This window comes from Salmo trutta, chromosome 35, assembly GCF_901001165.1.
Source record: "Salmo trutta chromosome 35, fSalTru1.1, whole genome shotgun sequence".
Classification (NCBI taxonomy): Eukaryota; Metazoa; Chordata; class Actinopteri; order Salmoniformes; family Salmonidae; genus Salmo; species Salmo trutta.
The window spans coordinates 30002474-30110655 of NC_042991.1; the positions used below are offsets into that span (position 1 = coordinate 30002474).

The window sequence follows — 108182 nt, forward strand, 5'->3', positions numbered from 1 at the left end:
ACAAATACTCAGAACTGTCCCCTGTGGCTCAGGGGTTGAGGGTGATGATGGGGAGGGAATACAACACCATCATCAGTTTCCATTCTCTCACATCAGTTTTCCATCACTAAAATACGATATGCTCTCCTAAAAAGAAAACAAACTGCTCTTTGTTATTCAGAACATTTTATTGTTCTACCCTTACACACTAAACATCTCTCACCTCTGCTTTTTGGGGATTAAACAAGTCACAATATTCAGAGAATCTATAAACATGAATAGAATCCATAACTAAAGTGGATGCATAGTTGCATACAGTATTCAGGTCAATGAGAGGGTATTTTGGTGTGTTTGGCTATTGTTGCTATTGTTTTTGTTTCCATTTACCCCAGTTAATGCTGCAATGATGGATAAATGGTAAAACAACAATGAACGACAGTGCCTTCAAAAATAATTCAAACGCCTTTCCACATTTTGTTATGTTACAGCCTGAATTTTAAATTGATTAAAATTAGATTTTCTATTACTGGCCTACACACAATACCCCATATTGTCAAAGTGGAGTGATGTTTTTAGAAATGTTTACAAATTAATGTAAAATGAAAAGCTGAAATGTCTTATGTCAAAATATTCAACTCCTTTGTCATGGCAAGCCTAAATAAGTTCAAGAGTACAAATGTGCTTAACATGTCACATAATAGGTTGCATTTAATGACTACCTCATCTCTGTACCCCACACATACAATTATTTCTAAGGTCCCTCAGTCGAGCAGTGAATTTCAAACATATTGAAACACAAAGACCTGGTAGATTTTCCAATGCCTCGCAAAGAAGGGCACCTATTGGTAGATAGGTAAACATTTAAAAAGCAGACTTTGAATATTCCTTTGAGCATGGTGAAGTTATTAATTACACTTTGGATGGTGTATCAATACACCCAGTCACTACAAAGATACAGGCGTCCTTCCTAACTCAGTTGCCAGAGAGAAAGAAAACCACTCAAAGATTTCACTATGGGGCCAAGGGTGATGTTAAAACCATTACAGAGGTTAATGGCTGTGATAGGAGAAAACTGAGGATGGATTAACAACATTGTAGTAACTCTACAATACTAACCTAATTGACAGAGTGAAAAGAAGGAAGCCTGTATAGAATAAACATATTCCAAAACATGCATCCTGTTTGCAACAAGGAACTAAAGCAGTACTGCAAAAAATGTGGCAAAGCAATCAAGTTTTTGTCCTGAATACAACGTGCTATGTTTTAGGCAAATCCAATACAACACATTACTGAGGACCACTCTCCATATTTTCAAGCGTAGTGGTGGCTGCATCATGTTATGGGTATGCTTGTAATCATTAAGGACTGGGGAGTTTTTCAGGATTAAAAATAAATGTAATGGAGCTAAGCACAGGCAAAGTCCTAGAGGAAAACCTGGTTCAGTCTGCTTTCCACCAGACACTGGGAGATGAATTCACCTTACAGCTAGACAATAACCTGTAAAAAGGCCAACTATACACTGGTATTGCTTACCAAGACATTGAATGTTCCTGAGTGGCCTTGTTACAGTTTTGACTTAAATTGTCTTGAAAACCTATGGCAAGACTTGAAAATGGCTGTCTAGCAATGATCAACAGTCAACTTGACAGAGCTTGAAGAATTTTAGACTCACAGCTGTAATCGCTGCCAAATGTAATTCTAATAAGTATTGACTCAGGGGTGTGAATACTTATGTAAATTAGATATCTTTATTTCATTTTCAATACATTTGCAAACATTTCTAAAAAAAAATGTTTTCATTTTGTCATAATGAATTATTGTGTGTAGATGGGTGTAATAAGTCAAGGGGTATGAATACTTTCTGAAGGCACAAAGTATGTAGCACAAAGACCATGTATGCCAGGCTAAGGCTATTACATGTGACAAATTCAACTGAGATCCAGTCAGATTATTCCTACTTTGAGCCCTAGATGGCAGGAGAGCAATAGTGAGACCAAGGTTTTCAAGACAAACTCTGAAGTCAGAGGCAGCAATGTGTTATCAGGGCAATTTGTTCAGTGGTGAAAAGTAATTAAGTAAAAATACTTTTAAGTATTTCTTAAGTATTTTTGGGTAGTATGTGTACTTTACTTTACTATTTATATTTTTGACAACTTTTACTTCACTACATTCCTAAAGTAAATAATGTACTTTTTACTCCATACATTTTTCCTGACATCTAAAGGTACTAGTTACATTTTTTATGTTTAGCTGGACAGGAAAATGGTCAAATTCACACACTTATCAAGAAAACATCCATTCCTTTGATCTGGCAGACTCACTAAACACAAATGCTTAATTTGTAAATTATTTGCAAGTTTTGGAGTGTGCCCCTGGCTATCCATAAATTAAATTTAAAAAAGACAATTATGCTGTTTGGTTTGCTTAATATAAGGAATTTGAAATTATTCATACTTTTACTTTTGATACTTAATTATATTTTTGCAATTACATTTACTTTAAATATTTTTTTACTTTTACTCAAGTAATATTTTACTGAGTGACTTTCACTTTTACTTGAGTCATTTTCTATTAAGGTATCTTTACTTTTAATCAAGTATTAAATACTTTTTCCATCACTGCATAGGCTGAATACTAATTTAGCAGACACTTGTATGCATTAAGATATAAGCAGAACAACAGTTATGGTTCACATAACAATATTCCACTCACATGGACCTATAAATATACATTTAAAAATGTCTACAGTTTCTCTATGAACATGTGAAAATATCTTAGAAATGTGTTTTTGCATGGTAAAATATAGAATCTGGTTCAGAAATGTAGTAAAATAGTTCTTTATGACCTCGGTGAGTCAGAGAGATAGATGGTTATTATATGGCTTTGCTTTGTGATAAGGTGCTTCTCACTGTTGCAACACAAGGAGTGTATTGTGTTAGGGAGGTCAATTTCCGCTCCTATTTAAGCAATAAGGGATGAGACATAGGACATACAACTACAAGGTACACTTTAGTCTCAAGGCCACACTATATTAATTATATTCAACACAGTTGTATGTAAAGTGTCCATTACATCAAGGTGTATAATATCCACACAGTGCACACATGTTACAGATCATAACATAATACAAATGTGGAACAGTAATACAAAATGTACTTTGATTTTAAGTTAAACCTGTTTCTTACTCTAAAATAAACCTTGTAATTACATATACACGTGTAGGATCTTAATGTGACCAGTTTCTCACAGCAGGAAAATAAGCATTAAGCAAAAGGAAATGTGAATTATTGTGTGGATTATAATTAAGAAATATTTGTTGAGGTTGATACATTTTTAGTAATGGTAAATAAATATTAAAATTGGAATTAAATCTTTAGAAGCCTTTTTGGTAACACTTTACTTGACACCCAGCGTCATAACATGTTATGACATGGTCATAACCATGTCATAAAATGTTATAATAGCTGACATAACTTGTCATAACCTGTCATAATATGGTCATAACACTGTCAGGACTCATATATTTACACCTGTTGTGACATACACTGAATAAAAACAAAAGCAACATGCAACAATTTCAAAGATTTTACTGAGTTACAGTTCATACAAGGAAATCAGTCAATTGAAATAAATTCATTAAGGTCTAATCTATGGATTTCACATGACTGGGAATGCAGATATGCATCTGTTGGTCACCGATACCTTAAAAAAAGGTAGGGGCATGGTCAGAAAACCAGTCAGTATCTGGTGTACAGTGTAACACATCTCTTTTGCATAGAGTTGATCAGGCTATTGATTGTGGCCTGTGGAATGTTGTCCCACTCCTCTTTAATGGCTATGTGAAGTTGCTGGGTATTGGCGGGAACTGGAACACGCTGTTGTACACGTCGATCCAGAGCATCCCAAACATGCTCAATGGGTGACATGTCTGGTGAGTATGCAGGGAAATGTTCAGCTTTCCGGAATTGTGTACAGATCCTTGCGACATGGGGCCGTGCATTATCATGCCGAAATATGAGGTGATTTGATGGTAGCGGATGAATGGCATGACAATGGACCTCAGGATCTCATCACGGTATCTCTGTGCATTCAAATTGCCAACGACAAAATCCAATTCTGTTTGTTACCACTGGCACCATGGGACACTCTGTTTAAAACATTGACATCAGCATACCGCTCGCCCACACGACGCCATACACGTGGTCTGCGGTTGTGAGACCATTTAGACGTACTGCAAAAATTCTCTAAAACGACATTGTAGGCGGTTTATGGTGAAGAAATTAACATAAAATTATCTGGCAACAGCTCTGGTGGACATTCCTGCAGTCAACATGACAACTGCACTCTCCCTCAAAACTTGAGACATTTGTGGCATTGTGTTGTGTGACAAAACCGCACATTTTAGTGGCATTTTGTCCCCAACACAAGGTGCACCTGTGTAATAGTCATGCTGTTTAATCAGCTTCTTGATATGCCACACCTGTCAAGTGAATGGATTATCTTGGCAAATGACAAATGCTCACTAACAGGGATGTTAACAAATTTGTGCACAAGCTTTGCGAGAATTAAGCTTTTTGTGCGTATGGAACATTTCTGGGATCTTTTATTTTAGCTCATGAAACATGGGACCAACACTTGACATGTTGCGTTTATATTTTTGTTCAGTATATTTTGTTATTTTATGGCTGGTTATGACACCTACATAAGAGTGGCAAAATCCACATTTATTGAAATGTTTTTTTTCCCTGCAAAGAAATGTCCTTTCTTTTGAAAATGTGTTTCTTAAGTCCTTTGTTGTTGTTGTAATGAATTTTGTTTACAGTCATGTTTTTTAAATCATATTTTAAATAACTTGCAGAAAATACACTTTATGACACTGTCAAGAAGCATTATGACCCTCCTGTGTCACTTTACCTGGACTATGAAAATACACCTTATGACACTGTCAAGAAGCATTATGACCCTCCTGTGTCACTTTACCTGGACTATGAAAATACACCTTATGACACTGTCAAGAAGCATTATGACCCTCCTGTGTCACTTTACCTGGACTATGAAAATACACCTTATGACACTGTCAAGAAGCATTATGACCATTATAATCATATAAGCCAAAAATAAAATAAATACAAATAAGCCAGATAGGCCTACCACATACATGCCCTTATATCAGTCATCAGTCACAAAGAGGGTGTCTTGTCCTGCTCCTGAAATATGCTCCTGCATTCATCCCAGTCATCAGCAATAGAGCATTGGAGTGTGGCATGTCTGACATCAATTTGTGAGCAATTACAATGATAATTTAATATGGTCAATTTCAGAAAATGTTATATAACATAAACATACTGTCAATATGCTCAGCCCACCGCACCTCTCTGATTCAGAGGGGTTGGGTTAAATGCGGAAGACATATTTTAGTTGAATACATTCTATTGGACAACTGAGTAGGTATCCCCCCTTTCCCTTTATAAGTAGGCTATGGTGTATGTTTTGCCTTCTGTGGTAGGTTTTGTGTGTTTTGACACTCTTATGTAGGTGTCATAACCAGCCATAAAATAACTATCGTGGTAGGTTTTGTGGGTTTTGACACTCTTATCTGGGTGTCATAACCAGCCATAAAATAATTCAATATATGTCACAACAGGTTTAAATATAAACTCAGCAAAAAAATAAACTTCCCTTTTTCAGGACCCTGTCTTTCAAGGATAATTCGTAAAAATCCAAATAACTTCACAGATCTTCATTGTAAAGGGTTTAAACACTGTTTCCAATGCTTGTTCAATGAACCATAAACAATTAATGAACATGCACCTGTGGTACGGTCATTAAGACACTAACAGCTTACAGACAGTGGGCAATTAAGGTCACAGTTATGAAAACTTAGGACACTAAAGAGGCCTTTCTACTGACTCTGAAAAACACCAAAAGAAAGATGCTCAGGGTCCCTGCTCATCTGTGTGAACGTGCCTTAGGCATGCTGCAAGGAGGCATGAGGACTGCAGATGTGGCCAGGGCAACAAATTGCAATGTCCGTACTGTGAGACACCTAAGACAGCGCTACAGGAAGGACAGCTGATCGTCCTCGCAGTGGCAGACCACGTGGAACAACACCTGCACCGGATCGGTACATCCAAACATCACACCTGCAGGACAGGTACAGGATGGCAACAACAACTGCCCGAGTTACACCAGGAACACACAATCCCTCCATCAGTGCTCAGACGGTTCGTAATAAGCTGAGAGAGGCTGGACTGAGGGCTTGTAGGCCTGTTGTAAGGCAGGTCCTCACCAGACATCACCGGCAACTACGTCGCCTATGAGCACAAACCCACCGTCGGTGGACCAGACAGGACTGGCAAAATGTGCTCTTCACTGACGAGTCCCGATTTTGTCTCATCAGGGGTGGTGGTCAGATTCTCGTTCATCTTTAAAAAAATGAGCGTTACACCGAGGCCTGTACTCTGGAGCGGGATCGATTTGGAGGTGGAGGGTTCGTCATGGTCTGGGGCAGTGTGTCACAGCATCATCGGACTGAGCTTGTTGTAATTGCAGGCAATCTCAACGCTGTGCGTTACAGGGAAGACATCCTCCTCCCTCATATGGTACCCTTCCTGCAGGCTCATCCTGACATGACCCACCAGCATGACATTGCCACCAGCCATACTGCTTGTTCTGTGCGTGATTTCCTGCAAGACAGGAATGTCAGTGTTCTGCCATGGCCAGCAAAGAGCCCGGATCTCAATCCCATTGAGCATGTCTGGGACATGTTGGATCAGAGGGTGAGGGCTAGGGCCATTCCCCCCAAAAATGTCTGGGAACTTGCAGGTACCTTGGTGGAAGAGGGGGGTAACATCTCACAGCAAGAACTGGCAAATCTGGTGCAGTTCATGAGGAGGAGATGCACTGCAGTACTTAATGCAGCTGGTGGCCACACCAGATACTGACTTTTATTTTGACTCCCCCCCCCCCCCTTTGTTCAGGGACACATTATTCCATTTCTGTTAGTCACATGTCTGTGGAACCTGTTCACTTTGACTCAGTTGTTGAATCTTATGTTCATACAAATATTTACACATGTTAAGTTTGCTGGAAATAAACACAGTTGATAGTGAGAGGACATTTCTTTTTTTGCTGTTTATGTGTCATGACAGTGTTATGACCATATGACAAGTTATGTCAGCTGTTATGACATATGACATGGTTATGACCATGTTATGTGTTATGATGCTGGGTGTCAAGTAAAGTGTTACCGTCTTTTTAAACCTCGAATACACCACAAATTTGCATTTTCTGCTGTGAATTTTCTCATGGCGCAAACCCAACCAACTTCTTACTCTCAAAAATGAGACAATATTTTGTCTTTAAGGGGAAGTTACGCAATAAACTCCTCCTTGGTCTTCGGTTTCTGATATCCTCCTTTTGATGTGTTTTTCTGGTTGACAGTGTAGCCCCCCTCATCTTTCTTCTTCATGTTATAGACCATGAGTGTTAACAGGGAGGCAGCCAAGGCCAGTCCCACCACCCCTCCTGCAATAATAGCTGCAAAGAGGAAGAATAAGAAGGTTGGGCTACAATTACCTCAGCGCATCTGTCAGTAAATATGGAGGAAATAATATACCAAATAATATACTCAATAAATTGGACTTTACCTGCAAGAGCTTCTTTGTTTGCTAGAAGACCACCACTCTTTGCCACATTGCCAAAGGCTGATCCGTTGTTGTCATCTAGCTTAGGCCTTTTGTCAAAGGTCAAGTCTGAGTCCTAAAGACACAAAAAAGAGGGGATACTCACACGTTGCAATTTTTTCACCTCTACCAAGAGAGAACATATTTTGCTCATTGTGAATTCTTAAAAGACTAATCAATTCTTAAAAAACTAAAATTACCTACTGATATTTTATTTCTGGTGTTGTCTGTCATTATAATTGGGACGGTTTTATCCTCTTCATCAATGGCATTGAACATTAAGTCATCTTCACTCATTGTCATAGTAAATGTTGAGATTGTGGTAAACCTCACTGAGCCTTTGGACACTGAAGAAAGTGGAAGCAGAAATGTTTACTAAGAAATGTGAAACCCACAGACACAGACAGACAGACAGAGACACACCCTGACACACACAATGAACAGGATTACCTTCTGCCCATTCCCCTGAACCTGAGCCAGAACTTTCCAGATCATGTCCCGATCCATCCAGGTCTTCTGGAGGAATAGAATACTGAGTACAAGGAAAAACAACACACGTACAACTTCAGTGTAGCAATGACCCCAGAAGTCCAACATAAGGCCAGTGTCCATAGAAGCCAATAACTGTGTACCTCTATACCAGTGTTGGGGAGTAATAAACTATATGTAGTTCAACTAGTCATTTAATTACATTTTACAGTAGCTTGGTGGTAGTTGAACTAAATTCAAATCTAGGTTGTGTTTTCATTAGTTATTTACTTTTTTGCTATGTAAGTGTACAGTGCATACAGAAAGTATTCAGACCCCTTGACTTTTTCCACATTTTGTTACGTTACGGCCTTAATCTAAAATGGATTAAATTGTTATTTTCCCTCATCAATCTACACACAATACCCCGTAATGACAAAGCAAAAACAGATTTCAGAAATGTCTGCATATTTATAAACAGAAAAACTGAAACATACACTACCGTTCAAAAGTTTGGGGTCACATAGAAATGTCCTTGTTTTTTAAAGAAAAGCACATTTTTTGTCCATTAAAATAACATCAAATTGATCAGAAATACAGTGTAGACATTGTTAATGTTGTAAATGACTATTGTAGCTGGAAACGGCTGATTTTTTATGGAATATCTACATAGGCGTACAGAGGCCCATTATCAGCAACCATCACTCCTGTGTTCCAATGGCACGTTGTGTTAGCTAATCCAAGTTAATAAGCCAGTTTGCTCTGTTCTGTGAAGGGAGTAGTACACAGCGTTGTACGAGATCTTCAGTTTCTTGGCAATTTCTCGCATGGAATAGCCTTGATTTCTCAGAATAAGAATAGACTGACGAGTTTCAGAAGAAAGGTCTTTGTTTCTGGCCATTTTGAGCCTGAAATCGAACCCACAAATGCTGATGTTCCAGATACTCAGCTAGTCCAAATAAGGTCTGTTTTTTAAAATAAATTTGCAAAAAAATCCCGAAACCTGATTTCATTTTGTCATTATGGGGTATTGTGTGTAGATTGATGAAGAAAAACATCAATGTAATATATTTTAGATAAAGCTGTAACATAAAACATTTTGTAAAAAATGAAGAGGTCTGAATACTTTCCGAATGCACTTTATCTAACTACTAGAACTATGCATACTTTTTTTTGCAAAAACAAAATATGGGTGAAGTAGGCAAGAATTTCCTTTATTTGTTGGTCAGATTTGCCTAATTCTCACTTGAAACATAATTGTGTTTAATAGGCTAAATTCCACATTACGTTAATATATAACCCCAAAGTAATCTGTTCTTGTGATTTGTAGTCTGACATTTCAGATTTACATATACTTTTTCAGAAAGTAGTGAACTACTTTTTCATAGTAACTTTAGTGAAGTAAACTATGTTTCTTTAGGATAGCTTTCATGTAGCTTAACTTCTTCCAGTGCGAAGTAATTGGTAGTTTGTTAAACTATACTTTCAGAGTAGACTCCCCATCACTGCTCTATATCATTACCTCTCTCTCACTGGCGAGGAGGATTGTCACAGAAACAGAAAACAAGGAGTATTTATCACATTGTCATGGTAATTTTAATGATTTGCTGGCTGAATAGTATTTACAGGGTTAACTTTCATGCAACCCTTTGAAACCATGTCATACTAGATTAAGGACTGCAAGAGGAAAGGCTAAAACAATATTGTCTCAATAACACAGAGCTGTGAGTCAGCCAGTGAATCATGAGGTCTGAAGTCCAGTGCTACGCCAACAACTCGTCGCCCCTCCAGCCACACAACATGGCCGATACGTAATAACTCAGGATGAGGCACTGCCAGCAAGCTGCCACTGTCCTATAAAAACGCCCCGAGGGGACAATACATAGACTGTAGGGACAACAGCAGTGGCTGGATTTTTACAATGTAAATGAGTGTCAACACACTACAGATTAACCCAGTAAGATAACAAACAGAACATTGGATCTTTTGTATGCCAGGAAATGGATGGTAGAAGAGTGGTTCACAACAGAAACACTCATGAAGTGTCAGACAGAATCGACTGAGTGGCTAGAGCCTAGAACTAATAGGGGCATCAATTTGGAAAATAAAATGTTTAATTTGATGTTTCTAATGGCATTGTTTTACTAATTGAAAGATATAGAATTAGGCCAGGATTGTGTCAGTATCATGGTGACATCACCAATTTCACTCCTGCAGCCCTGTGAAATGAATCTCTTCACAATAACGCTGAGTGATGTACACTCAGTTTTGTCCATGACAGTATCATCACACATGAACAAACATACTTTTAAAATGCAACAGTAATCCTTCATATTGAGAAGAAAAATGACACTGATGTACTTTTCAGGTCGGAATCTTACACATTTTAGGTGAAAAATTGTATGTGATTGAGTGGAGTCCATACTTTGTTAGGAGGCTTGGTCAAAGGTACACAAGTTGTATTGAAACTCCATCCCTTGAAAGCCTGTCCGAGAGCTGATCCCCTATCCCATCATAAAATCTTAATGAAGTTCAACTGCCTGATATCTTATCATTCATTATCAAGTAATGCATAATTGGTGTTAGGTCTAATGATACAATTCCAATGGCATACATACTGTAAATACTTACTTTTTAACTTTGCATTGATGGGAATGGGATCGTAAGTACGCATTTCAAGGTAAAGTCTGCACCTGTTATATTCGGCATATGTGACCAATAAAATTTGATTTGAGTCACAAGCAATCGATCACAAGGTATTCATATTTCAAGCTGCATATATATCCCAAAGCCTATGTTTATTCACTGCAGTCATAGCAAAGGCAACCAAGAAAAGTACACTGCACAAATCGACATTCATGACAAGTAAATGACATTGACATGAGAAGTATACCAGGCTACTCACCGATGTGGTTATTGCAGGTAAACATGCGCCCATAGCAAACAGTAAAGTGGAAATCAGTAAAGTCCTCATTGTATCTTGTCGTCTGCAGTGATTTTATTACTACTCGTGTAGGTCTTAAAATGTATTTTCCGTCTCATAGTAGTACAGGTGTACATGTACAGGTGTACGTTAAACCTACCTGTGGCAGGATTCAAGGCCCCGCCCTCTGTTTACAGAAGCAGATAGTGAGAATGTCAGAGTCAGACAAATCTTGACTCCAATTAAATCTGATCTGCAGAATGTAGACAGACATTCAGCAACCTGTTCAGCAACTACTTTAAAACAATTGATATTGAAAATTAGTCTTGAGTTTAAACTGGAGACTGGCAAGAAGCACCATCTACTGCTCAAAACAGGTCAGTTAAATCCAACTTCATGTTCCAAATTCAAGTACTGTAGTTTGCACAACACCAACTTCCTAAAAGAAGATATTGAAATACACAACAAAAAAAAGGCACAGAAATAAATTATCAAATGTTAGAACGGTTTAATCATAGTCACAATTCTGCTTCCAAAAAATGAGTCTTTTTTTTCTTCATCTAAACGTCTGGAAATGTACATAAGGCCACCTGAAAATGTACAAGACTTTGACAGTGTGACAAAACTCATATGTTCATATTTATATAATTGACAATATCTTACATTTCTTTTGCTTACAAGGTAGTAGCTGTTCCAAAATACAGCACTCTTCTGTACAAAAATAATTCTGTCATATCCTGTGAAGTTTCCATGGCAGCAGAGGGGACCAGAAGCAGCCTCATTTTAAGTACAGAGCATTGGTATTCCTTTAAAACTGTCACACGTCAGAAAGACAATATAAACAGGAGACGTTATAAAGCTCCGCATACAAAACGAGGCCGACCTTTCTCATAACAGATTTAAAAACAAAAACCATGTCAGATCGAGAAGCCATAAAAAGATTGTTTTAAAACAAATGCTTGATCAAATAAAACTGTATACATTATATTTGAGGGGAAAGGAGTGATGAATATACACACACATACATCAAAATGCACATTTAGGCTATTTTTTTCCCGAAAGTGTAAAAGACATCCATTTACAGCATCAACGTTTACAAATGTACAACTGTACAGACGAAATAAAAAAGCATCACTACCAATTTATCAAGGCCTGTCAAACACCACAACTAGACTTTTGTCAATTAAACTTACACACTGATCAACTGCACATATACTACAATTATTCCTATGAAGCAAAAGCCATTACTACTAGCGTCACAGAGGAGTTGTATAGCTTTTTAGATGGCCCCACTACTCTCCCCACCTAATTCACTTGAATATTCAGACCAGAAAAAAATTAAAATGAGGAATAACTAAATTAAAACAACCTCATGACGGTCCGTCTCGCATAAAACCCTCCTGTTATTTTAACTCATTTCATTCCCAATTCTACCCTCCGCTTTACATACTTGGGATGAGCCACTTCAAAAAAAATATTAAATAAAAACTCTTACCCCAAGCCCCTTAGCCAAAAAAGCAACCATTTAATATTTACTCATACACAAAGATGCTATACATTTTTGCTAAACTATTTCTACGCAAGAGATGAATATTCAGTACATAAAGATATCACTTCTAGGGCAGTGTTCATCTCAAAACTACAAGACAGATAGATGTTCCACAAAACATGATAAAGAAATCAGTCAAGTTATTAAAAACCTGTTACAGCATGCCTATGCTTACCACCCCCCCCACCACACACACACACAAGCCCCGCTACGGTCATTTAATGTAAAGATTACAACCAAGTTAAACTTCCACTATACAACCCAACCTTGTGCTCTGCTTCTGAAAGAGAATAAACGTCCACGCTACCCGTGTCTGCCGTAAGCCCCCAAGCAGCCATTGAGTGATCTGCGAGGGGGACAAATAAAGAGTAAGACCGTATAGGAGGGATTTAGTGGAATCACTGCTTACAGATGCAACAGCATATGTGCACTGTTGAATACCCATGTCGCCCGGAGCCGACTAGTCAAATCAAGAAAACAGTGTGACAGAGCGAGAGTAGGCCAGTCTGTTGAAAAACAGACGCAAAAAAAATAATTATATATTGAGGCGATCACAAGCCGGCAAGTGGATGACACTCCACTAAAAATGAAGCGCAAAGCATTGTAGGTGTTCAAGTAAAGACCAGTGGATGACTAACTCATTGGCACCAGAGACATAGTAATCGTCAGTGGGACAGATGGGTTTCATAACCTATCCATACTATGCAGCGCAAGAAGTAGAAATGGATCCATCAGCTGCTTTGGGATCATTTTGTGGTAGTAGAAAGATATATATCTATCTATTTAAACTCCTGGCTTTTAATTACAACAGCTGATTGTAGTAGTAAGTCTGGGTACAAAAACAAATGGAAAATTGTTTAAAAGGATCACTCAAGTTCGGCCTTATAAAGTCACTTGCTGGTGTAATTGTAAGAATTGTACATTATCAGCAAATGCGGTTCTTTTTTTTTTCTACAGAGAATTTACAAGGTAAAAAAAACTAAATGTACAGGATTATATAAGAAAAACCAGTCAGTTACATCATAAACAAATTGTGTGGGGGGGGGGGGCTGTGCTTTACCCAAGAGATTGCCTGCTAAACTGTCTGCTACCCTCCATGGTGGCTACGAAGGGGACAAGCGCTGAGGGTAGCATTAGAATGGCAGGGTCAGATGTCACAGCATTTCACAGGTGACGTTTAAATCTTTTTGGTAATTCATCAGAGGGTGTCAAAGGTCAGCCCTGATGGCTCAGGAGCACCTCTTTACATAACTAGAAATAAGTTGAGGGGGGCAGCTCCTACTCTGGTCTTTAGTCAGTGGACACAGAAGGCAGGACAGGCCTACATGAGGCCGTTGGTGGGCCCTCCGATGGGCCCCAGGTCAGAGCTACTCTTCATGTAGTATTTCTCTAGTTTGGCCAGGATGTGCTTGCCGTAGGTGTACTTGCGCAGGGTGGCGATGTGGGGCCGGATCTGGGGGAGCAGAGAGCAAAGATTAATTATACCATTTATGGTGGGACTGGACCAATGAGGTTTAAAAGTTGTTCTCGTTTTAATTTAAAAAACAATGCAGTCTATCTTCCACTTAAAAAGTCTGCCCTTGAAGTATACTAAAACATTAAAAATGATGGGACAGCAGTCTGGTCAACATTCCACATAATACAGGACTTCACACAGCACGTGATTAGGAGAGACTCCTACGGCTAACAATTAGAACAACTTCAGAGTACCCTAACCATGCTGTACCCCAAAAACACCAACCTTTGGTTGTATGACAATAAATTAACCTGGCTTAAATTATTCTGATTTAAATGAACAGGCAATAGGAGACGTGGGATGTGCTCACTAGGAACCAAAGGCAAGAAAACAGGCCAAAACGGGAAAGGGACTAACCTGAACTTCTCCAATGAGAAACTCGTTTTCGTAGCAAAATGTTTCCCGTTGTGAAACGTATTGCACTAATGAATTCACCTCAGAGACGATGGTATATGCCAACCCACCTTGTGCATGATGATTTTGCGCTGGGCGGGCTCGGCCATGTCAATCATCCGCTGCACCACGTAGTTGGCATACTGGTCCTTCATCATGGTGTACAGGGCGCTGTGGGGGCCGTCCTTCTGGCAGCACACCTCGTCAATCAGCAGGGCCCGCTCGGCACGGGATGAGTGGATCACGCACTTCTCCACCACGTTACTGAAGGAGAGACGAGAGGCTAAATGGGCCGGTGTCCTGGACACAGTCAACCTAGTCCTGAACTAAAAACCAACTCACTGGAGAATCTACATTGAAAACCGCCTCTAGAAGTCTCAGAATGTGATTCGTCTCACTCAGTGGAGGCTAGTGTCACTTTAAAAATGGCCTCATTGTAATGGCTGGAATGAAATAAAGGGAAAGCAAGTCTCCATGTATCTCCCTCCCACCAGCTATGAAACGGTATAGAAAATGAAGACAGCCCTATGATTAGTAATGGGAGAACGAAAGGGTTTTGCCTTACCTTGCAAATTTGTGCTGGCTCAGGAGGAGCACTTTTCCGCGGACCTCTGCCACAATCTTGCTCTTATCTTCGGGTCTGCCGTGCTCCAGGACGTGCTGGATGACGTAGTTGCCGTACTGATCCTGCAGAGGGCGATGGAAACAGAAGACAGTGAGCATGTGTGGTATCACGTTTTCCATTCCCCACAAAGGAAAACAATCAATTACATAATCTTGTAACGGCATTTAGTTCACCCCCACTATGGATTCAATCATTTACAGACAGTTGAGACAGATTTTCTTTTGAAAGAAATCTACCATGACACCCCCGCAGAAAAATATCAATAGCGCCACATCATTACCGCAGATTAAGGTTAAAAGACCAGAGAGAGGCTAGTGATTCGTATGGGACACAGGCCGATACAGGTCCACGAGCAAACAGCAGTATCTTTGTCCCTTCAGGGATGGCTGATAAGAGTGTTATGGTTGTGAGGGAAAACAACCCATTACACCTAAAACTGTGCAGGAAGACAGACACTGAAACTCACCTGACCAGATAATAACATCAATAGTGCCAACATTTGACCATCTTAAATGAAGGCAATTCCTCATGAAAACAGTTAAAGGCCAAAATGTTACAACTTCAATTTATTATTTCTCAATAATGCTTTAAGATACAAATGTCAAATATAAAGTTAACATATTTTAAGGTGCATGTTTTGTCCTGGTTTCTTGGGGAATCACCCATGAGTATCATGCCCCCCCCCTATTTGATTTACAAACCTCCCCCATCATTTGGCGTAATTGCTCTACATGGTCTGATGGACTTTACCCCTAAGTTCCAAGAACCCACAGTTGAGTTCAAAGCCTATCGGACAATCCATGGCAATGTTGGAGGGAGGGTCCAAATTGTGGCAAAACAAATGCTCTCGACTTAGGGAGTCTTTCTACCAAGCAGTGAGGATTAAACATCAGAGAAGGAAGAGAAGAGAGCAGGAGGGAGGGGGAAAGAGGAAGAATCAGGAGGCGCCCGTGACCTAAGAGAGGGATTATCTAAACAGAAAGAGACGAGAAGTGGGGTGCTGTGTATCCTCTACGTGACAGAACAGATTGTTTAGAAGCAAAGGAAGGAGAAAAGGGAGGCGAGGGAGGAAGAGGCGTGCTCTGTGAGTTTAGAGGAGGAAAGAGGCCTGCAAAAGAGGGATAGAGTTTAGTGACGGTAAAAAGGCCTTTACTGTGTTAAAGTACACTGGTTGTTGAGAGAGAAAGAGAAAGAGAGAGGGGAGGGAGGTGACACGAGGACAACGTCCGCGTGGGAGGGAGGCGAATTGCTCTGACCTTAAACAGTGCGTCGCTGGACACTGTATAATATGTTTTGGGTGTCATCTCCAATGAAACGCCTTGATATTTCTAGATGGAATAAGTGGGGGGGGGGGTTAAATTAACATAGGTCAGAGGTAGAAATTGACAGCATTCATACACTTATCCTTATCTATCATTAACGTTAACTGACAGGGCTCACAGTCGTGTTCGTTAGGCACCAAAGGGAAGAAAACCTACTGAAACAGGGAGGGACTACCGGGACTTGTCCAAAGAGAAAGCAGACATTTTTGTTTTCTGTCAACCTTTCGTGCCCTAATGAACACAACCCAGGCTACACAGCAACACTAACAATGAAAACATCACAAGAACTACAACACACACACAGCTCATCACATTAACAACCACAAAGCATTACATTGTCTGTATTTGGGCGACTAGGGCCTAGTTATGAGGAGACCAGGGGCTTAACTGGCTGCACTTACCTGGCCGAGCTGCTCAGAGTGCTGGTGCAGCTCCTCCAGGATGGGCAGGGTCTGCTCCTGGGTGCAGTGCTCCAGGATCCTCTGAATCACCCTGCAGCCGTAAGGGTGGGTGGACAGCACAAACACCTGCAGGGAAGAGACAGACAGCACACCTCAACAAAATGGGTGGCAGGATCTCTCGGATCTAGATAAGTGGAAAATAAAGTAACGCTTCAGATAAATGGAATTAAGCAGAACATTGATTAAAGCGTAGAGTATGTTGTCATTAACTGGCACTCGATGTCGATATGTGAAAATTGGTTAAATTAAAAAAATAATAATAACACTTGAAAAGGGCCAAATGGGCCAGACCATACATTGAATCCTAAGGAGAAAACATTTCTACTGTGTGTCTGGGTCATTTTCAATGGATTTAGATTTTTCTGAAACGGGCAGGTACTGCTATTGGAGCTGATCCAAAAATAACTGATTTTAGTTTCCAGTTGTAAAAAGTGTTGCTGCGGAGTGCCCTGCTGAACACGAGCCTAGCTACACCCATAACTAGGGGTGCGTTTGTAAATTCATTCTGGCTATGTACTCCAATTTCAGAGCACTCTCGTCTGAGTGTGCCAGCGCACAGAATTACTAATGAACTTACAAACGCACAACACCCATTGAATATGGCCGTGTCAGTAAACAAAACATAATTCAATTGTTGCCAACAGAATCTCTAATTTTCTGTTACAAACCGTTTTTTCCCCCATTGCGTGCCCTATTGAATGGGCTCTCACCTGGCCCTGGAAGGCGTCGATGATAAACTGCAGGGCCTGGGGCTGGACACACTCGATACACTTCTGCACCACATGGTTCCCGTTCTGATCCTTCACACACTTCAGCACGTGGCCGTCCAGTTCTCGTACAATGTCACTCTGAGGAAGGGGATAGAGGGAGAGGAGTAATCTATCCATTCCTCTCTCACATCCATCTATCCATTTTCAACCCGTCTAGATCATTCCCATAGAAATTGAGTCATTCTATCATTCTGCTTCTACGGTACATAGAGCCATTCTCTTCCTTCTAATGGCTCATTGATAACAATCTAATTTCTACTGTAGTCCTTAATGTCAAGGGCAATTTCAAAGACGCTTAAGGTTTTTCCAAAGTGGACCGAAAAGGTCACAGGATCATAATATACAGGTTTCTATCCATCCACCATGCTTACCGGAGAGTCAACTTATCAGAAGACAGCAACTGATAACCCTAGGGCTACGTCATGGTCAAAAGTAGTGCACTAGAAAAGGGAATAGGATGCCATTTGGGATGCATCCTAGAAGCAATAAAATAAATCTAATGAGAAGTGAAGATCCCACTTACAATTACCTGCTGGTCAGAGGAGATAGACTCCAGGGCCTTCTGGATGACCCGGCAGCCGTACATCTGCAGGGCCAGGGGCAGCACGTGGCCGCGGATACGTGTGGCCAGAGCCAGCTTCTGATCCGCACTGCCAAACTGCAGAGACAAACAATACTTCAATTACGACGCAAAATGACAGCGACTTGAAAGTTTGTTCATTTTGATTGTTTGCATTATATAATGTCCAGTCATTTAAAACAAATGCTCTTTTCCAGATAACCGTACAATAAGTGTATACAAGTAAAGTAGTTAAGATAATACACGATTAATATTGAACCTTAAAATAAGACACAATCTGCAATATCGGCGCTAGTAAAAATCGAATTATCAGACACATACTGGTTGAAAGCACACTAACAGTTGGTATGTTATGATCCAATGATATCACAAGTATCCAGAGTGGCATTGAATCTAACCCGACAACTTTGACCACAGTTCCCACCTCAAAGAACTTCTGGATGACGTAGTTGCCAAACACATCAGTCATCAGCTGGTAGGCTGCTTGCAGGATCTCCCCAAACACCATCTGTCTCTCTGCTGGGGTGGCCCTCTCCAGCTTCTGCTGGATGAACCTGGACACAGAGGGGGGCGGGGGGGTTAAGAGCAACCCGAGCATTATAGTGATAAGTGTTGTTTTTCAACAGCATGATTGGAGGGCATAATATGCAGCAGAGGATATGTGAATGTCTGTGTACCACTGTGTGTGCGTGCGGCGTGAGAAAATACATGTTCATTTTATGTGAGTGAGCTTGTGAACGTGAGAGAGACTTTGTGTGTGTGTGGTGTGAGAAAACTAGTTTATAGTATGTGAGAGAAACTGTGCTTCTATTCGTCACCCACCTGGAGCCGTGCTGGTCCTGGGAGAACTCCACCATGTGGCCGGGCAGGTCACGCAGCTGCAGGTTGGGGAAGCGGTTGTTGCGGAAGTCCTCCAGCAGGCGGCTGCGCCCGCTGGGCATGACGTCTGAGCGGCTGTAGCGGGGACGAGACGGCGGGAACAGCTGGCTGCTGGAGCTGAACAGGCTGGAGGTGCCCCCTGCACTGCGGTACTTGGCCTCCGCGCCGGGCGCCGCCGAGATATAGCGCCCGCTACCGTTCGTCAGGCCGCCTGGAGGTTGGGAATACCAGGAGGGAACAAAGGATGAGGTGGTGTTGCCATAGAAATATAATTTCGACCCTCTTGAATGGGAATTCCCCCTCTGGTCACTATTTCTATGCGTGTCTAGCCATCCACTTAGAGTGGTGTTGAGTAAAGAGAAGTAGACAGACTATATGTGAGAGACAGATTACATGTGGGAGAGAGACATATCTCCATATGGTGCAAAACCATTTCATCTTTTGAAGAGTGACTGAATTACAATGGCAAGGTGGCGACAAAACTTAATTGTGTATCGCTGCATGAAGTTTTCTATCTCTCTGCCCATCTTATGTTCATGTCTATGCTCTCCAACGTATCTTTATTACACCTGGTCTTACCCAGGTGAAGGCTGGAGGAGGAGCCGTGAGAGGAGGGCAGAGAGGGTGGGGGTGTGAGGGGGGAGTGGCCCGGTGTTAGGCCAATGGGACTGGGCGAGGAGTAGCCCAGGCTGTTGTAGAAGGGCTGGCCAATGGGGGTGAGGCTGCTACCACCTCCACGCTTGTACAGGTCAGAGTTGGCCAGCAGGGAGTCCCGGCGAGAGACACTGCTGCTGGTGGAACTCGACACTATGGGAGAGAGAGATGAAGAAATAAGGAGACAGGAGAGAAAAGAGGACAGCAGGGCATCCAAAGAGCGGGGTACAGAATCTTTGGAAAACACAATTAATTGTCAAGAGTGCATGACATCACATCTTATGTATGCTTTTTGCCATATGTACAATGAACCTGAAGGTTCCTTCTCCACTAACCTGAGGAGCCGAAGCCTCCGAGCGCCGAGCCCAGGCCCACGCCCAGCGAGCCGCCGGCACCGCTGAACCCTAGAGACGAGGTGGGTGGTGGAGCCTGGGAGGTGTGGGAGAACAGGGAGCTGCTCTGGGAGCTAGCCGGCACCGACCCGGAGCCGTAGAAGGAGCTGGAGGGTAGGCCCTGGTTCTGCTGCTGCTGGGGCTGCTGCTGGGGTTGGGACATGGAGCGGTACAGGCCGTTGGGCTGGGGGCCTGACATGTTGTTGCCCGAGCCGGACGCTGATGCCGCAGCCGCTATATAGAGAGAGGGGAGAAAGAGGGATGGAAAGGAAAAACCAGGTCAACACGGTTCAGTGTGGTGCCTATTTGGAGAGGACATGGGGTGGGGTGAGCACTATTAAAACTGCTGGATAGCCCTGTCGGTATGAGCAAGTAATTCACGTCATTGTAAGATTGAGATTCGATTATAAAGCCTTGCTCAATTTTCACAAGCAAAGTACAGTAATATACTGTTCACACTATCAACGTGGCACTCATTCCACTAGCTGCTAAGCCGCCTCCAAAAACACAATTTCCCACAAACATTAGGAGAACACTGGGCCAGACAACCAGTGGTACTCACCAGCCTGCGCTGCGGCCTGTGGGTTGATGAGGAGCGGGGTTTGGACCAGGCGGACGGGCCCTCCCAGACCACCGCGGGCCCCAGGGGCCATCACCAGGGTTCCGTTCTGGTCGTAGTAAGCGGCGGGGGCCAGCATCTGGTAACCTGGGTGGGCAGGAGACAGACAAACTGAGGGGAAACACTGTGAAAACCAGCCTGGCGAGTGTGTGTGTGTGTTTAGTCTATGAAGTTGCGTGTTGTCTACGAAAGGGCTGAAGACGTGGTATCTTACTGCACCAGAATCAGAAGGAAAGGCAGTTTGAAAGAGTATGTACACAAACGTAATCCAGAGGGAATACGAGACAAGCTTTCATATCAAATTACCCCCCCACTAAAACACTACACAGACCTGTTAAGCCTATTAGAAGGGGCTAAAGGGAAACCTCAACATGCCTTGGAAGGCTTCAAGAGTGGCATAGATGCACGTAATGCTGAGAGCCAGTATAATATATTCAAATGCTACTCTTCACCTCTCACCCCTTGGGTAAACTCCAGACCTGTACGCGACTGGCTGTGTAATACTTTTCACACTACCGCGCCGACCCAAACCAAAACGCTGCCTTCTCAGATATTCTCTTTTGACATTGTCCTTTGTTCCTGCAATTATGTGGCTGCTTAACCAGGCCTGCTCAGTACAGCTTGGTTTGGCTCAGTAGTGTTCAAATCAAATTTTATTTGCGCCCGAATACACATACGCCGAATACAACCTTACAGTGAAATGTTTACTTTCAAGCCCTTAACCAACAATGCAATAAAGAAAAATAACAAATAAATAAAGAGCAGCAGTAAAATAACAATAGCGAGGCTTTATACCAGGGGGTACCGGTACAAAGTCAATGTCGAAGTCATTTGTACATGTAGGTAAAAACCCTTGTGTGCTCAACTAACACTACTCCGTCACTGACCTGGCATACCAGCGTAGGCGAGGGCAGGGTTGGCGGCAGCAGCTGCTGCCAGGGACTCCTGCTGGCTCTGCTGGCCCTGACCAGGGGTGAGAGGGCGCTGGTTGTTCCCGGGTCGCATCACCTGGAGAGAGAGAAGATCAAGGGGTTACACCACAACTGCACTTAGAATGACTTGAGTCATCTGAGAGAGGGAAAATGTACAAGATAAATCATGGTCACTTCCAATACACCTTCGGCTATAACGCTTAACTCTTAACAGCAGCTAACTAGAGAATGAATTTAATTAGCGAAATGCCTACCTGTTGCTGTCCTGGCCCCGGTCCCTGATTGGATCCCTGCTGGTTAGCATTGTGACTGGCAGCCTGTTGCTGGAAGAGGTTGGCAGGGTACACGCCCCAAGGAACACCATAGTACTGGGGAGGAACCACTGTAGGCCCTAAGGGAAGGGAGTCCTCAGTTACTACTACCAAACCTGTGGTATGAACTGGAAATTCAATTTTATACAGAAGATGATACACTCATGTAGCAATAAAGCGGCTTTTGATGACAGTACCCACTCAGAGTGAAAGAGGTGCTATGTATGAATACAGTTTGTGTGTGTGTGTGCTAACCGGAAAGTGTAGCTGCTGCGGCCAGTCCTGCAGCGGTGTAGGGGTCGGTTCCGGGGGGTCCAGTGTTGATGATGTATGGGTTTGGCACGAACGTGGGAGCAAGGCCGGCTGAAAAAAAACTCCAGTTAGCAGTGTGTCCATATCAAATAACACATCATCCGATATCAAATTGCCGTCAAAAACAAATAAAAATATTTATATATATTTTAAAGAGTACGGCATTCGGTACATTTTTACGTACAAAACATTCAGACGTAATACTACACCAAGTAGATTAATGAATAAATCCACAGTACATTACTGTATATAGTAATCAAAACTACAATCATAATTTAGGGGGTTCTTGTATTGTTGCTGGGCAGCAGCCAGGGTAGAACCTAGAACTTACCAAGATGTTGTTGCTGGGCAGCAGCCAGGGCATACTGTTGCTGCTGGGCCGCAGTGAGCTGCTGGACAGTCAGATGGTTGGACCTCTGGAACAACTGGACAACAAACGGAACAAGTTAGACACATTAATACCCAAGCTTCCACTACTCTCAGGAACAGGGATGCAAACTGGTAAGGACCCAAAAAGGTGACAAACTACTTGCACAGAAACATGCAAAAGTTTGATCAATTCTCTGAATATAGGCAATCTCAATATTCCTAATAAACAAAAAATATTGTCCTGGGGTGGGGGGGGTTGGACTCTTTGGTCTGGGTTTAAAGTTAGAGTGTGTAACTTTTTGGGCGAGTCGACACATAGAAAAGTGAGTTATAGATCTGCCATTCTCATTAAAAGCAAGTCCAAGAAGCACTAGATATGTTCCATGTGCGCCATTTCTATTCTTCCCGTTCTTAAGTTTGAGTCTTTTACTTTGTTATGTACACCAGCTTCAAACATCTGAAAATACAACATTTTTGGTTATTGGAAACATATTTCACAGAGGTTTATATGGTACAATGATTCTCTACACTATACATTTATTGTTTTGTAACAAATTGAAATTGGGCAAATTATAATTTAAGCAACCAGGAGAGATTAAGATATTGCCAAATTCCGTTTGGTTTCCAGGTTTTGGATTTCCCTTGTTTTTTTCACGTTCTCCTTTAATTCACCATAGCAGCACCCACCTGTAGCACACGCTCCAGCAGGTATATTTCACTATGGCCTATTTATTGCCTACCTCCCTTATCTTACCTCATTTGCACACACTGCCTTTTCTCTATTGTGTTATCGACTGTGTTTGTTTATTCCATGTGTAACTCTGTGTTGTTGTGTCGCACTGGTTTGCTTCATCTTGGCCAGGCCGCAGTTTTAAATGAGAACTTGTTCTCAACTAGCCTACCTGGTTATATAAAATAAATAAAAATTGCACACCAGGAAGAGAGCTGTGTTTGGCTAGCAGTGTTTCTGCAGCGGTTCTTGTAGCGGTGTTTGCAAATCGATTGACACAAATCCTTATGATATCATTCTGTAAGGTAGACCTACTTTGCAGTCAACATTTAATTGGAAAGTTTTTTTGGGAAAGCCACTAGATTATGCAGACATTAAAGTCATGCTAACTGACTACACAACAGAGAGGTGCACAGAAACAGGCAGTACTTCTTCAGAAAGTTGCAGGAAATAAGAATCACTGATGCATTGTTTGTCGGGTTCACCTAGGGGTCATGAAAAGGGTTGCACCAAAATGTTTGATGTATTAGAATAATTTATTATGCTTTATTAATAGAAGGGGAGGGGTTATAAGACCCCTCCCTCTTTACATTTATAGGGTCCTTGACTACAGATTAACAATATATAGTTTTAGAATTGTTCCACAGTTGTTTGCTGAGACAGAACTCTGCAGGGGAGATAAGAGACTACTCAGACATTCCACAATAAATCAACTTTGGGGAGGGGACATTTATTGCCTAGCTTTTAGATAAACACTGAAACTCTATGTTTGTATAGCTATGGATGCAGGGTTTTGGTCTCAGGAGTAAAAAAGGTAATGACATAGTGACATCCCTAAGGCGGGACTTCAGTTTAATAAAACAACTTGAGACCTTTTGTTTGATGCAGAACTTACTCAGAAACATATGTGCTATGTTCCTGTTTGTCAACTTCTGTCAGCAATTGCATTAATAAAGGTTTTTTAATGATTTAATTAACTTCTCTAGGGTAGGGGACAGTATTTTGACATCCGGATGAAAGGCGTGCCCGTAGTAAACTGCCTGCTACTCAGGCTCAGAAGGTAGGATATGCATATTATTAGTAGATTTAGATAGAAAACACTCTGAAGTTTCTAAAACTGTTTGAATGATGTCTGTGAGTATAACAGAACTCATATGGCAGGCAAAAACCTGAGAAAAATCCAACCAGGAAGTGTGGAAATCTGAGGTTTGTAGTTTCAAGTGATTGCCTATACAGTATACTGTGACTTAGGGTTCATTTTGCACTTCCTAATGCTTCCACTAGATGTCAACAGTCTTTAGAATGTTGTGTCATGCTTCTACTGTGAATAGGGAGAGAATAAGAGCTCCTGGAGTAGGATAACAGAATGACATGAGCTCAGTGGCGCGCACTCACGTGAGAGTTAGCTGTGTTCCTTTTCTTTTTTGAAGACAAAGGAATCGTCCGGTTGGAATATTATGGAAGTTATGATAAAAAAATCCTAAAGATTGATTCTATACATCGTTTGACATGTTTCTACGAACTGTAATACAACTTTGACTATTCGTCTGAACTAACTGCGCGAGCACAGTGGATTTGGATAACTCGACTGAACACGCGAACAAAAAGGAGGTATTTGGACATAAAGGATGGACTTTATCGAAACAAATGAACATTTATTGTGGAACTGAGATACCTGGGAGTGCATTCCGATGATCATCAAAGGTAAGTGAATATTTATAATGTAATTTCTGAGTTTTGTTGACTCCACAAAATGGCGGGTTTGGTTTTGTGACCGAGTGCCGTACTCAGATTATTTCAAAGTGTGCTTTCGCTGTAAAGCTTTTATTTATTTTTATTTTATTTTTATTTTAAATCTGACAGCGGTTGCATTAAGGAGAAGTGTATCTATAATTCTTTGAATAAGAGTTGAATATTTTATCAACGTTTATGATGAGTATTTCTGTAAATTGATCTGCTCATTCACCGGATGTTTTGGGAGGCAAAACATTTCTGAAGATTACACGCCAATGTAAAATGGGGTTTTTGGATATAAATATGAACTTTATCAAAACATACATGTATTGTGTAACATGAAGTCCTATGAGTGCCTTCTGATGAAGATCATCAAAGGTTAGTGATTAATTTTAGCTGTATTTCTGGTTTTTGTGATGCCTCTCCTTGCTTGGAAAATGGCTGTGTGGTTTTTCTTGTCTCGGCGCTGTCCTAACATAATCTAATGTTATGCTTTCGCCGTAAAGCCTTTTTGAAATTGGACAACGTGGTTGGATTAACGAGAAGTGTATCTTTAAAATGGGATATAATAGTTGTATGTTTGAGAAATTTGAATTATGAGATTGTTGTTGTTTTGAATTTGGCGCCCTGCTATTTCACTGGCTGTTGAATAGCGTGTCCCACGGGTGGCTAGCGTCCCACATACCCCAGAGAGGTTAAAGATATTGTCATAATGCTAATTTCACCAATGAACCAATGATTGACAACGACGAAGAAACGAACCCCAACATGTTCATGAATTGTGAGAAACTACTGCAACATAACTTCTTTCCTAATAAGTTCAACACTTAACTTTGTGCTCAGTCAATGACTGATAGGACACAGACCCAAAAAACATTGTTCCTTCAGATCTCCAGGTCTATTGGAGATCAAAACGGCTCATATCACCAAAAAGTGACAGGTTTACATCAATCTACGCACCAGAGAGAAATGTAGTCCCTTGTTACTACTTCCTGGTTCAACCCACCTGCTGCTGGGAGTTGTAGTCAAACAGGCCGACGGGGGTGCCGGAGGAGTCTACCTGGATCTGGTTGCCGGCGTATTCGAACTGGAGTGACTCCACACCCTGCTGCTGCTCCATGTTGCCCATGTTCTGGGCCTCCTGGCTCTGGAAGTCCTCCTGCTGCTGGGGCTTGCTCTGGGGCTGCATGGTCTGGTGCTGGAGGTGGTGTTGGTGCTGCTGATGCTGGTGCTGGACCATCATCTCCAGCCCGGCCTGGCTGGGGCCCATCCTCTCCACCGCCTCAGTGGGGGAGGCCTGGCGACTTCCTGGGTTGGTGCTGGGGCGACAGGAGAAGTACATGTGACGATATGGTCTTTTAGGCTTTGTTCACAACTATCTCCCTGCAAAGTCTCAGACAGACTACCATAAAAATCGGTTGCTCTTTGAAGCAAAAGGATTAAAATGTCTTATCTGCATAATTCAAATAATTAAATTCCATTGGTAAATAAAATTATATATATATATGTCAATGATTATTTCATGGCCCCCATTCATCCCCGAATAACCACAAAAAATGGCCCATACTTGAAGTCTTTGCAGTCTCTGTCCATGCCATTGAGCAGGCCTCTCCCATTGGCCTTGGCCGCGTCACTCTCCTCTCCCACTTTCATTTCTGGGCTCTTGTCCTCTTCAAACGGGGACGTCTGGTCTTGCGCGTTACCTTTCTCCCTCCCGTCCGGGTCAGCGTCCCCACCGCCCTACAAAAGCAAAAATAAATCAAACATTCAGAAGGCTTGTTCCTCCAAACAAACGCAACGCTCCATCGGAGAACAAGAGGCTAGACCCTAAGCAATAAGACAATTTGATGTTGCATTTCTGGAATAACTCTAGACCTGACAATTTTTGTATCACTACTGAAGCCGTTGTAGATCTGTTGGTTGTGAGTGGATTGGCGTAAAGGGCAGAGAGCGAAAGAGACTTTGGCAGAAAGACTTACGTAGCCACCGTTCCTGTAGCGGCCATCCATCTTGTCCCCGGGAGAGGAACTCAGGACGTACTCCACCATGCTCACGCCCAGGCCTCCGCCCTCGGAGCGAGGGGACAGCACGGAGTTGGCGTCGCCGTTCCCATGGAAACCCTGTCCGGGTCGTCGCTGCACCATGATTGGTTGGGACACCGAGTGATCTGCTCATCAGAGGAAAAGAATAGACAGCCAGGAAGGTGAGACATGGAGATTGTGCTGGGTCAATGCAGAGACAACCTTTTTCAAAGGAGAAGAGGAGTTTCAGCAGATTTTTTAAAAAGCTATTTGCATGGTCTTCATGGTACCAGTTCAACTATGTATTAACTGCAGTATTTTAACTCCACACACTAAAATGTTACGCTATGTATTTATGCATAGAAGGAAACTTTGATTTTGGGTTGAATTGGCCATTTTGTTAAAAGCAACATTAATTCTGTGCAAATATAATTTTATAAAATAAGTATTTTAAGCGTAACTAAACGTAATCCCCAAAAGTAATTCATCATGAGAGGGCCATAAACAATAACTAAACTCAGCAACAAAAAAAAGAAACGTGCCTTTTCAGGACCCTGTCTTTCAAAGATAATTCATAAAAATCCAAATAACTTCACAGATCATTGTAAAGGGTTTAAACACTGTTTCCATGTTTGTTCAATGAACCATAAACAATTATTGAACATGCACCTTTGGAACGGTCATTAAGACACTAACAGCTTACAGACGGTAGGCAATCAAGGTCACAGTTATGAAAACTTAGGAAACTAAAGAGGCCTTTCTACTGACTCTGAAAAACACCAAAAGAAAGACGCCCAGGGTCCCTGCTCATCTGCGTGAACGTGCCTTAGGCATGCTGCAAGGAGGTATGAGGACTGCAGATGTGGCCAGGGCAATAAATTGCAAAGTCCATACTGTGAGACGCCTAAGACAGCGCAACAGGGAGACAGGATGGACAGCCGATTGTCCTCGCAGTGGCAGACCACGTGTAACACCTGCACAGGATCGGTACAGCCGAACATCACACCTGCGGGACAGGTACAGGATGGCAACAACAACTGCCTGAGTTACCCCAGGAATGTACAATCCCTCCATCAGTGCTCAGACTGTCCGCAATAGGCTGACAGAGGCTGGACTGAGGGCTCGTAGGGCAGGTCCTCACCAGACATCACTGGCAACAACGTCGCCTATGGGCACAAAGCCACCGTCGCTGGACCAGACAGGCAAAAAGTGCTCTTCGCTGGCCATGGCAGAACACTGCCATTCCTGTCTTGCAGGAAATCACGCACAGAACGAGCAGTATGGCTGGTGGCATTGTCATGCTGGAGGGTAATGTCAGGATGAGCCTGCAGGAAGGGAACCACATGAGGGAGGAGGATGTCTTCCCTGTAACGCACAGCGTTGTCATTGCAGGCAATCTAAACAAGCGCAGTCCGATGATGCTGTGACACACTGCCCCAGACCATGACGGACCCTCCACCTCCAAATCGATCCCGCTCCAGAATACAGGCCTCGGTGTAACGCTCATTCCTTCGACGATAAACGCAAATCCAACAATCACCCCTGGTGAGACAAAGCCACAACTTGTCAAAGAGCACTTTTTGCCAGTCCTGTCTGGTCCAGCGACGGTGGGTTTGTGCGCATAGGCGACGTTGTTGCCGGATCTCATCACGTCTTGTACCTGTTTGGTTGGAGGGTGAGGGCTTGGGTCATTCCCCCCAGAAAGGTCCGGGAACTTGCAGGTGCCTTGGTGGAAGAGTGGGGTAACATCTCACAGCAAGAACTGGCAAATCTGGTGCAGTTCATGAGGAGGAGATGCACTGCAGTACTTAATGCAGCTGGTGGCCTCACCAGATACTGACCTGTTACTTTTGACCCCCCCCCCCCTTTGTTCAGGGACACATTATTCCATTTCTGTTAGTCACGTCTGTGGAACTTGTTCAGTTTATATCTCAGTTGTTGAATCTTATGTTCATACAAATATTTACACATGTTAAGTTTGCTGAAAATAAACGCAGTTGACAGTGAGAGGACATTTCTTTTTTTGCTGAGTTTAGTAATGCTGCATACTTAAAGAAAAGAAAAAGGTTAAAATCTCACCTTTCTGGTAAAAATAGTTAGACATTGCTGAGGTGTAGTCACTTTTGAGGACACAAGCTCAAGTACACAGTAAAAATATGAAATATTTTATAATATGCATTTCCTATCCATAACTATGAATAAAGTTTGAAATGACTAGTATTCTTTTTAAATATAAAATGCAACATGTGAACAGTTGGTCCCGAGTTTCATGACAAAACGCTTATTCTCTCAAATTTTGTGCACATATTTGCTTATGTCCCTGTTAGTGAGCATTTCTCCTTTGCCAAGACAATCCATCCACCCACCTGACAGGTGTGGCATATCAACATATCAAGCTGATTAAACAGCATGATCATTACACAGGTGCACCATGTGCTGTGGAAAATGAAAGGCCACTCTAAAATGTGAAGTTGTCACACAACACAATGCCACAGTCTCTAGCTTTGAGGGAGCGTGCAATTGGCATGCTGATTACAGGAATGTCCACCAGAGCCATTGCCAGATAATGTAATGTTAATTTCTCTACCATAAGCCGTTTTAGAGAATTTGGCAGTACGTCCAACCGGCCTCTCAACCGCAGACCACGTATGACCACGCCAGCCCAGGACCTCCACATCCGGTTTATTCACCTGCAGGATCGTCTGAGACCAGTCCCCCGGACAGCTGATGAAACTATGGGTTTGCACAACTGAAGAATATTAGGGAAGCTCATCTGCATGCTTGTCGTCCTCACCATCTTGCTCACCTTTGATTGCCACAATGGGGAAGTGTGCTCTTCCAGGATGAAACCCGATTTCAACTATACCGGGCAGATGCTTCCTACAGGAATGTCTACCAGAGCTGTTGCCAGAGAATTGAATGTTAATTTCTCTAATATAAGCCACCTCCAACTTAGTTTTAGAGAATTTGGAAGTACATCCAACAGGTCTCATAACCACAGACCACCTGTATGGTGTCGTGTGGGCAAGTGGTTTACTGATGTCAACGCTGTGAACTGAGTGCCCCATGGTGGCGGTGGGACTATGGTATGGGCAGGCATAAACTAAGGACAACGAACACAATTGCATTTTATCGATGACAATTTGAATGCAGAGATACTGTGACGAAATCATGACGCCCATTGTCGTGCCATTCATCCGCCGCCATCACCTCATGTTTCAACATGACAATGCACTGCCCCAAGTTGCAAGGATCTGTAAACAATTCCTGGAAGTTGAAAATGTCCCAGTTCTTCCATGGCCTGCATACTCACCAGACATGTCACCCATTAAGAATGCTTGGGATGCTCTGGATTGACGTGTTCCTACAATATCCAGTAACTTCACACAGCCATTTAAGAGAAGTGGGACAACAATCCACAGCCTGATAAACTCTATGCAAAGGAGTTGTGTCGCACTGCATGAGGCAAATGGTGGTCACACCAGATACTGACCGCTTCTGATCCACGCCCATATATTTTAAGGTATGTGACTAACGGATGCATTGTCTGTATTCCCCAGTCATGTGAAATCCATAGATTAGGGCCTAATGAATTAATTTCAATTGACTGATTTCCTTATATGAACTGTAACTTAGTAAAATCCTTAATTTTTGCATGTTGCGTTTATATTTTGGTTCAGTGTAGAATCATCAAATAATAAAGTGACCAACTATAAGATTTCACCTTCCTTATAACTGTAAACTTCATATTTGTATGTTTAATGTTAGATTTTTTTGCATGTTTTCTAAGGGTCTTTTGATCAAAACGTCGCTGTGCAAGTCTCACAGAGCTGTATCTTGGCTACCTGAACTTGTTAGGAACTAGCCTTTCATCTCATATTAATCTTATCAGTATAAAAAAAAAGCATAGTTTGTTTGTCAATCTATGAATTTTGAGATTAATGGCTATAAATCGATCTCAATGTGCTACAGTGATGAAGCCACGCTCTCCTGCTGTGCTATGATGTAAGGATTGCAGGCATGTGCTTTGCCAGTGGTTGTGGCATAGGGTTCAGCCAGGAGTTGGACAGTCGGAATTTCACATCCTACTTCACACCGGCTCAAATATACTACGGTGTCCATAGGAACCAGCCAATTGGATCTAGTGTCCACAAAAATGTAAGTCGGAACCAGTACCAGAACCATGCAGGTCCCCTAAACAGACATTACATCCAAGAAGTTAAAACTGAAATGTCACTTATTCACATAGATATGCGTGTTATAGATCTGTCATTCTCATTGAAAGCAGGACTAAGAAGCGGTAGATCTGGTCAATGTTCGCCATTTCTATGCTTCCATTCTTAAGTTTTGCTTTTACGTCTTTTTCGCTTACGGTTTTGTACACCAGCTTCAAAAAACATATTTTACAGAAGTTTAGATGGAATAATGATGCTCTACATCAGGAATAATGAACTAGATTCAGCCGCAGCCCAATGTTTTTCTTGAGCAGATGGTCAGAACATAATTACAAATAATATATAGACTGCAAATTGACCAAAAGAAGCACAAACAGATATATTTGACTAAAACAATCTCAACCATGCTTACATTTGTATATGATTATGTCGTATCTCTTTATTATGCATGGGGAATACTTGGGAACAGATTTCTTGATTTAAAAATCACTTGGAGCTGATTTCCTGGTGTTTTTTTACAGTATTTTATGTCCAACAATAAATTCCACACACACTATATATATATATATATCTATATAGAGATTTTTGTTTGTGCTCAGAAAACCTGGGGGGGGGGGGGGGGTAAAACCATCCGGCGACAGTTGGGGAACCCTGCTCTACACTACAGTACACTGTTTTGTCACATAAAAACTGAAATTATGATAACTATTAGAATTTTAGCAGCCAGGAAATGGCAGAGCGATTTCTGCATAGTGCCTCTAAGAATGTATGCATATGGGGGAGCCAAGGGGTTGATAAAAATAAAATTGGTTGTCAAAAAACCCTGAGGGTAAAACAGACAGACAAACCAGCAGAGGCATAGAAAACCACTCACGAGAAGATCCCCAAGCATTCTCCCTCCATTCCTCTCCAAGGAGCATCCCTTTCCTTCCATCCTTGGACAAGTCATCCGAATCCCACAGTTTTTTTGCTGGCAGGAGCTGTAAAGAGAAGGCAAAATGGCTACTTGGACATTCTCAACATTCTGTGTCACCGTGGGAAACTTCAATGGAAGACGTAGCACAGAATCTATCCTAGTTTTAAAGGGAGGAAACTTGAGATGTGGTGGACCGCAACCTACCTCACCCATGCCCCTGGACTCCAAAGCAAGGGCTTGAAAACCATAGTTCATCTCATCCACAGTTCGAACCTGATAAAAATAATAATTTGGCTTCAGTCAGTTAGAGCATATACACAATTCAACCTGGCAAAAATGGTATCCTCATTCATGTAAGCAAGTTCTGGACATCATATTGAAATTGGAGGAACACAAATTGATGCAAACTCCAGCCACACTTGCGAGGTTGTCCTAAACAAAAAAACATGAGTCTAAATAAATGACCGTGTTCACTAAAAAGTAATAAAAATCCTACTACTGTATGGGTTGTTGAAGCATAGGATGAGTTACAAATCTGAATTCTATCCTTAGATAGAGATCACTGACAGAGACCACCCCTCCCTCTTTACACACACACACACACACACACACACACACACACACACACACACACACACACACACACACACACCTCAAGTCAGTTGTTGTCAACAGGCTGGGTGTTTACTGGGAATGGAGCATACCCTTAAAACTTTCAAGTGCAACTTTGAAAATTAGTTTAACAAGCCATTAGAATGAACCACTAGGATATTTGACAGGCTAATGCTTTCTACAATGGATATTTGTTGAAAGTGATTTCTATGAAACAAAAGCAAGTGTAGCTTTCTAAAGAGTGGGAAATCTTTGGCTGGTGCAATTTATGTCATGCTCTGGACTGAAACGGCAAGGGTCTCTGTTGTTGTAAAGTAGTTTCTAGAAAGTATAAGATCTGCTTCTTTCAAATATTTTACCATTATCAAACAAGTAGTTTGGCTCTGGCAAAATCATTGTACCTGGTCAACGTGGTTGCCGTCTCCAGTGGGCCAACGGTGCTTGCTGGAGGTGCAACCTCCCAGCTGCTCCCCAGGCTGCCTCTGGAAGAAGTAGCCCACTGTGGCATCATCCTGAGAGCGCCCACTTAGTGGAGGCTGTGGGGTGCCTGGGATGGGGTTGGGTCCCTGCAGACGGTGTGGCCCTCCGGGACCCTGACCTGCAACCCCTATGGCGGCCAGGGATCCCCCTCCGTGAACTCTGACGCCCCCGGCTTCAGGAGCACCGTTTGTGTGCAGCATCCCGCCTCGTGTCTCCTGCCAGGCCACGTCATTCATACCTAGGATGCTGCATGGAACGCTCATTCCACGGGGAAACCTTTGGAAGGGGGAAATAATGGTGGGCGGTGTTGCAATCTACTGCAAAGATAGCCTGCAGAGTTCTGTATTACTATCCAAGTCTGTACCCAAACAACTCGAGCTTCTACTTCTAAAAATTCACCTTTCCAGAAACAAGTCTCTCACTGTTGCCACTTGCTATAGACCTCCCTCTGCCCCCAGCTGTGCCCTCGATACCATATGCGAATTGATTGCCCCCCCATCTATCTTCTGAGCTCGTGCTACTAGGTGACCTAACCTGGGACATGCTTAACACCCCGGCCATCCTACAATCTAAGCTTGATGCCCTCAATCTCACACAAATTATCAATGAACCTACCAGGTACAACCCCAAATCCGTAAACACGGGCACCCTCATAGATGTCATCCTAACTAACTGGCCCTCCAAATACACCTCTGCTGTTTTCAATCAAGATCTCAGCGATCACTGCCTCATTGCCTGCATCCGTAATGGGTCTGCGACCAAACGACCACCCCTGATCACTGTCAAACGCTCCCTAAAACACTTCTGCGAGCAGGCCTTTCTAATCGACCTGGCCGGGGTATCCTGGAATGACATTAACCTCATCCCGTCAGTAGATGATGCCTGGCTATTCTTTAAAAGTGCCTTCCTCACCATCTTAAATAAGCATGCCCCACTCAAAAAATGTAGAACTAGGAATAGATATAGTCCTTGGTTCACTCCAGACCTGTCTGCCCTTGACCAGCACAAAAACATCCTGTGGCGTTCTGCATTAGCATCGAATAGCCCCCGTGATATGCAACTTTTCAGGGAAGTTAGGAACAAATATACACAGGCAGTTAGAAAAGCTAAGGCTAGCTTTTTCAAACAGAAATTTGCATCCTGTAGTACTAACTCAAAAAAGTTCTGGGACACTGAAAAGTCCATGGAGAATAAGAGCACTTCCTCCCAGCTGCCCACTGCTCTGAGGCTAGAAAACACTTATCACCGATAAATCCACTATAATTGAGAATTTCAATAAGCATTTCTCTACGGCTGGCCATGCTTTCCACCTGGCTACCCCTACCCCGGTCAACTGCCCGGCACCCTCCACAGCAACCCGCCAAAGCCACCACCATTTCTCCTTCACCCAAATACAGAGAGCCGATGTTCTGAAAGAGCCGCAACATCTGGACCCATACAAATCAGCCGGGCTAGACAATCTGGACCCTCTCTAAAATTATCTGTCAAAATTGTTGCAACCCCTATTACTAGCCTGTTCAACCTCTTTCGTATCGTCTGAGATTCCCAAAGATTGGAAAGCTGCCGCGGTCATTCCCCTCTTCAAAGGGGGTGACAATCTAGACCCAAACTGCTACAGACCTATATCTATTCTACCCTGTCTTTCTAAGGTCTTCGAAAGCCAAGTAAACAAACAGATTACCGACCATTTCGAATCCCACCGTACCTTCTCCGCTATGCAATCTGGTTTCAGAGCTGGTCATGGGTGCACCTCAGCCACACTCAAGGTCCTAAACGACATCATAACCGCCATCGATAAGAGACATTACTGTGCAGCCGTATTCATCGACCTGGCCAAGGCTTTCGACTCTGTCAATCACAACATTCTTATTGGCAGACTCGACAGCCTTGGTTTCTCAAATGATTGCCTCGCCTGGTTGACCAACTACTTCTCTGATAAGAGTTCAGTGTGTCAAATCGGAGGGCCTGTTGTCCGGACCTCTGGCAGTCTATGGGTGTGCCACAGGGTTCAATTCTCGGGTCGACTCTCTTCTCCGTATACATCAATGATGTTGCTCTTGCAACTGGTGATTCTCTGACCAACCTCTACGCAGACAACATCATTCTGTATACTTCTGGCCCCTCTTTGGACACTGTGTTAACTAACCTCCAGACGAGCTTCAATGCCATACAACTCTCCTTCCGTGGCCTCCAACTGCTCTTAAACGCAAGTAAAACTAAATGCATGCTATTCAGTCGATCACTGCCCTCACCTGCTTGCCCGTCCAGTCCAGTTCCGTTCAGCATCCCTACTCTGGACGGCTCTGACTTAGAATACGTGGACAACTACAAATACCTGGGTGTCTGGTTAGACTGTAAACTCTCCTTCTAGACTCACGTTAAGCATCTCCAATCCAAAATTAAATCTAGAATCGGCTTCCTATATCGCAACAAAGCATCCTTCACTCATGCTGCCAAACACACCCTCGTAAAACTGACCATCCTACTGATCCTCGTCTTCGGTGATGTCATCTATAAAATAGCCTCCAACACTCTACTCTACAAACTGGATGCAGTCTATCACAGTGCCATCCGTTTTGTCACCAAAGCCCCATACACTACCCACCATTGCGACCTGTACGCTCTCATTGGTTGGCCCTCACTTCATACTCGTCGCCAAACCCACCGGCTACAGGTTATTTACAAGTCTCTGCTAGGTAAAGCCCCGCCTTATCTCAGCTCACTGGTCACCATAGCAGCACGCGCTCCAGCAGGTATATCTCACTGGTCACCCCCAAAGCCAATTCCTCCTTTGGCCGTCTTTCCTTCCAGTTCTCTGCTGCCAATGACTGGAACGAACTGCAAAAATCTCTGATGCTGGAGACTCGTATCTCCCTCACTAGCTTTAAGCACCAGCTGTGAGAGCAGCTCACAGATCACTGCACCTGTACATAGCCCATCTGTAAACAGCCCATCTATCTACCTCATCCCCATACTGTATTTATTTATTTATCTTGCTCCTTTGCACCCCAGTATCTCTACTTGCACATTCATCTTCTGCACATCTACCATGCCAGTGTTTAATTGCTATATTGTAATTACTTCACCACCATGGCCTATTTATTGCCTTAACTTACCTCATTTGCACTCACTGTATATAGACTTTTTGTTTTCTTTTGTTCTACTGTATTATTGACTGTATGTTTTGTTTAGTCCATGTGTAACTCTGTGTTGTTGTATATGTCGAACTGCTATGCTTTATCTTGGCCAGGTCGCAGTTGCAAATGAGAACTTGTTCTCAACTAGCCTACCTGGTTAAATATAGGTGAAATAAATAAAAACAAATAACAGAACATGTGTGAGTAGCGTTGCTTTACATTGGATATGGATAGCACTTATCAAACATCGTGTATATACATTAGCCTGAGGTTTCTGATATCGAATGTATTTGTATTTATTAGGGATCCTCCATGCATGCTTATTGAACCAACCACACACATATATACACAGTGTTTCTTTGGTCCCTAACAGAGAGAGTTTCCTTGCTTTGTTTCATAAGTTACAATAACATTTGTAAAATGACACACTGAAAGGTCTGTAGAACTTCAGCATAAAGCACTAGCAGCTAGTGTCAATATAAGGTAACATAATATTATCTGGGGACGTTACCTGCCCTTTCTTTGACTTGGCTACCTAGCTTGCTAGTTAACTTATGTAGCTAGCTATTACATTAATAAACTTGAGCTCGTTGCTAGCTAGCTAACATAACCTAATAAATATTCAGTGTCCGAAAGTCCGTGTAATACGCAATTTGGCCTTCTTAGCCAAACTAGGTAAGATCAATCGCTAACATGGCCAAATTTAACTAGCTAGCTATAGACTGTGGAAACCAATCTCTTGATAATAATCAAAACGATGTTAGGTAACGTTAGATGGATAACGTTAACTAGCTCTCCATCTAGCCTAGCTAAATTAGCTAACTTGCTAAATAACTTGTTAGCGTAGCCAATCGAACAATGAATGTCTGCCCACCGAGTGCTCAACTCTTCGGTGTCGGGTGTGTGTTTCGAAATATTACAGGCAGCATGTAGCTAGCTAGTTAACGTACTGTAGTTCGTTGGATTAGTTTGACTAGTTAAAAAAACGTGTCTGAATGATGTTAGTTATCATGCGAAATGTATACATTAGCCAACTAACGTTTGCTGGCAATTTAACATAGAGATAGTTAACGATTTCTCTGTTCAGGACAACGGGCTAATTCACTGGAAAAACAACCGTTCGTGAACTACGTTAGCTAGCTATCATTAGCGGTTAGCTTACCTGACGTTAGTTAGCTAGCTAGCTATACTGACAGAAGCCAAGTTAGCTAGCGTTAACAGTTCACTTGCAAATCCAGCGTTAATGTTGAATTTGTTAAAATGTACTAACTTCACTAGCTAGCCAAATAACTAGATTTGTTGATGCTACCATGGCTAGCTAGGCAGATTAAGGAAGGCCTCTTACCTTTTTCAGTTTGATAATAAAAATAAATAAATACCCCCCAAAAAATTACTAGCTAGCTATTGTAGTTAAATAAGTGCATACAATAAAAGCATAGCTCTCCGTTGTTCACACGCCGCTGATCAGTTGTAATCAAACGTTTTTAACCGAGCGAACCATACAAATGCCGTCTGGTGAGCTGCATTAACAAAACACCATTGCTGCTGGGTAACTACACACTCACTAACAACATGGCCCCCCTCCAAGTTCCAGAGGGGCCTTACCCGCTAAACAAAAGGGGGAAATACTCAACGACCACGGCAATAATCCACGTTTAAAATAGTGAGAATACGTACAACATCGCATTATAGACATTTAGAAGATACTCACGCGCTGTCTTTTCGGTAGAAGAGCGATGTTTGTACAAAATGTCAGGGGTATAAATGTATATTGTTTTGTATCCGTGGAGATCGGTGTTTTAATGATTTGGGATTGAACATGCAATATATAGGAGTTTGACTATATCACGCTAGTGCCCTCCCTGCAGCCTATTATGCATATTGTACGTTAATTAGACCCGCGTATAGTACGTTAATTAAACCCGCTATTTGCAATTATAATACAATATAAAATAATACCCACTCATACATTCTCAATTATTGACATGTGGTAGCATATGCATGATTTATCCGTATCAGTAAAAGTACTCTAGGGAGTCGTTTCAGTAAATGCTGATCAATATTTTTCATGACGGTTAATGAATATGACAATGATTGTTATAATTCTATATGTGTAACTAAAGCCGACGAAGACACACTTTCCTATGCTTCTATCTCTATGTAAATGAGAGAGGGGGGTTATGGGGAGCATAGATCTTCCTGTGCTAAGGCCCTGAACAAGAAAAAACGTGGCCTATGGAATTGTTATCTTGGGAGTTGATGGCCAGTTGAAATATTTTAGTATCAGTATGGTCGAAACCTTTTCTGCCCACTGTACTATAGCCTATTGTAGGCTACAGTTTAGGACAGTCCTGTGTGTTTGACAGAAGGATAAACTACTGGCATATGCCCATGTCAAATGTTTTTTAATAAATTAAATTGAATTATGAAACATTTATTGAAACATTTTTTATGGTGTATGAAATATCCCAAAATCATATTGCCAAATTATAGTTGAGCTCTGATTCTATAGAGCTGGTCCCAGGTCAGTGTCTGGGCGAGACATGATCCTCGTGATTACGACCCTCCTCTACCGACAAAGCAGGTCTGGGATCCAATCACCTCCTTCTTTCGAAATAATGATCTCACCGCCCTACTTCCGATTGGATTGCTATATTAGGAAAGCACCCATGCTCTTTATAAAGGAAACGCTTCAGTGGCTGGACAGGGAGCAAATAGTTGAGAAATATCGAATCCAGCGGAGAAACGCACACGGCTACGTTCAAGGAAGTTTAACCAGGCTCGTACTGCCAGAATCTGACTTCTTAGCTAACTCACAGTTCATACGTCATATTTGTTTAACAGTTAGGATCAAGGGAAAGTATCGGTTAAGAGCAGCAAATGGCAGAGATACGAAAAAAGCTGGTCGTAGTCGGTGACGGCGCGTGTGGAAAGACCTGCTTGCTGATTGTGTTCAGCAAAGACGAGTTTCCTGAGGTCTATGTGCCAACTGTATTTGACAACTATGTGGCCGACATTGAAGTGGACACCAAGCAAGTCCAACTAGCACTGTGGGACACGGCTGGACAAGAGGACTACGATCGCCTTCGCCCGCTGTCCTATCCGGACACTGATGTCATCCTGATGTGCTTTTCCGTGGACAGCCCGGACTCCCTCGAAAACATCCCCGAGAAATGGGTGCCAGAGGTAAAGCACTTTTGTCCCAACGTACCCATTATTTTAGTTGCCAACAAAAGAGACTTGCGCAACGACGAGAATGTTAGGAGCGAGCTGTCCAGAATGAAACAGGAACCAGTGAAAACAGAGGACGGGCGCGCCATGGCCATGCGCATTGGTGCATATGACTATTTGGAGTGTTCTGCTAAAACGAAGGATGGTATTCGGGAGGTGTTCGACACTGCGACACGTGCTTCTTTACAGAAGAGATCAAAACCCTCCAGCGGTTGTCTGAACTGCTGTCTGTTGTTGTGAATGAACTGCTAACGTGAGCAATAATGTATCTTACGTTAATGTACGGCTGCCAACACCACCAAGACCTGTTGTCATTGTGCTTGAAAAGATGCATGACCAAGTCTGTCTTCCATTAGGCTAAAGACTTTATTTTGAGCCGGTAGCCATGAGAAATGTAATAATCCTCAGATTGTGGATCATCTTGATCTATTCACCTGATCCCTTAATTGACTCGAATACATACTCTAATACAAGTAGCCTACAACTGACGATTCTAATTTACTGAATAAATACATTTGTCAAGCATTCCGGATGCTGCCTGAAATGATGCTGTAGGCTTTGAGGATATTGTTCCAAGGAGCCTACTTGAGTGTCGGGTGCCAAGGCATGTTGACATGCAACCAGTTAGTCACGAAACGTGGTGATGCCTTCAACGCCACGTACATTTACATAGACAAAAACCTACACTTCCCTTGTCTGTCACGAATGTTGAATACAATTTATATTTCAACTTAATCTGCCGATTGTGTGGTATTGGCCCTTCAGCTGGTCGACATTTGAGACAAAATATCCATAGGGACTTATTATTAAACCAACTTCAAAACGCAGGTCTGTGTGTGGCAATCAAGATGTTTGCTCATGAACAAAGGCATGTGCACAAGACAGAAGTACATGCACGTGATGTATGCATGATAACCGGTGTTTACATGGATTTGTACATGTGCCAGGTGATAGAAATTTCAACTTCAGTACCAGCACTCTAAAAAGTCTAGATATTTGCCTCAAATTTCAAGCAGCTGAAGGACCAATCACACAGGCAACCGGTAGAATAAATTCAAACTTAATTTATTCAACATTCTAGGTTGTAAGGAACATTTCCATGATTGTTTGTTATGATGCTTTCCTAATGTTTTTAAAAGGCGTGTGTCATTGCATTAACATGACAGGGACACCACTGCAGCACTGTGTAAAGCATGAATGCTATTATTTCACATACTGTATATGGAGGAGTTTCAAAAGATCCCCAAAGTGCAATATTTTGTCTTAGTTTCATGTTTGTCAGTTTCTATTGTTTTATGTTTCTAAATAATAAAGATATGATTAGAATGTGTAAAGCCTACTGCCAATGGAATTATATTTGTATGGCCTGCTGCTGTGGAGGTAAACTGTAAATGCACATGGGAAAACCTAATTATTTGACTTTTTGCATAATTATCTGTCCCACATGGGAAATTTCATAGTGGATCATCATATAAACATTTAACGTAAGTCAGGAATTTAAGGTCACCATTACAGGGACATTAAAATGTGAAAAGGATCTCTCACCCTTGACTTATGGGTCTGGTGTTGTTCAGGGTCACAAAGCAATCCACTTATGTAATGCAGCTATAGCTTATTGATAGCAGCAGTTAACCCACATCCTGCATATTTTCACTCTCTCACAGCCTTGTTTTGGATAAATAGCATCACAATTCAGGACAACACAAACTACCTCTGATGCAGAAAGGGGTTAGGTGGTATGGAAAGCTATTTTAACAGCTATCAAAATAATTAATACAGTAAAATAAATTATATATTGGAAATAGTATTACAGCACAAGGGGATGAAATGAGGACAGAAAACACAAAGGCACTGTTGTAATATGGGGGGACTGGGTGAACAGGAAGACTGGGAGACTGCTTTCCATCACAACCCAACCACACACAATTGACTGGAAGCACTGGTAGGCCTATTAAATGTGATGGTGGTCAGCTTAGTGGTTTAGGACTATAATGACACACAATTCTGTCCCCTTCTATTCTGTCTCCATTATTGGTTTAAATCAGGGAGATAGCAAGTGTGTTTCTATAATTGATTATTTTGCGATGTTTCTATCAAGAGAACTGTCAGGATATTACGGTGCAGTGGAGGAGGGATGAAAAACATTATGCATGAAAAACAGAGGGGGACTTTTGTAGCACACCTCATTTCTTACATGCCCAGCCAGGTTACAGAGGAAGGTGAAAGGAATTCAATTTAAAGCAACAAAAATGAGTTGCACAGTGAATGTTTGAGAAGGCGCTCAGTTAATAACAAGACATCTTGATGTGTCTTTGTCAGTGTCTCAATAAACCCTGTGTTTTATTGATGTTTTTGGTGCTCTACCTTTACAGTACCATGTTAAAATGGCCTTTAAATCAACATACAGGTGATGGGTGGGACCTATTTTCAGCTGTTTAATTCTCAGTAATCAACTTTTTGAGAACTATAAGAAATATTTTTATTCACATCTTTAAAAAGTACAAATATCCACGTGTATAATGTGTGAAATGATACTTGGGGTCAACTAGTCATATGTCCACAGAAAACATTGTTATTACAATTTGGTAACTACGTACAGTACCAGTCAAAAGTTTGGACCCACCTACTCATTCAAGTTATTATTTTTTTTTTTTACTATTTTTTACTATTCTACATTGTAGAATAAAGCAGAAGACATAATTATTTAATGACACATATGGAATCATGTTGTAACCATAAAAGTGCATTCTCTCAACCAGCTTCATGAGGTAGTCACCTGGAAGCATTTTCAATTAACAGGTGTGCCTTGTTAAAAGTTAATTTGTGGAATTTTTTTCCTTCTTAATGCGTTTGAGCTTATCAGTTGTGTTGTGACAAGGTAGGGGTGGTATTCAGAAGATAGCCCTATTTGTCAAAAGACAAAGTCTGTATTATGGCAAACGCTCAAAAAGCAAAGAGAAACGACAGTCCATCATTACTTTAAGTCAGTCAATCTGGAAAATGTCAAGAACTTTGAAAATTTCTACAAGTGCAGTCGCAAAAACTATCAAGCACTATGATGAAACTGGCTCTCATGAGGAGCGCCACAGGAAAGGGAGTCCCAGAGTTACCTCTGCTGCAGAGGAGAAGTTCATTAGAGTTACCAGCCTCAGAAATTGCAGCCCAAATAAATGCTTCACAGAGTTCAAGTAACAGACATCTCAAAATCAACTGTTCAAAGGAGACTGTGTGAATCAGGCCTTCCTGGTCGATTTGCTGCAAAGAAACCACCACTAAAGGACACCAATAAGAAGAAGAGACCTGCTTGGGCCAAGAAACACGAGCAATGAACATTTAGACTGGTGGAAATCTGTCCTTTGGTCTGATGAGTCCAAATTTGAGATTTTTGGTTCCAACCGTCGTGTCTTTGTGAGACGCAGAGTAGGTGAACGGATGATCTCCGCAAGTGTGGTTCCCACCGTGAAGCATGGAGGAGGAGGTGTGATGGTGTCGGGGTGCTTTGCTGGTGACCCTGTCAGTGATTTATTTAGAATTCAAGGCACACTTAACCAGCATGGCTACCACAACATTCTGCAGCGATACGCCATCCCATCTGGTTTGCGCTTAGTGGGACTGTCATTTGTTTTTCAACAGGACAATGACCCAAAACACCTCCAGGCTATGTAAAGGCTATTTGACCAAGAAGGAGAGTTATGGAGTGTTGCATCAGTTGACCTGGCCTCCACGATCACCCGACCTCAACCCAATTGAGATGGTTTGGGATGAGTTGGTCCGCAGTGCAGTTGGTAACTCCTTCAAGACTGTTGGAAAAGCATTCCAGGTGAAGCTGGTTGAGAGAATTCCAAGAGTGTGCAAAGCTTTCATCAAGGCAAAGGGTTGCTACTTTGAAGAATCTAAATCTAAAATATATTTTGATTTGTTTAACAATTTTTTGGTTACTACATTATTCCATATGTGTTATTTCATAGTTTTGACGTCTTCACTATTATTCTACAATGTAGAAAATAGTACAAATAAAGAAAAACCCTTGAATGAGTAGGTGTGTCCAAAATGTTGACTGGTGCTGTATATCCAAGTAGTATTTCATTTTTATAGGAGACAAACACTGGCCAATAAAACTTAAATGATGCTGTGTACATTACTGTGCTTTATGTGGTGGGAGCCTGGGAGGGTCTCCACAGATGACAGCATTGGAACATCCATTGGAGACATTTTACAATTTCCTTTCTTTCCTTTCCCCCTGACCCCCTCCAAGGACAGCAGGGGTCTTTTGTGCAACATAACGATCTTGTTGGAGTTGGTTTTTTGCTTTTTTTTTCTCGGTTGCAATTACTTAAAAGTCACATTCTTTACTATAGAGTTCTGTTGCTGGACCCTTTATTTATGTTCAGGATAGGACACAATGTACCCTCTCGATCTCTTTCATATACCATTTCTTCCTTCCTCCCTTTACCATATATAATCATGTATGATTTAATTCTTCCTGAAGGATAGGCAGAAAACATGCTTTTCATTGTTAAAAGAAGTTTAAAGATAGCTATTGAGTCTGGTTCGAAATGGAGGAAGTCTGCCTTCGGATACTACGATCTTAAATGTTCCAATAATGAGTTTTTTTCCCATGTAAAAGGCAAAGTAGAGGACATTTATTTGGTAGGGACTGTCCAATTTTTTTTAAATCTCAGTCCTAGATAAATTCATCAACAAAAGTAAACAAACTGAAGTATGTAACATTACGCTGCATAATCTCTGCAATAATACATAGATTGGTGCATCTGTGCATTTGCAGGTTGATTTAAACCAAAACCTAAACTCAGCAAAAAAAGAAACGTCCCTTTTTCAGGACCCTGTCTTTCAAAGATAATTTGTAAAAATCCAAATAACTTCACAGATCTTCATTGTAAAGGGTTTAAACACTGTTTCCCATGCTTGTTCAATGAACCATAAACAATTATTGAACATGCAGCTGTGGAACGGTTGTTAAGACACAAACAGCTTACAGACGGTAGGCAATTAAGGTCACAGTTATGAAAACTTAGGACACTAAAGAGGCCTTTCTACTGACTCTGGAAAAACACCAAAAGAAAGATGCCCAGGGTCCCTGCTCATCTGTGTGAACGTGCCTTAGGCATGAGGCAAGGAGGCATGAGGACTGCAGATGTGGCCAGGGCAATAAATTGCAATGTCTGTACTGGGAGATGCCTAAGACAGCACTACAGAGAGACAGGACAGACAGCTGATTGTCCTCGCAGTGGCAGACCACGTGTAACAACACCTGCACAGGATCGGTACATCCGAACATCACACCTGCGGGACAGGTACAGGATGACAACAACAACTGCCCGAGTTACACCAGGAACGCACAATCCCTCCATCAGTGCTCAGACTGTTCGCAATAGGCTGAGAGAGGCTGCACTGAGGGCTTGTAGGCCTGTTGTAAGGCAGGTCCTCACCAGACATCACCGGCAACAACGTTGCCTATGGGCACAAACCCACCGTCGCGCTGGACCAGACAGGACTGGCAAAAAGTGCTCTTCTCTGACGAGTCGCGGTTTTGTCTCACCAGGGGTGATGGTCGGATTCACGTTTATCATCGAAGGAATGAGCGTTACACCGAGGCCTGTACTCTGGAGCGGGATCGATTTGGAAGTGGAGGGCCCGTCATGGTCTGGGGCAGTGTGTCACAGCATCACCAGACTGATTCTTGTTGTCATTGAAGGCAATCTCAACGCTGTGCGTTACAGGGAAGACATCCTCCTCCCTCATGTGGTACCCTTCCTGCAGGCTCATCCTGACATGACCCTCCAGCATGACAATGCCACCAGCCATACAGCGCGTTCTGTGCGTGATTTCCTGCAAGACAGGAATGTCAGTGTTCTGCCATGGCCAGCGAAGAGCCCGGATCTCAATCCCATTGAGCACGTCTGAGACCTGTTGGATCGGAGGGTTAGAGCTAGGGCCATTCCCCCCAGAAATGTCCGGGAACTTGCAGGTGCCTTGGTGGAAGAGTGGGGTAACATCTCACAGTAAGAACTGGCAAATCTGGTGCAGTCCATGAAGAGGAGATGCACTGCAGTACTTAATGCAGCTAGTGGCCACACCAGATACTGACTGCTACTTTGGATTTTGACCCCCCCCCCCCCCCCTTTGTTCAGGGACACATTATTCAATTTCTGTTAGTCACATGTCTGTGGAACTTGTTCAGTTTATGTCTGTTGTTGAATCTTATGTTCATACAAATATTTACATATGTTAAGTTTGCTGAAAATAAACGCAGTTGACAGAGAGAGGATGTTCTGAATAGTACTAAAAATGAAAAGAATGGAACGTTTTAATTGGAAAAGCAATAGAGAAATCAAGGGAACAATTGCCGGCAGCAGGACCATCAATATCTAATCAATGGATCTCCATCCCCCTATGTGCCAACGGGTTTCCCATTTATATGACAAAGAGTAACATCAGACTGTTCTTGTAAATCACAGGGAAGTTGGGATATTAATACCAGTCGTCTTTATGGCTACTACGTATAACAGAGAATTGATCATTATAAACAAAGACCTCTAATGATCTCATAGTCCCTCAATTGAAAGCCTAACATTGAGCTAGCTAGGCCTACACCACAGTACAGCAACTCTCCACTATTTTCATCTACAACAACATAAAGTACACTACACTTGATACTCTGTTTAAACGCTCCAGTGAAGATGTTTAAAATTACAAATGGTTTTAAATTCAGGCCAATGAAATAGTGTGTGTACCAGGAACAGCAGTTCATGAGCTTGCATGCAAGAATTGAACCCATATATCAATTACACAGACAATATTCTACACAACTACACCGATGGATCACAGTGTGCTTCATGATCACAAAGTTGGTTGTCGTAATACATTTTACATTGACATTTTAGTCATTTAGCAGACACTCTTATCCAGAGCAACTTACAGGAGCAATTAGGCTTAAGTGCCTTGCTAAAGGGCACATCGACAGATTTATCACCTAGTCGGCTAGGGGATTAAAAACAGCGACCTTTCGATTAATGGTCCAATGCTCTTAACCGCTAGGCAACCTGCCACCCATAATAATAGTGACGGATGATGATATAGTTTTTGAAGTTCCATTAGGAGGGAGTTGAGGATTTTACCCACTGGCTTTACAGCACTGGGCATACCAGTATTATAACCAAGGACTGTGGAAATTACAATAAAACTTCTCTCCAGAGACACACTAGCAATGAAGTCCTTTTTGTCTGCCATAGTCTATATTTAGACCATAGGATTTCATTCAACTTAAGGGTGGGCATGTTTGTTGGAAGAAAGTTACATCAGAGTGTAAAAGATGGAATGCCATAAGATTGTAAGGTTATTAATTACCTGATGAATACAAATGTGATGATGCAGTGAAATATCTTAATATTGTTCGGTGACGTACTGTGAAGGACAGTATGTTTTGATAGTTAAGAGAGTGTGTTGTAAAAGTTTTTATAAATTCCTTATTGTTCTGGCTTTTGAACAAGTTTGTGTCAGGCTGTATAATCCCTCATATTAAGAAATAATTCAGTTTCTTTCTCATATTTAGTGTATGAATCCTAGGCATTGGAAACACGCAATAGGTTTTTGGCTGCAACAGCATCTTCTTTAGGGCTACTGAAATATTGCACTGTGTAAAAGTAAAACGTTTAAGTAAAATGTATAGTTGTTGTATTTTAGCTAATTATATTTATAAATAGATCAAGTACATTAAATACATAACAGTGTATTATAGTGTATTACCATAGTACATTTCATTTAATTAAAAAGCTTTGTTTCATAAGGTATTTGACCAAAATCAGAGAGACCCACCAAGGACCCAAGACAACATAGGCTTGATCTGTTAATGTTATTGATTGTGGCCGAGCAAGATAGATGCAAGGTTATGAATGGGTGGGGAGTGATATAGAAAAATGAATCTCGTCATTTTCGTCAAATGGTCTTTTATTCATGTTTTTCTTTCAAGTTTTAAAAAAGAACAAGACACATAGGGAGCAAAATGAAACCAGTCAAGTTGGCTGTCTTAACTTGTGAATAATAAACTAAATTAGTAACTTACAAAAAATAAATGGAAATTCATTATAATATGAATAGGCTACATGAGAATAACAGTTATGTTTGCAAGGTGAAAGCCAATGAATTGGGCATATATGTTTTACATGTCAAGCTGAGCAATGAATGGAATAGGAATTTCAATGTCTATCTGTTTGTCACTCACTGTCACAAAAGGCTCAGCATTTCTGGTAATGTCCTGAAGGAACTCAGTGACCTTGGTGTGGATGGCATTAATACTCTGAATCATGGAGTCAATCCAAGACTGGATGTCAGCGTTGAGCTGCTCAATGGACATTTCAGCAAAGAGGTCGCGATATTCTCGGATAATTCTCTTGGCTTCCTCGATCTGCTGTGCAATATCAGACATGGCATGGGTGTCGATGGCTTCGCTGAAGACGTCACTCATCCACATGGTGAGTTTCTCCACATCCTGAGATTTCAGGGAGACAATGAGCTCTTCGATTTTCGTCACGGTTAAGCGCAGGAATGCAGACAGCCTGCTCACAATATCCTCCAGAGGGACATCTCCGACTCTCTTCACAATGATGATCACCTGCTCCTGAATCTTCTCAATGGCAGCCATAAGGTCATCCAGGATTTCTCTCCCGCTGACCAGGTTGCTGGAGCCGGGAAGAGTGAATTTGATGTTTCTGATCTGTTCAAGGAGAGCTGCACCGTGGGAGGCAAAGAATTCTGGAACCTTCTTGATAGCTTCCTCAATCAATTCAGCAAAGAATCTACTCAGTTTCTGGTAGGCCTCAAGACCGGACATCTTTCCCTCAAGTCCAGGCATCTGGAACTGGGTCTCTCTAAGGAACTTGATGGCAGCATCGAGCAAAACCTGAACATTCTTCTGGTACTGCCTGAGGACGAACATGATGCTGTCGGAGAGCTTGTCTGTGATGGGTGTAAGGTCCATAGCTGCAATGTTTTCTGCAGCCCTCTTGTAGATGACCTTGCCCTGATCCGTGATCTGTTCTATGCTACCCTCAAGTTTGTCGGCTATCTTCTGGGGAACAGACAGGATATCCTCCATGTAAACTGCTGACATGATCTCAGGCACCTTCGCCTTCACTACCAGGAGCACCTCAGTGGGAACCTCCATATTCCAGGTGGTCTGAACGTTCAGCTTCTCAGAGTTGATCACAGACATTTTCAGGGCCATGATCTCCACATCAGTGGTGGGTTCAGACTGCATGAGAGAATGAAAACAGAAACAGAAATAGGTGAGTGAAACAGCATTGTAACATGCTCTACATGGCTGTCATGAACACATTGCAAACAGTACTTATCAAGTCATTGAAATGTACACGAGTCTTACCGGGTATCTGCCGTAGAGTCTTCCTTTCACTTGGGCTGGTTTCTTGGCCTGCAGCTGGAGTCCTAGGAGTCCGGCATTTGGAGAAGACACAGAGATGATGAGGCCTTCCTGGGCATTTCCAAAGACCTCCTGGTTGACTTCCAGAGTCCAGAGGGTAGGGACATTGACCTTAGCTGTATTTGTGATGGAGGCATCCATACCGTCGCTATTGAGGCTGATGGTGCTGTCATGGCTGCCCTCAACACACATGGCTTCCAAATTCAGGATAGAGGCCAGTTTCACTCCATTGTTCCTGTTCAAGGTGGCGGTACCATCAATCTTGGCCTTCAGAGCATCAAACTCAGAGGTGGAGGAAGCGTCAAATCGGACAATGATGTCATCCTGATTGAGGACAGCAGCATTTGCCTTCACTGTCAGCACAGCTGTCTTCATGGAGAACTCGTAGGTCAGGTCACCGAAGACAGGGATCATGATGTTGCTCTGCATTTTTGGCAGAGTGATTTTTGGCAGGGTCAGCTTGCTAAGTGCAGATGGAACATGCATAGTAGGCATTGTGATGAGACTGAAGTCAGGCACAGGAATGGTGAAACCAGACACTTCAATATTCAGCACTGGAACTATGTGTGCCGGAACAGTGAGAGTTTTGGGTAGCTCAATGTTGTATTTCTCGTACTCTGCCTTTGCCTGGTCAAATGAGGTAGAGAGAATGGCAACAGCCTTGTCCCTTCCAACGATCATGTTCTTGTTCAGACTTCTGGTGTGCTTGTTGATGGCATTGAAGATTGGCTCCATGTCAATGCCAATGGTGATCATCTCAGGGTTCTTCTTGTATATGAGCTTGGTGTCCATGTCAAAGGTCTGCTGAGGTGTGGTCAAGAGCACACTCAGACCGGTGTCCTCCCACAGAGAGAACTCAGTCCTACCTATGAATTCTACAGCTCTCTTGGGAATGGAGATAGGTTCCCTCAACGCATCAAGGTTCACTTCTCCATTGACCTGGGCGAAGACGTGGATTTCCTGCTCACCATTGTCCATTGTGAAGTAGTGTGAGTATTTGTACTGGTTGAATCGTGCCAGTCCAGTCCAGCTAGCCTGCTGCACTCCAGAGTTGAGGGTAAAGGCAAAGTCATTCTGAAGATCAATCTTTCCAGTCAGCTTGAAGGGAAGAGCAACCTTGGTGTTTTCCTTGTTCTTGGTGTCAAACACAAACTCATAGGGTGTAGCGATGAAGTTGACTGAGTTGGAAATAATTCCCTCAACTTTGCCTACCAGCTCTGTGTTGCAGTAGGCAGTTACCTCAATTTTCAGATCCTGCATCTTAGCCTCTGCTTTCAGCTCAGCAACACTGCTCTTGATAAAGGGAGTTTCGGTCTCAGTGTTGGCGTCAATGATGATGTGACTGAAAATGCTGGCTTCAGCATTCACATTCTGCTTCATTTTCAGGTTGTTGGTGTCGGTTGCCCCAGTGAAGATCAGTTTGACAGTGTTGAGGGTCATTACAATCTGCATGTCGTACTTCTGGGTTCCTTCATCGGAGTAATCCTGGATGGCAGATTTACCGTTTCCCTCATTGGTAAGAGTCAGAGTGACAATGCCACCTTCCAGGAGAGCAACTGCCTTCTGGGTAATTGCAGCCTCGCTGAAGATGTTGAGAAATGGGAGGTTCACATTGTGGTTGTAGGTGGTCTCCAGTGTGGTAGAGACTCCATTCTCCATGTCGAAGAAGGCATTGCTAACCAGCTCGGCGGTGTAGGGCTCAGTAGTGGCCTTGGCATTGGTCTTGGAGGAAGCCTGGACTGATGTGCCGTAGAAGGCAACTGTTCCTTGGTGGTCCACAGAGAACTCCGTGTGCATGATCTTGATGTTCTCAGAGACAGACAGGTGGCTCATCTTGGGCACAGCAATGTCAACTTTGGCATCCAGGGTGTAGGCGAGCAGATCAAAGGTAGAAGTGGCCTGAGATTTGAGGACAGCGTAGAACTCTGGTGTCACTTCGGTAGTTGTGGCATTCCGGAACTCAGCATTGGTGCTCATACTGTAGTCAGGTGAGATGACACTGAACTCTCCGTTGAGTTTTCCGAAACAGGGGACCCTGCTCAGTTCGATGACTTTCTGTTTCAGCTCCTCGGCGAATGTGTCATAATCAAAAGACCTGATCTTCTCGGTCAGTCTATCGAAATAGACACTGATGTTGTCTACCATTTGCTTGAAGTCAAAGGCATTCAGTTCATTTACAAACTCATTCACATGTGCCATGATTTTGTTCAGCACGACTTGGATATCAATAGACTTAAGAGCATTGCTTGCTGACTGAATGTGTTCTCTGAGCTGGTAGGACTTCATGATTTCCACAACCTCATCCATGATGTTCTCAACCATCTTTTCAACCTCGTAATTGGACAGGATCTCTTCAATTTTGGTGTAAACAGCATTCATCTTGCCAGTGATGTCATTTTTCTTGATCCACCTCATAATAGTGTCCCTGATTGACTTCAGGACATTCATGATTTCTTCAGTGGGAATCTTGGCCATCAGTGTAGGAATGTGGATATCAATGCAATTGATGAAGTTCTTCAGGTCCTGAATGAACAGGTTGATGTCGAAGCTCTCAACAACTTGTTTCAGTTCACCCACTTTCCCCTGGATCTTGGCTCTAATTTCGTATTTGGTGTCAATATCCAGCAGCAGGCCTTTGCTGTTTTCCATCGTCATCATCGTGGCAATTTTGACTTGTTCAATGACTGCAGGGAGATGCTCAACAAATGGCAGCTGAATGAAATGGCTGTCAACATTCTTCTCGTACTTCAGGGAACCAGAGATGGCGTATTCCTCGTTTTCACTGGCCTTGTTCAAGATGGTGGTGAAGACTGCTCCTCTCATCTCCATTCCCATCGTTTCAGCATTGTTCACGGCGCTAAGCTCTTGGTTGAATTCATGGTTATTCAGTTTGGATGTCATCTTCATTGAGGCATACTGCTCCTGAGGAGTCAGACGACTGGTGATCTTGTTGTCCAGGTTGGTCTTGACAGAGTCTCCATTTTCCAGCTGGAGGCTGGTGGAGGCCTTGCATTCGTGGGAGTGGGAGAAAGCCAGGGGCTCTGCCTTCAACAGGAACTGGTTGAACAGCTCAATGTTCTGAATTCCAAACATATTCGGAGTTCCGTTGGAGTTGAATAGAGCAGAAATGTCAACCATGAATGGCTCAGCGACCACGTTGACAGTGCTGTCCAAGTTCAGTGCTTGAGAGTTGATGCTAGCCACGCTGTTGAACTTTGTGGACAGACCAGCAACCTCGAGGTCAGCGGTGTGTGTCATCTGAGAGAGTGCATATTTTCCATTGGTGTTGCACTTAGCAGTGGTGGTCATGTCAGCAAAACTGACCTCATAAGTGTGCTTGAAATTGGCCTCTTCGGAAGAGACTCCCTTCAGGCTGCCGGTCAGTTCCATCTTGTAATCCTCTACCTTGAACATAGCCTCGTTGACAAAGTTAATCTCTGTGATCTTGAGGTCGTTTTTCACGTTCACAGCAACACCCAAGCGCTGAATGTCGACAGAGATGTCGTGCTTGTAGGTGTTCTCCTTGTTGAAGAAGTTCTCGGTCTTGGAGCGGAGGGCCAGGGATTTAAGAGTGAGAGTCAGGCTGTGTGTGTTCTCAGTCTCCATCTGATACAGTTCAGCGACCAGCTTGTTGGTGAGGGCCAGGCCGTCTTCATTCACCTTCAGGTTCACTCTGTTCATGGTGTTGGCATCGAAGAGATTGCCCTTGAAAATGCTGTTTAGGTAGACCTCAGAGCTTGCCACTTTCCCCTCCAAGTTGAGGTCGGCGGTGGTCTCCCCAAAGGCCCCCTTGGTGTTGACAGACACATGGGCCCCGGTGGTATCGACTCCACCATTGAAGACATTCTCGAAGGTTATGGGGCTGCTTTGGGCGGTGGTGGTGGCACTTGTTGCTAGACCTTCCTGGTTCATCGTCAGAGCAGCCTTGTGGAAGGCGCGGCTGCCGAAGATGTTGACGGAAGCGTCTGCATTGATCTCCAGGCTGGCGGGGTTCAGGGCTCCAGAGAGCAGGGAGTAGGCACGATTCTCGGTATCATCAGCCTGGTTTTCTACCCTGATGATGGCTTCATCCCTGGAGGCAGTGAAGTCCACTTTGCTGCGGATCATTTTCTCTTCAGCCTTGGTCACAGAGTCGGACTGGATCGTCAGCTGGGCCTCTTTGTAGCTGATGCTGAACTTGGTGGTGTGCTTAATGGGGTCGTTGTTCAGGTTGGTCTTGGACTCAATCAGAAGCTGCTCATTAGCATAGCCGGCCTTGAGCTTGTTGACAATCTCCAGGATTGGGGAGTTCACCCTCAGTGTGGACTCGGCTCTGGCTTCTTTCTTCATGTGTTCGAAAGAGAAAGACTGGGAATAGGTGGTGCTGGCAGTCACGGATCCAAGGGTTACACTACCATCCATGTTAGCATCTCCAATGAGCATGTCAGAGGCCAGAGAGGCCTGTGAAGTGATGTCCAGGGATGTCTGCAGACCCAGAGGGCTGAAGACCTGAATCTTGTGGTTGCCTGTGGCTCTCACTTTGTCTGACATACTGACGGTTTCCATTACCTCAAAGCTGGTGTCAATGAGCTTGTGGCTAAGGGAACCATTCAAAATCGCATTCAGAGAGTCTTCTGGCATGTCAGTGATGAGGGCAGTTCCTGTAATGAGACAAAACAAGGAACATGAAGTCACTATAGTACACACAAGGTAAATCAGTCAAACTGACTCAAGGTAGGTTATATTGTATGATCTAATTTGAAGTCATTATGTAACATGTTTCTTCCTTTCCAAACATGATAAAATGGCAATCTGTAAAACTACTAAACATTTCTGATTTGGAAGTTCAATGAACTTTTGTTAAGGTTATAAAAATCAAAAAGGCAAAAAAAAAGTTAAGAGAAAAGGTTTACCTTCAGATGTGAAAGCGAGGAGTTCAATGGGACTGTCAGCCACCACCTTAAACTTGGCAATGTAGCTGGGGGTCTCCACAGAGTTGTTGCCACCGGAGACCATTCCCTCCCAGTTATAGTAGTTGCTGTTCACCTTAGCAGACACTTCAACCATTCCGAAGAGTGGCACAGTGAGCTTGTAGTCGTTGGGGATGGAGAAGGTGGGGACCTGGACCTCCTTGGAGGCAAGCTCCAAACCGACCTGGGGCACGGACAGATGTGGGGTGGTCAGCATGGCAGGGATCCTCAGCTCCTCAGATGACTTTCCTCCGAATGGCATGGGGATGGTGATGGTGACACGGTCCTTGTTGAACTGGTATTTGAATGTGCTCTCACTGTTGAAGGAATGAAATAATGCAAATAGTTTGTTACTATCAGACTATGATACTGGACACTGACATCACATAGAAAATTACTAGGCTCTATAAAAATGAGACCCAAAAAGAGTTTACTGCTTTCAGATGTACTTACGATTTCAGGAACAGTCTTTCGGGCATTGTGGGCATCGCCAGCTCTGGCATGTTGTCCTTCAGTGTCTCAACCATGGGAACATCCAAGGTGATCTTGTCCATCCAAATGTTGACGGCCTGTTAAAAAACTATTTTGTTATGTGTTGATCTCCCACCATTGGTTTGACTTCTATGAAAGAATAAAACATGGAAAGAATTGAGGAGACTGTACGAAAAGGATTTGGGTGTTGTCTTACCTCAAGAGATTTGGTGAAGATGTGACGCAGTTTCATGTCGGTCTTGACCACCTGCTTGTCCAGGATGTCCTCAGAGAGCTGCTTCAGCAATGCTTGGAGGGCTTCGGTATGAGGGATGAGTTTTTGGATTTCAGAGCCCATGTCGGACACCAGCTGAACCTCAACCTTGTTCTCATCTAAAAGGAAAACATGTTGTATTATTAGTACATTCAACTTTGAACCTAATGTCCATTGCATACTAGTAAAATAAACATACCACATAAAGATAGACCTCCTCCCTACACAATGGTGTGTTATGAATTTGTAGAATCAGCGTACCGTATTTGAAGATGACTCCCTGAATGGAGGTGGTCTCGGGGAGCTTGATGTCGCTCCTGAGCTCCAGGGTGAGTTCCTCTGCACTCTTCATAGTGGCAGTGATAGCTGCGTCAGTCTTGAGGGCAGGGACAACCAGCTGGACCTGCAGCATACTGTCGCTCATGGCCTCAAGCCTGGAGGAAAGAAAACCATCAGAATCTCTTAGTGATTCAATTCATTTCCAACATGTGCTGATCTATGAAGACATGCACCAATGAATGTGGCTAAAAGGGAGGGCTTTTGCGTTTACTTACTTGGCGCGGCCAATTAGAGAGAGCTGAGGGATGTTCTTGTTGGTGATGTCGATGGTGATGGACTTTCCATTGGTCTCTGTGAGACCAATCCTGATTCCAGCCTCCACATCATAGTCAGGGATCTGGACGTTGGTGGTCAGGATGTTCCTGTTCCTGTTGTATTTCATGGTGGCAGTGGCCTCAGTGGGTTTAGCACCTAGGGAAACAAGGAGGAAGAGAGTGAGTTGATTTTAACCACTGATTCACACCAAACAGTATGAACCATAGGAAATGTAGTGCTTGGACAGAGATGTTCCTACCCTCCGCTCTCAGTGTCATCCTCACGGTGTCAACCTTCTGGCGTCCCTCCTTTCCCTCGCTGAGGAGGTCATAGGCGAAGGTGGCGGTGTACTCAGAGACCTCGCCAGTGGGCTGGATGTCAAGAGCAAACCTAGAACAGAGAGACTGTTGTTCAGTATGATGCTAGTTTGATCTTCAAACATGGTGCATTAGCAATATCCTTCCATAAACACATCCAGATTCCCTCAAATGTTGTACTTACTTAGTCTCTCCATTGAGAGGGAAATAAGGTGCAGCAGCGTTGTCACCAGCTAAGTTGTAACGGACGGTGGTGCAGTACTTCACTCCAGAGAAGAGAGGGCTGCAGTTCACGACGTTAGTCCTGCCCTCATCCATGGGGGGGATCAGAGTAGCCTGACCAGAGGTAACTGTCAGAATTCTGTTGCTGTTGTTGAAGAAGTGCAAAAGAACAAAAATTAACAAATCATATGAATTTTGATACATTTACTCAATTGAAAATGAGAATTTGTTTTGTTTGTTTTTTATGTACCTGACTATGAAGAGCTGGGTGGAGCCCTGAGGAGCAGGGATACCCAGCTTGATCTGGTTCTGCTCCATGGTGATCTTGGCGTTGACGGCGCTTTCGTGGTACATGTTGGTGTGCATCTCCACAACGGAGCTGGTAAACTCGGGGATGTGGACTCCCATCTGGGTCACAAACTCCACTCCCACAGAGGGCATGAAGGACACTTCCTGCTGTAAAAAGATTGCAGTGAGAGGAACATTACAAAACTCTTATGTATAAATGCCTTCATTATTATAAATGTTTCATATATTATTATTAAAAATGTTTATTACAAATGCTTGAGAATTTTTATAAATTTCTACAAACAATTCGATACAAATGTATTAATAGTATGAAAACTACTGTTACTGAAAACTCAACAAAAAAATGGAATTAGAATCTTGTGAAAGAATGTTGATTGAGTGCAGGAAGATAACAGAGAGTGAGATATTTACCATGTTGCGGTGAAAGCGGAGGCCTCCCTTAGCTCCAGGAGCAAAGGTACCGGACAGAGAGAACTTCAGAGGGAAGCCAGAGGCAGTTGACAGGGAGAACTTGTTGTCCATGAAGATGTAATGGGCGAACACTTCATTGTCAGTGCCTGCCACCATTTTCTGCATGAACTAAACCCAGGAAGAAATGTAATCAATGTTATAACAATAAATACATATAAAATATACCATTCAGCAGATGCTGTTATCCAAAGCGACTTAAAAGTCATACATTCTTGAAAAATGTTATAAACATTAAATTGTTCTTAGCAGGAAAAAACAAGAGGGTTCTTCACACTTGGAGGTACACATATATGTAAACATGTGAATTACCTGCGTGGGCATGTCCTTGAGGAGGATCTCAGCGTACATGGCTGCGTATTGGGCAATGCCCTTCAGCTCGCTGCCCTTGATGTATCCAAGCTCAGTTCCCATGATCCTCAGATAGGCCATGGCTTCAGGGGACTCCTGAGCCTGCAGATCCTTCGCCAGCTTGTTGAAGTTGCGGATAATCTCCCTCATGATGTTCTCTGGGACCTGAAGAAAAGATTTGAGAAGAGTTAACAATGACAATAGTAACACAAACTGAATGCAGTGGAGTAATAACTTTTTTTTTACAAGATGTGTGGTAATCACCTTTGTTTTCTCATTCTTCAATGGGGCAGCGAAGTTCTTCAGAACCTCGTTCACCTGGTCTGGCATCTTGTCTCCAGCCCAGTACATAGCCTTGGATATGGTGTCAGGGAAGAACCCGCTCTTTCCGAAGAGAGCTTCAATGGTTGGCTCAAAGTCTTTTCCCTCCATGCCAATCTATAGACAAAAAAACCCAACGAACAGTCAATTCAATGTAGAGTGGATATAACAAAATCACACTACAAACCTATTATTATGGGTTACTAGACATAAAAACATATTTCTGTTATTACATACCTCCCACATGTCCATGTTATAGCCGAAAGCCTTTAGGGTAGTCTCAAGCATGATCTCCTTGGGCAGTTGGCTGGTGGGATCAAAGATCATGTTTCCTTGCACGCTGGTCTTCATGTTGTTCATGGCAGCATCCATCTTGTAGTTGCGAGACATTGTAGTGTAGTCACCATGAGTGGTTGCCATGGTAGGGTCAGCGAGGACATCAAGGATCTTGTCGCCCAGCCTGGAGATTAGGATTACAGAATATTAAAGATCAGTACTAACACTAGATACTTAACTTTCTTGTATAATATTATGACAGTATGTTTCAGATGATATTTATACATACTTTATAGTCTCGGGGTCATTGGAGTGGATGATGTTGTAGATGTGAGAGGTCACGAAGGCCTTGACCTGCGCATTCTGCTCCTGGACGTCTGGTTTCTGCTCCTGCATCGACGCCTTCAGTATTTTCTTCACCAGCTCCAGGTCACTTGCCTCAGGTGTCCTCATCAGAATCAGGTAGGCTGCCAGTCTCTTCTGCACGGCACCCTTAGCGTATGAGCTCACCCTCTGGAGGTTAGAGCGCACCTGGAAAGGAAAAACCAAATGGCAGCTAATTAGTCAATGTATTCTTGAAAGGAGAATGTGTGCCATAGTATAGCAGTGCATGGCCCTTATTCACAAAGTCTCAGAGTAGGAGTGCTGATATAGGATCCGCTTGTCTATTTAGATCATAATGAAAAACATTATATGGGGACCTGATCCTAGATCAGCTCTCCTACACTCCTTTTTATTCCTTCAAGTTCACTTTGGAGTTTGTATATAGTTTACCTCATCGGTCACAGACATGCGCCTGAAGGCCTGGATGGCAGCGAGCTGGACCTGCAGGGTTGTGGTGGGCTGTCTCATGCACTTCAGCAGGGTGGTCTTCACGGTAGCATCGGCGGCCTCCATGGCTTCTCCTATGTTGCCAATAATCTGGAGTCCATTACAAATAAAGAGAGAGTCAGATAAGCAGTCAAAGAAGTCAAGCTTTCCATGTCATGTGATTAGGTGGGAGAAGAACCTAATTAGTTGAGCAACAGGTGACAACATACCCTCAGGGTCAGGAAGGTCAGCTCCTTTTCTCCAGCACAATCAGCACCCAAAAGGGAGGCAAGGAACTCAGACACAGCAGCGATCTCGGGGGTGACTTTGCCCTCAGCCTGGTAGAGCCTAGTGACACAAAACAAGAGGGTGGCAATGAACATTTGGACCATAATATTTATTAAACTAAATTGAAACCGTCAGTCATTGTCTATCAGTCAATAACCAAGTAGAGTATACATTTTGGACTTACTTTCTGACGACATTGCCTAAAGCAAACATGATGGGCTTGCTCTGTTTGTACTGAGCCATGCTGAGCATGTCTTTGACAAGGAGGCGGGAGGGGTTGGGCAGGAGTCCCAGGGCATAGACGGCGGCGTCGACTTCCATAGCGTCAGGCTCGAAGGTCCTGAGGTGCTGGAGCATGGCGCTGCTACACTCAGGGGTACCGCACTGGGCCAGGGCCTGCCAGGTCAGGGTGTCCGATACGGACACCATCTCAGGGACGGCAGGGCTCATAGTCTCACCCTTCAGTCCCCGGAGCTCAGACACGAGTCTCTGGAAGGTGCTGGCGCGCTGGTGGCCCTGGTTGGTCTCGGACAGGATGCTCAGTTCCCTCAGGGTGGCAAGAGCAGCATCTGCTGTCTGGACGGCAGCTTTGTCCTCAGCAGCCTCCATGGGTAGACCCTTGAGGTTGGCCTCATCTTTAGAGAGTAAGATAGAAGACATTTAGTTTTAAAGGTCATTCTGTAAAGGCCGCCTGGTACAGTACACATTCTGTTTATAATTTGGGTAAAAGATGAATTTTGTCCTGCTTTTCTATTTTTTTAAAGGTTGAATAGTAAAGGGAACAAAAAAATGAAATTCTTACTGTGGTTGAAAACTCTTTCGTTGATCTTGCTAGTCTCGAGGAGAGTCAAAGTCTGTTTGACCAGTGTTGACACTCCATACTCAGTCCTGCATTTAGGAAGAGGATTGAAGAACATGTGACGAATTCTAAACTGGCCAGGATAAAATCTGGGCTAACATCATTGCAGACTCAGTATTCTATTCATAGGATTAAACAGATTTGAAGTTGTCTGGATTTACTGGTGGGAGAAAGGCAGGAAGATGTGCTTCTCAGTGCAGGACCCAGCAGTCATGTGCTTCTTCTGGTTGTCAAACTTGTAGTTGCAAGTCTGGGTGCTGCTGATCAGCTTGGACAGTGGGTATTGCTGTTGACAGGGAAGCACAATTAAACACTTTGTCAGGAACAATAATCATCATGGGTTTATGGTGTAAATCAAGGTTCCCCAACTGACATGATTTTATTTGTCCCCCCCCAAGTAAAAAAAAAAAAAAAAAGAGTTAGTTATATATTTTTTAATTGTTGGACATAAAAGACTAAAAACACCAGCAAATCAGCTCCAAGTGATTTTCATTTGGGAAATCTGTTCCAAAGTATTTACAACAATAATAGAGAGATATATGTGAATGTATACAAATGTAAGCAATGATGACGTTTTAGTCAAATATTTTAATCTGTTTGGTCATCCTGCGGTAAATTTGCAGTCTACAAATGATTTGCAATTATGTTCGGGCCCCGTGACCATCCGCTCAAGAAAAAAATTGGCCCGCGGCTGAATCTATGATATTCTATTAAAATGTAATGCTTAATCGACCAAATGTTTTTTGTAAATGATCGCCATAAAGTTCTCTTTTTGCACGTTTTTCCCCCCTCTTACCATGCCAGAGATGATAGCCAGGGGGCTGGTGTGGTCCCTCTGGGCAATGAAGCTGTCGCATTTGGACAGGTCCCTGGTGACGGTGACGTCAGTGGCGATGTCTTCTTTGGAGTTGACAGCGAAGTTGGTGCCACAGACTCCATGAAGGGTGGCCTGAACGTTGAGAGAGTTTTTGTTAAAGTGAATGACGAACATACATCCATTTCGATTATAAGGTTAACCCAATATACTTCGGTATCTGTGATTCCTTGTCACATGACTGGTACCAAGAAGGATATCTACAAATTATAGATCAAGAATGGTCAACTCAATAAGATAGACCACAGATGGACACACAAAGTTTTGAGATGAAGCTATTAAGGACTTTGACCTGCAGCTTTATCTATGGTGCAGTCATTCTAGGTAGTCATTGTAACAACTTGTTGTTTGGTATTTATCACCCTAGATAGTGGCATCTTATCTGTTTATTATGTCATTTGTATCTTGATACATCACAAACAAAATCAAATTGCCTTGATGACCCAGACCTATATGGACCTGATGACTGTTATGTCACGTCACTGACTAATTGGCTGTGAGCTGGCAGGTGAGGAAATTGCCTTGGTCAGCTCTTACCATGTCCTTGTTCTTCTCTTCCTCCAAAGCAGGCACGATAAGGGCTGAGACAATTCCCCTCTTGATGTTTAAGATGGTGGTGGTCTCATCATCCTCAGGGAAGAGTTTCACACCTGTCTGTCCCTCAACCATGACCTTCAGGGAGTTCCTGGACAAGAAAGGAGTGATCATCTTACTTCGTATACTCTTATTCTGAAATGAAAAGGAATCTCCACACATTCAGGATCAATGCACAATTTTCTATTTATTTACATTGAGCTTTTGGTCATCAAACCTTCATCAGAGTGAACTAAGTATACTCTTGTTCTATCATCAAGGGTTATCAAGCAATAGAAAAGGTCTGTAAATCCCTGTGGGATAAGAGTGACGTGATAACGTACTTCGCCATGGCAGCCTGGAAAGCCTCAGCACCAGCAGCGGGCGCGAACACAGCGGAACCCTCTGTGTCGACGTGGACGACCTCGCTCAGGGAGCACTCTGGGGTGCGCAGGATGAAACTGCATGTTTGGGGCACATCAATTTCAACCTGTGAGAAGAAGGAGAAAAGGAACGGTCAGAGGACTGTCCCTTCAATGTCCCCTTCTGTAAGGGAGGAATGGAAGTTGAGTGAGAGCACGGAAGAGTTGCTGGAAGGCTCTGGGCTCAGCTGTCTGTCACGTACCTTGCAGGTTACTTTAGGGCCATTCTTGAGGTTGGTAGCTCCATTTACGCCATTAAGGGTCTCGGCTTCATACTGGTACAGAAATCTTCTGAAGTTCTTGAACCTCTTTGCCACTAAAAATAAGGGGGCATAAATTACTAACGTTGCAATTACAGTTATTAGCAAAAGGGGAGCAATACGTAGGGACATGTTATGAAAGACATCTAATCTCTTGTGAGATAAGGAGTTCTGGACTCTATCTTTCACATGATAAAATTGATAGTGTTGACTTTTGGCAAGTCAACATGACACTGATCGATGATCTCATTATAGAGTTCAAAGTCACACATTTCAGCTGAGACCAGTGCAAATTGAGTAGACCTAGGTGAAGTAGTGTTCCCTAGAACCGTTGTGAGTACTAGACTACAAGGAGTTGAAACAAAGATTTGCCTATTCCTCTATGGTTTTAACAAGCAGTGATAACTTCTCACAAAATCACTCTCCTTTTTTGTTTGATATCCTGTTTTGGGTTCTGATGACGTCAGAATTAGTGTACGTTAATTATCAGAATTTTACCAGAGAAAAAGCTAAGCGTCCTGTTCATTCACTCTTTTTAAATGTTTGCAAATTAAGTATTGTCTATAGGCTAATTCACAAAAATTCCATATCATAGTTGTATTGACACAACTCGCTTAGTATCTTAGTCTGGAAAAACATGTAGCTATTTTCATTGTAATCCTGGGGTGAAACTAAATAGCTACTGACAGTAGCTAGCTAGCAAAGTCAACCTGATAGTGATTGGTGATATCATCATAAGAGTTCAAAGTCACACATTTCAGCTGACCAGTGCAAGTTCAGTAGGCCTAGGTGAATTTTAGCAATGATCCCTAGAGTTGTTGTGAGTAGGCTACAAGGAGTAAACGTTATAATAAAGATTTTCTTATTCCACTATGGTTTTCGAGTGGAGTCTGGAAGAATACGTATTTTCATTGTAATCGTGAGGTAAAACAAAATCCCCTGAAGCTTGATTCCTAGCTAGCTAGCAATATGGTTGTTTCTCCTCTCTTCTCGTTGACATTTTGCAACTAACTAGTTGAAAACCGATTTTTCCCTAGAGACCATTATCTACTGGAAGAATACCTTCATCTAACATTTAAATAAATAAAAATATAAACTTACAGAGACAAGTTGGAGATTGTCCCTCAGAATTCCCAATATCTTGCTCTGTGAATAATGAAAATAAAAAAGGATTAGGAAAAAAGTTGAAATACCAGTGCACAGAACATGATCCATTACAGCAATTGTCTGTCTGTAAAATGTATTCAGAGTATCTGCATATTTTCATTATATATATAGGCCTATATGTCAATGACAATTAAAAAAAGTGTAAGTAAGCTACCCAGAATTAGTTATATTGTCTCTTGTTAAATGTAGCCCTATTTCAACACAACTGGATGCTTGCAGCACAAAACTACCAAAAGGTTGTGTAGAGAATGAAAATCATGTTTTAAAAATGGACCTCAAAAACAATGTGTAAATTGTACTTACGGGCCAAGGCATAGGTGCCTAGCAGCAGCAGAAGGCAGAGCTTAGTATCCCCCATGATGGGTTGGAAGAAGCTCTGTAAGCCTTCGGGATAGAAGAGGACTCTTCACTCTTTCAGTAAAGTTTGATTCCTCTGCTTTGGCTATCTGCTTTTATAGTTCTCACAACCCTCTTTCAGAGATCCAGTACTGCCAGAGTGCCGCCCTGGTTCCAGAGTTCAGGCAGTCCTTGTGGCAGGGCAAAGGTAGGCCTAACTCATTTCACAAACACTCCCAAGACTTGTCAGTCAGCACTGGACTTGATTGGACTCTCTGATTGTATTAGATTAGCTTTTTTATTATTATAATTTTCATTTTATTTACAAACTAAGGTTTTTCATGCTTTAGAAACAAGTGATTGAAGTAAGGGGTTGTAAAATAAACTTGTGTATTTTTTTAAACATTGTCACTGGTGCTCAAGCACTGTAGCACATTATTTATCATTGTTACATGTGATTTACTCTACACCTGTTCTGATATTTGTGTTGTATCGATTAATGTGGTCAGATGAGATTGGTGGCCTGCAAGTCACTCAGAACATGCCTACTAATATGAATGATCTACTCTACCAACCAAAATAGGTTAGTTGAATGGATAAACGTAATTGAAAAAAATTGTATTTCAGTCATTTGTTTGCTGTATGCTTAATTATACTTCCCTGAAATTCTATCTACAAGACCCTGAATGCTATTTTTCCAACTGAATATCATATGTACACGTTTATAATGGACATAAGTGTAAACAGAGGCCTTTTAATATGTACATTAAGATAAGGCAACAGTAACACAAACACATTTCAGTTGATCAATATAGCGCCCCCCTTGGGCCAATCAAAGGTATTTTGTAAATGCCGGATCTCTATGGCAAGATGCATCATTTACCCAAGTTTCGTTAAAATCAGGCCAGTGGTGTCTGACATATCGTGTGTGACTAACGTATGAATGGACGGAGACGGATCCATAGTCCACCCTTTCACCTCCATAAAGAAATCTATGAACCTCTTTGATCAGGATTCCCAGAAGTGCACTCAGTCAGCGGGATGATATTGGCTAGAGTGAGAAGATAACTTAATCAGGCAGACGAACATAATGTGAAGTTGCATAAGTCCTTAAAAGAGTAACCTCAGGACTGCAGAACACTATTATGTACAGAAAATGTTTTGAGTAAACATTTAAGGCTACATAGATAGCATTCATCATTCTAAAAAGCAGGATAAGAGAAAAAGTAGTCAAAGAAAACTGACTCTCTGTGCTTCAGTGTGCACACGTATATACCTTCAATGGCTAAATCAACTGGGATAGAAATCATTTTAATTAAATCTAAAAATGTAAAGAAATACATAGTAAATCAATGTTTATTAACTTACTTCACAGTTGATTTTATGGAAAATTGAAAACTAGAGGCGATCAAGTTTGTGCTGATACAAAGCTGTTTTATTTACTGGTACTCCTTTAGGCATGAACAATGATTACATGAGTGATTAGGCGATATTAACAATAGGTTTATGCCTACCTTAAGCGTTTAAAATAGACCAGGGAGCTCAGAAAGAGGGACACAGAAGGGACATACTGTTGGTCCCATACAGACGAGGGTTGAACATGGGTTGTAGGCGTCATTTTGAATTGAAATGTTTTATGCCGTTCATTTGTGTTGGCATGAACACTTTGCACAACTGCTGTTGTGGTAACACTTGAAACATGTTCCTCCCCCTCCTAGCACCCCTCCTCCCAAAACAAACCACCAACAACAAATAAACAAACAAACAAAACAACATCAGAACAAACACACAACAACACCACTACCAACACAGTGGTGTAAAGTACTTAAGTAAAAATACTTTAAAGTATTACTTAAGTCGTTTTTTGGGGTATCTGTACTTTACTATTTATATTTTTGACAACTTTTACTTTTACATTTATTTTCTTTAGCAATGTACTTTTTACTTCATACATTTTCCCTGACACCCAAAAGTAATCGTTACATTTTGAATGCATTGTAGGACAGGAAAATGGTCCATTCACACACTTATCAAGAGAACATCCCTGGTCATCCCTACTGCCTCTGATCTGATGGACTCACTGAACATACATGCTTCGTTTGTAAATTATGTCTGAGTGTTGGAGTGTGCCCCTGGCTATACGTACATTTAAAAAACAAGAAAATAGTGCTGTCCATTTTGCTTAATATAAGTGTCACGTCCTGATCCTAGTAAGATGTTATTTTCTATAGTAGAGTAGATCAGGGCGTGACAGGGGTTGTTCTATGTTTTCTATTTCTATGTTTAAGTTCTAGTTTTTCTAATTCTATGTTGGGATTGTTTGGGTTGATCTCTAATTGGAGGCAGCTGATCCTCGTTGCCTCTGATTAGAGATCATATTTAAGTAGGGGTTTTTCTTCCTGGGTTTTGTGGGTAGTTGTTTTCCGTTTTGTCTATGTACCTGACAGAATTGTTGGCTGTCGTTTTTGTTAAATTGTTATCATTAAAAGGAAATATGACCACTTTACACGCTGCGCCTTGGTCCCCTTTATACAACCCGTGTTCCAATAAGGAATTGGAAATATTTTATATTTTAACTTTTGATACTTAAGTATATTTAAAAACAAATACTTTTAGACTTTTACCCAAGTAGTATTTTTCTGGGTGACTTTACTTTTACTCAAGTATGACTTTTGGGTACTTTTTTCACCACTGTATCTACATGCATTTTTACAAGGAAGTAGCATTGGGCTCAATCACTTTCTTAAAACCACAAACTCTGATGACCCCTGGTGGCATTTTCTAAATGACCCATAATATTGTATGCTGCCTGTTATATCTAGCTTAGCTGTAGAAGAACGCACATCTGCACGGTTTCACATTATATAGTGACTTGCGAAAGTATTCACCCCCCTTGGCATTTTTCCTATTTTGTTGCCTTACAACCTGGAATTAAAATAGATTTTTGGGGGGTTTGTGTCATTTGATTTACACAACATGCCTACCACTTTGAAGATGCAAAATATTTTTTCTTGTGAAACAAACAAGAAATAAGACAAAAAAAACAGAACTTGAGCGTGCATACCTATTCACCCCCCCAAAAGTCAATACTTTGTAGAGCCAACTTTTGCAGCAATTACAACTGCAAGTCTCTTGGGGTATGTCTCTATAAGCTTGGCACGTCTAGCCACTGGGATTTTTGCCCATTCTTCAAGGCAAAACTGCTCCAGCTCCTTCAAGTTGGATGGGTTCCGCTGGTGTACAGCAATCTTGAAGTCATACCACAGATTCTCAATTGGATTGAGGTGTGGGCTTTGACTATTCTGACCAGTTTCCCAGTCCCTGCCGATGACAAACATCCCCACAGCATGATGCTGCCACCACCATGCTTCACTGTGGGGATGATGTTCTCGGGGTGATGAGAGGTGTTGGGTTTGTGCCAGACATATTGTTTTCCTTGACGGCCAAAAAGCTCAATTTTAGTCTCATCTGACCAAAGTACCTTCTTCCATATGTTTGGGGAGTCTCCTACATGCCTTTTTGTGAACACCAAACGTGTTTGCTTATTTTTTTCTTTAAGCAATGGCTTTTTTCTGGCCACTCTTCCGTAAAAGCCCAGCTATGTGGAGTGTACGGCTTAAAGTGGTCCTATGGACAGATACTCCAATCTCCGCTGTGGAGCTTTGCAGCTCCTTCAGGGTTATCTTTGGTCTCTTTGTTGCCTCTCTGATTAATAACCTCCTTGCCTGGTCCGTGAGTTTTGGTGGGCGGCCCTCTCTTGGCAGGTTTGTTGTGGTGCCATATTCTTTCCATGTTTTAATAATGGATTTAAATTGTGCTCCGTGCGATGTTCAAAGTTTGGGATATTTTTTTATAACCCAACCCTGATCTGTACTTCTCCACAACTTTGTCCCTGACCTGTTTGTTTGGAGAGCTCCTTGGTCTTCATGGCCGCTTGCTTGGTGGTGCCCCTTGCTTAATGGTGTTGCAGACTCTGGGGCCTTTCAGAACAGGTGTATACATACACTGAGATCATGTGACAGATCATGTGACACTTAGAATGCACACAGGTAGACTTTATTTAACTAATTATGTGACTTCTGAAGGTAATTGGTTGCACCAGATCTTATTTAGGGGCTTCATAGCAAAGGGGGTGTATGTACGCACCACTTTTCGGTTTTTGATGTTTTTGAATATTTTGAAACAAGTTATTTTTTTCATTTCACTTCACCAATTTGGACTATTTTGTGTTTGTCCATTACATGAAATCCAAATAAAAATCAATTTAAATTACAGCTTGTAATACAACAAAATAGGAAAAACGCCAAGGGGGATGAATACTTTTGCAAGGCACTGTATATCACTCTCTCGTTTAATGACACGTGCCACTCATTCTCACAACCCATTTATCCGTAAAGCAGCACACTGTCGTAAACCATAACGTACAGCACGTCGTACCATACATTACACCCCCCCCTTTCCAAAACCAGGGACTGGTACCATATATAAAAATGTCCATAGGGCAAGAACCTAGAGTGATACCTGAAAGAAACATTAACCCCTTAACAGAAGAGGTAAACAATGACTCTCCAAACCAGCCAGTTCAGTCCATTAACCTGGAGGTTGACTAAGACACCTAACGGAGCTAAGTCTAAAAGGCGTGAGTGTGTATCTGAACATGCCAGCATGTGTGACAAAGGCCGTGAGGTCTCTGCTGGCTGGGTGAAAGGGCACCTGAAGATAACCCTGACGCAGGTCGAGCTTCGTGAAGACCCTGGAGCCATGAAATTGTGTGGTCAGCTCCTCAGCTGTAGGCAAGAGTTACTTATCCGGGACAACAGCCTTGTTCACAGCACAGAGATCCACACAGGTCTGTATTCCACCTGACTTTTTGATTGCAATGACCAAGTTTGAGTTGGCCAATTCTGTTGCCATGTGCAGGTAACTTGGTGGATAGCCAACCCACTGTCATCTTTCAGTGTGAACCCATAGCCTGTGAAGCGGTCGAGGCCCAGGAGGTTGGCACCCCATTTTGAAACGTGAATGATGGCAGATGCTTGGGACCTGAAGGGTACCGGCAACGTCTATCTTGGATCTACCATACCCACACAGGGCAGTGGAGGGCTGTTGGAGTGGTAGGTGACTGAAAAACTTGTAAGTGGCAAGGTTGAGCAACGACACCGCAGCGCTAGTATCCAGTAGCAAAGGCAAACCCACCTCGCCCAGCTGGACAGTATATGTCTTGAATGACACATAGTTGGTGGAGGCGGTTTGGATTTCAGTGTGTTCATGTTGAGAGTGAGATGAAACTAAGGGCCTGTTCTGAGTGGGGCTAAAAGCTGGGGCAGGACCACACACTTTTGCGAAGTGATTGTATTTTGAACAGTTGCATATTTTCCCACGGGCTGGGCAGTTTGAAGCCCTTGAATTGTGAGAGCTAGCCCCACAGTTGCCACAGCTATTTCTGTTTGTTTATCTGTGTGCCTGCTGCACGGGCATGCCGGTGTCTGTGTCCATGCAGCTATCTATGTAGGAGTGCGTGCACAGCGCGTGATCGTTGTAGTGCGCATGCTCGGGCTGAAGCTGCTGTGTGAATGGCTGGGGGCCGAGTGTCTCTCAGCATTGTAGAGCATTTCAACGCCGCTTCAAGCTGGAATACTATTTGAATAGCTCCATCAAGTTGTAAATTATTTGATTCCAAAAGCTGTTTCTTCCGCATTGTCTTTTCACATAACGTCCCCTCTATCATCTGACCTCGTCCTGAAGTGTCCAATAGATACCCTCAGATTAGCCACGTAGCTTTGAATGGACTCACCCGGCCATTGATGTTTTTTCTGTAGCCGGTAGCGTCGGGAGGAGCAATCGCTCTTTCCCGGAAAAGTGGTTCAGTAGGAGGCTGACTGCAGCAGAATGTTGGAGCCGATCCAAGCGCTCTGAAAATCCTCTGTCCCTCTGGTTCACCAGGCACGGCGAGGAATAGTGCTGGCGTCGTTGCCAATATTATATCTAGTTTAGCTGTAGAAGAACGCACATCTGCACGGTTTCACATTGTACATCACTCACTCTCTCTCTTAATGACATATGCCACTCAATTCTCACAACCCATTCTTCTGTAAAGCAGCACCGTATCATACATAACACTACCCTCATAAAGTGAATTTCGAATTCAAAACTATAAGTCCCACAAACACATGCACAGTACTTTCAGAAAGGTAAGAACTATGGGATTCTGATATAGGTGTCAGAAACAATGTGACTACTGCCATATGTCCACCAGATGCACATGCGTTTTGCCATGTGTTGTTTTTGCCCGCATTTTCTGTACTTGATGCACATGTGCTTCATAAGGCTGCAGAACGGTTTGCAGCACGGATAAGATCATTTTCGCCCTGTTTAACCAATGCTAATAATTAGAACAAATAAAAGTTATTCTCCTGTCGACCTAATGGTTTCATAAGCTGCCAGAGCTACCAACAGACTAACGTGCACAAGGGCACATTACAACAACTAATCTAGTTTGTTTCTATTCTTCTGTCACTCTATCAACATCAATAAATTGAACTGGTTGTTCCCATATAGAGTACTGATTTTAAATCACTATCTTGCCCTGCATGATGGCATCCTTCTAGCTTCGCCAGCGAGTTGTACTCCCCACAAATGAGACGCTTTTAATACTCAAGACTGAGTGTTAGGGCCTGAGGAAAGTATGGCATTCATTCCGATTAAATATGGAAACTTGAAATGTGTCCTCCCCATATTCAATTATATTTTCGGTTTTATTACCAAAATTAAAACTATACTAAATATATTCGCGTCACCCAATAATTGATAAAAACACACTGTTTTGCAACAAAGGTCTGCAGAAGCCTCAACAGTACTCCGTAGGGTAGCACCATGGTGTGGGTGGAGGACAGCTACTTTCCGTCATCCTCTGGGTACATTGACTTCAATACAAAACCTAGGAGGCTCATGGTTCTCACCCCCTCCCATTGACTTACCCAGTAATTATAGCAACTTCTGGAGGACATCCTCCAACCTATCAGAGGTCTTGTAGCATGAACTGAATATGTCCATTTACATTTGACATTTTAATCATTTAGCAGATGCTTTTATCCAGACCGACTTACAGTAGTGAGTGCATACATTTTCATACTTTTTGTTAATTCTCTGATCCAATCAAAGGATCAGAGAATGAATCTAGTACTGAAAGCATAAGCTACAGCTAGCTAGCACTGCAGTGCATCAAATGTGATGAGTAGTTGACTCAAAGAGAGGGAAAGACAATAGTTGAACAGTTTTTAACAAATGTATTTATTTAAAAAGGAGAAGCAAGGTTAAAAGAGAGAAAGAGACAGCTATGTTTAGTTGTATTTTTTTCACTTTGCTAGCGAATGGAACTAGCTAGCTTAGCATGCTCAAACAGAGAGGGATGCTATGTTAGCTAGCTGGTGTAACGTCTGCTTCCAACTCACACTCTCATACACTTAGAGCCCCTGAATGCAGCTCACTTTCCAGCCCACTTTCCAGCTCACACTCTCACACACATAGATCCCCTGAATGCAGCTCACTCTCCAGATCCCAATCACCCGAATTCTGATCACCTGTTCACACACCTGAATGTCATTATAACACACTATTTAGTTCAGTTCTTTGCACCCCTTCTTTGTGAGGTATTGTTTGTTTTGTGACACACTTCTCTTCGGAGCTCTGTTTTTCCCGTAATTTACTCCTCCCGTGTATGATAGTTTTTGCCTGCCTCACTAACGACGCCTTTTGCCTATTCCCTTCATGTACCTTAGCCTATCGGATTTCCTGTTATTTACCTATTGCCTGATCTCACGGACGACGTTACTAGCCTTTTCCCTGCATGTACTGTTGCCTTTTGGGCCCCCTATGTATGACCTGCCTGCCCCTGGACCCAGCTACCTGCCTCCTCCTGTGGTCCTTTACAATAAACACCTTCTGTGCCCTGTGCTTGAAACCAGCTCTCTGTCTTCCTCGTGTTCATTACAGCTGGCTATGGCTCTCCAACAATAGCTATGTTGACTTGGGCGGTCGGTTTACAGTTCATTAAATATTTGTTTTGATACTCAGTGTTGAAGGTTGTGATAACCTGTCCAAACTGTTTCCGTGCACTGTTCATGCAATGGTTGCACTGGTTGTATTTATAAGAGCCCTTGTGTGTTTTTTTTTCTGCATCCACATTTTGTTACAGTACAGCCTTATTCTAAAATGGATTAAACATTTTTTTTAAATCCTCATTAATCTACACACAATATCCAAAGTGAAAAAAAGTTTTTGACGTTTTGCAAATGTATTAAAAATAAAAAAAAACGTATTTACATAAGTATTCAGACCTTTTGCTATGAGACTCGAAATTGAGCTCAGGTGCATCCTGTTTCTATTGATCATCCTTGAGATGTTTTTAGAAATTGATTGGTGTCCACCTGTGGTAAATTCAATTGATTGGACATGGTTTGGAAAGGCACACATCTGTCTATATAGGGTCTCACAGTTGACATTGCATATCAGAGCAAAAACCAAGCTATGAGGTCAAAGGAATTGTCCGTAGATCTCCCAGACAGGATTGTTTCGAGGCACAGATCTGGGGAAGGGTACCAAAATATTTCTGCCTCATTGAAGGTCCCCAAGAACACAGTGGCCTCCATCATTCTTAAATTGAAGAAGTTTGGAACCACCAAGACTCTTCCTAGAGCTGGCCGCCTGGCCAAACTGAGCAATCAGGGGAAGAGGGCCTAGATCAGGGAGGTGAGCAAGAACCCGATGGTCACTCTGACAGAGCTCCAGAGTTCCTCTGTGGAGATGGGAGAACCTTCCAGAAGGAAAACCATCTGCAACACTCCACCAATCATGCCTTAATGGTAGAGTGGCCAGACGGAAGCCACTCCTCAGTAAAAGGCAAATGACAGCCCGCTTGGAGTTTGCCAAAAGGCACCTAAAAACTCACAGACAATGAGAAACAAGATTATCTGGTCTAATGAAACCAAGAATAAACTCTTTGGCCTGAATGCCAAGCATCACATCTGGAAGAAACCTGGCACCACCCCTACGGTGAATTATGGTGGTGGCAGATTCATGCTGTGGGGATGTTTTTCAGAGGCAGGGACTGGGAGACTAGTCAGGATCGAGGGAAAAATAAACTGAGAAAAGTAGAGAGATCCTTGATGAAAACCTGCTCCAGAGCACGCAGGACCTCAGACTGAGGTGAAGGTTCACCTTCCAACAGGACAAGGACCATCTGTACACAGCCAAGACAACGCAGGAGTGGCTTCAAATCAAATCACATTTTATTGGTCACATACACATGGATAGCAGATGTTTATGCAAGTGTAGCGAAATGCTTATGCTTCTAGTTCTGACCGTGCAGTAATATCTAACAAGTAATCTAACAATTTTACAACAACTACCTTATACACACAAGTGTAAAGGAATGAATAAGAATATGTACATACAAATATATGGATGAGCGATGGCCGAACGGCATAGGCAAGGTGCAGTAGATGGTATAGAGTACAATATATACATATGAGATGAGTAATGTAGGGTATGTAAACATTATGTAAAGTGGCATTGTTTAAAGTGACTAGTGATACATTCATTACATCCCTTTTTTTATTATTAAAGTGGCTAGAGAGTTGAGTCAGTATGTTGGCAGCAGCCGCTCAATGTTTGTGATGGCTGTTTAACAGTCTGATGGTCTTGAGATAGAAGCTGTTTTTCAGTCTCTCGGTCCCAGCTTTGATGCGCCTGTACTGACCTCGCCTTCTGGATGAAAACGGGGTGAACAGGCAGTGGCTCAGGTCGTTATTGTCCTTTATGATCTTTTTGGCCTTCCTGTGACATCGGGTGGTGTTGGTGTCCTGGAGGGCAGGTAGTTTGCCCCCGATGATGCGTTGTGCAGACCTCACTACCCTCTGGAGAGCCTTACGGTTGTGGGCAGAGCAGTTGCCGTACCAGGCGGTGATACAGCCCGACAGGATGCGCTCGATTGTGCATCTGGAAAAGTTTGTGTTTTTGGTGACAAGCCAAATTTCTTCAGCCTCCTGAGGTTGAAGAGGCGCTGTTGCGCCTTCTTCACCACGCTGTCTGTGTGGGTGGACCATTTCAGTTTGTCCGTGATGTGTACGCTTCGGGACAAGTCTCTGAATGTCCTTGAGTGGCCTAGCAATAGCCCGGATTTAAACCCTATCGGTCATCTCTGGAGAGACCTGAAAATAGCTGTGCAGCGACGCTCCCCATCCAACCTGACAGAGCTTGAGAGGATCTGCAGAGAAGAATTGGAGAAACTCCCCAAATACAGGTGTGCCAAGCTTGTAGAGTCATACCCAAGAAGACTTGAGGCTGTAATCACTGCCAAAGGTGCTTCAAGAAAGTACTGAGTAAAGGGTCTGAAAACTTATGTAAATATATTATTTCAGTTTCTAAAAACCTGTTTTTGCTTTGCATTATGGGGTATTGTGTGTAGATTGATGAGGAGAAAAAACAATTTAATCCATTAGAATAAGGCTGTAACGTAACAAAATGTGTAAAAAGTCAAGGGGTCTGAATACTTTCCGAATAGACTGTATGCTGCAATAGTCTATGTGCCATGGGCCGAGGGTCAGTCTGTCCTATCTGGTGTAATTCTCCTGTGTTATCTGGTGTCCTGTGTGATCTTAACAGTGATGTCAGTGATGCTTAAGATGAGGGAGGATGAGAATTGTTTATTGGCATGGCCTTATTTCTATTACAGTTACTCAATGTAACATCGATATGTTTAGGCTACAACATGATAGTCACATTTTCCCTATACCCATCATAATGTTGCTACAAGCTAGTCTATGAATGTAAGTTTATAACTTCAACATTTTAGTAATCAAGGTGACAGACATTGACACATTCAATACAGCCTTGCACACTCTTTCCTGAATCTAGCTGATCTAGGGTGTAATCATTAGTCCAACAGTTGCAAACAAGATTTTCTATTGGACAAATTCAGGTATGTTTATCGCAGTTTTGTTCCGTTTGCTTCTGTTTAATAAGAAACTTTTTTCAATAGAATCGGCAGAATGAATACACCCCTGATCACACGCAAACACAGTTCACTTTCATAGCAGCCACATACAGTAGAAACAGCATGATCCCTTTGATCGTTGTATAATTCCTTCTCGCATCTATGCACTCTCCTCCTTTTACCTTTTACCTTTGCTTGTGGACTTCAGTGCACAGTACATCAGCTGTTTGTGACCCAGTGAAAAAACCTTTTCAAGCCAAACCTTCCTATCATAACCGCTAACCGCTTCACACAGCCTATATCGTTGTTACCATATTAACGTCATAGTCAACATAGCTATTAAAAGTAACGAGTTAGTAAATCCGTTACAATCATGCAGACAGTGTACAGTTAGCAGCAAGCAGTTTAGCAGTTACATCAGTGGTCTCTGGTGTCAATAAATTCATAAAACCAAAAGCTTTCCTTGACTTGGATTTCCAGTGTTGGAGAGCTGCAGCAAATGTACATTATCCCAGGGGCGTTGACAGTCACAATGTACTGTAAGTAACCTAATTTGTGTCCCTCTAACTCCCATGACCGACTCTGTCGATCCTACAGCTATTGTATATAGTAATCATGTGCCTATTAACCAGAGTTATACTGTTATAACAGTGTGCCCTAGTAGGAAGTTCACTGTGTGCAGCTCACCCTGCACTCAAACTCAGCTCAAACATAAATAACATTGTCATGTCTACTTCTCATAAGGTTACCAGTAAAGCAATAAAAACAATCAAACATCCCAGAAAAGAGCTAAAAAATAGCCCACATTAACATATGTAGCCTAAGAAACAAGGTTCATGAAATCAATAACTTGCTAGTAACAGATGGCATTCATATACTGACTGTGTCACACCTTGATCTGTTTCACCTGTCTTTGTGATTGTCTCCACCCCCTTCCTGGTGTCGCCCATCTTCCCCATTTATCCCCTGTGTATTTATACCTGTGTTCTCTATTTGTCTGTTGCCAGTTCGTGTTGTTTGTCAAGTCAACCAGCGTTTTTGTATCAGCTCCTGCTTTCCCCCAGTCTCTCTTTTTTCTCGTCCTCCTGGTTTTGACCCTTGCCTGCCCCTGACTCTGAGCCTGCCTGCCTTCCTGTAACTTTGCCCCACCTCTGGATTACTGACCTCTGCCTGACCTGACCCTGAGCCTGCCAGCCGTCCTGTACCTTTGCCCCTGTTGCTGTAATAAACATTGTTACTTCGACATGGTCTGCATCTGGGTCTTACCTTTATCCTGATAGTACGAACTGGCCCTGACTGACCCAGCAGACCCGGGCCAGCTGCGCGACACCATCTCCTCCCAAGGAGCCACCATCGGGAGACACGAGGAACTGCTTCGTGGCCTTATGGAGGGGGTCCAAATGTTGGCTGAACACCATGACCGGGCATTGGACAGTTTGCTGGAGCAATTCCGCGGGTTGTCTGGGAGGCAGCCTACCACGGTGGTAACCTCACAGCCTCTCAGTAACCCAGCTGCTAGCAGTGCCGTCTCATTGCCCACTCCACATTCTCGGGAGCCCCGTTTACACCCCCCCCCCCCCCCCACAGCAGCCTGCCATATGAGAGAGAGGAAAGGAAATTCGACTTCACTCACACGTCCAGGGACTCCATCTTGCCTCAGAGTCATCCCGGAACTTTCCTTCTTCCCTTGCTCGCACCCCTGTTCATGCCATTCTGCTGTGGGGAGGCCAGTCTAAATCCCTCCGGGTCCTCATTGACTCTGGGGCCGATGAGAGTTTTTTGGATGCTACCCTGGCTTCCGAGCTGAACATTCCCACTCAGCCCCTTTCCACTCCTATGGATGTTAGAGCACTGGGCGGGCGCTCTATAGGCCGGGTCACTCATATTACCACTCCCATCAACCTACGGGTGTCAGGGAATCACAGCGAGACTATTCAATTCCTGCTCATCAAGTCTCCTCAGATTCCCGTGGTATTGGGACTCTCCTGGCTCCAGCAACACAATCCCCTCATCAACTGGTCTACTGGTGCCATCATGGCCATGCCCAGTGTCTGAAATCAGCGCAACCTGCCCCGGGACATCTTCCTGGGGGCTCGGGAAGGTGCCCCGGACCTCTCCGCCTATCCCGCGGAGTACCAGGACCTTCGGGAGGTGTTCAACAAGGTCCGGGCCTCTTCGCTTCCGCCGCACCGACCATATGACTGCGGGATTGATCTTCTCCCTAGCACCACTCCGCCCCGGGGACGACTGTACTCGTTGTCAGGACCGGAGACCAAAGCTATGGACACCTACATTGGGGATTCCGTAGCTGCAGGATTTATATGTCCTTCGTCCTCTCCCGCCTACGCAGGGTGCAAGTTCCATCGTTCCACCATCTCCTTTCTGGGGTACATCATCTCCGCTGGGAGTGTCCAGATGGATCCCGGGAAGGTGAGCGGTGGTGGATTGTCCCCAGTCTTCGTCCAGGGTGCAGCTGCAACATTTCCTGGGGTTCGCCAACTTCTATCGCCGCTTTATCTGGGGTTACAGCACCCTGGCTTCCCCCCTGTCAGAACTTACTTCTCCCAAGGTTCCGTTCACGTGGTCCCCTGATGCTGACCGGGCATTCCGGGACCTCAAATACCGCTTCACTGCTCCCTTCCTGGTTCATCCATATGATGAAAATTATGAAAGACAAGCATTGTAATTTTGATTTCTGAAAGGTGAGTGTGGAAGAGGTGAAAAACTGATTGTTGTCTATTCAGGGCCCCACTTGTTTAGCTTTGCCTGTTTTGCATGATATATTGGCATTAATACGTGCCAAATATCAGTTTGCAAGCCCCTTGGGTGCTGCCATAGAGTTGCATTAGAAGTGCCCATCCAAGAAGGCTCAAGGTCATTGGCCACAGATAAATTGATGTCAAATCACATTATATCTACAGTAGCTGTGATTGGACTGATCATGTCAACATAATACTTTCAAAATCAAGTCGACAATCTACTGGCAAATCCTTTTCAATCCTTGTCATATGAAGAGAAATTATGAAGAGAAATTATAGATAAAACGTATCGGTGCTCATTGACCGGGACATTACTGTGCAGCCGTATTCATCGACCTGGCCAAGGCTTTCGACTCTGTCAATCACCACATTCTTATTGGCAGACTCGACAGCCTTGGCTTCTCAAATGATTGCCTCGCCTGGTTTACCAACTACTTCTCTGATAGAGTTCAGTGTGTCTGTAATGCTTTCTTTAGGAGAAGTATCGGAGTCAGGCGCAGGACACAGGAATGAGTGCAAACAAAACGTGTTTACTCAAAACTATAATCAAACTTCTCCCACAGTAATAAAACCTAGTTGGGAGAAACACCTCCAACAACTACAAAACAGGAAACAATCACGGACAAGACAAACAGGAAAGCCAGAGGGTTAAATAATGAACATAATCAGGGAATATGAAACAAGTGTGTATAATTAAGACAAAACCAAACAAACAGGGAAACATAGATCGGTGGCAACTAGTAAGCCGGTGACGTCGACCGCCGAACGCCGCCCGAACAAGGAGAGGGGCCGACTTCGGCGGAAGTCGTGACAGTGTCAAATCGGAAGGCCTGTTGTCCGGACCTCTGGCAGTCTCTATGGGTGTGCCACGAGGTTCAATTCTCAGGCCGACTCTCTTCTCTGTATACATCAATGATGTTGCTCTTGCTGCTGGTGATTCTCTGATCCACCTCTACGCAGACGACACCATTCTGTCTACTTCTGGCCCCTCTTTGGACACTGTGTTAACTAACCTCCAGATGAGCTTCAATGCCATACAACTCTCCTTCCGTGGCCTCCAACTGCTCTTAAATGCAGGTAAAACTAAATGCATGCTATTCAATCGATCACTGCCCGCACCTGCTTGCCCGTCCAGCATCACTACTCTGGACAGCTCTGACTTAAAATACGTGGACAACTACAAATATCTGGGTGTCTGGTTAGACTGTAAACTCTCCTTTAAGACTCACATTAAGCATTTCCAATCCAAAATTAAATCTAGAATCGGCTTCCTATATCGCAACAAAGCATCCTTCACTCATGCTGCCAAACACACCCTCGTAAAACTGACCATCCTACCGACCCATACACTACCCACCATTGCGACCTGTACGCTCTCGTTGGTTGGCCCTCGCTTCATACTTGTCGCCAAACCCACTGGCTACAGGTTATCTACAAGTCTCTGCTAGGTAAAGCCCCGCCTTATCTCAGCTCACTGGTCACCATAGCAGCACCCACTCGTAGCATGCGCTCCAGCAGGTATATCTCACTGGTCACCCCCAAAGCCAATTCCTCCTTTGGCCGTCTTTCCTTCCAGTTCTCTGCTGCCAATGACTGGAACGAACTGCAAAAATCTCTGAAGCTGGAGACTCATATCTCCCTCACTAGCTTTAAGCACCAGCTGTGAGAGCAGCTCACAGATCACTGCACCTGTATATAGCCCATCTGTAATCAGCCCATCTATCTACCTACCTCATCCCCATACTGTAATTATTTATTTATCTTGCTCCTTTGCACCCCAGTATCTCTACTTGCACATTCATCTTCTGCACATCTACCATGCCAGTGTTGAATTGCTATATTGTAATTACTTCACCACCATGGCCTATTTATTGCCTTAACTTACCTCATTTGCACTCACTGTATATAGACTTTTTGTTTTCTTTTGTTCTACTGTATTATTGACTGTATGTTTTGTTTATTCCATGTGTAACTCTGTGTTTGTCACGTCCTGACCAGCAGATGGAGCTGTTGTTATAGTTTTGGGGTCAGGACGTGGCAGTCTTGTATGTGTGTAATTGTTCTGTGTTGGTCTTGTGACTCCTGATCAGGAACAGCTGGGGATCGTTGTTCCTGATTGGGAGTCATATATGTAGGAGTATGTTTGTCACTTGGTTTTGTGGGTAGTTGTTTTTGCACTGCGTTGGTGAGCCTGCAGAACTGTTTAGTGTTGTGGGTATCATTTATTGTTTTGTCAAGTGGATGCTTTACTCTTTTTTTGTTAATTAAAATATGAGTATCCACAGCTCCGCTGCATTTTGGTCTTCCCTGCAACACAAAAAAGGATTTTGTGACAGAACTACCCACCACCAAAGGACCAAGCAGTGGAGAAGAGGACAGAGGCAAGTGAGGGAGGAATGTTGGAAGCAGCGCGCTCGGGAGGTGATGGATTCCTGGTCGCTGGAGGTGTTGACGGAGAGGATTGACTGGACATGGGAGCAGTTGCGTGTCCACTGTGACAACCTGCCTGGGAGGCAGGTAGAACCTGAGAGGCAGCCCCAATAATTTTTTAGGGGGGGCACAAGGGCTATTTGGCGGGGCGAGATTACAGCCCCAGGCCAGCTCCCCGTACCCTTGTAGGGCAGACTGGACAGGTCCCGTGCTTTGGGGTTGGGGCTGTGGTGAGGCCTGGGATTTTCAGGCCGGTAGGCAAGGTACCAGCGCCCCGCATGTGCCAGGGTGAAGTAGGCATCGAGTCGGAAGGGGTGATGCCAACCCTGCGCTCAAGACCGCCAGTGCACCCTTTCGGTCCGGTGTTTCCCGCTAGACGCACTAGCATGGAGGTGCGTGTTCCCAATCTGGTACGCCCAGTACCAGCACCACGCACCAGGCTTCAAGTGCGTAAACCCAGCCTCGCCAGTCAACAGTCACCAGAGCTGCCCGCCAGTCAACAGTCACCAGAGCTGCCTGCCAGTCAACAGTCACCAGAGCTGCCCGCCAGTCAACAGTCACCAGAGCTGCCTGCCAGTCAACAGTCACCAGAGCTGCCCGCCAGTCAACAGTCACCAGAGCTGCCCGCCAGTGAGGAATCGCCAGAGCCGCCCGTCAGTGAGGAATCGCCAGAGCCGCCCGTCAGTGAAGAGTCGCCAGAGCCACCCACTAGTCAGGAGCTGCCAGAGTGGCCAGACTGCCCCGAGCTGCCAGAGTGGCCAGACTGCCCCGAGCTGCCAGAGTGGCCAGACTGCCCCGAGCTGCCAGAGTGGCCAGACTGCCCCGAGCTGCCAGAGTGGCCCTCCTTTCCTCCGGCCCAGCCCGAGTGGCCCTCCTGTCCTCCGGCCCAGCCCGAGTGGCCCTCCTGTCCTCCGGCCCAGCCCGAGTGGCCCTCCTGTCCTCCGGCCCAGCCCGAGTGGCCCTCCTGTCCTCCGGCCTAGCCCGAGTGGCCCTCCTGTCCTCCGGCCCAGCCCGAGTGGCCCGTCTGCCTGGCGCAGCTATCGGCCGAGGGTGGAGCAAGGTCCACGTCCTGCACCTGAGCCACCTCCAGGATAGGTGGGTTGGGGAGGGAGGGTGTAGCACAGTGCCGTCGTTGACGGTAGCCACCCTCCCTTCCCTCCCTTATTGTTTAGGGGTTACTGTTTATGGGTTTTGTTGGGGATTTTGTTTGTTGGTGTTTTTGTTGTTAGGTGCATTCCGGGGTCTGCACTTTGAGGGGGGGGTACTGTCACGTCCTGACCAGCAGATGGAGCTGTTGTAGTAGTTTTGGGGTCAGGACGTGGCAGTCTTGTATGTGTGTGATTGTTCTGTGTTGGTCTTGTGACTCCTGATCAGGAACAGCTGGGGATCGTTGATCCTGATTGGGAGTCATATATGTAGGAGTATGTTTGTCACTTGGTTTTGTAGGTAGTTGTTTTTGCACTGCATTGGTGAGCCTGCAAAACTGTTTAGTGTTGTGGGTATCATTTATTGTTTTGTCAAGTGGATGCTTTACTCTTTTTTTGTTAATTAAAATATGAGTATCCACAGCTCCGCTGCATTTTGGTCTTCCCTGCAACACAACAAAGGATTTTGTGACAGTGTTGTTGTATGTGTCGAATTGCTACGCTTTATCTTGGCCAGTTGCAAATGAGAACTTGTTCTCAACTAGCCTACCTGGTTAAATAAAGGTGAAATAAATAAATAAAATAAATTGGCCATTGGACATAAACATTACAAAACAAGTTGGATATCACAAATTCAACAACAAGTTGTTTGGAAGGAATCAGTGTCTAACTGCAAGCATAGCAAAGCAATCACAAACCTGCTATTCAGTGGAGTGGATGTGTGGTCCAAGTCTGGATTTAAGGGTCTCTTTTCCAAGCTTAAAATTAGTTTTGAAAACTACTTGAAACTCGGAACTGGGAAATCCCAGATTTCAGTGAATTCAAGACAACTGGGAACTCGGGGGAAAAAAACTAGCTCCGACTGGGAAAATTGGTTGGAATTCCTCTTTCTCAACTTGGAATTCGTCCTGATTCGACCTTGTTTTTTCTCTGTTGTTTTCTCTGTTGTCTTGAAAGCACCATTAATTCAGAGAATGCCAGACTTTGATGCCCACGAAGGACCTCCGTGCCACCTTCCTGTTCAAGTGAGCAAAGCACAAAAGGTGAGTCCAAATATGTATTTTATGCTGCTGCATAATATTATATTTTACCTTTATTCAACTAGGCAAGTCAGTTAAGAACAAATTCTTATTTTCAATGAGGGCCTAAGAATATTGGGTTAACTGCCTTGTTCAGGGGCAGAATGACAGATTTTTTTTACCGTGTCAGCTCGGGGATTCGATCTTGCAACCTTTCGGTTACTAGTACAATGCACCCCACTTTCATGCATACTGTAGCCAAGAAAGTAATACTAAGTGTATGTTGTGTAGTAAGCTGTTAGTAGCCCATGTGCCTCACCCTAACAATTTGGTCCCTTTTCCCATCATAATTTAGCCTACCTTTCTGACATGGTGGTGCACATGTAGCCTATAGCCTGTTTTAGATAAATGTCATCATCGAATATTGTAAGAGCTTTCTGTCACGTCCTGGCCAGTATATAAGGTTAATTGTTTTGTAGTTTGGTCAGGGCGTGACAGAGGGTATTTGTTTTATGTGGTTCGGGGTGGTGTGTTTGTGTAAAGGGTGTTTGATTTAGTATGTCCGGGTTTTGGTTTATGTCTAGGTAGTTCTATGTGGAGTCTAGTATGTCTGTTTCTATGTCTGGTGAATTGGTGTTGGGACTCTCAGTTGAAGGCAGGTGTTTTCTATCTGCCTTTGATTGAGAGTCTCATAAATGAGGGTGTGTTTGTGTTTGTGTTTTGTGGGTGATTGTTCTGTGTTCAGCCCTAGGCTTTGCCAGACTGTTAGTTGTTCGTTTGTTCTAGTGGTTTTGTTATTTTGTATTCAGTGGTTTTGTAAGTGAATAAATCTAAATATGAGCATACACGTACCTGCTGCGTATTGGTCTACATTTTCAGACGACGATTTCGTTATATCGTCGGAAGACGAAGACGACAACCGTGACAGAATCACCCACCACCAAAGGACCAAGCAGCAGGAGAACAGCATGGATGGATGGACGTGGGCAGATTTAAGGATGTTCGTGTCCAGGGCTATGGAAGAGTTAAGGGAACCCGAGAGGCAGCCCCAAGAAATTTTTGGGGGGGGGCACAAGGGCTGTGAAGAGGGGCAAGGATGGAGCCCCAGGCCAGCTCCCCGCACTAGCCCTGAGGTACGTGTCTCCAATCTGGTACGCCCAGTACCAGCACCCCGCACCAAGCCCAAGGTGCGTGTCCCCAGCCTCGCCAGTCAACGGTCGTCGGAGCTGCCCGTCAGTCAACAGTCGTCGGAGCTGCCCGTCAGTCAACAGTCGTCGGAGCTGCCCGTCAGTCAACAGTCGTCGGAGCTGCCCGTCAGTCAACAGTCGTCGGAGCTGCCCGTCAGTCAACAGTCGCCGGAGTGGTCAGACTGCGCTGAACTGCCGGAGTGGTCAGACTGCCCTGAACTGCCGGAGTGGCCAGACTGCCCTGAACTGCCGGAGTGGCCAGACTGCCCTGAACTGCCGGAGTGGCCAGACTGCCCTGAACTGCCGGAGTGGCCAGACTGCCCTGAACTGCCGGAGTGGCCAGACTGCCCTGAACTGCCGGAGTGGCCAGACTGCCCTGAACTGCCGGAGTGGCCAGACTGCCCTGAACTGCCGGAGTGGCCAGACTGCCCTGACCTGCCGGAGTGGCCAGACTGCCCTGACCTGCCGGAGTGGCCAGTCTGCCCTGACCTGCCGGAGTGGCCAGTCTGCCCTGACCTGCCGGAGTGGCCAGTCTGCCCTGACCTGCCGGAGTGGCCAGTCTGCCCTGACCTGCCGGAGTGGCCAGTCTGCCCTGACCTGCCGGAGTGGCCAGTCTGCCCTGACCTGCCGGAGTGGCCAGTCTGCCCTGACCTGCCGGAGTGGCCAGTCTGCCCTGACCTGCCGGAGTGGCCAGTCTGCCCTGACCTGCCGGAGTGGCCAGTCTGCCCTGACCTGCCGGAGTGGCCAGTCTGCCCTGACCTGCCGGAGTGGCCAGTCTGCCCTGACCGTCCGGAGTGGCCAGTCTGCCCTGACCGTCCGGAGTGGCCAGTCTGCCCTGACCGTCCGGAGTGGCCAGTCTGCCCTGACCGTCCCGAGTTGCCAGACTGCCCAGACCGCCCCGAGCTGACAGACTGCCCAGACCGCCCCGAGCTGACAGACTGCCCAGACCGCCCCGAGCTGACAGACTGCCCAGACAGCCCCGAACCGCCAGACTGCCCAGACTGCCTGGAACGGCCAGAACCTGAGCCGCCTCCAATATAGGTGGGTTGGGGAGGGGGGGTGTAGCACAGTGCCGTCGTTGACGGCAGCCACCCTCCCTTCCCTCCCTTTAGAAAGGGGGAATTTTTCTTTTGGGTATTGTTTGGGGGTATTTATATTTTTTTTGTATTAAGGTGCTTCTGGGGTAGCACCTTTAAGGGGGGGGTACTGTCACGTCCTGGCCAGTATATAAGGTTAATTGTTTTGTAGTTTGGTCAGGGCGTGACAGAGGGTATTTGTTTTATGTGGTTCGGGGTGGTGTGTTTGTGTAAAGGGTGTTTGATTTAGTATGTCCGGGTTTTGGTTTATGTCTAGGTAGTTCTATGTGGAGTCTAGTATGTCTGTTTCTATGTCTGGTGAATTGGTGTTGGGACTCTCAGTTGAAGGCAGGTGTTTTCTATCTGCCTTTGATTGAGAGTCTCATAAATGAGGGTGTGTTTGTGTTTGTGTTTTGTGGGTGATTGTTCTGTGTTCAGCCCTAGGCTTTGCCAGACTGTTAGTTGTTCGTTTGTTCTAGTGGTTTTGTTATTTTGTATTCAGTGGTTTTGTAAGTGAATAAATCTAAATATGAGCATACACGTACCTGCTGCGTATTGGTCTACATTTTCAGACGACGATTTCGTTATATCGTCGGAAGACGAAGACGACAACCGTGACACTTTCATTGTCTGCTTATATGCGCCCTTTATTTATCCTGCGGTTCTGACTTGGTGTACAGAGAGAATACTGTAAGAACGGCCCATGTTCTGAATTCTGTCGCTGTACATTTCAAAAGTGCTGAACAAATACTTATATTGACCACGTCCTAGCTTGCTCATTAATGTCTTAATCGAAATTATGGATTGCCTTATATCCACTCGTCGTCCCCTTATGCCATAGTTTGTACATCTCAATTGTCAGTAGAAACCACATTTGTTAAAGCATGTCAGCCATATCAGCCAGGTTTTTTATATGAGGCTGAATGAACTGAAAAATTACTGAGGATAATAACGGACGATATGGCAAGTAGGAGTGGCGATATCGTCCCCTATTATCCTCAGTAATTTTCCATCCAAGTTGTCAGACCCAGGTGGCTTGTCATTGTTTGTCGTCAATCTAAGCCAAAAAAGTGTGTACCCCCAGGCCTGCAGGGAAGCAAAAGTAATTTCGCTACTCGCTACCCCAAGAATAGTACAGCCCCCTTTACTGGCTCAAATAACCTACCAATCAGGCTGTAACCAACCCTTAGTAAACTTTTGGAAAAAATTGTGTTTGACCAGATACATTTATTTTTTTACAGTAAACAAATTGACGACAGACTTTCAGCACGCTGATAGGGAAGCTCATTCAACATGCATGGCACTTACACAAATTGCTGATGATCAGCTGAGAGAAATTGATAATAAAAAGATTGTAGGAGCTGTTTTGTTAGACTTCAGTACAGTTTTTGACATTATCGAGCATAGTCTGCTGCTGGAAAAACATATGTTTTATGGCTTTACACCCCCTGCTATATTGTGGATAAAGAGTTACCTGTCCAACAGAACAAAGAGGGTGTTCTTTAATGGAAGTCTCTCAAGCATAATCCAGGGCAGCTGTCTAGGCCCCTTACTTTTTTCAGTATTTACTATTGACATGCCTCTGGCCAGTGTGTATGTATGCGGATGACTCAAGACTTTACACGTCAGCTACAACAGCGAATTAAATTACTGCAACACTTAACAAAGAGCTGCAGTCATTTTCAGAATGGTTATCAATAAATACAGTAAGTAAGTCCTAAATATTTCCAAAACTAAAAGCATTGTATTTAGGACAAGTCATTCACTAATCCCTAAACCTCAAGTAAATATTGTAATGAATAATGTGGAAATTGAGCAAGTTGAGGTGACTAAACTGCTTTGAGTAACCCTTGATTGTAAACTGTAATGGTCAAAACATGTTGATGCAACAGTAGCTAAGATGGAGAGAAGTCTGTCCTTAATAAAGCGTTGCTCTGACTTCTTAACAACACAGGCCCTAATTTTGTGTGGTCAGGTGCCACAAAGAGAGATTTAGGAAAATTAAAATTGGCTTAGAACAGGGCAGCACAGCTGGTCCTTACATGTAAACGGAGAGCTAACATTAATAATATGCATGTCAGCCTCTCATGGCTCAAAGTAGAGGAGAGATTGACTTCATCGCTACTTGTTTTTGTAAGAAGTATTGACATGCTGGTCTTATGGCTTGGGGGTAGAAGCTGTTAACTCTCTAGGGTATGTGGGACGAAATCGTCCTACCTAGTCAACAGCCAGTGGAATCCCGTGGCACGATATTCAAATACCTTAGAAATGCTATTACTTCAATTTCTCAAACATATGACTATTTTACACCATTTTAAAGACAAGACTCTCATTAATCTAACCACACTGTCCGATTTCAAAAAGGCTTTACAACGAAAGCAAAACATTAGATTATGTCAGCAGAGTACCCAGCCAGAAATAATCAGACACCCATTTTTCAAGCTAGCATATAATGTCACATAAACCCAAACCACAGCTAAATGCAGCACTAACCTTTGATGATCTTCATCAGATGACACTCCTAGGACATTATGTAATACAATACATGCATGTTTTGTTCAATCAAGTTCATATTTATATCAAAAACCAGCTTTTTACATTAGCATGTGACATTCAGAACTAGCATATCCACCGCAAACTTCCGGTGAATTTACTAAATTACTCACGATAAACGTTCACAAAAGACATAACAATTATTTTAAGAATTATAGATACAGAACTCCTTTATGCAATCGCTATGTCCGATTTTAAAATAGCTTTTCGGCAAAAGCACATTTTGCAATATTCTGAGTAGATAGCTCGCCATCACGGGCTAGCTATTTTGACACCCACCAAGTTTGGCACTCACCAAACTCAGATTTACTATAAGAAAAACTGGATTACCTTTGCTGTTCTTCGTCAGAATGCACTCCCAGGACTTCTACTTCAATAACAAATGTTGGTTTGGTTCAAAATAATCCATAGTTATGTTCAAATATCCTCTGTTTTGTTTGTGTGTTCAAGACACTATCCGAAGGGTAACGAAGGGTGACGCGCCAGCGCGTATCGTGACAAAAAAATTCGAAATATTCCATTACCGTACTTCGAAGCATGTCAAACGCTGTTTAAAATCAATTTTTATGTGATTTTTCTCGTAAAAAAGCGATAATATTCCGACCGGGAAACCCTGTTTTCGACTAAAAATCTAAAATGGACTCTTCTCATGCACGCGCGCCCCAGTCTCATTGTTCTCTGATCGACCACTTACCAAATGCGCTACTGTTTTTCAGCCATGGCTTGCAAAGTCATCATTCAACGTTCTGCCACCTTCTGAGAGCCTATGGGAGCCGTAGGAAGTGTCACGTTACAGCAGAGATCCTCAGTTTTCAATAAAGAGAGTGTAGAAGGCCAAGAAATGGTCAGAGAGGGCACTTCCTGTAAGGAATCTTCTCAGGTTTTTGCCTGCCATATGAGTTCTGTTATACTCACAGACACCATTCAAACAGTTTTAGAAACTTTAGGGTGTTTTCTATCCAAATCAAACAATTATATGCATATTCTAGTTTCTGGGCAGTAGTAATAACCAGATTAAATTGGGTACGTTTTTTATCCGGCCGTGCAAATACTGCCCCCTACCCTAGAGAGGTTAAGGAGCCTTTTGGACCTAGACTTGGCTCTCCGGTACCACTTGCAGTGCGGTAGCAGAGAGAACAGTCAATGACTTTGGTGACTGGAGTCTTTTACCATTTTTTGGGCCTTCCTCTGACACCGCCTAGTATATAGGTCCTGGATGGCAGGAAGCTTGGCCCAAGTGATGTACTGGCCATACGCACTACCCTCTGTCGGATGCCGAGCAGTTGCCAAAGCAGGCGGTGATGTAACCGGTCAGGATGGTCTCGATGGTGCAGCTGTAGAACTTTTTGAGGATCTGTGGACCTATGCCAAATCTTTTCAGTCTCCTGTACAGTACATATTCTGCTGTTCTATCGCGCGTGATGTCAGAGGGAGAAAAACTGTGTTTGTTGTTTGCAGTAACTTCTTTGTTGTTGTAACATCACAGACAGAAGTGGTAGTTCCACTGATTAAGGATTCCAGCTTTAAAGGTAGACTCAGTGATTTAAATGTAAACAGGATAGTGGGTCAATTTCCACAACAACTAAGAGCGTTGAAGCGTGAGGCTCAACTTCTCTGCTGTTTCGGTGTCGTGGATACCAATCTGTGAACAGCATGAAGCGAACCCGTGCCCATGCGCAGATACTGTGTGTGACTGTGTGAGAGTGAAGTCTTGCATCTCGCTCATCTCAATATCTGCGATGCTGCTCATGGCAACCTCATTTTGCTGAGTCTACCTTTGAATATTTATATGTATTTAATTTCTATCTTGAAATTATATTGCCTTTGACAATTGTCCACCGATGACCATACTATGTTGTGAGTAGCCACTCCCTCACCAGTCATGGTTGGAATACTGTTTGTTCTGTAGTTTGTTCCCATGACAAGCCATGTTGTTTTTTCAATTCATGCATTACTCCCGGACGAAAGCTAGACATGCTGAAAAGTTGTAAATATTTTGTTCCATTGGACATTCCACCCCAATAAAGGCATTTTAATTACAATAATTGAAGAGGTGCTTATGAACGGAAAAGTTACACAAACTTATGAAAAATAAAAGTTGCACACTATACATAGTCACGTACTTTATGTCCCAGTTATTTAATTAGTGTAGAACAGCCAATACCCTCAAAATTGTTCACACTTAAACTAGCTACCTACTGACGTGATGTTACCCGCTGCTGCTCTGAAGCCTGAATACCCTAAGGGTGTTGTATAAAATGTGAAATGCATTCCTCCTCGAGTGATTCACTGGTCAACCGGAGTACATTTATCTCAATGTCGTTCTACACAGGAGAGAATTTGTTCTTAACAAGACATCACAGCCACATAACATGCCGTGTTAGGTGTACAGCAGCATACACCAGCCCTTCATTTGAGTAGTGCTCTATGTTAGAGTAATATGTACTTTGCATCCCTTGGAGATCCATAAACAGGTTAGGATTACAGTCAGATCAGAAATGAAACATTTATATTTGAAATAGGAGGGTAGTTTTGATAGCATACCATGTACAAGTATTTGATAATGCTCAATGATGTGTTTGAGCCATAGTTTGTTTCCTGTGATTCCATAATATCGGTTGGTTTTAAAGATCAGCAAGAGACTTAATATTATTCATATAGGCTTTCCACTTTGCTCATTTTGGAAGTTATATTCGGGCTATGTCTAAAGATCTCTCAACACTGAAAGAAAGTCAGTCTTATCAATATTAATAGTGTCTATGGTTCACATCACTCATTTGCATCACTAATGGAATGCCTGTTGTTAAAATACTGAGGATCTCAAAACATACACATAGCAGGTGGAAAAATATAAATCAAACATAATGCTGTATAAATGTTATTTATTTTGTACTCTCATATTGCATTTTGTATGGTACAGATAGATAGGGAAATAGGACTCAACAGTATTTCATTTTTATGTTGGTAAGTGTACCAACACTTGTCATTTACACAAAAAGGATAAAATAATAGCTGCATGTTTACCTAAAGGCTTTAAAGACGTGCTGAAATACTTGTTTGAAGTACATTCCCAGCCCTGTGCCTCTGAGTAGCATAATGTTAAACAGATGGTAGTGTTAGACTCAGGGTTCAGTCTGTGAGGGTATCTCACTGGTGGAAGGGAAAGGGAAGCTCGATCTCAAGCCTTCCTCCGCTAACTTTGATGAAAGCCTGGGCCTCCTCAGAAGCCTGCTGCAGAAGACCAGTGATGGCGAGGTTGAGCTGATTAACCACAGACAGAACCATGTTAGTGACGTGTTCAATTGCTATGTTCACCTGCTCCATGTTCAACATAGTATTGACTTGGTCCAGGACGGTCTTGATCACGCCGACAAGGTTATCGTACAGAGCGTTGATGTAGATAGCGACGGCATCCAGGTAGTCAGACTTCAGAGTGTCGACAAACTCCTGGGCCTTCTCAACGATGACCTTCAGAGTCTCGCCAAGCTTCTCCAGGACTATGTCAAGGCTCTCCAGATGCTTCACCAGACCCACAAGCTGGGCAAGAGCATGCTTCATGTTGGCCCTCATGTTATCTATGATCTGGGCTCCAGTCATCACATCACCAATTGGCATAGTGACCTGGATGTCGCTGATCATATCGACCAGAGCATTGAAGGAGGCCTCTGCGCTGTCTATGAGCACCTGGATGGCCTGCTCAACCATAGTGGCAATGCCGGTGGTCAGCTGCTTGAGGACCTTAGGCAGGGTGGTAATTTCCTCAGAGCCAGGGAGCTTGAACTCTGTCTCCCTAAGGAACTTAATGGCAGCATCCAGGAAGACCTGGATGGTTTTCTGGAACTGGAAAACAGTGTTCCTGAAGAGGATTGACAGCTGGCTCAGCTCGGCTGCGTGGCTGTTGGCAGCAGTGTAGGCTTCCTCAATGAGGTTGATGATGGAGCTTTTCAGGCCCTCCACGTGCCCGAAGATCTCATACTTGTTAGAGAAGCTGTTCAGGGTGGATGTGATGGCAGGGAGTCTCTCCTTCAGGCCCAGGAGCATGTCGTGGGGGGCCTCCATGTTGTAGGCAACCTGTAGTTTTATCTTATCGGCATCCTTAGCAGTAGCTCTGATGACCAAGATGTCAACATCATCCTCAGGGGCAGACTGTTAGATATAGGAGAAACACAACACATTTCAATTGACCTGTACAATAGGGTGACATTTCTTTGACTTGTGAATAGGGACACAAGTATTGAGTATTTTAAGATGAATGAAATTAAAAGAAACTCACAGCATAACGGCTGTAAAGTCTAGCGCTCAGCTGAGATGGGATCCTGCCCTGGAGCTGAAGACCCAAGAACCCAGTGGATGGAGTAGAGATGGAAGCACTGACGCCATCTCTGCGGGCAGCATAGCGGAAGTTCACATCAGTGAAGGTTGGGCTGGTGATGTCCACATTCAGGGTGTGACGGGAGACACTAAGAAGTGGAAGAAAAACAGTGTGATCAGTTACTGTCTATTCACTCATAGTTTAATTAAGCAATAAGGCCCGAGGGGTGTGTGGTATATGGCCAATATATCACAAACCCCCAAGATGCCTTATTGCTATTATAAACTGGTTACCAACGCAATTAGAGCAGTAAAAATAAATGTTTTGTCATACCATGCTATACGGTCTGATATACCACAACTTTCAGCCAATCAGCATTCAGGGCTCGAACCACCCAGTTTATAACTCCATGTAATACATGTGTGTAGTAGAAGGTCAAAAGATGTAGACTTTATTTGCTCATGCAATAGTCCTGGATTGAAGTGAATTGAAGGTACATTATTGAGTATTTACCTTCCCTCCTCTTGACGCTTCTTCCTGAAATGCACAAATGACAAAACAAACCATACTAATACATATTCAGGTATCTTCAAATTGCAAAATGTTTGTAATGATTTGATTAACATTGTGCTAACAAGCCTAAATCATTTGTTTCAATATGTATTATGCATTGAAATCAGCCTGTTTTAAAAGTATTACTTTACCTCATAGCCTGGGTAATCACATTCTGAATGTCCATGGTCAGGTCTGCATGGGTAAGGACAGCCTTGCCATTCAAGCTCAGGGCTTCGTTCTCAAAGCTTGCAGTGAAGGAAGCTGTTGAGGCAGTTTCAATTTCCTCAAATACAATTATTTTGCATCAAATAATGACATTATAGAGGACATTGTTATAATTTTACCATCCATGTCGTAATCCAGGAAGTTGATGACAGAGGTAGCAGATGACTTCAGTTCGGCCTTGAAGACAGGGGCATCACCCTTCAACTCAGCTGCCAGATTTGTGGTGTACACAGGGGTGGCAATCTTGGCGGTGGTAGAGATCTTCTGCTTGGTACCTGTCAGCTCGACAACAGTCTTCTCAAAGAGGGAAATGTCACCCACGTTGCTTGGCTGAGACATGTCAATCTCAACATCAGCAGTCAGTGATGTCAATTGTGCAAAGTCAATGGTAGCCTGGGCTACATGCTTTCCCTTGGTGTTGAAGGTAATCACATTGGCTTCGTTGTTGCTGGCGAATTTCAGCACTGCATACACACGGCTCACGGATGCCTCAACAGCCAGGTTCTCATCCACATCCATTTCCAGGATAGTTGTCTCACCGTTGCTGAGTTTGGCATTGGCAATGATCTTTGAGGTGGAGCGTAGGCCATCAGTATTCAGGTACATGTTAGCTTCATTGTCCAGAGCTCCCAAAACAGCATTGTATTCCAGGATTGTGCCATCAATGTTGCCCCTGATGGATGACTCCACAGAGATGTACTCAAGGGTTCCCTCTAGCTTCAGGCTGTGGTCAGCCTCTGCCTTGCCAATTGCTTTGATAAGGGGCAGGTTGAAATCACCTTTCAGCTTCAATGTAGAGGCAGCATTTGGCTTGGTCTTGGTGTCTGCAACAAATTGCTGATTGGCTTCTAGGTTGAAGATGGGCAGGGCAATCTTTGCAATGGTAGCCACAGACGCCGCAACTTCCAGGTTGTTAGGGCTTAGGCTGAAAGTGCTGTCATGGTTTCCCTCAATGTGGGCATTCTCCAAGGACAGGGCAGTGGCCAGCTTAAGCCCTCTTTTGGTGGTCAAACTGGTGGTGCCATCAAGCTTGATCTTAAGAGCCTCAAAAATGGAGGCTGTGGTAGCTCCCAGGCGGAACACAAGGTCGTCCTCAGCGTAAAGTCCGGCATTGGCATTCAGATTGAAGATGGGTGACTTCAGGGAGAGTTCGGTGATCAGGTTGCCCAGAGAGTGAAAATGACTCTTCTGGTACAGGATCTTGGAATCAACATCAAGAGACTGCTCTGTGGTGGTCAAGATGTTCTTCAAGCCAGTATGCTCATACAGGTTCAGATCACTGATGGCTGGAATGTGCATGTTAATGAAGGGCAGATCAATCTCTGGGATGCTGATGGGGTTTGTCAGGAATTCAAGATTAGCCTCACCATTCATAGTAGCAAAGATGCCAGCCTCCTTTTCGTTGTTGTCAATAGTGAAGTTGTAGGAGGATTTGTACTGGTTGAAGCGGGCAAGAGCCACAGTGTTGATCTGTTGAGCTTCAGGCTTGATTGTGGCAGAGTAGTCATTATGGAGATCAATCTTGGCCATCAGTGCCTCATTGAAGCTGAGCTTGGTGTTTCCCTTGTTTTGGAAGTCAAAGACAACTTCAATAGGATGAATCTTAACGGTGAGTGAGTTTGACAGGATTCCACTGAGACCTCCAACAAGCTCTGTGTCATGGTTTGCCTTCAGTTCAACCTTCATATCTCCCAAATTGACATTTCCAGATGCCACCAGAAGGCTGTTCTTGATGGCAATGCCTTCTGCCTCAGAGCGGGCCTCAAATGTGATGTGACTGAGAATGACTGCATCAGCATTCATGGTCTGCTTCATCTTCAGAAGGGCAGTGTCGGTGTCAGCGGAGATTGTCAGCTTAGCAGTGCTGGGACTGATGGCGAAGTGAAGGTCACACTTGTGTGTGCCCTCGTGAAAGTTGAACTTCATAGCACCATCATTTCCAATGTTCAGAGTGATTGTTGTGTCCTCCAGGCGGGCAACAGCCTTTTGGGTCACAGAGGCTCCATTGGTGAAGCCAAGGATTGGGATATTGATCTGGTGGTTGTAGGTGGTGTCCACAGATGCAGACATACCACCCAATGTGGCAAAGAATGCATTATTGACAATGTCAGCCGTGTAGTGTGCAGTGGTTGCCTTGACTGTGGTCTTAGCTGAGGCCTGGGCTGCAAGGCGGTAGAGGGTCACTGATGCCTGGTGTTCGACTGCAAGTGCAGTGTGGGTAAACTTAAGGGTCTCTGCAACTATCACACGGTTCAACTTGGGGATGGCAACGCGAGCAGTGGAGTCCAGGTTGTAGCTGAATATCTCAAAAATGGGAGATATGGCCTGGGAGGTTAGGAAAGCGGTGAGCTGAGGAGTCTCCTCACTGTCAGTAGAGTTCTGGAGCTCAGCAGAGGTCCTAATGCTGTAGATGGGGGTGCTGACTTTGATCTCACCATAGAGCTTGCCAAAGCAAGGGACACTGATCTCACTGGGAATGGCAGGGAGCTTGATCTCAGGGATCTGGAGCGTTGGAATCTCTAGGAGCTTCTCTGCGACCACCTTAGGTAGGACGGGGAAGTAGAACTCTGGGAATGTGATCTCTGGGAGGGTAATGTCAGGTAGGGTTGGCAGGTAGCTCATGGTCAGGTCTCCGAAGAAAACATCCAAATTCAGATTCTGGATCTCAAAGTTGAAAATAAAATCTATGAGCTCTGTGACCTTCTGCTTGATATCGTCAAAGGAAACGGTGGTAGCTGGCACTGTGTGGAAACCCAGGATAGTGAACTCAGGGATATCCAGCTGTGTTGGAATGTCAATCTCCTGAAGCTTCTCCAGGCTGACCTTCATGGAGGGCATGACCAGGTCAGTGAGAGGGATGGTGAATGAAGGGAAGTCCAGCTCAGCTGTCTTCAGTCCAGTAACAACTCCCTCAATGATCTGCTTGACCTCGCTGACAATTTGTTGTTCACCAGCAAACTTCTGGATCACCTCAAACACATTGCCGAACATCTCATTTATGACAGTGATGACCTTGGTGTAGAGTTCACTCACCTGCTGCAGGTATGAGATGATATCATTTCTAAGGTCCATATTGGTGATTCCCTGCTTTAGCCTCTCAGAAATTGCCTTAATTTCATTAAGGATGGCATGGTCGAGCACGTCCTTCACTGTTTTGATCATGTCTGCAACCTTGAGTTTCCTCAGATGTTCAGTGTAGTTAAGTGCAGATGACACAAGAAAGTTGACAAACTCTCTTGAAGCCTGAAGTTTCTGTGGGATCTCAAGTGCCTTGATCAGCTCATTCACATAAGCGGTGTATTCAGAAATCATCTGGTTGGTTTCATCCACATAGGCATTGTAATCAAATGACCTCAGCTGCTGGACAACAGAGTCAAGATATTCATTCAGCTGTTCAATCACCTGTTTGATCTCAATAGCTTTTAAGGAGTTGATGGCTTCTTCCAGCATCTGCATTACCTTCGCTGGGATATCGATGGCCTTCAGCTTATTAACAAGGACCTGAATTGTTTCATCAATTTTGAACTGCTTAATTAGACCCACAACCTTCTCCAGGACTGCTTCAACCTTCTTGTCAACCTCATACTTGACAATCAGACCTCTCAGCTTGGCGTGGAAAACATTCAATTTGCCAATGATATCCAATTCCTGGATCACTGCCTTGACAGACTCAATCATCTTGATGATCACTTCAGTGGGAAGGTGTTCCATCAGCTGCTGAACATGAGCTTCCAAGTTGATGGAGGAAATGTAGTTTCTCAGATCCTCAACAGTTTTGGTTCTGTCAAAGTTCTCAATGAACTGCTTTAATTCACTCACTGCGTTTTCAATTTTAGCCTTGATTTCAAACTGGGCATCAATGTCGTGCAGGAGTGAAATGCTGCTGTTCTTCAGTTTCTGCATGTCTATCTGCTTGATCAGCTCTTCGATAGCATCAATGACAGCTACGATCATAGTAGTGATTTTATACTCTTCGTTGATGGCATTCAGCTCCTGGCTGAGCCTCTCAATTACAGTTTCAGACAGGGTACCACTCGCAATCATCTCCTTGGAGGCAGCAACAATGCCCTGGATACTGGATGCCAGGCCCATCAGCAGTTTTTCAACAGCAATCTTGAGGTTCACAAGGGAGGCCTCTAGGTATTCCAGAGTGATGGCGTACTCCTCGGTGAGGGCAATCAGGTTCTGTTTGAGCTGGACAGCCTTGCCTTCCAGATTCAGTTTGGCAACAAAGTCACTGACATGATGGGGCAGAGCCTCAAGCTTAGCCTTGACCTCATCACTATTGATATAATTCTGAATAGCCTCTGCCATGTTAACAATAGTGATCTTGATGTTTTCCAGGATTGCAGGCAAACTTTTGAGGAAGGGCAGGTTAATCAAGTGACTGTCAGTGTTCTTATCATACTTCAGGAAACCAGAAATTGTGAATTCCTGCTCTTCACTGGCAGCTGTGTTCAGGAGGCCGGTGAGGAGGGTTGCAGACAGCTCCAGTCCAAGCCTTTCAGCATTGTTGTAGGCACTCACTTCCTGATTGAGGGCGTGGTTGTTCAACTTTGACTTCATCCTAAGTATGGCCCTCTGCTCCTGGGGAGTCAGAAGTGTGTCTATCTTGTTGTCAATTGTGGTTTCTAGGGGGAAGCCATTGTCCAGCTGCTGGGTGACAGAAGCTCTGCATTCATGAGAGCTGGCAAAAGCCAGGGGCTGTGCTTTAAGGAGGAATTTTCCATAGAGCTGAGCGCTCTGCTTACCATACAGGGTCAGGTCACCATCAGCATTAAAGATGGCGTCAAGATTGAAGTCGAAGGGAATAATGCTGGCACGGATGGTGTTGTCGAAGCGGAAAGGCTGGGAGTTGAAGCGGGCGTCATTGTGGATCTTTGCAGCAAGGCCAACAATTTCAAGCTCAATGTTGTGGCTCATGTGAGCACCAAGGAGCTTTCCATTAGTGCTGCACTTAGCATTAGCGGTCAAGTCTGCATAGTTGATCTCATAGGTGTGTTTGAGCTCTTCCTCACCATAGGCCGCCTTCAGGCTTCCAGTAAAGTCAATTTTGTAGATCACTGCCTTCAGCTGAGCCTCGTTGACTAGGTTGGCTGCCAGCAGTTTCAGGTTATTGTTCATATTTACAGAGGCAGTGTAGTCCTGCAGGTCAATGGTGATGTCATGTGTATAGGAAGTGCTCTCGCTGACAATGGCCTCAGCCTTTGAGTTGAAGGCAAGGCTGGAGAGAGTGATGGTCAGTGAGTTGGCATTCTCAACCTTCATGTCATTCAATGCACTATTGGTCTCAATGGACAGAGTAGCCTTGGAGGAATCAATTCCACCGTTGAAGGTGTTCTCCATGGTGAACGGGCCCTGCAGGGTGGTTGTTCCGCTTGTGGCCAGGCCAGCCTTGTTCATTGTCAGGGTAGCTTTGTGTGCAGCTTTGTTCTCAAGCAGCTTTACAGTGCCATCACTGTTCACAGCCAGGCCATTGACATCCAGGGAGGCTGTGACAAGAGAGTATATGCGATTCTCAGAGTGGTCAGCGTTGGTCTCCATCTTGATTGTGACTGCTCCAAAGCCAACAGAAGCCTCAGCCTGGTTGTGGATCTTCATACCAAGGGCAAGGGCATTGGTGTCACATTTCAGGGACAGCTGGTTATCCTTGAAGGCAAGTTCAGCAGCATGGGTCAGGATGTCTTCGAATGCATTCGTGTTAGACACAACAGACAGCTCGCCATTGGCAAAGGATGCAGCAATGGTGTTCTGGGCCTTAAGAATGGTTGAATTAATTTTCAGGGAAGAATCAATCACTGCCTCTGGTCTGAATGGGAAGATGGTAAAAGACTGGGTTGTGATTGTGGTGCCATAGACAGGTCCTGCTTTGACTGTTCCCTCCAAGTTGCTATCACCAGAGATCTTCAGTGTTGGAGCCAGTATTGGCGCTTCAGAATTGAAGCCAACTTGGCCGGTGTGCTCTAGGTTTACACTCAGACCCATGGGGCTTGTTGCTTCGATTTTGCTGCTGGATTTCACATTGATCTTGTTGTCTGTAACAGTGCCAACTTCCCTTATGCTAATGCTGGCATCAATGAACTTGTGGCTCACGGAGGTCTTCACATGGGCCTTGATGGAATCAGCAGGAGTGGTGGCAAGCAATCCAGATCCTATTTACAACACAGAAGGAACAATTATTGATTATTGCACAACTAAACATATTCCAGATTGTGTAATTCTCAATTAATTACAAAGGCATTAGAAAATCTCTGGAGGTGGAACTCTACCTTCAATCTTGATGCACAGGAGTTCCATTGAGCAGCTGCCTGTCACATCGAACTTGGCAGAATAGCTTGGTGTCTCAGCGGCATCTTTGCCAGCAGACACTGAGCCCTCCAAGTTGTAGAAGTTGCTCTTCACCTTTGTGGACAGCTGAGTTTTTCCGAAGAGGGGCACAAATATATCAAGGGTCTCTGGGATGAAAAGCTCAGGGATGGGGATCTCCATGGAGGCAATGTCCAAGCCAAGCTGGGGCAGAGCCAGGTGTGGTGTGGTCAGTGCAGCTGGGAAGTTCAGCTCCTCAGATGATTTTCCACCAAGAGGGAGGGGAATGGCGATGAAGATACGCTCATTGTTGAAGTGGTAAGCAGCTGTGGCATCACTGTTTAAAAAAAATGGATTTAATCATGAATTAGTCATGGAACCCCCCCCCCCCCCCAATTTTTTATTTTTATTTAATGTATTGACTGAAATTATTCTCATGCTAGTTGATTGATGTAACTCACACATTCAGGAAAAGTTTCTCAGGCAGAGTCATCTCTGGCATCCCAGGGACTTTCAGGTTCTGCATATATGGGATATCAGCAGCATATTTCTCCAGGTAGTTGTTGGTTGCCTGTAATAGAAATACAGTGCCAGTTAAAAGTTAGGACACACCTAGTCATTCCAGGGTTTTTCTTTATTTGTACTATTTTCTACATTGCTGAATAATAGTGAAGACATCAACACTTTGAAATAACACATATGGAGTCATGTAGTAACTAAAAAAGTGTTAAACAAATCACAATAGAGATTATTCAAAGTAGCAACCCTTTGCCTTGATGACAGCTTGGCATTCTCTCAACCAGGTTCATGAGGTCGTCACCTGGAATGCATTTCAATTAACGTGTGTGCCTTGTTAAAAGTGAATTTGTGGAATTTTGTTCCTTCTTAATGAGTTTAAGCCAATCAGTTGTGTTGTGACAAGGTAGGGGTGGTATACAGAAGATAGCCCTATTTGGTAAAAGACCAAGTCCATATTATGGCAAGAACAGATCAAATAAGCAAAGAGAAACGGCAGTCCATCATTACTTTAGGACATGCAGGTCAGTCAATCCGGAACATTTCAATAACTTTTAAAGTTCCTTCAAGTGCAGTCGCAAAAACCATCAAGCACTATGTTGAAACTGGCCCTCACGAGGACCACCTCAGGAAAAGAAAACCTAGAGTTACCTCTGCTGCAGATGCTAAGTTCATTAGAGTTACCAGCCTCAGAAATTGCAACCCAAATAAATGCTTCACAGAGTTCAAGTAACGGACACATCTCAACATCTGTTCAGAGGCGACTACGTGAATCAGGCCTTCATGGTCGAATTGCCGCAAAGAAACCACCACTAAAGGACACCAATAAGAAGAAGAGACTTGCTTGGGCCAAGAAACATGAGAAATGGATATTAGACCGGTGGAAATCTGGTCTGATGAGTCGCAGAGTATGTGAACGGATGATCTCCGCATGTGTGGTTCCCACCGTGAAGCATGGAGGAGGAGGTGTGATGGTGTGGGGGTGCTTTGCTGGTGACACTGTCAGTGATTTATTTAGAATTCAAGGCACACTTAACCAGCATGGCTACCACAGCATTCTGCAGCGATACGCCATCCCATCGGGTTTGCGCTTAGTGGGACTATCATTTGTTTTTCAACAGGGCAATGACCCAACACACCTCCAGGCTGTGTAAGGGCTATTTGACAAAGAAGGAGAGTAATGGAGTGCTGCATCAGATGACCTGGCCTCCACAATCACAGGGCTTAAACCCAATTGAGATGGTTTGGGATGAGTTGGACCGCAGAGTGAAGGAAAAGCAGCTAAAAAGTGCTCAGCATTTGTGGGAACTCCTTCAAGACTGTTAGAAAAGCATTCCATGTGAAGCTGGTTGAGAAAATGCCAAGAGTGTGCAAAGCTGTCGTAAAGGCGAAGGATGGTTTCTTTGAAGAATCTGAAATCTAAAATAGATGTTTGTTTAACACAAAATAGATGTTTGTTTAACACTTTTGGTGTTAAACAAACTATTTCATAGTTTGATGTCTTCACTATTATTCTACAATGTAGAAAATTGTAAAATATAGAAAAACCCTTAAATGAGTAGGTGTGTCAACTTTTGACTGGTACTGTCATATTGTAATATATTAAGTTCAGAGAGGACAAAATAGTGATCATAAGATTAAAGTGTTTTTTTTTGTTTTACCTCTACAGACTTGGTGAGGATGTGACGGACCTTCATGTCGGTCTGGCCCACCTGCTGATCAAGAACATCATTGACCATCTTCTGGATTGCCTCGGCATGAGGGAGGATGTTCTGGATCTCAGAATTCATGTCAGACTTGACCTCAGCCACAATCTTCTCGTCATCTACAAAGTAAGATTCATTCATTGTAAATTAAATTGAATGTTAATGACTTTCCCATGATTACTTGACATTTAAAGCCTGGCAAAGCTCTCAGAAACATACAGTTAAAGTTGATCATGAAGCAAAACAATTAATCATTGTACAAAATCTGGGCGATATTGAAAGCCTGCATACCATATTTTAGGGTGATCTTTTGCACTGAGGTGGTCTCTGGGAGCTTGATGTCACTCTCAAGCTCAAGTTCCAGTTCCTCACCACGCTTCACGTTGGCTGTAAATGTGGCATCAGCCTTGATTGAAGGGACAAGCAGCTGCACCTGCAGCATAGCATCCTTCATGGCCTCAATTCTGCATGGAAAACCATGAGTCAGTTAGAATTTGGAAGAAAGGGAAAACAGAAGAAACCAAAACAGGGAAGTACTTTGTGGGGTAGCATTGTCAGCTTACTTAGCACGGCCAACCAGGGACAGCTGAGGGATGTTCTTGTTGATGAGGTCAATGGAGATGGAGTGTATTCCTTTGCCCTTGGTGTTGCCATCCACAACGCCCAGTCTGATTCCAGCCTCCAAGTCAAAGTCAGGGATCTGGATGTCGGTGGTGATGACATTCTTCCTCCTGTTGTACTTCACAGTGGCTGTGGCCTCAGTGGGGTCAGCACCTGTGTCCAGGATAAACTGAATAAGTTAGTCACCAAGGAAAAGGTTGTACGGTAGATATGGAAGGACTGTGTTACTCTAAAAGAGGGCTTTTGTAACTTAGAGCTAGCTATACCTTCTGCCTTCAGGACCATCTTTACAGTGTCAACTTTCTGACGACCTTCTTCTCCCTCCCTGAGGAGTTCGTAGCCGATGGTGGCCGTGTATTCAGTGACCTCACCAGTGGGGTGGAGCTCCACAGCAAGCCTATAGAAATGTTTCATTTCCAAAAGTTAAGGCTAAGATCAATTTCTACCTGAAAATAGGAAAACATATATGGAGCATGTTAAAATGTATTTGCATCGAACTAGTACTTACTTGCTATCTCCGGTAAAGGGGAAATAGGGTGCTGTGTCATGGGAGCTAGCATCAGAGTACTGAAGGGTGGTGCAGTACTTCATACCAGCTAAGAATGGAGTGCACTCAGACACATCAATTCTGTCCTCTACCAGAGACGGGATGGGTTTCACTCCAGCAGAGGTCACTTCGAACAGCTTGTTGCTATAATTGGGGTCGTGGAAAGGAAATGTTTAGGCTCTGATAAATATTGGTCATCAAGTATTATCTAAATGATACTCTGACACTTACGTGATGCTGATGAGCTTGGCAGGACCCTGAGGAGCAGGGATGGTCAGCTTGACCTGGTTGTCGGCCATGGCGATCTTAGCGCTGAGCCCACTCTCGTGGTATAGGCTGGTGTGCATCTCCAGGCCAGAGAGAAGGTACTCAGGAATGTGGGAACCAACCCGGGCCACAAACTCAATTCCAGCGGAGGGCATGAAGGAGACCTCGCTCTGTGGGAAAGGGATCAGTCAAAGTATATTATATAGATATGCAAAAAGACTGATGGACTTCACATGTATTAGGGTTACTACAAATAGAAAACAGATCAGTGAAAATAAATATAAAAGTTTACCATGTCGGGTGTAATGTGTAGTCCTCCCTTGATGCCAGGGGTGAAGGTACCAGACAGGGCAATCTTCAGTGGCACACCAGTGGCAGTTGGCAGGAAGAATTCGTTATCCATGAAGATGTAATGGGCGAAGACTTCATTGTCAGTGTTGGTCATCAGTCCCTTCATAAGCTGTGGAACATGTACAGTTGAAGTCAGAAGTTGACATACACCTTAGCCAAATACATTTAAACTCGGTTTTTCACAATTCCTGACATTTAATCAAAATAAAAATTCCCTGTTTTAGGTCAGTTAGGATCACCACTTTATTTTAAGAATGTGAAATGTCAGAATAATAGTAGAGTGACTTATTTCAGCTTTTATTTCTTTCATCACATTCCTAGTGGGTCAGAAGTTTACATACACTCAATTAGTATTTGGTAGCATTTCCCTTAAATTGATCAACTTGGGTCAAACGTTTCCGGTAGCCTTCCACAAGCTTCCCACAATAAATTGGGTGAATTTATGAATATGTAATGGGCGAAGACTTCATTGTCAGTGTTGGTCATCAGTCCCTTCATCAGATTTCAGATTTTGGATAGTAAATTGAGCTTTAATTTTTTATCATTGATATGTCATTCTTGCCAGATGAGTTAACATTAATGTATATCTGAAGTGATAGTGTTGCTTTTTTCCATATCTTTATACATACATCAGTGGGGAACATCTTGAGTACGTTGTCAATCATCAGACCAGCAGAGTAGGCCATCTTCTCCATCTCATTGGTCTTCAGGTATCCAAGTTCATTTCCCAGCAGTCTCAGGTAAACCATAGCCTCAGGGGACTCCTGAGTCTTCAGATCCCTGACCAGTTTGTTGAGGTTGCGGCCGATTTCTCTCATGATGTTCTGGGAAGCCTACAGAATATTTTTTTAACAAGGAAAGAAGCAGTTAGCTTATGCTACAATGAAATAATTAGCATCAAAATCGCACTAATTAAAATGTTCAGTAAGGAAAGAGAAAGAACGGTTTTGAATACCTGTCTCTTCATTCTGTCTTTCTTCAGAGCGGGCATCATCCTCTTCATGACCTCATTGACCTGCAGGGGCATCTTGTCAGAAACGAAGTAGACGGTCTTTAGAACTGTGTCAGGGAAGAATCCGTTCTCTCCGAACAAAGCCTCAACAGTTGTCTCAAGTCCTTTGCCTTCCATGCCAACCTTACAAGTGAAGAGAATGTTCACCATGAGACTGATAGAAAAATAAGTGTATATTCTGTAAAAAAAACATCATCCCTATAAGAGGCTTAGGGAAACAACTTAAATTGTATTTTTTTACCTCCACCATGTCAACATTGTAGCCGAAGGCCTTCAGGGTCATCTCCAGCATGACTTCCTTGGGCAGATAGCTGGTGCCCTCGAAGAGCATATTTCCTTGCACAGATCCAATCATGTAGTTGCGGGAGAACTTGGTGGGATCCATGACAGTTCCAACCTCATTTCCCTGCAGGGCATCAAGAATCTTCTGTCTCAGCCTTTAATGGAAGGAATAATTTATTACATGGTCAAACCTATGATGAGGAGGGAACAACCGAACAGAATATTTCTGTTAGCTGAGGCAGTAAATACTGCAGATGATATCTCTCACGTACTCCTGGGTCTCGGCTGCTGTGGATGCCAGTATATTAGTCAGGTGGGAGATGACAAAGCTCTTGGCCTGCTGGTCTTCTTCGATGGGCAGAGCGGCGGCCAGCTGAGCCAGTTCAGCAGGCTGGGGGTCCTTCATCAGCACCAGGTAGGCAGCAACACGCTTCTGCAGGGGGCTAGCACCACTCAAAAGAACCTGCATGAGCACCTCTCTGCCCTGTAAACAGGAGAATGTGTATAACAGTTCTGCAGTGAACGAAGAGTTGACAGTTTCCATATACATTTTTTAAAGCTAATAGGATAAGAGTGAGTTACCTCCTCAGGGACAGGGGTCTGTCTGAATGCCTGAATGGCAGCCTGTTGGACTTCCAGGGAAGCGACAGGCTCGTTTACACACTGGATCACAGCCGACTTCAGGGCAGGACTGGCGGCTCCCATGGCTGCAGCCATGTTACCAATAACCTGGGGAGCAGAAGGAAGCAAACATGAGTTATTCTGATTGAAATTGTTGCTTCCTGTGTGAGTAAACCTGAAAAAGCTATGGGGAGCGATGGAACACACACCCTCAGGGCCAGGAAGTTCTGCTCCTTGTCACCGGTGCAGTCACCCAGCTGGGAAACAGCAAACTCAGCCACAGCCTCGATCTCAGGGGTCACTTTGCCCTCGGCCTTGTAGAACCTAATGAGGAACACAATGTGAAATTTAACATAAGAATTTCATTGTCTGCATCTGCTCAGTTCCATTTAGAAAATATGTTGCTTTAAAATGTCTGTTTACCTCTTGACAACATTGCTCAGGGCATACAGGATAGGCTTGCTCTGCTTGTACCGTGCCATAGCCAGCATGTCGTTGACCAGGAGGGCAGAGGGGTTGGGGACCAGTCCCATAGCGAACACGACGGCATCAACCTCAAAGGCAGAGTTGTCAAAGGTCCTGAGGATCTGCATGATGGCACTGCTGCACTCTGGGGTACCGCACTGGGCCAGAACCTGGTAGGTCAGTGGTCCGGACACCTTCAGGGCCTCGGGGATAGCAGGGCTCAGGGTCTCAGCCTTCATTCCACGGACCATGCTCACAAGCTGCTGGAAGAGGTGGGCTCTCTTCTCACCGTTGGACAGAGTGGCCAGTTCCCTCAGGACGGCCAGAGGAGCATCCTTGTCCTGAACAACACTCTTGTCCTCAGCAGCCTCCATTGGCAGACCCTTGAGGTTGGCCACATCTGCAGGAAGATAAAGTCAGTTTTGACACTGAGCAGGTGAAATCCTTTTTCAATTATCTCTGACTGCCTACGATAATCATCTTCATAATTAGAATGCAATGTAAGGGATACTTACTGTGGTTAAAAACTCTCTCATTGTATGTGGAAACCTCCAGCAGAGTCAGGAACTGCTTGCCAACGTTGGTAACTCCATACTCTCCCCTGTGGAAAGCCAAAGAGATGATAAAGACTTATGCAACATCTCTTAACATTGCAGGTACATATTTCATAAAACATTACAGGCATAATGTTTTACACACTTGTGAGAGAAAGGCACCAGGATGTGCTTCTCAGTGCAGGCACCAGAGATCATGTGCTTCTTGTCATTGTCAAACTTGTAGTTGCAGGTCTGGGAGCTTCTGATCAGCTGAGCAAGAGGATAGTGCTGTAGGAGGATAAATTATTATTGTTTACGTTTTTTTGTCAAGTTCAAAAGTGAATAAGGAGTAATATTAGTTGTCATTTCAGCTACTGGAGCGGAGAAAGATAATTACTTTGAAGGGTTTTTGTAAAGGAGTTAAAAAGTGAATTAGGATTAATAAATTATTTAGGGTTTATTTCAGAATCTAACAAGCAACTTTTACTTTCTTGCAGTCTTACCATGCCAGAGATGAGGGCCAGGGGGCTGGTGTGGTCCCTCTGGGGGATGAAGTGGTCACATTTGGACAAGTCCCTGTTGAGAGTGATGTCAGTAGCGATGTCCTCCATGGCGTTGACTATGTAGTTGGTCTTGCACATGCCGTGGATGGTGGGCTGAGGGGAAAGTCAATGATCCTTGTCATATTTAAATAAATATAAATACTGATTTATGTTTTCTGAAAAACTGAATGTGACATATTGCTCTCTGCAGAGCCATGAACATAATTTTCTTGGCTAGTCTTGTACCTTGTAGTGCATCACGTTGGCGTGCCAACAGTACTGCATTCCCTTTCATTTATTATGTCTTTATTACACAATAATTACATTTTTGTTTCTTGGATTCACTAAAACAAGCACCAATATGTACCATTGTCTACCAGGTAGTTTCCAATTGTATTGAATAATATGGAGTAATAAGGTACACACTGTTAGTAATAAAGTACCCATTGAGTAGTACTCAATAAGAAATGACTTGCTCATATCACTGAAACTACACTGTAATACAACGTGTGTAGTTATGATTGGGGTGTTTTCTGAGAAGATCAACATACCATTTTCTTGTTGTTCTCCTCTTCCAGCAGGGGCACGGCAAGGGCAGAGACGATACCTCTCTTGATGTTCAGGATGGTCATGGACTCATCCTCCTCAGGGTACAGTTTCACATCGTACACTCTCTCAACCACAACCTTCAGAGGATGTCTGAGCAGGGAGAGAGAGGTGAAAGGTTGGTTACCAGTTAACTCCAAATTACAATGTGCTTAATAGAAGAGAGGACAAGGAATTTTGAACAAATATTGGGGACATGGGTTGGGTTAGGGCATGTGTGACAGCCTTGGGGTCTTACTTCTCCATGGCAGCAGCGAAGGCATCAGATCCAGGTGCAGGTCCGAACACAGGGTTGCCCTCTGCGTCCATATCGACAACCTCACTCAAGCTACAGCCTGTGGTACGCAGGATGTAGCTGCAAGACTGAGGAACTTCAATCTCAACCTGTAGGGCGAGACAAAGAGGTTAAAAGGCTTCCTTACTGGGATTTGCGTGAGGACAATATTAATGGACTGAAGTGAATGCTTAATGCTCTGAGGTATGATGTCTACCTTGCAAGTGCACTTGGGTCCATTTATGAGATTGGAAGCTCCTTCAATGGCATTCAGGGACTGTGCTTCGTACTGGTATTCATATTTGTGAAGGCTCTTGTACCTTCTTGCCACTAGGGAGAGATTAGAAATTGTATTTTTAATGTGTTTGAGTAAAGAACCGTCATGTTGCCATAACAGTGGGCAAACTGCAGCACATTGGTAGGATAAGCAATGATTTGTTGGTACGTACGCAAGCATGTTGGATGTTCTTCGGCACCATCGTCTTGGGAGTCTGTGAGAGGATAACGCAATTTTGGTCAAAGCATACAGAAGTTTTATAATTAATTACAACATGACTGAAATTGTTTTTAAGTGTGTAAAAAAGCAGCTTTTCTTTCTTTGAATGGTGTGGGTGCAGTTATGTATCTGTTCCACTGCCTGTCCCCTCTACTCACTTTACTATCAAATCATGTGGGCATGAGGGGGAACTGCCCCCACTCGTTTAAAATAAAAACTGTTATATTGTTTACATCCCAGAAAGTGATATTTGCACGTCTGCACTGTCAGAATTCAGATATTTGTAAAATTGCTTGCTTGCACAGTATCACCTAATAAATCTTACATTTTGTGAGAAAACACTGTTTTACCGGACTAAAAATAGAGGACAAAAAGCTCAAAGACAGATCTCGACTTATATCTACCAGCTGAACAGGACTTTCATCATTTACATTTTATTTAGATTTTTCAGGTTCACCATCAGAAATAGTTTTGTTGATATACAGTCAATGTATTTGGCGGTTTTAAAGAAAGTTAACTTGTAATTTGCAACAGGGACAGTGTGTATTTTACGAGATTAACTGTGCAATGTCGAGAGGAGATGCTTCAGTTCACTCTGTAATGTTCCAAGTGCTATTTTACAAAAAAAACTATTTTGCAACAAAATGACATAGATTTTGCACATGCAAAGTAAAATGCACATAGCTAAAAACACCCACTTTTATAAACAAATTCTAGTTGTTCAAGTTAACAGCTACCGATAATTTGGTTTGGCATTAGAATATTTAAAATTAAACATTTCCGAATGGAACACTTCTAAAGAAAATACCTTAAATCTGAAAATTACAAACATGAAAACTCAAGAAACAAACTACTGCTGGGTAATATTTCATTTTAAATCTTTAAAAAAGTTAACAGCTACATACATGTCTCTTTGGTATTATAATATGTAAAACGAAAATTGTCCAAAATAAAAACTTTTAAAGCATATTTTTCAAATCTGAAAATAACAAACATGTAAACTCAAGAAACAAACTACTACCTGGTAAAAATAGATTTTTATCCACAGCAGGGACCAGTCAGAGAGGTACTTACGGGCTAAGGCAAGGGTGCTCAGAAGAAGCAAAAGAGAGAGCTTTGTGTCCCCCATGATGGGTTGAAGCTCTTTCCTTTGCGTTGGCGAGTACTCGTCGAGACTGATTTCTCCACTCCAGCACTAGTCTTTTATACCCTAGGGATTCTATAGGAAGGGGAGGTGGGAGCTACAGACAGTGCTGCCCCTACACCAAAGTCCATCCCATACGTATGTGTGGAGGGACAAAGGCAACTAGTTTCAAAAAACTGTCCATGGATATGATAACAAACTTGCAGAATCAGTCATTTTTGTGCAGTAGTAACACGTATTTTCCAAGATTAGGAAGACCACTG

General features: G+C 43.5%; 5 protein-coding genes across 14 annotated transcripts; 1 reads left to right on the top strand and 4 right to left on the bottom strand.

The window, feature by feature from the left end:
- Window positions 1–7167: 7167 nt before the first annotated feature.
- On the bottom strand, window positions 7168–11493 carry LOC115175042 (syndecan-1). The gene is made up of 5 exons (XM_029734182.1): window positions 11038–11493; window positions 8115–8196; window positions 7869–8011; window positions 7629–7740; window positions 7168–7518 (listed from the first exon to the last, which is right to left on the bottom strand). Exons 1-5 carry the CDS (start codon window positions 11104–11106, stop codon window positions 7352–7354), a joined length of 573 nt encoding a protein of 190 aa, XP_029590042.1. The 5' UTR covers window positions 11107–11493; the 3' UTR covers window positions 7168–7351.
- A 55-nt stretch (window positions 11494–11548) lies between these two features.
- LOC115175039 (pumilio homolog 2) lies at window positions 11549–38370 on the bottom strand. 9 transcript variants are annotated; one of them, XM_029734176.1, is made up of 23 exons: window positions 38256–38370; window positions 33329–33683; window positions 32520–32588; window positions 32274–32379; window positions 27183–27370; window positions 26771–26943; window positions 26210–26522; window positions 22702–22795; window positions 22314–22421; window positions 22002–22138; window positions 21703–21823; window positions 20759–20902; window positions 20140–20430; window positions 19730–19957; window positions 19094–19361; window positions 18696–18825; window positions 18215–18349; window positions 17632–17769; window positions 16862–16987; window positions 16395–16466; window positions 15079–15200; window positions 14585–14777; window positions 11549–14057 (listed from the first exon to the last, which is right to left on the bottom strand). In XM_029734176.1, the coding sequence occupies exons 2-23, from the start codon at window positions 33668–33670 to the stop codon at window positions 13926–13928; spliced, it is 3630 nt and encodes a 1209-aa protein (XP_029590036.1). In that variant the 5' UTR covers window positions 33671–33683; window positions 38256–38370; the 3' UTR covers window positions 11549–13925. The 9 variants fall into 9 exon arrangements, with proteins under 9 accessions (XP_029590036.1, XP_029590038.1, XP_029590034.1 ...); XM_029734178.1 differs by lacking the exon at window positions 38256–38370 and adding an exon at window positions 37971–38221 and having other exon boundaries at window positions 26264–26522; XM_029734174.1 differs by lacking the exon at window positions 38256–38370 and adding an exon at window positions 37971–38221 and having other exon boundaries at window positions 22002–22129.
- Window positions 38371–39212: 842 nt separating this feature from the next.
- Window positions 39213–41109, top strand: LOC115175041 (rho-related GTP-binding protein RhoB-like). The gene has a single exon (XM_029734181.1). It carries the CDS (start codon window positions 39425–39427, stop codon window positions 40013–40015), a length of 591 nt encoding a protein of 196 aa, XP_029590041.1. The 5' UTR covers window positions 39213–39424; the 3' UTR covers window positions 40016–41109.
- A 6616-nt stretch (window positions 41110–47725) lies between these two features.
- On the bottom strand, window positions 47726–63471 carry LOC115175038 (apolipoprotein B-100). The gene is made up of 26 exons (XM_029734171.1): window positions 63341–63471; window positions 62972–63016; window positions 61814–61926; window positions 61533–61678; window positions 61153–61300; window positions 60538–60690; window positions 59903–60027; window positions 59685–59770; window positions 59067–59517; window positions 58825–58942; window positions 58559–58705; window positions 58074–58315; window positions 57746–57968; window positions 57452–57625; window positions 57149–57352; window positions 56780–56947; window positions 56310–56515; window positions 56022–56204; window positions 55780–55910; window positions 55481–55676; window positions 55188–55360; window positions 54870–55045; window positions 54635–54750; window positions 54125–54498; window positions 49176–53872; window positions 47726–49046 (listed from the first exon to the last, which is right to left on the bottom strand). Exons 1-26 carry the CDS (start codon window positions 63393–63395, stop codon window positions 47955–47957), a joined length of 9942 nt encoding a protein of 3313 aa, XP_029590031.1. The 5' UTR covers window positions 63396–63471; the 3' UTR covers window positions 47726–47954.
- A 25926-nt stretch (window positions 63472–89397) lies between these two features.
- Window positions 89398–107919, bottom strand: LOC115175043 (apolipoprotein B-100). 2 transcript variants are annotated; one of them, XM_029734184.1, is made up of 29 exons: window positions 107850–107919; window positions 106729–106770; window positions 106497–106609; window positions 106244–106389; window positions 105951–106098; window positions 105361–105513; window positions 105021–105145; window positions 104837–104922; window positions 104280–104721; window positions 104066–104180; window positions 103818–103964; window positions 103508–103719; window positions 103195–103390; window positions 102897–103076; window positions 102571–102774; window positions 101883–102050; window positions 101555–101760; window positions 101285–101467; window positions 101043–101173; window positions 100719–100929; window positions 100447–100619; window positions 100111–100274; window positions 98395–98504; window positions 97897–98270; window positions 91747–97779; window positions 91552–91663; window positions 91361–91384; window positions 90809–90995; window positions 89398–90681 (listed from the first exon to the last, which is right to left on the bottom strand). In XM_029734184.1, the coding sequence occupies exons 1-29, from the start codon at window positions 107902–107904 to the stop codon at window positions 89683–89685; spliced, it is 11439 nt and encodes a 3812-aa protein (XP_029590044.1). In that variant the 5' UTR covers window positions 107905–107919; the 3' UTR covers window positions 89398–89682. The 2 variants fall into 2 exon arrangements, with proteins under 2 accessions (XP_029590044.1, XP_029590043.1); XM_029734183.1 differs by lacking the exons at window positions 104280–104721; window positions 104837–104922; window positions 105021–105145; ... (4 more) ...; window positions 106729–106770; window positions 107850–107919 and adding an exon at window positions 102392–102444 and having other exon boundaries at window positions 101883–101999; window positions 102573–102774; window positions 104066–104204.
- Between the last annotated feature and the right edge of the window lie 263 nt (window positions 107920–108182).

Coding starts and splice junctions, on each gene's coding strand:
- LOC115175042 (XM_029734182.1), bottom strand. CDS start 11,106: ATGAGGACTTTACTGATTTCCACTTTACTGTTTGCTATGGGCGCATGT. Junction 8,197..11,037: donor TACCTGCAATAACCACATCG/GTGAGTAGCCTG, acceptor CCTTGTACTCAG/TATTCTATTCCTCCAGAAGA. Junction 7,741..7,868: donor ACACCAGAAATAAAATATCA/GTAGGTAATTTT, acceptor TTGTGTCTTTAG/GACTCAGACTTGACCTTTGA.
- LOC115175039 (XM_029734172.1), bottom strand. Junction 14,778..15,078: donor AGCCAGCACAAATTTGCAAG/GTAAGGCAAAAC, acceptor TCTCTCCTTCAG/TAACGTGGTGGAGAAGTGCG. Junction 14,058..14,584: donor GCAAAATCATCATGCACAAG/GTGGGTTGGCAT, acceptor CTGCTCCCCCAG/ATCCGGCCCCACATCGCCAC.
- LOC115175041 (XM_029734181.1), top strand. CDS start 39,425: ATGGCAGAGATACGAAAAAAGCTGGTCGTAGTCGGTGACGGCGCGTGT.
- LOC115175038 (XM_029734171.1), bottom strand. CDS start 63,395: ATGGGGGATACTAAGCTCTGCCTTCTGCTGCTGCTAGGCACCTATGCC. Junction 55,361..55,480: donor TCTCTAATTGGCCGCGCCAA/GTAAGTAAACGC, acceptor TCTTTCCTCCAG/GCTTGAGGCCATGAGCGACA. Junction 54,499..54,634: donor GAAAGACTGTTCCTGAAATC/GTAAGTACATCT, acceptor TTCCTTCAACAG/TGAGAGCACATTCAAATACC.
- LOC115175043 (XM_029734184.1), bottom strand. CDS start 107,904: ATGGGGGACACAAAGCTCTCTCTTTTGCTTCTTCTGAGCACCCTTGCC. Junction 106,390..106,496: donor GACCCAAGTGCACTTGCAAG/GTAGACATCATA, acceptor CTCGCCCTACAG/GTTGAGATTGAAGTTCCTCA. Junction 98,271..98,394: donor GAGAAACTTTTCCTGAATGT/GTGAGTTACATC, acceptor TTTTTTAAACAG/TGATGCCACAGCTGCTTACC.